The sequence below is a fragment of the Camarhynchus parvulus genome, chromosome 5 (genome assembly GCF_901933205.1).
Source record: "Camarhynchus parvulus chromosome 5, STF_HiC, whole genome shotgun sequence".
Lineage (NCBI taxonomy): Eukaryota > Metazoa > Chordata > Aves > Passeriformes > Thraupidae > Camarhynchus > Camarhynchus parvulus.
Genome location: NC_044575.1, coordinates 55,641,876 through 55,769,799, shown reverse-complemented (window position 1 = coordinate 55,769,799; position 127,924 = coordinate 55,641,876). Strand labels below are relative to the sequence as shown.

General features: G+C 44.1%; 2 protein-coding genes across 2 annotated transcripts; both read left to right on the top strand.

The window, feature by feature from the left end:
• The first annotated feature begins 3,337 nt into the window (after positions 1-3,337).
• SNAPC1 (small nuclear RNA activating complex polypeptide 1) lies at positions 3,338-12,520 on the top strand. Its single transcript, XM_030949568.1, has 10 exons — positions 3,338-3,814; positions 4,611-4,770; positions 5,796-5,936; positions 6,386-6,490; positions 7,415-7,573; positions 7,974-8,048; positions 8,664-8,726; positions 9,677-9,815; positions 10,746-10,826; positions 12,136-12,520. The coding sequence occupies exons 1-10, from the start codon at positions 3,687-3,689 to the stop codon at positions 12,168-12,170; spliced, it is 1,086 nt and encodes a 361-aa protein (XP_030805428.1). The 5' UTR covers positions 3,338-3,686; the 3' UTR covers positions 12,171-12,520.
• A 38,337-nt stretch (positions 12,521-50,857) lies between these two features.
• SYT16 (synaptotagmin 16) lies at positions 50,858-122,951 on the top strand. The gene is made up of 8 exons (XM_030949854.1): positions 50,858-50,897; positions 71,617-71,761; positions 82,887-83,509; positions 104,731-104,987; positions 108,733-109,176; positions 110,232-110,421; positions 121,292-121,407; positions 122,688-122,951. The coding sequence occupies exons 3-8, from the start codon at positions 82,954-82,956 to the stop codon at positions 122,883-122,885; spliced, it is 1,761 nt and encodes a 586-aa protein (XP_030805714.1). The 5' UTR covers positions 50,858-50,897; positions 71,617-71,761; positions 82,887-82,953; the 3' UTR covers positions 122,886-122,951.
• The last annotated feature ends 4,973 nt before the right edge of the window (positions 122,952-127,924 follow it).

Sequence of the window (127,924 nt, the reverse complement as noted above, 5' to 3'; positions counted from 1 at the left end):
TAGATAATATTTATATATAAGCTGAATCCTATTCACATGTGGTTATCCCACCTGAGTTAAGCAGAGCTTGAACAAGAGGTCAAACATACAGTTTAACAAGTCAGATATGGGGATGGTGTAGCTTTTCCTGGAGGAAGCCAAAGAGAGAGTAACAGCTACAGAGCCAGAGGGAAGAGGACATTTATGGAGCCTCTTTGATTAATCACACTAGGAATCCCTTTAGTAACAAAACACATTGAAACAAAGACAAACTCATTTGAATCCATGGCCATGTCTCCAGGTGATTTCAGTTGCTGTCGGTACACACAAATAGCTCAAGAACCTGTGACTCCTGCTGTCCCCTTAAATCAATGCCACTTCCTTCTGCACAGATTAAAAAGCTTTTGCCAAATCTGTGCTTGCTGGAAAGTCTGAAAGCAGGAGGCATGCACCAGCAGAATATGATCCTGTTACTAGCAATAGGTTTGTACATACCAAAGGCAGAATAAGCTATTTAATAAAATATATTCATGATTTATTGTCATGTTTCCAACTTGAAAATGTGTTCTAATGCAATCATATAAGGTATTTTAAAAAAATATTTGTTTTGTGCTATATGCATCTGGAAAACCCATTATTTATATCAGTGCAGGATAAATGGCTTTTAAATTGCAACTTATAAACTAGGAATTAATAGAGCAAATAGGATTTCATCCTTTTGTTTAGCACATGAATATGAAGAAGATATAGTAACCAGCCCATTCCTCCTTACATCATCTAATTATTTATTTTTTTTTTTTAGTTTGAAGGTATTAATTGTACTAAAATCTACTAATGAATAATTTGAAGGAGCATTGAAAACACAGGTGATGAAGAAGAGTAGAGTGTTAATTAGTCTAAAAATTGATACTATATTTAATTTTATATACCACACCAGAGAAATTGTATGAAGAGACCCTGTTACTTGGTTTTATTCTTCTGCATTTTCATTCTTTACATTGTACCCAAACTTCCTGCAAGGGAAGACTTAGGACACATTCACATGGGCACAACAGCCTCATCCTCACTACATCTTGCATCATGCAGCCCCATCTGCCTTAGGAAAAAAAAAATTCCATATAGTATTCCTTGAAACATCATCCCTGAGAAATCACCCTACTCACTGCATGTTTAAAAAACAAAAATCAGAAAACACACTCTGAACTTTACAAATTCAGCATCACTCCAGAGCCAGGCTCCTCTGCTCCTATTAAATTAAGGGATGACTCCTGTAAGTAAACAGGGCTTGGTTTGAGCTGTATGTAACGGTGAACTCTCTCCATGATGTGTCACTTTTGACTTACTTGTGCTCTGAATCCTTAAATCCATTGCAGGGGGGGAGAACATTATATCTGTTTTCCTAACAGTGTTGGCATTCTGTTCCAAAATCAGTACAATCTGTTGAAGTCAGGGTCACATACTAGATGAATGGGGTCACTGCCCTACATCTCTAAACATGAATCCAAATGATAGATGAAAGTGTCTTTTCAGAAAAAGGAAAAAAATGCAAACCAAACCCTGGCAGGTGCAGCTCTCCTGCTAAAAACCCTGTACAGTCCATATGCAATAGCTCTGCAAATATCTCTGTTCCTATAGTCAATGACATTGGCAACCAGTGGTGCTCAAAGGCAACTGCTGTTCAGCCGATGGCAAATCACCTCCTAATAAAGGCTGCTAAAAGTTGCACTCCAGCAACCTTTTGGGAAATACAATAAACATGGAAAGATGCTTGCATGCCTGGAGCACTGTGGGAGCTCCTGACATTGTAGGAGCTGACAGCTTGATGCGCCTCGCTGTAAGGAGCGACCTTTGGATCAATTACTTGATGCTATTGGTGAACTGGAGAACATCATGGTACTATACCCAGCAGAATTCAACACTCATTTCGCAGTGCATGATTATTTGAGAAAGCAAAATGTGAATTTTTTACCCGGTCGCTGGGAAAAGTCCTGAAGATGTAAACATCCCAAAGACACCACGCAAGGCTCTATCCCAAGCCCATACTCTCCCTACATGCTGTAGGGGAAGCGTGGCTTCCCCTGCGCCGGGGAGATCCCGCACCTGCCGAGCCCCGCATCCCGTGGGTGCGCACGCACCCGGCCGCTCTCCCGTCCGGCCCGGGAGCGCTCCCGGCGCAGGTGCCGCTGTCCGGCCGCGCTCCCACAATCCGCAGCCGAGCCCCGACCGCAGCGGCGATCACCGCAACACCGCCTTGAAACCTGAGCCCCGTCCTCAAACCCTCTGGGGACCCGCCTGAAGGGCTGCGGAGCCTCCCGGGCACCAGGACCGGCTTCCCCGGGACATTGCCCACCCCGCCCCGAGCGGTGCCCGGTGCCGCGGGTCCGTACTCACCGCCGCGCGGGGCTCTCCGATGGCAGCGCAGGTCCCGGCAGCCGTTTCGGTGGCCGCTGGCCCCGCTCTGTACGTGCGGCAGGGGAGCCCCCGCCGCCCGCTCCGCGCCGCCGGCGAGGCCGCACCCACCCACCCTACGTGCGGCTCGGCAGCCGCGGCCCCCTCCCCGCCCGCCCCGCTGCCCCGGCCGCCTACGTGTGGCCGTGCATGCGGGGAGCGGGCGGCACGGCGCGATATGACACGGCAGGGCAGGGAAGGGCAGGGCACGGCATCCCGCCGCTCGGGGGGGCGGCCGCCGGCTTAACCCTGCCTGCCGCGCTCGCCCAGGCGGAAACGGGGCTCCCGCAGCCGTCGGGGTTTTGGGACAGCCGGAGGAGCAGCGGGGACCGGCGCAGGGGGCTGGCAGCGGCCCTTCACCGAAGCGTGGCGGTGTGTCACGTCCCCACGGCCGCGCGGCACGGGCGCCCTTCCCGCGGGGGAACCGCTGCTCCCGAGCCCGCTGCCGGGGGAGCCGGCGGGGAACTGGGGCGGGGATGTGAAGCCCCGCGCCTCGAGAGCGTCCCCGGGACCTCTGGGCTGTTGTAGAGCGGCGCCCCGCCGCTGCTCATCCCGCCCGAACCCGCTCATCGCGGCGGGCTGCGCCCCGGGACCACCCAGGGATGCGCTGCTCGGAGAGGCATTTTGCCCGTGGACAGGGCTCGCCCTCCACGGCGGGGGGGAGCGGGACAGCGCCCAGGGCAGGCAGAGCGAGCGCCCGTCACTGACACTGACTGTGTGGGGTCTCGCCACACACAGCGGCACCGGGGCCGCACCGCGGCGGGAGCACAGCGGGTCGGGACAGCCCCGCTCCCTCACGGGCAGCTCCTCCAGGCACCGGGGCCAGACCGCGGCGGGAGCGCAGGGGGTTGGGATAGCCCCGCTCCCTCACGGGCAGCCCGGGCAGCTCCTCCCGGCACCGGTGCCGCGCCGCGGCAGGAGCGCTGAGGGTCGGGACAGCCCTGCTCCCTCACGGGCAGCTCCTCTCGGTACCGGGGCCGGACCGCGGCGGAAGCGCAGGGGGTCGGGATAGCCCCGCTCCCTCACGGGCAGCCTGCGCAGCTCTTCCCGGTACCGGGGTCGGGATAGCCCCGCTCCCTCACGGGCAGCCCGGGCAGCTCTTCCCGGTACCGGGGTCGGGACAGCCCCGCTCCCTCACGGGCAGCCCGGGCAGCTCCTCCCGGCCCCGCCCGGCACGGGCCGTGCGCACGCGCCGCGCGGGTGTTGTGGGGCGGAGCGCATGCGCGGAGAGCCCGCGGGGTGAGCGGGGAGCCGGAGGGATGAGCGCCGTGCCGGGGCTGGAGGAGGACTGCGAGGAGCTCCTCGGAGCCTTCCAGCAGGCAGACACCGTCCGCTTCGAGCGCTTCGCCGAGCTGTGGAGGGAGCGCCGCTTCCACACCATCTTCTAGTGAGGGAGTGAGGGAGGGAATGGCGGAGATGGCTCCCGGCCGCCCCTCAGGCCGAGCCGCGCCTGCCCCTCTCCTTCCCCTCACCTTCCCGTCGCCTTCCCCTCACCTTCCCGTCGCCTTCCCCACTCCTGCCCCTCGCCTTCTCCTCTCCTGCCCCTCGCCTTCTCCTCTCCTGCCCCTCGCCTTCCCCACTCCTGCCCCTCGCCGGCCCCGCAGCCCCCGATGCTCAGTTTACCCCCGGGCTAGGCCAGCCTTGAAGACGGTGCGGGTGAGCCGTGTGCCCCCTCAGGCCTGGCTCAGGGAGAGGGTTGCCTGGCTGGGCTCTAAAGAAAGCTCAGAGGAGCATCGTTCCGTCTGTAATGATGGAAGAGAGTTTTAAATTCAGGGTATTTCGGGCATTAGCAATGTGTGCGGTTTGAGCGCTGGCTCCACAGGGAGCTTGGTGCAATCCTCGGGAGATTTAAAAGTGTGGTCGCAGGGCGTGCGAATCATAGAATGTCCTGAGTTGGAAGGAGCCCACACAGATCATGGATCCATGCCCTGCGCAGGACACCCCAAGGGTCACAGCCTGTGCCGAGAATCTTGTCCAGACTCTTCTTGAATTCTTGGTATGTAGGGCCAGTAGCTGGACTCAGTAATCCTTGCAGGTCCCTTCCAGCTGAGGACATTCGATGATTCTCTATTTTTAAAACATCTAAAGCTTGTTTCTGCATTATGAATTTTCCTAAAACCTGCAGTTTTATATTTACCCGTTTTAAATGCTTCTTTTTTTGTTTGTTTGTTTATTTGCTTTAGTGGTAGAATGAGAGCTTTGGAGAGGAATAAGATCACAAAGAAGACTCTAGATGTGGCCCAGCAGTACTTCTTTCCCCCCTACTCCTTCCAGATCCGAGTTGGTGCTCTGTACCTTCTGTATGGGCTCTATAATGCCCAGCTTTGTCAGCCAAAACAAAAGGTAATTGTTCCTGAGGTTTTATTCTCAGGAGATATCAGGTGGCATAAGATATGTGGTACACTGCTGTCTGCTTTGTCATCATAAATGGTTTGGGCATTTCCTCTCGCTTTCTCAAAATAAAAATACTTAAAGCCAGATTGAAAGCTACTGGAACATGCAGGGACAGAGAATGTGTTCATCAGCTGTAGGGTGAACCCCATTACAGCCTGAGTTACTCTTCAGAATTCCAACAGAATGGAGACTGAATTATTTCCACTTGCTGTTAACCAGAAAAGGAATTCATAAATAGGTTGAGAGGGTGAATGACACCTTCCTTGCTGCTTTTAGGATAGGAGACCAGTATCTAAAGGAATTGCAAACTCAGTGCAGAGAGAAGTGGCTTGCTTGGGAACTTTGTTATTTTTGTTGAGTGCATGTGCAAAATTGAGTCCAAATTCTTTAAATAACAAAATTAATTTGGAGTAGTCTACAATGATGCCATGATGGCTCATATTTTGAACTCAGAGGAATCAATAACTTTTTATGAAGATGAATTTAGGCAATTTTAAAGCCACACCTGTAAGAAGGTACATGAGTTATCCAGAAAGTTAAGCAGAGAGAAAGTGAAGTGGGCAGAGTGGATCTGACAGGAGAGAAAGGAAGAAATAAGGGAAAGAGAACATTTATGAACATTTTAGTGGCAGCACAACCTGGTATGAGTATTGTTTCCTAATCACAAGTGAAGGAGAATGTCCCAGGTGCAGACTATTTTTCACACGCTTGAGAATGTGAAGAATGAATGTCTTCAAATGTTAGAAAGGACTTGTGTTCCATGTCACTGTCAAAGAAAGTGACATAATAACGATCTTAGGTGCATAAAATGATGATAGCAATAACAGATGTTATAGTGGGATCCTTTCTGCAGCTCTGGACATGCAGGTGTTGTCTGTAGTCAGATCACTGTAGACTGTAGATCACAGTAGTCGGCTCAGTTAATTTTTATGGTTGAAGTATTGGTTTAACAGTATGTAACACTTTTCTTGCAGATCAGAATTGCACTCAAGCATTGGCCTGAAATCCAGAAATTTCAGCTGGATCTGCTTGATGCCCAGCACTATGATGCAGTCTATATCTTCAGGAGACTGAGACTTGCCAGAGCCTTCCACTTCACAGCAATGCCAAAGCTAGTGAGTTATTACATTAATGTCTTACATTTTTAAACAAAATACCCTCATCTTTCAGTGCCTGACAGTTCAACAGCACTCATGGTCAGCTCAGCCTTGAGGCCAGTTAAAATGCAATATGTGTGGCTTTACATAGGTAGGTGATGAAGAGCTTAGAGAATGCTTGAATGCTTCTCACCTGAAAACAGTTTTCCAGTATCTGATGTTCCTAATGGATTTGAGATGTCTTACCAGTTGGGGAAAATAGTCTAGGTGCTGGATTAAATTCTTAACTAGACAATAATTTGTGAAAAGTGCTGCCTCTGAGCATATGACAGCAAAGCTGTTTTATGTGGTTTTATGCCTTTCAGTATCTCCCATCTCCTGGTTCATGGATATACAGTAGGAATTCTCAGGAGGAGGTGCCATTTAAAGTTTTCTTTTTTTGTTACAAACATTTCCTCTTCTTTTAGCTGACCTACAGAACTAAGAAGAAGATTGAGAAAAATTATTTTAAAGAAGAATTTAAGGACCCAAGTAATAGAGTAAACAGCCTCATCACTAATGATGTACTGGAGGTACAGTAACCTTTTAAATACAGATTAATCAATGGGGTTTGCTTTAATTTCTCTGTTGTCCAAGAGCTGTAACTTCTCTAATCAGCAGTCTTGTCCTTTTGTGGAATGCAGACTCAGGTAATTTTACCAGACACTCAGAATTGTGGCATTTAGTTTGGAAGAATTGTGGTACCTTTTTCAATACTGAAATATGCTCTAATGTTTTGTGGTTTTGCTTCAGTAGGATGTAAAAGGATGTAAATGGTTAATTGTCACTTAGAGAAAAATGGAAAAGGGAGGAAGCATGTTTGTTTTGATATATCTGCAGGCTGCAGCTGGAGGATTGATACTTGTGATAATATGAATTTACTTATCTGCAAGTTCATAGCCTTCTCCCACCTTTATTTCTCCTTTCACACCTTGGGGTTTTTATTATAGAAAATGCATTTGATTTTTATTATGTGATGCATTTGATAAAAACCCGAGTAATTCAAGTGAGGTAAAAGTTCTTATGTAAAGCCAGGTAAAGGTGCTTATATCACTCAGTGGTAGAACTTTCTTTGCAGGTTTTTTCATTCAAATGTGTATCAGTAAGGTTGACTGCAGTGGTACAGAAACCTGTAAAGTAAAATATTTCCTCCAAAGAGATGAAAGTAAACCACAGTATCAGAATCACAGTGGTCCTGAATCACCTTCTTAGTTAAAATAATATAGGATACTCTTTCTTCCTTAGCTTATTTGATGGGTCAGTTCTGGTTAGCAGGATTCTTTGGCTCTAAAACTCAAATAATCCAACCACAATCAGTTTCTAACATTCCTTCTGGTCCAATGGTCTCCTTAAAATGGTTTCTATAACCCTGGGTTTGTACATTGAGGACCAATATTGCTTTACTGCTGGAATCTTTTTTTTTTCCTGAAAGACACTTTTTTAAAAATTAATTTCAGGAACTGATGAATATTCACGAGCACTACCAGAAAATGAAGTGTGTCATTTCAGCTGACAAATCCCAGCCAGACAAGGCCCTGAGCTTGATAAAAGATGACTTTGTGGTTAATCTCAAAGACATAACCTTGGAACATCAGGAATGGCAGCAGAACAGGATGGTAGGTACCACCAACCACTGTGCTGTGGTGCCTTAGCAGGTTGGGTGAACATGGAAGAATGCGATTCTTGGTGTGATTACATCTCAGACTGAAGGAGAAGGAACTGTGACACTGAAGGCATACAGTGTGTGAAATCTGAGGGATGTGGTATGGAAGAAAGGACTTGTGGGTGGTCTTGCCTCTGGGATACCACAACTGACTGCTGAGAGGGAAGCCCTGAAGGTCTGACTGCATTAAATACCTCTGTAACACATTCTTGGATCAAAGAAAGGCCACAGTGTAAGGGAGATGTAGAAAATGGGCATGTGTGTAAATACTTGTCTTGTTTTTTACAGTTCTTGGATTTTAGCTGTCTTGTATATCACAGATGTTTAAAGAAAAACACTTTTCTTCCCCACAGAAATTACTCCGAAATGCTAAAGTAGCTCCTGAAACAGAAGACAAAAAGACAGAGGAGACTTTGCTAAAATCAGAGGTAAGGAAACTTTGCTGCGTTGCACAGGCCAGATCTGTTCATTTTTTCCCTTCAGATCTCAGGCTAAGCAGTGCAGATCAAAGTTTGATAGTGTCAAAATAAATTCCAAGCACAGCTGGTGGGGCTGGTTGCTTGGTTTTGTTTTTAACTCTCATTGTTTTCTGTTGAGCTGTGAGCATTCACTGCTGTGACAGCTCTTACATGATCACCATAAAAAGTCTCTCTCAGGTGAGGAGGGAAAAGAGCTGTGTTTTCTTGGCCAAACTCCTTTACACTTCCTCTTGGAGTTTCAGTTTGAGGCAGTATTCATTTTTTATGGTACCAAATTGTCTTATGTTGCTTATCTGCTTTGAATTTGGGTAAGATGTGAAGTTTCAAATTTGAATTTTCTCCTCCTGGGCTTTGTAACAGTGAAGGCAACCAAAATTACGCTCTGTCGTTTTAATGAATTTTTTTTTCTTGAAGTACCATTTTGGTGGCATGGAAATTCTGTAGAACTAATTATAGAGTTACAGCTGTAGTGAGCTATTGCTCAAGTGGTTGCCTGATGCAATATTTCAGTACTGCTAGAATAGAATAAGAATCTTTTTTGACTGGACTCTTGTTTCTTTACAGGGTTCTGAAAGAGCAAATGCCCTGGCCAGAATCAAATACAAGTCTTATTCTGCAGTTGTTGAGGTGGGTATGAAAATTGACAGTGGGGATGTATTTATTTTTCAAGAACAGTTTTAAGTACCAGTTTAATGTAAATGTTGGGTCAAAAAGGAATGAGTTAAAACTGCGCTCTGTAATTCAGTTTTTGAATGTTTTAGTTTGCCCAACACAGCAAGAAAATCCAAAGCTCTTATTCTTGTTAGATTTATGATTTATGGAACAATGCAGATAAGGCCTGTGCTTGGGGGATTTTCCTTTACAGGGTTATCTTTTAATATCTACTCTCTGTTTAAGTAGATGGAATTTTAAGAAGATGTATAAAAATACGTGAGAGTTTAATTGCTCAGATTCCTTGTGTCTTAGATATTGAAATCTTGGAAGATGCCTCTGAAAATGGGACTTGGGAGTTTAAAGTCAGTTGCAAGTTGTTGAAAATTTTGTTTCAGTAGCTTCTCCCTTAAAAGAGTATTGTTGGTTTGTCTTTTTCTTAGCAGTCCTATGACAAACATCTCACCTTTTTCTATTTATTAAAATCTCATATCAAAAAATATGTCATTAAATGAAACACAGCTCTGGATTTTAAAACAGTCCAGACTTGTGAATCTGCAGTGGTGTTATCTAGGCATTTAAGCAAAATATGATGGTAAGGAGGCTTTACAGAGCAGCAGTTTTTGGAAGTGTTTCTTTTGTCTTGAGGGATGCAGCATGGCATGGGTTGGTAGTAGCAGAGAATGGATTGGGAATTAATGAATGTTTCATTATTTGCATTTTAATTTATGCACCCATTAAATCCTAGAAGGGCATTGTCCTGTTAAAATTTAAGAACAGCAACTACTGAGGGTCCTCCCTCCCTCTTTCTCCTTCTGTCCCTTTTCCACCCTGACATCAGGTTGATGCTTTGGTCCCTGCTGGTTTGTCAAGTGAGCCACAGCAAGATCTGGCTGTAGAAGTTCAGCTTTTTTTGTGTCATTCAGGTTTCCAGATCCAGGAGACATCGGCAAGTGCAGTTGGAATCCTCTGAATCAGGGCCCAGTTGTGGGAAGTCTCCAGGTCGAAGTAAAAAAGCCAGCAGGACACCTCAGCCAGCAAGGACAGGTTCTTCAGAAGTTAGAGGTACTTCTCCATTGCATCCATGAACCTGGGGAGCTTGCAAAATTTATCCATTGCTTTGCTAGCTGGGTTAAATTTTGCTGTTATCACTGAGAAATTACCATTCCGAAGGAAATTCTCTTTCTGATATCCAACTCTTCAACTGATAGAGATTGCTCTGCTGTCTAAATTTTTTTTTACTCCTTATTTGTTACAGTTTAAATTAAACTAAACAGCAAAATAGTTTTGAATTCTTTGTTTGTTGAATTGTCTTTGTTTGTTGAATTGTCTTTGTTTGTTGAATTGTCTTTGTTTGTTGAATTGTCTTTGTTTGTTGAATTGTCTTTGTTTGTTGAATTGTCTTTGTTTGTTGAATTGTCTTTGTTTGTTGAATTGTCTTTGTTTGTTGAATTGTCTTTGTTGTTGAATTGTCTTTGTTTGTTGAATTGTCTTTGTTCGGTGAATTGTCTTTGTTCGTTGAATTGTCTTTACTTTTTCAATTGTCCTTACTTTTTCAATTGTCTTTACTTTTTCAATTGTCCTTATTTTGAAGATGGGAAATTAATTTCAAAGTTCCAAACTCAGTTTTCAGACTTGCTTAGCCTCTGCTAGGGAAAAAAAGTTACTGAGGAAATGAATCCCTCTTCAGAGATGAGCATTAGGCAGTGTTGCCTTTGCTTGACTTTAAAAAAGCAGATGAAGTGTTTTGGAGCAGTAAGGGCATTGTGAGTTATTGAACTGAGTTGGTGATTAATTTGCTTTAAATTGGTAGTGTTAATTACCTGTTATTGAAGGTTTCTTAGTGAGCCATATGGAAGGTACTGTGAAAAGTAGGTTTGTCTGCAGCATTTGACAGCATCTCAGGAGAGCAGCAGTGAACAATCTCCTAACTGCTGGATGAAGGATGTAGAAGCAAAAAAATGCTGACAGTTTTTCCTCAAAATCTGTGTGCAGGTGGGAAGCAAGTGGCAGAGGAAGCTGTAACTCGGCATATCGGGATGCCAATAATCATAGAAGAGGACTCAGAGGAAGGAGGTACAATGATTGCAATTCCAGCAAACCAGTGACTTGTTTTTTAATATCCCTCTAATATTTGGATCATGTCTTGCTGCCTTGCAAAATCTAGATTTGGTTTTAGCCTGCAACTTGTTGCATGAAAATTGAAACTTTGAAATGCCGTGGCAAAGTCCCCAGAGTTAAAACTGGTCCAGTTTAAAGCAGTCTCATTCTTCTGTAATACAAGTTTGTCTTGAGGAGTTCCACTGTGTAGGGAAAAGTGATTTTTTTGGTCAGTCACCCACTTAGAGAAGTGTTCTGGTAACTCTGTGCACTTAGGAAAGAAGAGCCCTTGCTGCCCTCCCCTTTGTTGAGGGGAGAGAAGGTTCCTCTCTAGCCTTACTTTGAGCTGGGCAGTGTTTCATGGATTGAGCTCCAGTACAGCAATAGCATCCTCTGCTGTGCTGGAAGTTATCTGACATTGTCAGGGGAGGACTCTGGGAACTGCAGCAGGGGAGTGAATGGCTTTGCTGTCATTCATGTTACTGGAAATAATGTGATTTTAATTGGGAAGCAGTGGTAAAGCAGATTGCTGAAAGCTGACAGTGGAGTTGCTCTGCAGAAGCATAAATGTTGGATGACACCCAGCTGCTCTGCAACTCAGAAGCTTCAATGGTCTGTTCTCAGCTGCTTGAGAACATGGCACAATGTAAAGAATCTTCTGCAGTTAATTTACTATCCAAAATTGTATATAATGGAAGGATATGTAATACAAGGGATATTTAATACAGTTTAATACATTTAAATGTATTAAAATACATTTTTAGTGACATTGTATATTTATATTACATTATCTGGTCACTTTTATTTGTAGACAGTGGGAATTCATTCAATTTTAAATGGTCAGATTGAAGGTGCCATGGAGCATTTAATATTGTACTTTGTTTACTTTCCCTTCACTTTTCTCAGAATTTTCCAGTAAATTCTGAGGCATTAAAAATACCCATAAGCAGTCTCTTAAAATATTTTGTGAGTATTGCATTTGTCAAATTCATAGCAAAATCTGAAAGGTGTTGGTGAGGAGCAGAAAGCTTTTAAGATGGAGAAAGTTTTGAAGTACAATATTAATGGAATTTCAGTTGATACTTTGAATGACAGTGTGCTGTAGAATCCAGAGAGATTTTTTTTAATATTTAAAAATCATGGGGAGAGGGACTGGGAAGAGATCTCAACAGCTCATCCAGTTAATTTCTTGTGCTGGATAGAATTCATTCTACTTGAACAGCTCCCATGAAGGAAGATGGATTTAAAAGCTTGTAAAAAACCCTTTCTCTTTATTTTCTTTCAGAAGTATCTCTCTCTAAGAGGAGAAAACGACGTTAGAGGATCCAGTTGGAGAAGCACTAATGTTAATTTTAATGACAAAATGAAAATGTCAGAAGTAACACCAAGTGCTTGTTTTGGATACCTTTGAACATAAAAGAAGTGTTTGGGGCCAGAAGCACAGGTGATGCTGGAAGGGATGCTGGTAGTGACTGGGATACTTCAGCTGTCTTGTGGTGCCTTTATCCACCTGGTGAACACTTCTTGTGGGAGTCTCAAGTTGCTGTGGCCTGGCTGAGCTGGAAAGAGAAGGCTCAGAAGATATTTACCTATGTAAGACATGTCTATAACCCTTTATCTCTGAACATAAGGTTATTGACTGTTGAAAATTAGTACAATAAATTATTTTTCACGCATGACTTCCTCCATTTTATGGTGTATGAACTTCACTGCTTATCATGGTTTGATCCCACACATGTGGAAATGAACTTGCTGATAAGCTTTTTGTTGTGCCCTTTCTCCAGCAGATCTGGAGTTACTGTGTATTAAAATGGAAGGAGGTAAAGGGTGTTCATTAATTCTGCAGATAACCCTAAGCTGTACAAGGGCAGGACTGGAATTCAAAATGATCTTTATAAATTGGGAGTGAAAGAAGTGAGTGCAGAAATAAACATGGATCTCAGCACTGAGAACAGGCACAGCATGGGGAAATACTTGCTTGGCAACAGTGCAGCAGAAGAAGCAAATGGATTGAGAATCATCAGATGGAATGTTTTCTGTAAACACTGAAACCAGTAGAATTTTTGTCACTCAGCCTTGGAAGGCCTTAAATATCCCCATCTGACCACAACAGTTAGAGAGGAATGTGGAGTTACAATCCTTGGAATTTCTCCAGTTGATCACAGCTGTTTTTTCAAGAAAGGCAAAGGACTAGTGTCTTTTTCTACATGAAGAAATAGAAATTAGAAATTTGGAAGATTTTGAATACTAAAATAAGCTATTTTGAATTAGTTTGGTAGTATGACTGTCAAAGGCCAGAGGAATTGGAGTGCTCTTACCTAGAAGAAAAAACATTTCAATGGAGATACAGATGGTTTTTACTATCAAAGGTTTCCATATTAAATGTGTTGGTTGGCAGGGAGGAATGGGGCAAAATGAGGTTGGACACTGGAAAAGCTGATGATGAAGTGCCAGAGTTGCACTCAACCTTGTCAATGAGAAAAGAGGAAACACTTTGTAGTAAAGCCAAACATTACTGCACTGTAAACTGAACAGTCAAATACTCAGTTGAGTAACCAAAGTCTTGGTAGTCTAATCCAAAAGTCATTATTAGCCCAGATCTAATTATTATGGAAAAAGAGTCCTACACAGAGTATAAACCCCTATAGCAGTAACAACACAGTTAAAGTCATCATACATACATTTAGTTTCTCTTCTTTTTTTTTCTGGTTTATCATTCACTCTTCCTCTTTGGCCTGAGGTTGGGCTAAGGCTGTGGATGGTTCAGATGTGGTCTTACATCTATGGCTATAAGTGTTTTGGAGGTATCATTTCTGTAAACTTTGAACAATTTGGGATTTTTTTAGGTTTTCTGACAGTGATGATGTCTTTGCTTTTCTGTTATCTGCACAAACCCTGCTTCTGTGCATTTCTTCTACTTTTTGATGAGCAGGTACAAAAAAAAAACAGAAGAGACCTCAAAGGGAAACTTAATCAGACTATTTTTGCTCAGTAACATGTTTAAGGAACATTTTTAATACTGTTCCCTGCAGTGGCACTTTTTCATAACATGACCATTTCATTTATCTCTCCTTATACCTTTGAGCCCTCCCAAGAGCTGAATAAGGGTGGAATTTGTCACAACTTTTGATACTCATTGACATGAGTCCTCCCTGCAAATGATGTACAAAGCCTGCAAAGGCTTGGCTAGGCACAAGGATGGGTGCATTCAACTAGAAATTGTTTTCATATTATAATCATGAAAACAAATGTTCTGTAGTTTGTTTATAAAATTACATAGATGGAAAATGGAAGTCATGATTAAGGATAAACTTAGAACTGCTGACTATATACGTGGTGATGTTTCAAAACAGTAATCCTGAGAATTTAGAGGCAGCTGTAAGCAGAGATTCACAATGCTGGTGTAATCTTTAAAAGAAAAAAAATCCCTTGCTGCAGTCTGATGGGCAATTACAGGCTTTGAAAAACAGGAGAGGGACTTCCTAAAATGCTTCATTGAAGCAAGCAGCTGTCATTAAAAAAACCCCTTCAACAATAATTTTGGAAATCCAAATAGTAATAGTGGTAGTAGACTTTCTGGGATCTAAATTCTCTCCTGTAGCCTCAGCTACTGCAGTGGTTAAAGTCTGCAAGGAAATTTAATCTCTGTGATGCCAGCCTAACTTCCAGCTGTGCTGGTGGATAGGAGTGAGGCCATGTGACAGTGTGTATCTGGATGTTGTTACAGTTTTCAGAAATAAATTGAATAATTATGTTTTGGCTGAAGCTTCTCTGAGGTAGATGCACAACTGTTCATCCAAAAGTAATCACCATTTCTTTGGCAAAGGTGGAAGATCCTCTTAGTGGAGGCTGGAGCCAGTGCTCAGTGTTTGCAAGGATAATGTGGGTGATGAAAACAAAACACACCTAAAACACCTGGAGGTGACATCAGTTTACAGAATCACAGAATCAATTCTCTTAGAGAAGACCTCTGGCATCACTGAGTCCAATTTTTGACTGATCACCACCTTGTCAACCAGAGCATGGCCCTGAGTACAATGTCCAGTCTTTTCTTGAGCACCTGAAAACTGTTTAAGTGAAAGTATACAACATCTTTTTTATTCTTATTATTAAAACAACCAATAAGATCTAATTAAATCAAAGTAAGTGTGAAAGACTGGACAAATTAAGCTCAAATACCAGCTCAGGAATGCTCCTGTAAGCAACTGTGCTCAACCTGGAGGTTTTTGCAGCCTTCAAACTGAAGTTGAAATAGCAATATGGGAATGATGTGAAAAAATTCCAAATGCCATGGATGCCAGTGGAGATCTCTGTGTGTACACCTTAGTGTCAATGTAGGTATCACCTCTAGAATAACTGGAGAATCCTACAGTAAAAGGGATTTTGCTGTTTGTTATAAGACCAGATTCTTTACTGTGAAATTCTCTTATTGAGTGAATTTGTGTTGCTCCCAGTTGCACATCTCTACTGCAGTGAGCACGGAGAAAAATTAATTAATCACCATCTGCATAAAGAAACATTATAAAGCTGGAGACACTCTTTTCCACTCATTCTAAACCCTTTCTTTTTCAGACTAAAATCAAAAGAATTCTGCTTTCTTTTTGTTTTGTTTTTTTTTTAGGATTTTAAAGGTAGATCTGATCCTAAAGGACTAAAAGATACTTCAAGGTTTATTCTGGTGTTATACTTAAATGTCTTATGTAACTGGATTCTGTGGAGAGTGTATTCCCTCATCACATGAGCCCTGCATAGCAGGTTTCTTCAAATGACACTGATATTTTATCCCTTCTTGTCTGGAATGTTTAATTTTGAAGTTCATTCTGCCTCTGGACTCGCCTATTTAGATTTTACAAAGCTTGCTAAGTGGCTTCCTCAGCCCATTTTCATCTTGGTCCTCAAATCTGGGCACATGATTATCCAAATAATGGAATATTTCCTTCCTCCACGTGCAGCCCAACATTTGGAAAGGGAACTCCTGGAATTTTATTTAAATCAAGGAATTTAAAAATGTGCTGAGCTCTGTGTTTCTCCTGGCACTTAAAATTGTAGAAGATCCTGAGATGGATGGGACCTACAACAATCATAAGTCCAACTCCCAGTCCAGGCTGGGCCATTCCAGGAGTCACACCCTGTGCCTGAAAGCCTCATCCAAATGCTGAACTCTGTCAGCCTTGGTGACCAGTGCCCTGGGGAGCCTGTTCAGTGCCTGAGCACCCTTTGAAGGAAGCACCTTTCCCTGATATCCAACCTAAACCTCCCTTAACACAACCTCAGGTCATTCCTTCAGGTCCTGTCCCTGGGCACCAGAGAAGAAATCAGTGCCTGCCCCTCTCTTCCCTCAAGGGGAAGTTGTAGACTGTGATAAACTCTCCCCTCAGTCTCCTCCAGGCTGAGCAGACCAAGTGACCTCAGCTGCTCTTGTGTGGCTTCACCTCTGGGCCTTTCACCATCTTCATAGCCCCTCTATGCTGTGACACAGTTTGGCTGTAAGAGAAACCATCAAAGGAACATTACCTTTCAGCCAACAGACACCAAACTGCTTCCTCTTTAGTCACAGCAATGTAAATATGGGAAATAAGGCAGGACATAGGAGGACATAACCCTCAGCTGCTAAGGGTTGTTGGAGACGGGGAGTAACTTGGTTTTTTCTTATTAAAAAAAAGGGTTTTGAAAAGTGAGGTAGCAATTAAATGCGGGAGACAGGCTCGGTGCACCCTGCTGAGCAGGTGATTCTGACACAGAGCTGGAGTTGTCACTGTCCATCCCGCTGGGCTGGCGGCTGCCCGCTGGATTCACGCGTGCTACCAACCGCTCAGCCCAGCCCTGAGCACCATGAATAGCCACGGTTCAACATTTTGGAAGACGCAGCCAAGCCCCCAGGCCGCATTTTGGGGTGCAATGTGGCAGAGCCCCGTTTCCCGGTGCCGCCCCGGCGGAGGCAGCGCCGCTCCCTCCCGCAGCCCCGCGGGACTCGCGGCCGCGCCCGGCTCCCCCCGCTGCCCGCGCCGGGCGGGGATGAACCGAGCGGGGCCGAACCGGCGCGCACCCTCCGCGCTGCCTCCCGCGGGCTCCGCTCCGCGCCGAGCCGGGCCCGGCCATGGCCACGGACGGTGAGTGCGGGCGGGCGGTGCCCGGTGCTGGCCCGGGATGCGGGCAGCGGGATGCTGATGGGAGAGGGAGTGGGATGTTGGTGTGAGCAGGACGCTGCGGGATGCGGGATGCTACGGGAGAGGGAGTGGGATGCTGCGGGGAGGGGGATGCTGCGGGGAGCAGGATGCTGCGGGAAGGGGGATGCTAATGGAAGCGGGATGCTGCGGGAAGGGGGATGCTAATGGAAGCGGGATGCTGCGGGGAGGGGGATGCTGATGGAAGCGGGATGCTGCGGGATGCGGGATGCTGACGGGAGAGGGATGCTGCGGGGAGCAGGATGCTGACTGATGGAAGCGGGGCACAGAGGGATGCTGATGGCCCCCGCAGGGGGAAGCCGGGCCCAGCTCCTGTGGCCCTGCCCCTGGGACGGTGAGGAGCCTCCGCCGTGGGGCCCGGCGGGGTGGGAGAGGCGGTTCGGGGGTCGCTGTCCCCTCCCCGGGCCGGCTGCGGGCGGTGCCCCTCGGCCGCTGCCCGCGGGTCTCACAGGGAGCAGGGGCGGGATGTGCTGCCCGTGTGTTCCTCACCGAAAGGGTTCCTGTGCACAGACACCAATTTTAGGGAGAATAAAGGAATAGGGAAGCCAGCTTTTGACATAATGATGAACAGGTGTTCTTGTAATCATGGGGACTTGTCTGTGTCTGGGAGCCTGGGAGTCGTTGGCTTTTCTTACCACAGCATAATAGAAATGATCTGAGGGAGGATTTTTGAGTGATGAGGGTGTTGTTTTGATTGATGGTGTTGCTGACCCACCCTGGCTCAGCTCATGGTTGTGACAGTGGTGCAGCTGCCAGGTATTTCCCTTAATATTTCAGACCACAGCACTGGCGAGTTGCTGAACCTGAACTGCTGCTGCTAGACAGGGCCCTGGCTGTAAATCCTCCTGATTTACTATAAAAATGACAACTTCAATGCTTCCTGAGGATCGCTGGGTTGATTTTGCTACATTTTTTGCCAGCTTTGGGGAAAACAATCATGTGAGCCTTTAAGAGATGCCAGGATGACATACAGCAGTGTACAAGCTCTCAGGAAAAAAATCCTAGGCTTGAGCTTTTTATTAAAAAGATTGGACTTAATCAGGAGTCTAATTTCTCTCCCCCTTTTGCCATTTGGTGATGTTCCTTTGTGTTTGCTGTTCCTCCTTCTCTTTCAAGGCTGTGTCCCTAAGGAAAGGTCATCCCAGGCAAGGCCCAGGCTGATGGGTGGAGTTGTGGATTTTCCACAACATGGAGCCATTTGGTGCTTCAGTGTGGCCTTGGCAGAATTAGGTCTGGTTTGTTTAGGGTAGAATTAACCTGGTTTGTTTAGGGTAGTATTAATACACTTTTGCCTTGCAGAATCTGTCTTTCCATGAATTAGATTTTACAGCAGGGATCCAAATCTGACAGTTGACTCCTCACCTGTTTGAGAATTGCTAAATGTTTTGATTGAGAAATAATAACCTGAAATGAAAAAGACTGGAGGGAAGCCTGAAGTTAAAATGAATAAATTGGCACTCCTTGGACTTGGTGCACTTGTATTAAATTCCACTTAGATTTAAACTATGATTTTTATTGAAGTGGGAAAATCTGGATTGTTCTGTTTGGCTTTATATCCAAGCTCAGCAGATGCCAGCCTTTCCTGTACTTGTATGGAGCAGTGGCACCATCAGCAGGACCAGGGATTGTGTTGTCTGGGGAGGTTTGAGAGGAGAGCAAGGGCATCCTGAGAGCTCAGGTAGTGTCCACTCCTGTCCTTGTGTCAGAGCTGTTCCTCTGAGAAAGGCAGAAAGAGCCAGAAAGTCTCTCTTCCTCTGTGATTCTGGGCTGCCAGAAGAGGTGGCAGTGATGACTTGAGGTGATCAGAGATCCATTTTACAGCTGTCTGCTCTGGTTTAATTGCTGAATAATTCATTGTTCCGGCTGGCTCAAGGATCAGAAGTGAGGGAAGTTTGGTTTCCAGTAACTGTGGCTTCAGCTCAATTGGAAATGAATTCAGCTCGGGCACAGTTCAGGTCAGTGCCAAACAGAGCTGTGGATCATTTGACTCCACTTCTAATGCAGTTTTAATTAAAGCTGTGGGAGCCAGTGCTGTTTAGCCCTTTATTGATGATCTGGATGAAGGGATTGAGTGTGTTGGTGACAGCATCAGGCTGGGTGGGAGTGTTGCTCTGCTGGAGGGAAGGAAGGCTCTGCAGAGGGATGCAGAAGGCTGGATTGATGGACCAAGCCCAGTTTTATGAGACCACAAGGTGAAGTGCCAGGTCCTACACCAGGATAACAAGAACCCATGTACCACCACAGGCTGGGGTAGAGTGGCTGGAAAGCTGCCTGCAGAAAAAGGCCCTGGTGGTGTTGGCAGCAGTGAACAGGAGCCACGTGTGCCCAGGTGGGCAAGAAGGCCAAAGGCACCTGGGCTGTGCCAGGAATAGTGTGGCCAGCCAGAGCACAGCAGTGATTGTCCCTCTGCACTCTCACTGGTGAGGCTGCACCTCGAATCCTGAGTTCAGGTTTGGGCCTCTCATGTCAAGAAAGACATTGAGGGGTTGGAGCATGTGCAGAGAAGGGAATGGAGCTGGAGAAGGGTCTGGAGAACAAATCTGATGAGGAGCAGCTGGGGGAGCTCATCCTGGAGAAGAGGAGGCTCAGGGGGGACCTTCTCACTCTCTACAACTCCCTGAGCCAGGTGGGGGTCAGGCTCTGCGAGGAACAATAGGACAAGAGGAAATGGCCTCAAGCTGTGCTAGAAGAGGTTTAGATTGGATATTAGGGGAAAAAATAGTGGAAAAGGTTGTCAAGCATCAGAACAGGCTGCCCAGGGCAGTGGTGGAGTTACCATCCCCGGAGGGATTTAAAGGAAGTGTAGATGTGGCACTTGGGGACATGGATTAGTGGGGGGCTTGGCAGCGCTGGTTGGGCTTGGTGATCTTAGAGGTCTTTTCCAGCCTAAATGATTTCATTATTTGATGGTGTGCTCATAATAGTAAGACCATTCTGTGTATTTTAAAACCAAAGATCTCCCAAGAGAATATATTTAAAAGAGGAAACATACATGTGACTCTTCAGAGTAGTTTTTAAATACTGGAAGTACATTGACTTCCATTTGAAAGTTCATGTCACTGTATCTTGGTTTTGGTTTTCCTTTCTTGTTTCATTTTGATGTAACATTGCCTAAATTCTTGCTAATAATAGACCTGCACCACATCCGGCTGTGCTGAAAGCAAATCTTAAGAAATGTCTGCTTTGTGGAAAATATTGATTGCACCTGTGTGTTCATTTCTAAGCATGTGAAACACAGGTACATCCACAAAGAGCCTGCATTTGTGCCTATGCCCCTGTCCCTGTGAGAGAACATTTAGGCACATAGTCAGACCAAAGTAACTTGGAGAATATTTAAAATCAGTTTCCTTCCTGTTTTGATTCAAGGGGTGGGGGGGATATTCTCCAGGGATGCTGCCTCTGAGGAGAATTTGTATTTCACAAAGATGGCACCTTTATCTGGCACCTTTATATGTCCTGGAGGAGAGGATGGAGAGGGCTTCACTGAAGAACTGGGCTGCAGTAACAAAGGTGCAGAGAGCATTCCAAAGCCAAAGGGCTGCTGGGCTTGTGAATCCTGCAGCCAGGCTTATAATAACATTTTTAGAAGTTTGAAGACAAAAGTGAGTTACCAAACTGTTACTGTTAGGTTGGATGTGACATATACATACGTGATTAGGGTTTAAGAAGAAAAAGTTTTTATTTTGCTTGTTCTTTAGTTTATATGCTCTTAACAAAGCGTGATCTTTAGTCATCAACTACATCACAATGACTCATTATATTCATTTGTGTAAAGTAATTAGTGTTAATATAATTGGTAAAAGTTTTATGGAAATTTAATAAGGTACATATACACATTTAATTATGTATGTAATCTAATTTACAAAAATTTTCATGTATCTTTTCTAATCTGTTCCTGTACTAACAGCCTTCTCTTCTTCCTTACTATAAATACACTCAAAAATCATCAATTATATTTCTTCTATCAACTCAACTTTACTTACAAACCAACTATCAAACTCCTCCATACTAAACCAAATACTTTTGAGGTTGCAGGGCACCTTAAGCTGAGTGCATCCCTGTAGCCTCATTACTGAGGGCTGTAGCACTGGTTTAATTTGCTTCTGTCACCATGCAATGGGTCCTGTTCAGTGCAGAGGGGTGATTATGGAGGAAGTGTTGTGGCTGTGGTGTGGCTGAGGATGTGCTGGAAGCAGCCAGAGCTCTTCCAGCTGTGTCAGGTTTTGGGAAGGGCAGCTCTGAGCCTTGCCTTTGCTCCAAGCAATGATGCCAGCCCCTCCTCAGGGAGCCATCTGCAGGAGCCTGGATGTTTATTTGCCTTCTTGGAGTGTTCTTCTCCTTCCTGTGCATGTGGGGAACAAGTGATTTCCATCTGGGTACGTCGTTCCATGGAGCTGCTCAGCTGTAGAGACATCTCTTAAATAAAGAGGAGCAGCCATAATTATCAGGGGACATTTCTAAAAACATCAGGCAGCTTTGTTTTGAAAAAACAGCCTCAGATGTGCCTTAGGTAGGTTGATGTGATGACTGATGGGGTTGAGTAGTCACTAAGGAGACTTTGTGCTCGTGTCCCCTTTTGTGATCTGCTGTTGATGGCTCACAGAAAGTTTGATCAATTATTCAGCAAGAGCTGGAGTCTAAGCTGCCTCAGAGCTGGCAAGCCACTGCCTCTACAGACTGGAGTGGTTGGTTCTTATTTAGGCATTCTGACTTTGCACAGAGTGTTCTTTGTGCAGTTTTGGGAGATGAATTCCCAATCAGAGGAGAATATGGTTATCAACCAGATACACCCAGCCTGTGACAGTGGCTGTAATCAAATCCAATTAGGCATGCTTTAATTAATCAGGGGTGCTAAGTTATCTGTGCTCTCTGGAATGAACTTCTTGGATACCTTCCTTTTTATGTTTCAGATAGACTGGCTTTGTGTTGGAGGGCTGAACAATGGGTGAGTAAACAGGCAGTTAAAACTGAGGGGTTTGATAGCTGGTTTGTAAGTAAAGTTGAGTTGATAGAAAAAATAATAATTGATGATTTTTGAGTGTATTTATAGTAAGGGAGAAGACAAGGCTGTTAGTATAGGAACAGCTCAGAAAAGATAAATGAAAAGTTTTGTAAATTAGACTACATGCATAAGTAAATGTGTTCATAGTAGTATTTAATTATTAAATATAATAAGATACAATAATTATATAATAAGAGAAATATATATTATATGTAATAATATATATTATCTATTATATATAATAATATAATTATAATTATAATTACAATAATATCTAATAATACATATATTGTAGTAAAATTATTATTATTATTATTATTATTATTAATTAGTGACTCAAATGCACAAGACACTGGGTGCTTTCAAGGAGTAGGGAAGTCAGTCCTAATTAGCCTTCATTGGCTTTGGTAGGGTTTGAAAACATCTGGGAACTTGCAGACAGTGCTTTCTCCTACAGCTGGCAAGTGTGTTTTTAAGATTGTTGTTATTCTAAAAAAAAAAAAAAAAAAGCAGGTTTTCAGATGCCAGAACACTTATTTTGGGTCAAAACCAGAATTTTCAAACACTTAAGCACTTCTTATAAAATGTGGAAAATCAAAATGTGGTTTACATCTCAGAAGAGTTTAGGGAGCATATTCAGATAATGTACATAAATTAAAAAAAAATTCCCCCAAATGTTTCCCATCACATCATCCTGACAACCAAGGGCTTGCTCTGTTGGAACTAAAATGTTTGGTGGCTGAACAAAAGCCCAGTGATTTTAACAAAGGTCTACTCAGGTCCTTTTGGTGTCTCACTGCAATTGAAAGAAGAGAGCTTTCTGAAAGGATTTACGGCTCTTTGGTGTGGTACTTGGTCCTTTCCTAAGCATTATTTGTACCAGTGTGGGGAGAGGGATTCTGCAAAGAGAAGGCATCTACACAATGCTGATTCCTGCTGGTAATGTGAATCTGATCTCAAGATAAACATTTGGGTCACTGTTTAAAGGCAGTTATTGGCATCTTGAGGTTGTTGTCTGCAGAAAAGAATTTGTTATGTATTTATCAGACAATGGCAGGGGGCATGAAGCACTGTTCTAGAGTGGGTATTTCTTCTCTCTTGTTTCCCAGTGGCTCTTTGGAACCAACATTTTCCATCAATAACTTTTGTTGAAAATACTTCAGAAGGTTTGTTGTCTAAAACCCATTTTGCATAGTGTGCCTTGGTTATGCTTTGTGCTTAATAACTTTGAGTCAATCCTGAAGAACAACAAAATCACCATAGAAATCACAGAAAATGCTTCATGTGTGGGTGGGTTTTGTCCTCTTTTTTGTTTTCCAGCACTTGAAATCTTCAGAGTTTCTCTCCAGAGGAGCAGATAGAAGGAAAGAAGGTGTTTTTAATTCATTGCCACAAGGACTAGAAGGTTATTTGTTATAGCAGCTGATATTTTTGCCTCATGGTTTACTTCAGATCTACACATTTAGGTAAAATACCTATTATTCTTTGATGGAGGAGAAGATTTTAGTTGGTGAAGCTGTGATACTTGCCTTTAAAGTCTTAAAATGATGTGCGTGCTCCATGAAACACACATAGAGTTACAAATTATTTAATTTTCTGGGTGCAAAATGGCTTAAGAATTTCTATAGCATCAACACTGCAATCATATTCATTGGTCATAATGTGGGGGATACAGCTGTGCTGGGGGCTCTGCTGAAAAATTAATCCCGGAGATTCTGTGGCTGCACTTCAGAGTAAATGCTTGCTGAGTTTTTACTGAAGCTGTAAGAGGTGAGGTGTACAAATGCTCACAGCATTGTGCAGCAGTGTTTTGGGTTCTGTTCTGCAGTTTGAATGACTTGGTTTGCTCCCTGCATTTCAGTATAACATTAATAATTGTTTCCTCAGCTTTACTTGGATTTTATATGATTGTTGCACCACAGACTTTTCAGTGGAAGCAGAATGCATTTCGTGCTGAAGCTGGAAGACAGCCTGTAAACAAATGAGGGTGTATTTCTGTTGCCATGATTTGCACTGGGGAGTTCTGCTGTGTTTTTTGGGGCAGTTCACAGCGAAGGATCTGACAACCTGCAGGTTTTTCTGTCTCTGCTGCTCCTGCTGTGAATCAGAGTGGTTGTCCTGCCTGGCTCCGGGAGCCACATGCCAATGTTGTCATGGGCTGAACCATGTGATGTGCACATAACTGTGCATTAATTACGTATTTATACATATGTAAGGACACTTTATGAGTGGAAAATAGTGATCCAAATGTGGTGGTGTTTGCAGGGGTCCCAGGATGAGGGAAGAGACAAGAATCTAGACTCCATGTTTCAGAAGGCTGATTTATTATTTTATTATATATATTATATTGAAAGAAAATTATATATTAAAACTATACTAAAAGAATAGAAGAAAGGATTTCATCAGAAGGCTAGCAAGGGATAGAAAGGAATGGAATGATAATAAAATCTTGTGGCTGACCAGAGTCCGAGACAGCTGGACTGTGATTGGCCATTAATTAAAAACAACCACATAAGACCAATCACAAATCCACCTGTTGCATTCCATAGCAGCAGATAACTATTGTTTACATTTCATTTCTGAGGCCTCTCAGCTTCTCAGGAGAAAAAAAATCCCAGCAAAAGGATTTTTTCATAAAATATGTCAGTGACATCCCACCACCCAGTTAAAGAGTCTTGACTGTATCTGATGATATTCTCAATTTAGCCCAAATTCTGGCAACCTCACCTTTCTCATTACCCAGCAACCCAGGCCACATGACCTGATCTGTTCAAAATGACAAAATTTCGTAAAGACACATTTAGTAAATTTCCTGTAATTTAGTAAAGACAAATGGAAAGCTGTCCCTGCAGGAGGAGCCCTCAAACTGCCCTGTCTGTGCTGGTACAGCTCCGTGTGTCCTGCTCTGGTGCTGCCCATGATTTCCTCTTTATCACTGGGGTATATCTGAGTTACAGAACGGTTTGTGTTGAAAGGGACCTTAAAGATCAGCTTGTTCCAACTCCCCTGCCATCCCCTTCCACTAGGCCAGGCTGTTGCAAGCCCCATCCAACCTGGCCTGGAACATTTCCATGGGTGAGGCAGCCACAGCTTCTCTGAACAACCTGTGCCAGGGCCTCAGCACCCTCAGAGACAAGAATTTCTTCTTAATATCTAATTTAAACCTACTCTCTTTCAGTTTGAAGACACTATTCCTTGTCCTATCGAGAATTACATCCTTGTCCTATGAAGAATTAGATCCTGCAGGCTCTGTGAAGATGTCAAGGTGACAGCGTTGCCACCTGCTCCCAACCATGTAAGCTAATGTTGAAAAAACCACTAGTTTTAAGTCTCAAAAAACATACACACCATGGCTGACTCTGACCTTTACTCTGCTCACCCCTGGCTTCCAAATATTTCTCCTGCAAAAACATGAGCTAGAAACAGAAGTATAAAACAAAGCTGACCTTCTCTTTTGTGCTGACTTGGGTCCAAGTGTTACAGAGTCAAGAAAAACAGCAAATAACATTAATGTGCTAGCAACTCTGGGAACAGAGCTGCAGGTCCTCCTTTCAGAGGGAAAGGAATGTATTTAAGGATTCCCAACATGCAATCTCAAGGGGGGAAGGAGTGATTGTAGTGGGCACATTTGTTTACAGTGCTTCCATAGCAATGACTATGCAGAGTGTGCAGTTATTTATTTGCCTGCTGAAGGCGCAAGGACAGATCTCCAGAGCTGCTCTTCTCCCCATTTGCCTTCCCATTGCTTCCTTGCTTTTTTGCACTCTTCACTTCCCCAGTCTCCCTCCAGGGGGATGGAAAACCGGGAGCTGTGCTTGGCTTACTCACCCAAGAGCTGGGGACCCTGAGGGAAGGTTTCCTCCCCAGACACTGCAGTGAGGTTCATGAGGAGCTTCTGTCAGACCTGAAACAGAGCAGTCCCACAGATCCAGTAACTGCCAGGTGTCCCCATGGGATGTCACCATGATATTTTCTGAAAAATCCCTTTGCCAGGATTTTTCTCCTCAGAAGCCTCAGAGGAAAAGAGAAACAGTAATTATCTGTTGCTGTGGAATGCAACAGGTGCATCTTTGATTGGTCCATGTTGGCTGTTTCTAATTAATGGCCAATCACAGTCAGCTGGTTCAGACTCTCTGAGAATCACGAGCTTTTGTTATTCATTCCTTTCTATTCCTTGCTGGCCTTCTGATGAAATCCTTTCTTCTGTTCTTTTAGTGTAGTTTTAATACTTCATTTTCTTTTGATATAATATACATCATAAAATAATAAATCAGCCTTCTGAAATAGGGAGTCAAGATTCTCATCTCTTCCCTCGTCCTGGGACCCCTGTGAACACCACCACATTGGGAAGCCCTGCAGCCTGTGTGGATTGCTCTAAGTCAATCAATGTGAGAGGCAGAGCAGCACAGAGGGAGAATTTGCCCCTTTCTTGGGCTGCAAAGAGGAGCTTCAGACTCCCGAGCTGCTGCCCATGGTCTCTGTGCTTGGCAGCAGCAACCCCTGGAGCATAAGCAGAAAGTCAAGATTGCCTTGGGTCCGGAGGCTTCCTCACAGTGGAGTTCACAATGGGCTTGTGCTCCTCTGGCCATTTTCTTTGGTCCACTGAACATTTAAAAGGAGCAGCTCCAGCAGGGTGTACTGAGAGAGAATTCTGTAGGAGGGTCCCACAGGCCAGGGCAGTGAGCATGGTGGGGTTCAGATCCTTCTAGGCAAAGCCAGGACTTCCACTCAGGGCTGGCCTATTGTATTTGCTGGGAAATGTCCCAATGAAGGCAGGAATGATGCATCTGACTCCATGTTCTCAGAAGGCTAATTTATTACTTTATAATACTGTATTATATTAAAGAATATTGCACTAACTATACTAAAGAATACAAAAAGGATACTTACCAAAATGCTAAAAAGATAATAATGCAAACTCGTGACTCTTTCCAGAGTCCCGACACAGCTTGGCCCTGATTGGCCAATGAGTCAAAACAACTCGCACCAGAATCCAATGGAACAATCACCTGTGGATAAACAATGTCCAAACACATTCCACGTGAGCAAAACACAGGAGAAGCAAATGAGATAAGAATTGTTTTCATTTTCTCTGAGGCTTCTCAGCTTGCCAGGAGAAAAATCCTGGGAGAAGAGATTTTTCCAGAGAATGTGAATGCCACACTGGCCCACCTTGTAGCCATGTTGGAAAGAAAAAGTGCTGCCCACATGATCTCATATGGTGCTTCATCTCTTTAGTAATGGATGATCTCAGCAGGAAATGTAGGCAGAAGTTTCTGTGCTATGGGTTGTGGGGAGGATTAGGTATGAAAGAGTTCTGCTGTTTTGGTTCATGCTGTCATGGTTTCTGTGAGCAGGTGGGTGCCCAGGGAATTTTAATGCAAAAAATGTCAGATCCCCTAGGATTAGGTGTCAACTGACTGATGATTTTGAGGAATGAAGTCTTGAATTTGGCACATAAAAATAGCAGTTGCGTGGGACCTTGTCACCAATTTCCTCTGAGAACCAACCCTTTTCTGAGAACTTTAACTTTGGGATTCTGCTGCTGTTCAGCTCTAGTATGTAAATATTCATTCACCAAATCTCACTCTTCTGCACTCTGCCCCCAGTGCCTCCCTGCAGCATCTACTGTGCTAATGGGATGACAATGGGTCACATGTTGCATAATAAGATGAGGAGTGTAAGGCCTGAACTCCACATGGCTGGAAATGTGTTAGTACCATGATAATCACAAGGTAGCAGCTGTCCTACCCTCTCTTTTTATTTTTCTTTTTGAAACCCACTCCACTTGTTTTATAATTACTTGGGCTCATTATGAACACAAAAATAGCTCCTCTATTTAAGGAGAACAGATGGTTTTTCTAATGATTTTTCCTTAAGATTGAATGAATTGTGGTTGAGTCAGAAACTGCCAGCCCAGAAACGTACGTTTTGATTAGAGAAATTCTTGATTAGGTTAATTGAGTGTGACTCAGTGTGATGTACATTTGGCCAACTTAAAATCTTTCCAACTTTGTCTTGGAAAGATTCTGCAGCACATCTCTGAGGACAGAGCAGCAGGGAAGGGAGCACAGGTGAAGATGGATAAGCCAGAGAGATGTGACACTTCCAGGAGGACTGGGAAGCATTTAAAACATGAGGACACATTTGTCCATTCACATCTTGTTCCTCAGAGTGAGGTCTTTGCCAAGAGTAAATTCCTTCCAGTTTCCAGCTGAGAGGCCTCTGAAGGAGCCAAGCTCAGACCCAAACTGAGACAGCCAAGGGTGCTCCTGGGGACCCAGTCTGCAGGAGAGGGGCAGAGAGAGGAGCTGCAGAGTAAGTTTGCCTTTAGGGAGTCCCTGTGTCATGAGAGGGAGCAGGGATTTGGGTACACTGAGCTTTGATAAGTTAAAGACTTCAGAGCCATGTTTGTGACATCCAGGAGAGCGTGTGTTTTAGCAGACAGGTGATCTTTTCTGACTTTAATAGAAAAGGAGACAGAGGATCTCCTGAGCAGGATCAGTGCCACTCAAGGTGCTTTAGTTAGGCCATGGAGTGAGTTTAATGTGCTGCAAATTTGTGTGCAAGCTGAAGGTTGGTGGGGCAGGGCACATTAGGGATGATGTGGAGCTCAGCAAAACAGGTAAACTTCAGAGAAAAACCTGAAACCTCTAACTTCTTGATGATGCTTGCTGGAGACTAAGGGATTGTGAGGCCTCTGTGAGACCTGAGTCCTCTTCCAGACACTGGCACGTAGCCAGAAAAACTCTTAAGAGATGTGTCCTGTGCTCCCTTCCTCTGTGACTGGAAATGGCATGCACAAAATGCAGTCCTTGATGTTTCTACTGTGATCCAGCACTTGGTCTGGGTGCTGTCCAGGACCATCTTCTAGAGACTCTTCATTTCCTGTGGCTGTGTAAGTCTGAATATAAACTCAAACCTCCTTGAGAGCATCCCAGCAGTCCTGGTTTTGTAATCCCCAGCATGTCTTTTAGCAACTGGGCAGCCATTCTTCTCTCTTTTTTCCCTTTTCCCCAGTGCTCCTTATTCCCGCTCCCTTTTCCCTGTGAGGCTCACGAAGCAGAGCCCTCAGTGGTGCTGCTGTGGGGCTGCAGAGGTCAGCAGGCAGCAGAAGGGTGGCTCAGCCACGTCTCTGTGCCCCTTGAAGGGCACTTTGTGTGTCTGTGTCCCTTCAGACATGTCCTGTTACGTGCTTGAAATGAATCCCTCCCACAGCATTCGTGCAGTTTGATGTGGGCAGTGACAAACCAAACCAAACAGGTCCTGTCCTTATTTCATCCCCTTTTTGTTGGACTCCTGGACGCTGAGAATTTAAAACTTTCTGTGCTTAAAGGCACAGACCCACAAGAGAAAACTCCATTTGACCTGAGGTCATGGAACAGGCTTCTAAATTTGATGATAGCACTGGGATTATGGGAGAGTAGTTGGTTAGATGTGTGTAATATCACAGGGTGGAAAACTTAGAGTCTGGAATTTTAGAGTACAGAAATAAATTTGAAGCAAGATGGAGGTTTCAGGGTGGAGGCAGGTTGTTCTTGTTCTTCTTTACCTTCTTCTTCATGGGTTTGGGTGATGTTTTGAATTGGACAGAAAAATTTGCATTGAAGGGTTCCAGGGATCAGTTATTGGGTTAAAAGGGGAAATAATCTCGGTGTCCTTTCTTAACTCGGATAGTTTAGTCTTAAAAAGACCTTGTAACAAGAGACTGTTAGCCATTTTGTGCCTTGCTAATGAAAAGCTGCAGAACTCATGGTTGTGAGACTGGTTCACTGATAAGAAATGATAAATACCTGAGTCCAAACATGAGCTGCCGTCTGGAGTGCCTTCAATCCAGGCCCAGAGAAACCAATACCTTTTGTGGGTGAAATTGTGTCTTTCAGGACATCAAGGCAGACATCACCTGTGGGGACAGCATGTGGGTGTGAAGCAGGAGGTCTGGAATGATGTGTACAAGATGCTCTGCCAATGCCAGGGGAGAAGGATGAGGTACCAGCCCACCTCCTGTTACAAGGGTGATGCAGAGGTGTCCATGTGGCTGTTAGGATGTGATATTGACAGAGATATTTGCTGTAGTTTGATATGTCAGGGTTAAAGTGTGTTTTATCCTCTCTTTGCTGGATTATGAATGGAAAAAATTGTTACATTCAGCTGCTTGAAGGTATGCAGGTATGGTAGTGAGCTGTGTTGGAGGATCTTTAATTATGAATCTGAGAGAAAGGAACTGAAACTAATTTTAAATCAAAGCAAAGCACTCACAGGAGCAAGATCCATCTTTCTCTAGCACTGCACAGAATTTTGATGCAGCAGGTCTGAGCACAGCAATTTTCCATCCTGAAAGGACCAGGTAGATTCTTCATCCTGTGATCTGAGTTACAGGAATAGTTGTGGCTTTGGGGAAAGGAGCAAGTCATTAAAAATACAATATTTATTTTTTCTTTATTAGAATATTTATTTCGATTTCTTTTCAAAATTTTATTATCAAATATTTTTTTGATATTGAAAGTCCTTCCTAAAAGGCCATACCTTATTTCATAGATGTTGCCTTCCTAAATAGAGGCAGGGGCAGGTGAAATATTGTCCAAAATACACTGACAAAACCACCCGAAGAGTTTCAACTTGAATTCTTGTCTTAATTATTGGCCGTGCCTCATATCTGGTAGACAGCACTCCCCTCTGTGGTGTCTTTGGAGCCGATTTAGTAAGAATTTTTGCCTCGATGCTAGAATGAGAAAGTGAGAGAGGCTCTAGAGGGCAGTGCAGCATCCCTGTGATGGGAGAGCCTCCCGGATTCGTTCACAAGAATCTTACTCTGCAGGATGATTGCTTCAAACAGATAAAAAGAAGGTGGAATTAAGCAGTAGTTTTTGTTATTTCACAGGCAGTTTTGACTGATGAAGGTTTTTTGTACCGAGAAGACTTAGCCCTCTTTTTAGCAGAGCTTTGAACATTAGACTGGCTGTACTAATTTTGAAAAGGTTTTACTCTCTTAAAAAAAAAAAAAGTACAGTATTTGTGTACAATTTAAGGAAACAAACAAACCAAAGCTCATCCCTCCTGTGCACCTAGCAGAGTCCACACAAGAGCTATTCATTTTCACATTGTTTTTCCCCTTCTCCAGCACAGCCTTATAATGCAACACATCCTTTGGCTGGATGTGCTCCTGTTTCCCTTGTAGAGAGATAAATCAATAAATCATTGTGTCAGCAGAGCACAGCTTGAAGCAACGTTTCCTTGCGCTGGAATGTTTTGAATTCCCTTCAGGTGGGAGCTCAGATGTGCCACACACACCTGCCGGCTGATAACATTGCAGGGCAGCATCCAGAATGGCAGGGGGGTGACTGGGGGTGTCAGCCTGCTCCTCAGGGTGTGCAGCCACAGCCTGGAGCCTGCTCCTGCTGTCAGATGGGATCAGGAGCTCCTTGCTACCCCACAAACAGCTTATATATGGCTGGATGATTATTTAATGAGCACTTGGCATGGATTTTCGCTCTGCGAGAGAGTTCATGTCTCCAGACAGTGTGGGTTGTGCTGCTCATGTGGATGGGGTCTTTCAGGGCTGGGCATGGAGGAATCAGGGCTGAAATCCTGCAGGGAGGTGTTGGAGCCAGGACTGTGCCACCAGCGCCCCTCTGTAAGGCAGCACAGCAGGGATTTCTATCAAATTTCAAGGTAGCAATACTTCTTCCAAATTAAATTCACTGCCTTTCACAGCAGGATAGAGGAGTGTGGTGTTTGTGAGGGTCCCCAGGATGAGGTGAGAGATGAGAATTTGACTCCATGTTCTCAGAAGGCTGATTTATTATTTTATGATGTTATATTAGATTAAAGAATGCTATACTACAACTATACTAAAGAAAGAGAAAGGATACATCAAAAGGCTTAACAAGAATGAATAATAAAATTCCGTGGCTCCTCAGAACCTCGACACAGCTGGACCATGATTGGTCATTAAATTAAAACAATTCACATGCTGGATAAACAATCTCCAAATCACATTCCAAAGCAGCAAAACAGGGAGAAACTGAAGCTTCCCAGGAGAAGAAATCCTGGCAAAGGCATTTTTCAGAAAATATCACGGTGACAGAGGAGATTACCCCTAGCAGTTCCTCTGGGTGAATGCAAAGGATCTGTATGTGGGCTCAGCATTGGGTAACTGATACGTCTGAAATACCTATTTGTTTGTTTTCTAAGCACAGAACATCTTGTTCATCTGTGCAAATGAGAGATGATGAGAGGGAAGGAGGGGCTGTGGATAACAGAGAGGACTTTACATAACTGAGGTGAAAAATAAGATGCTCTCATTTGAACCGGAGGGAAGGAAAATTGCTTATACATGCTTCCAGAAGAATACTTAAAAAAAAAAAGGCAGCAGTGTTTCTTCTCTCCCTTCTATCTGCTTTCTTTATTTTCTTCAGTACTGCCTTTAAACAGAAGGTACATGAGACCTACAAATGCCACAGTTCTACTGTGACTTAATTCTCTTTTTCAGCAGTACCTATCCACCTTCTCTATGTTTTTTGGAAGAGCTGCTGCTGGTGGTGTTTGTCCAGGTGAATGGAACAAGCTGCCAGTCAGACCACCCTGATTTTCAGACACCAAAATGTAGAATTTTCAAGTAGGAGACCTGTTGGTAACACTTCGTGAATCAGACTTTCTGCTGCCTGATGAATGCTGCATAGCTATTACTGTAGTAGAGATTACTGCTAATTTTTGTTTGTACCAATTAATTTCCCTATGTGTTTCCTAATTAAATAAGGTATGACTGTAAAGCAGATTAACAGAATGATGCCAAATTCCTGTCTACACAACCTCCTTCTGAATGAAGCTTGTTATTTCCTCTATGGTTTAAAACTGAGCCATGTGTGCTGTCTTCATTTAGATTAAAGAGCAAGAAATCAGCTTAATTTCATACTGTTATTATTTAAGACTGCTTTGATTTTTTGGAGAAGGGAGATAGCCAAAGGGCTTAATGCCATTGAATTGATTTGCTGCAAGTTCTTGTCATTAGCATTTCTTTTGTGTGCAGCTCCTTTAAGATAAGGGACATCTTTTCTGCTTGGTGTTCTCACACAATTCCTTTGCCTGCCTGACACTGCAGGTGTTCAGAAGTGGATAAATAATAGGGGGGGAGGGATTTTGTTTTTCCAAAAATTTGAGAGTCAAAATATGGTTTTGTCTTTTAAATACGATGGTGCTTTTTATTGCCTTTTTCCCCCTCAGTGACTTGGCCTCCTGTTAATGGGGGTGATCTGCAGTGAACTTGGCTGAATTCTGCCTGTTTTAACAAGAGGTAAAGCCCTCAACACTCTCCAAGGAAAAGTCCAGAAACTTAAAATAGATTCAGTGTAAGCAGTGCCTGGGCACACAGAAAGTTAATTGTTCTACTAATGAGGGATAATTCTGCCTCACTCAGCTGGGTCACTGGGGAATATAGAAAAGCAAACATGATGACTCTGGGCCCTAAAGCTTCTGCTGGTGTCACTGCTTTTGTAATTCTTGCACTTGCAGGCAGAGAGAACGATCTGGAGTTTAATATTCCCTCTCTTTATGTGCTCTCATTAAAGCTGTGCTCATGGCTTGCAGGCTGGATCTGATGTAACCATCACAGCTCCCCAACTTCACTGGCATTGCTTTCTACACTGGCAGGTCTCACCAAGGTTTTAAAACCAATTTCAGCTCACTTGAGCAAGTTGTGAGGGCTTGCTCCTCACCTGCTGGATTTACAGGCGTGTGCCAGCTTCAGAGGAAATCAGAGCAAGCACCGGAGGTGGAAAGGCAAAGTTGGCAGCAGTGCCAGGGAAGCACAGCCTTCCTGCATGGTCCTGCTCAGCACACTTGTTCCTCAGCTAATGCTGGCTGTTTTAGTGCTGAGAGAAACACTTTTTCTGTCTAACTTGTGAGAAAGCAAGCACTGAGGTGTGTGGCAGCCGGGCACATCACTGTCAGTCGTGGCAGGAAAGCTCCTTCCCATTGCTGAGCAGGGAACATGGGATGGACAGGGAGAGAATCTGATGCTGAGGAGGGGACAGCAGCACCTGCTGGGAGACCCCTTTGGTGCTGGGTCCTTTTCCAGGGAGCACAGACCTGTCAATGCTCTGCTGGGATGGTGTGAATTGCTGCTGCTGCCTTGGAAAGTGCAAGACAGGCACTGGTGGGCGTCAGGAATGCAAATCTCTCTGAGACTTGACAAGTCTCTTGCAGTTTTGCCAAGAGGGAAGGGATGGCTCCTGGCTCATCCCTGCACCTGTCTGCCAGAGCCATGGAGTATGGGAGCCACAGGGGATTCTGGGGTGGTCTAGACAATTTGCAGGTGCTCCAGTGCCTGCCTGCCCTGCAGTTTGATGCAGTCATTGCTAGCCTGGTGTGTGGGATGGGAGAGACAGAGGGACCTGCCTGGCACTCAGCAGAAGGGGGATGTGGGAGCCATCCTTGCAGCACTGGCAAACACAGAGTGATAATGAAGTTTTCCAGCCTGTCCCTGAGGCTGTGGAGGGAAGGGTGACTGCAGCCACAAGTAAATCTGTCTGGTGTGGTATTTTCTGGGGTCCCCCGTGTCAGGAAGGAATGAATGACTCCATGTTCTTAGAAGGCTAATTTATTATTATGTTATGTTATATTATATTATATTATATTATATATTATATTATATTATATTATATTATATTATATTATATTATATTATATTATATTATATTATATTATATTATATATTATATTATATTATATTATATTATATTATATTATATTATACTATATTATACTATATTATACTATATTATACTATATTATACTATATTATACTAATATATTATACTATATTATACTATATTATACTATATTATATTATATTATAATATACTATATATTATACTATATTATACTAAAGAATAGAGAAAGGATACAAACAGAAGGCTTTACAAGATACCAATGAGTCTCGTGACTCTCTCTCTCCAGAGTCCAACACATCTCTTGGTGATTGGTCATTCAGTCAAAACAATTCACACGGAACCAATCAAACAACCACCTGTTGGATAAACAATCTCCAAACCACATTCCAAAGCAGCAAAAAACACAGGAGAACCAAATGAGATAATTATTGTTTTCATTTTTCTCTGATTCCCAGGAGAAGGAATCCTGGCAAAGGGATTTCTCAGAAAATATGACGGTGACAGTCTGGTCAGCACCCATCCCTGACAGCAAGCAGTGCCTGGTAGGAACACAGGAGCAGGGCTGACATGAGAGCTGCTTCTCCTTTTGTGATTTCACCCAACTTTCACAGCCTGCAGTTCAGGGACGAGCACCTCTGCCACTGTAGAACGCGAAACAACACGCGTGCACACATTGCTGCTCTCAAGGTGAAGAAAAGGGAACTTTATTGTCTGACTGCAACATTTATAGTTTTCCAAAAGTGACAGTGGAGTGGAGGGTGACAGTGCCACCTGTCCAATGACACTGGACAAACCAACAGTCCATCAAATTTCTCCTCCTCTATAAAAGAATGCAAAACAATAAGTTAATTACAGAAAGTGTGAGAGAAAGTTCGCTGCCAGAATGTAACCATCAGAAGGCTTAGAAAATCTTAAAAAATCAGGGCAACACACCTCTGTTTCCAGCTCCTGCTGCTCCACCAGGATGCAGGGATGCAAACTGCAGGCAGGCAAGGTCACACTGCTTTCCTGTAAATGGCAGGCATGTGCAAAGTGTAATGGATAATTCCATGATGTCAACGACCAGAAGCGAACGTCTCGCAGGGTGTAATTGGTTTCTCTATAGTGTCAAGTGCTTTTATGTGTTCAGCATAAATATCTTTGCATTGATTGGGAGGAGAAGATAAAAATCGATGATTTACAACACTGAAGTTCTTAGAACATGACATTAAAATGACTCTGGGAGACTTAGCTCATAGGGGACATAGTAAATACTCCAGAGGTACAGGAAATGAAGAGACTCTTCCCAAGTCCTGAAACCAAGCAATAAATTTGATAGATGCTGTGTTCCTCTGCCTAATGGGTTTTAATACTGACTTTCTTTTTGTAGAATTGCTCTTTTTTTTTGTTGTTTAGTTGTGGTTATTTTTTACTCTTATTTGTTTGGATGTTCAGGACCCCAGGCTAAATGGAGACATTGTTATTTTTGTGAGGAAACTCTATAGCTTGTGCAAAATGGGAAACAAGTCCCGCTTTGCCTGGCTTTGTACACTAAGCACCAGGAGTGTGTCCTGAATTATGAGCGCTGAGGAGCGCAGATAATCACAGAAAATAAAGCTGGGCAGGACACAGATCCATCCCTTTGCCCCACATTCAGATGAATTGTAACTTATTCACTGCTGACAGATTTTCTTGCTGCAATTTAAGCACAGAGATCAGATAATCTCCATTCTATCCATAGTGATTTTTTATTTCCCCTTTCTATCTCCTTGTGTCACATGTTTTCTACAGGCTTTTTGTTTGTTTGTTTGGGTTTTGGGGTGGTTCTTTTTTGTTTCTTTCTTTTTTTTTTTTAATAGGCCTTTAAATTGTCCCTTTTTTTACCCCCAGTAAGTTACCAGACATGAGATGCAGTCACAGTACTTTGATTCCTCCCAGTCTAGAAAATAAGACACAGTGGTTTTTGATGGAAGTATTTACATGCTACTTTGGTACTTTTGCATTAGTCAGGAGAATTCTAACTGTCTTTCCATGCTGGCAGCAACTGGTGTGATGAGCAGTTCCCTGGAGAGGATAATTCCTCTGAGTTTCCTGAGGACTTGCAGCCTCTTGTCTGGGAATCTCAAAGCCCATGAATATGGGCTTTAAAGTAGAAGGAAAAAAAATGACAAATTAAGGCTGAAGGATTCCAGGTCTGCCTGGTGCAGGAGGCCATGTGATGAAGTGTGCAAATGGATTGCTGGTGTGTTTAGCTGAAATTCAGATGCTGTGTGCTTGCATTTCTGTGAGGGGTACAAAGCAAGGTGTCCCTGAGGTGCTCTGCTGGCCCTGTGCATCAATATCAGCAAAAGTCAGCACAGAGCTTCACTCTGTTCTTGAAATATCTGTATGTAACAAGGGCAGGAAGCCACATGAAGGGAATTGACAATGATATTTTCAAGAATTTTCACTAAGATTGCATGCAGCTACCTGCAGACACGAGGTGAAGCATCAGCTAGATCCAGCGCCACTTTCTTCCCCAAGCCTAAAATGAGGAAGGAAAAACTGTTTGCTCAGGACTTTCTGCCTCTTCAGTGCACAGCTCTGACTTGACTTTGGCTGCCTGCTCTAATTGCTGTTTAATGAAAAAGCTGTAAAACCCTGAGGAACAGCCAATAAATCAGCAATGCGTACGGAAAATTTAAAAAGCGTGCGCACTCCCAAAGTGACATGAGAACAACAGGGGGTGTGATAACCTGAGATCTTCTGACCTTTTTACCCACAAATCTCTGTGGGAACTCCTGTTTCTCCACCTGGCTGTTGGCAGAATTGATGGTTTCTGTCTCACCGTCTCCTCAGCCTTTGAATCGAGTCCAGCCCAGCTCTGCTGCTCTGCCAGGCAGGCTGCTGTGGGTAGTGCTGACTGTACACTCTACCCAGCACTGCCAGGAAATTGCTGCCCCAGGGTGAGGCCAGGAATTGTTGAAGTTTTTAAGGAACAAGTCAAGGCTGTTGCTGAACGGAGAGTAGAAACATGCTGTGAATTGAAATAATTAACAGTGCTTTGATCACAGAAGTAGGCACTGCTTTGTCTTTGGCTTTTTACAAAGTTAAAGGAAAAAGTGAAAGGTGTTAATGGTACCTCTTCATTAAGCTAATCCTTCAGACTGGCAAATTATGTCCTGGTTTCTGTCCCTGCCGTCAGCATTGGTGTGCAGCCTCTTCCTGTGCTCCTGTTACCTTTTGGTTTGGAAGTGAGTGATGCTGGATCACTGGATGGAATAAATTTATGACAGTTCAAAGCACAGCTTAGGCGGCCCAGTGAAGAAAAATCAAGCAACACTGACCTTGTGCTGGATGAGCATCTGGCATGCCACATGCTATCCCATCCCTTTGTGCAGCCACTGCTTGTTCTACCCTGGGATTGCCAAACACCAGCCCAGACCATCAATGTCTGCTGAGCCCACATGTCAGTTCCCATGCCAAGGGCTGGTCCTACAGGACATGGCCGTGCTGGGCTGCAGGTGTCACCTGAAGGCAGCCAAACCCCAGGTTCTGTCTGCTGCCATGCCAGCCTGGGGAGGTGATGGCAGTGCATGCAGCTGGAGGGTCACACTGGGGGGGTTTATTCCTCTAAGGGGGGTTGTAGATATGTGCTGCTGCTGCTAGAGGGGTGAACTGATAACCTCTGCCCCCTGTCCAGGCACAGACCCTGGTCAGGAGCAGTGCTGAGGGCTCTGCAGTGCTCCAGGCTGTAGCAGGCTGCTCTGGGAATGTGCAGGGCCTGCTGGTGTTATTGGGGTTGCTGTAGATCCCAGTGATCCCCTTGGGAAGCCCCTCCACCCTGAGTTGTGCCACCCTGGCCAGCAGAGCAATTCCTGCCTGGTCTGAGCAGTGACCTGGGCTGTCACTGCAGCAGCAGCTCCTGGTGCCACCAGGGAAATGTGCTCCTGGCTCTCTGCAGGGCAGTCAGAGGGCTCATCGTGGTTCCTCCTTCTTTGCCCTGTCAAGGGAGCTGCAAGGCCCATTCCTGGTGGGTATCTTGGCCATTTTAATAAGCCGGGTGTGCAATGGGTTGGCTCATGTGTATTTGATTTAATGGAAAGAGTAGAAGCAATTCTTCTTTATCCAATACTCTGTTTTTATTCTCGCCTGTCTGTCATCCTCTGCTGCTCACTCCACGTGTCTTTCACAAGCTGGGACTACAATCCCCACATTGCTTTCCTTTGTCCCTCTCCTGCACACCCTTGTATGAGCCCCAGAGAGGGAGAATCACTGTACAAGCACACAGCCCTGACTGGGGACAGTCAGTGAGCAGCTTTTTCTGCTCAAGCAAAGCAGAAACAGCAATTTTTGCAGAGCTGCTGAGGTTTTGGGAGAATGGGAGTGGCAGATGAGGACCTTGCCCTCCGTGCCCCATGGTGGCTGTGTGGGGTGCTCTGGGGTGTCACTGCCCCAGGAGCAGCAGCAGCAGGGCAGGCAGCATTCCCTGTGGGCACAGCTTCTGCCTGTCCCTGCAGACCTGTGGGGAAGCAGAGGGAAAAGCGGAGCCAGCGCCTGTCCCGGATTCCTGCCAGCACCTGCCAAGGGCAGAGGCAGCACAGATGCTGCTGGTGGAGGGCATCTGCTCTGCAAGGGCACGGAGATCCTGTGCAGCATCCACTGAGCCTGTCTGGAAGGCTTGGCTGGAGGAAATGAGGTTAGCAGAAGCAGAAGTTTCTACAGCTTGCCTACCAAGCGACGGCCCAAGTTGGCCCAGGATGCTGGAAACCACTTTTTAGCCTGGGCACTTCTCCATCTCCATCCAATCTGTGCAGCAGCACAGCTAAAGAGCAGGAATGTGACTTTCCCTGGACCTGTCTTGTAGAAGGTAAAGCACCATATGGGAGCTGATGGCTCAACCTGCCTGCAAAAGGTATCTGGAGAGACAGAGGAAGCACAAGGCCCACATCTTTAAAGATAAAGAGGAATGTGTGGGTGCCATTTCCTCAGCAACTGAAGCTGTTGCAGTGTCTGATCTGTCTGTGGTTTCAGTCTCTCTTCAGCAGCATTTCTGCTAAGGGGGCAGCTGGGAAGAACTTTTGCTCCGTAATAAAATTTCAAGGGAAATTAGATATGAGATCAGAATGTGGTTTTTTTAATGCTTAGTTCATATTTTGTCACCACATGGTGGTTTTTTTCAGATTTGATATTTTTGGTTTTGTCCATGAGATTTCTGCTTTGAAGCCTGGGAACACATTCCTCATACAGCCTTAGGCGTGGTTTGTTTTGGTTTTGGTTTTTTAATGATTTTTTTTTATTTTCATCACTCTCTCTCTTTTCCTGATTAATGTTTTATTGTAATCCCCCCTCCTATTTTTACAGCACCTTAATTTGAGGCTCTTTAGACTCAACTATCTAACATAGAAATCTTTCTGCAGGCAGAAATCCATGGGAAGTATGGGCACTTAGGAAACTTGAGTCTCGAGGTGGGGAGACAGAAATTAAAGTGCTTTAAAGTCTGGAGAACTTCTGGAAAGCGTTATCTCCCTCCCTAGCTGTCTTTCTGTGATTTGCAAGACTGTGGAAATTCAATTACAGGAGGTAGCTGTGAGCACAGCGAATAGAGGTGGTCACTTTTTGTTCCCTTGCAATTCAGAATGACAATCCCCACCATTAAAACTCAGTGCATGTGTTCTTGATATTAAACAAATTGGATAGCTCTGAGATTGCTTATTTCTTCCAGGGATAGGAGGATGAATTGAGCCAAAGCAGTTTTGCAGCCCAGCGTGTCTCAGCTCAAGGCTGCTAATGACGTATCCTGCAAACACAGAGCATCAGCAAGTCCTTTGTACTTTGCTAATATTTTTCCTGCAGTAACACGAGAGCAATTACAGCTTGGAAGGATGGGAGTTGGAAGGCTGGAGGAGATGAAAAAAATTCAAAGGGAAGAGCAGGATTTCATGAAGTGAAGGCAGGGAGTGTATGTGGGTGGGCGAGGGAGAAAGCATCTGTAAATAGTTGGCACTGACAGCTGTTTTTAAAAAAATATGTGGGAATCTGGAAAGAGAGAGGTGGAACAGCTGCAAATGTGTGTATAGTTTATGGAAAGAGGAGAGCAATGTGCAGCCTGTGAGGGAAGGAGCAAAAGAGCAGAGCTAAGCAGGAATCTGTGGAAGGGGTGAGAGAAAGTGGGGCAAAAACCAGAGTGAAGTTGGGGAAGGAAGAGATTAATTCCAGGAGATTTCAGGAATGGGTACAAAGTGTAGTGCAGCTGATGTAAGAGTCACTGTGGTGCTGTGGCTGCCAGTGGTGAGGGGGGAATTGCCACTGTCGCCTGCCTGTCCCAGCCTGTCCTCCCTCCCCCGGCTTTATCTTTTGATTTATCTTAATAAGAAATCAGCCTTGCTAAAAGCGGGTCAGGGGGCTGGCCTGAGGGATTAAAGCCAAGTCTCCGACCTCTGGGCATATTGTAATGCTTGTGAGCCATTGACTCATTCTCTTTATTGGCAGGTTGATGGATCCCTAACTAGGTTGTTAGTGGCATCTCAGCCTTGCTGCCTGAGATGTGCCTTTTGTGTTTAAACTCTGACTTAGAGAAACAAGTTCATTTCAGGCTCTTTGTGCTTCTCTCCTCCTCCTTTTCACAGCTTTTACTTCTTTAAATGTAGACTTCTTTTGACAGATCATCTCCATGGTAACTAACAGGACCGGGCTGCCTACAGAAATTGTAGTAATAAAGTGGTTGGTTTTTACACATGATGAAAAGATGATGAAGCACAATGATAGGTGATAAAGACACAGGTAATTGCTCTAGAATAATATTGCTGCCAAGAAGATGACTGAACTCCCACACAGAAGATGAACAGATGGTGTATTTATTGAAATTCATAGGCTGAGGGAAGAAGATGTAATTGATGGCTGTGTAGGTTTTTGTTTCAGTTTACTATGTTCCGAGCAGGGCCGGGAGAGCGGCGTGCCGGCAGATGGAGCCCGCACGCAGAGCCACCCTATTTCCTCACTGGAGATCTGAATTCCAATCAGAGCCATAAAGGCAGCAGAACCACTAATTGCTCTGATGCATTTTGCTGGTTTTGATCTGTCACACAGCCCTGGTATTATTTTAGAAAGGGTGTAATTCTTTTGTGAGAGCAGTGATGGTAAATTGCGTTAGAATACCGGGAACGTGGAAGTAGAGCCTGGAAAAATGAGCACTTGCAAAACATGTGTTCAGTAAAAGTTTTCCAAGACCAGATGTGTGTTGTTTTAGTGAAGGGCAGCTGTGGCATGTTTGCTAAGCTGATTGCTGTCTCCTGGTGCAGCAGGTCTGTTGTGCAGAATCCATGGGAAGGCAAAGCCAGGGAGTTTTCTTCTGCGGCTCTCTGTGTGTTTTCAGGTATAAGTTAAAACTGTTAAATGTGATGTTGAGGCTCCAGTGAAAATGTTGTCTGCTTGCGTATGGCAGTGCTACAGGTCTGGTTTGAATGATCCCAACACAAGAAATGAGCTGACCTATTGGAGTAAGCTCAGAGGAAGCCACAAAGTTGATCACAGGGCTGGAGCACATCAAGACAGGCTGAGAGGGTTGGGGCTGTTCAGGTTGGAGTAGAAAAGGCTCCAGGGAGATCTTTGGGGCCCTTCCAGTACCTAAAGGGGCTTCAAGAGAGCTGGAGAGGGAATTTTCATAAAGATGTGGGTGACATGACAAGGAGGAATGGATTTTAAGAGAAGGAGGGTAGGTTGAGAATAGATGTAATTCGGAAAGTTTTACTCTGTGTGTGGTGAGGCACTGACACAGGTTTTACAGAGCAGCAGTGAACTCCCCATCCCTGGAAATGTTCAAGACCAGGCTAAGTGGGGTTCTGAGTAAGCTGGTCTACTGAAAGATTCCTTGCCCATGGCAGAGGGGTTTGAACAAGATGATCTCTAAGTTCCCTTCCAAGCTAAGCCAATCTCTGATGGTATGACAGCATTGCTGCTGTGCAGCAAATGTGGGGTCCCAAAGGTGGGGAGCTGAGGCATCCCTTGCCACAGGGCTTGGTGCCTTCAGGTTCCCCAAGAGATTAGTTCAGTGCTGCCTGGAGACTATGAATGTCCATGGGAATCAGTCTCTGAAGGGCTTCTCTCTGAGCAGTACAAATAACCACACTTAGAGCAAGGAGTGCCAGCTCTGGAGCATAAAGATTTTTTCTGTGTGGATAACAAATGTTGGGGGAGAAACCCCCTTGGGAGGAGCTGGCTGAGCTAAAGTGCTGGTGGCTGTCTGTCCTGCAGCTCCTCTGTGCTCAGCAGCTTCAGCACCCCTGTTGTGCCCCTGCTAGCCCCCACAGTTTTGTGATTTATTGCTGATAATGCCTGAGTGCTGTTTAGTACATCACAAGATTCTCTCTTCCTCTGCAGCCTGGTGCTAGTTTTTTATGGATTGTATAACTCATTTTCTCATCAAGTTCTGCAACTAAACCACTTCCCACTTGGGTTTACCTCCAGTTGTCCCTGCTCTCATGTTGACTGTGTTTGTAGCTCTTGCATGCAAGGAGCTTTGAGAAGGTCCATAAACACGAGGAGAAAGGTTTTTCTTCTTACAACGGTAGTGCCAATGAGAATGAAAATAAATACGTGGGTGGTACGGAAGAAACTCTCTCTCTAGGATACTTTGCCCCAGTGAGGAAACTAAAAGTTTCAGGTTCATCACTTGACAGTGTTTGTGTCAAATTCCCCCTTCCTTTTATTCCTTCCCTTCAGATTGTCAGGGCACCCACATCTTTTGCGGCACCTGAAAAACCTCATTTGCATGCAAATTGCTCCCGTTTAGGTTGAAACATTTCTGTCATTCTTCTTTCCAACTTCTTCCCTTTTTCCTGCAGAAAAGGAGGGGTGGAAAAAGTTACTTAAGCGATACACCTTCTTCATACAAGATTAAACAGAGCCGCTCTGGAAGTGGAATAATGTGCTTTTTTGAGACCTGTCAGGCAGCCAGCAAACGGAGCATCAAGCTAGAGATGCCTGAAAGATGTGCTATGTAATAAAAGAGAGAATTAGAGAAAGGAAGAGGGTGAATCTGAGGACTGAAAAGAGACTGACCTGCTGCTGTATCTGAGCTGTTACTTGAGTGCATGCAGCCTGGCTGGAGTCATATTAAGCCAGCCTGGTGACTGTCACTGTGATGACTGGTTCCTAAGGAGCCTCCTGATTTATTTTCAGTGCTGTCCATCCCTGTTGCTAAACCCAGGCCCTGCAGACCCCATCAGGGCACCCAGCAGGATCTGAGGGACCTTGGCACCCTGGGGGATGTCCCTGGAGTAGATGGTACAGGACATCCTTGAAAAGATAAGCCTTGCTTGAGATAAAGGGTGATTTTTTATCTTGGACACAGGTTTGTCAGGTGCCTGGTGGCCTGATGCTGCCAGCTTCTCTGTCAGCCTGGCTTTGTTTGCTGCCCAGCTGCTGGCCTCTTTTCTTTCCCTCACCAATTCCTGCTCTGCCCTTCACCACTAATTGAGTGTTTCAGGCAAAGCTGGTCAAAACATTTTTATTCAAAACTTATTTTGCTGGCAGCCAAGCTTGGCAGCATCAAAGAAAAGGATAAATAAAATATACTGTCATTTTTTTCTGAGAGAAATTCTCTTTTAAAAGCTGGAAGCTGAGCTGTTGTTACCCACTTGAGGGGGAATACATTGCCAATTGCTTTTCCTTTTCTAGTTTACCTTCTCACCCTTTTTCCTTCTATCCTCATTCCCCTCCCCATCTCTTTTTTCCCTATGTGGCTGTGTTTCCCTGCTTGTGCCAGAAAGGTCAAAGGAATCTAGGCTGAAATGAAGACTTTCTCTCCAAGTTGAGTGTTTTTCATTAAAAAAATAATCAGATGTTTTCCAGCTTCCCTTCCCCCCACATTCAGTGGTTATTCTTGGGCTGGTTTCTGCCTCAGATAGAATCATAGAATGACACGAGATGGAAGAGACCCACAAAGGATCAGTGAAGATGGACCGAGGCTTCTGTGGCTTCCATGCCCATCAGGGCAAGCAGCAGCCAGTGGGGCAGGGCTGGGCTGGTGACGAGGTCTCTGGTGTCGAGATGACCTCAAGGTGTTGGAAAGTCTCTTTTTCCCAGCCCCATGACCAAAGAAGAAGTCGAGATTCGTCGGTTCTGCTGCTCAAGTCTTTTTATTTTCTCTTATCTGTTACATTCCTTCTCTGACCTGCTGAGATCTGTCCAGCAGGTTGGGTTGTGGCACAGTCCCTGCCCTTGGGGTGGTGTTGGCTTTTTATACTAAGAACTAAATGTAGTTTATTTACAATAATTTTCCAATACCTATCACCTGTGTTAGACAGTTTGTCTCTACTCTAAACCAATCCAAAAGTGTCACCATCACAGCAGAAGATGGAGGACAAGAAGAAGAAGGAGAAAGGCTGGACACACCCAGATTCCTCCATCTTGCCTCCTGAACCCCCACTCTAAAAACCCCAAAATTCTACTTTTTCACCCTGTGACAAATTAAGTATTAATCTACTCAAACCCTTGTGGCTTGTAAATCTTCACACAAAGTTGGTAATTGTTTCCATGGGCTAAAATCAGAGGCACAGGTGTTTTTGACTCCATGCCAAGGTCTCTGAGCCCCCTGCCAGGGTCTCGAGTCCTGCAGGGCAGCCAGAGGAATGTCCTGGATTCTGACAGGCTGGTGCTCCATGAACTGGTTCCCAGACCTCTCCATCAGGAGCAAAGCCCATCCAGGTAACTCTCTGTGTCTCCTGAGTGTCCCAGTGCTCACAGGCACATGGGGGGGCTGAAAGAAGGAAATTGTTTTGTCAAAGCTGGAGCGACATTACCTGGCCAGGAGAACAACCAAATTAAGTGCTTATCCTTGGGAAGGAAGAGATCCAGGCTGGAGGAGAGGATTCTGGTGTCCTGGTAGATGGGAGCACAGGATGCGTCAGGTTGGGGTCATCTTGTCCCATCTTCCTGCTCCAGCAGGGCCATCCCAGAGCACACAGCCAGGGATTGTGTCTGGAATACCTCCACACTCTGGGCAACCTGTTCCAGTGCTCAGTCACTGCACAGGAGAGAAGTTCTTCCTCACGTTCAGGTGGAACTCCTGAGGCATCAGTTCCTGCTTGCTGCCTCTGTTCTGTTGCTCAGTTCTGAGAGGAGCCTGGCCCATGCTCTTGACCCCCACCCTGAAGATATTTGAATACAGTGATAAGGTCTCCTCTCAGTCATCTCTTCTTGAGGCTCCCTCAGCCTTTCCTCAGAAGGGAGAAGCTCCAGTCCCTTAATCATCCTTGTAGCCCCTGCTGGAACCACCCCAGGAGCTCCCTGTCTCTCCTGTGCTGAAGAGCCGAGAGCTGGCTCTGCCCTCCTGGCAGAGGATCCATGACCAGGGTGGTGACCTGTCCCTGAGCTGCCTGGCAGACACTGGGAGCACCTCAGGAAAACCAGCAGGAATAAAGATAATGCCCCAGATTAATGCCTCACACTGGCTTCAGGGTGATCTGGAATTATGGAATGTGGTTGCCAATTGTTGTGGTGCTGTTTTGAGTCCCAGGACGAGGTGAGAGATGAGAATTGACTCCAAGTTCTCAGAAGGCTGATTTATTATATTATGATTTATATTATATAAAAAAAAAGCTATACTAAAACTATACTAAAGAAAGAGAAAAGAGACATCAGAAGGGTAGAAAAGAATGAGTAATAACTCATGACAGACTCAGAGAGTCTGACACAGCTGGCTGTGATTGGCCATTAATTAAAAACAATTCACATGCTGGGTAAACAATTCTCCAAATCACATTCCAAAGGAGCAAAACATGGGGAAGCTGAAGCTTCCCAGGAGAAGAAATCCTGGCGAAGGGATTTTTCATAAAATATGACAGTGACAATGGAATATCTGTGGTAATCTTGTAAAGGTGAGTTGCAGGAGCAGGGGACTGGTACTGACTGCACACCAGCTGGGTGGTGTGGCCCTCTGTTTATTGCTGTGTGATTAGTGGAAATTAGCTTCCAGATACCATGTCTGCTGGGACTGCTGCCCCTGAACCTAAAGCAAATGATCAGAAAGGTTTATTGGACAGGTAAAGCTACTGAGGAAAGTTATTTTCTTTGATTTACTGAGTGAAAGCTGCAAACCAAGCAGTTCATTTTTTTTACAGTTTGATAACAGCTTGCAATCTTATGGGTTCAGATTATTTTTAAATTTAAAAATAATTTTAGAAATGAAATAAGCAAGCAATCTGTGGTGCAGTGCCAGAAGAGTGGTTGTGCTGTGTCCAAGCAAAGATCCCTGATGCTGGCTGGTAGCAGGTGCCTGGGGAGAATATTAAAGAGCAAAGTTTGGCTTTGTGCTCTCAGTTTCTGCCAATCAGCAGCTTGGGACTTTCTAACCCAGAGGTCATGTTTGATGGCCTATGATGAACCCTTTTATCAGTTTGGTTTTTGAAATACTTATGTTTCTAGGCCATGCAGCACTTGCAGCAGTGAGCTCCATAGTCGTGTGTTGCATGAAACATTATTTCTGCGCATTGTGATTTGTACCTGACACCTGTTCATTTTGTTGTGTGCCCTCTAGCTGTTCTCTAGAAAGGTGTAGCTACAATTCTTTCCTTATTTGCCACCTCCATAACACTTATTACCCCTGTTTTATTACCCCTCCATCTGCTCTGATCCCATGATTACTTATTTATTTGACAAAATTAAGTTTTTTTCCTTGAGCAGAAGCTGTTGCAGACCCCTCATTACCCAAGTTGCCTGTACCAGCATGGTGCTATAATGTGGTGTGTCTATTAAGTCTATTAAGTTTTTTAGGAAGTCTTTTAAGACTTCTCCACTCTAGCGAAGAAAGGGGAGCAGTGTGAATTTGTAATGGCAATGCTTTTTGTGATCTTACTAGTTTTCATAATGTTTCTTTATTTGCCTTGTTCCTGAGCACTGAGCTATTTTCAAGGAACTATTTGGGCAGTCACCAAGATCCCTTTTCTGGGTGAAAATAGTCCTGAATCACATCCTTCAGCTTCTCTGCAGGTAACAATGGTGCAAAAATTGGTACTCTAGGCTTATCATCATCAGTTCCTTGTACACCATCACTGGTGACCCCACCAGCTTTCAGAAAAAAGTCCTATTTCTGCTACTCTTGAAAAGGAGCTGTAATTAATTTTTTATGCCACTAGAAAGTTGCTGACCACAGTTGTTTTTTTTTTGGTCTGTCCTCCTATGATTCCACATTGAACTTGACAGAAGTTCGCCATCTGTTTTTCTTTTCCTCCTCTGAACATGATGTTCACATTCTGAAGGATTGTTGTTTCCTGGTTTTGGCATTCCTACCAGTAATTGCCTTAAGTAACCATTCAATCCCAATCAACAAATTGATTTTTTTGGTCCTTTTATAATATTTTGAATTAATAAGTATCTTGATACTTTCCTATAGTACCTGTACATGGTCTCCTGAAGTATTTCTGCCTTTCCACCTATGTCATCATAATGCTCCACTGATTTTTATGTAGTTCTCCTTTTTCAAATCCAGGTTTATTACTTAGATTTGTGTGGGCTTCCTTTTTCTTCCATAGGGTGTTGAAGAATAGCCACTCTCATGTGTTGCTGGGGAAAATTGCTCTTCTATTACAGGTTTTTAACTAGTTATTTATAATGTATAAAAATGCAGTGTTTTCAGCACCCTGTCAAGACAGTTTCCCAGTCTCTGTGGTATAACTTTAGTTCCAAATCATTCCTTATTTCTGTCTCCATACCCAGTCACCCTGTGGACAGTGTCACAATCTGGCAGGTTTTAAACTAATCTTAATCCGTGGAGTTTTTTTAACACATTGCACCATTTCTGACATTCTCCTGCTTCTCATATTCAGGGATTTACAGCTTCCCACTGGGTTTTGTCTTCCACTGAGCCTCTTCTTGCGGTGTCCCCCCTTTGTCTCTCCTATCCCACAGCAGCTCTAACCTCTCGTGTTTGGAGGTGGCAGCACAGTGGGTGCAGCCTTGGATGTAGTGACAGGACAGGAGGGGAATGGCTTTAAACTGAGGGAAAGCAGGTTCAGGAAGAAATTCTTGACTGTGAGGGTGGTGAGGCCCTGGCAGATGTTGCTGAGAGAAGACGTGGATGCCCCACTGTAATGGGATACAGTATGGGTAAATGAAGGTGGTACAGGATGTAATCTTATCCCCTAAAGAGTTGCAGCTGAACCAATTGCTAAAGATTAGGAGCAGGCCTGATCTTAACAGGCCACACCTGTAGCCGATAAGAACAAGTGGTATAAAAGAGTGGATTGGTGGGATCTGGAGTCAGATGATTACTGCAAGCACCAGGAACAGTCAGTGCTTAGAGGAGATGCCTACGAGAAACATTGAGGAGGTACGAAACTCTGGTGGTATGGAATCCTTGCACTATAACAATAACAGAACTGTTGAAATGTAAGACATATAGGTGACCCCGATGTGATTTGGGAGGATATAGGACTTGACCACTAAACTATATTGCCCCGTGGATTCGGGGAAACAGGATTTGATCACATAACCCTGTGGATTTGGGGAAACCAGATTTGAATGCTAAGCTATTGGCAAAATATATTAATTACAGCTATTAGTGTTTGTTAAATATGAAGATAAGCACTTTGTAAACTATAGAACTGAACTAGCATTTAGAAATACATATATCTGTACTATAACATGCTGTTTGAACACTTGTATAACTCTTAGTTCTAAATGAACTATATGAATATGTCACAATATTAATATGTACTTCTGGAAATGCTGCAACTCTGTGGTTAAAAGGGGGAATTGTAGGGGGATACAGTATGGGTAAATGAAGGTAGTATAGAATGTAATCTTATCCCCTAAAGAATTACAGCTGGACCAATTACTAAAGATTAGGAGCAGGCCTGATCTTAACAGGCCACACCTGTAGCCAATAAGAACAAGTGGTATAAAAGAGTGGATTAGTGGGATCTGGAGTCAGATGGTTACTGCAAGGACCAGGAAGAGTCAGTGCTTAGAGGAGCTGTCTACAAGAAACATCAAGGAAGTATGAAACTCTGGCAATATATGAATCCTTGCACTGTAATGATAATAGAACTCTTGATATATAAGATAACACCCCTCCCCTGGAAGTGTTAAACGCTGGATGAATCTTTGAGCAGCCTGGTCTAGTCAAGGTGTCCCTGCCCATAAAAAAGGTTGGAATGGGATGACCTTTAATGTCCTTTAAACCCAAACCAGTCTGGGATTCCATGATCCACAGCTGTGCCTGGAGTGCAGCTGCCTGGGGGACACAGGTCCTTGCAGGGAAGAAAAGCTGCTGGAACATTCTCCTCTTGTGCTCAAGCCTTTGCTGCAGGTTCTGATTCACATCTCTGATCTCCACCAGACTTTCACGTAATTGAGTAGATTGACCCTGGCTCTAATGTAACAGGCAATTAATCAAAGGCTGACTAATCAGCTCTCTCCATGGCTGGCACCTTGCAGAGAGTCTGGGAATCACTTACAGGCTACGCTGCAAACCAGTTTTAGGCTCTGAGATTTACAGCCAGTTAATTCTATTGAACTCTGTGGATTTACTGTAAACTTCAATTATTATAATCTCTGAAACATAATAAAAATTCCTTTGCTTAGCTACATTAAATGGTAATTTAAAAACTAAGTTTTGTAGCTCCTTTAACTAATTACACTCAGGAGTTTGACCCTAGTATTACAATTTAGCTGAAATCTGCTCTTTCCTTGGATTTAAATACCTTGAAAACTGGTTGGCTAGGCAATAGAGTTTAAACTTATTTTTCAGTGTTTAAAAGTATTTTCTTTTCAAAGCATTTAGTTTTGATCTAGATAACTTCTGAAGTTTGATACTGCTGAAATGTAGGACCTGATTTTTGAGCTGAGGTTCTCATTTGCCAAGCCGCAGCAGTTAACAGCCATTCAGTGATGTTAAATGACATCTATTAAGAGCTTTAAATTGAAGATGCACTGTGAAATAAGATGAAATTTAAGCAGAATAAATATCAGCAAGCACTTACTCCTCCTGCAAAGCCAAACTCGTTTAAGTGAGTGTGTTTTGTGCTGGGGTGTTTTGAAGCAAAGGGCAGTGCAGGGATGCAGCTGGAGACTGTGGCACCATCCCAAGGGCAACAAAGCCACTGCTGACATCCTGTCAGGAGTGACATGGGGGTGATTGTTTTTTTCTTTTTCCCCAGCCAGGCCTATTTATGAGCTCTCTGCTGGTCATCTAAGCCTCATTCTGACTTCATTTTTCTGCAGGAAGTGGGTAAGCAAACTGCACTTTTCTTGTTTGGTTGATGCTGAGTTTTTCTGATGCTCCAGAAAACCACATCTGTTCCTTTTCTTGTAACAAATGTTCAAACCTCTTATTTACCAGTGTTAACTCAAATAAACCAAATTGCTGTGGGCAATGTTGGCTGTCTCTTAAGGTATCCCAACTTTATTTTAGTTCCTTTTCTCACCACCCTGGCTATCATCTGCTGATGTTTTCCATTGCTTCCATATTGTTTGATATTTGGAGGTCAGACACATTCACCTCTGCTGTGTTTGTTGTTTATGATCCTTGGTGCCTGTATTGTTGAAGCTGCCTGCTTTGCTTTCTCTTAAAGACTTTTGTGTCCTTTCTGTCATTCCAATGACCTAAAGCATGTTGCTAGCACTGAAAATACAACTTTTATTTGCCCTCCAGTCAAAGCCTGAACCTGTGCAACTGGTGGTGAATCCCCCCTGCACATTTTTCTGCACTCTTAGTCTTGTGGCTGTTTTTTCACTGTTTTATTTTCTTTTCAGTGCTGTTAGATAATAATATTGCACCAGCTCTGGAAGAGTAGTTGGTCTCTCTAAAGTGAGGATTTATTGTATTTGGGTTCCCCCCAGATGATGGAAGGAATGATGCATCTGCCTCCATGTTCTCAGAAGGCTAATTTATTATTTTATGATACTATATTATATTAAATAATACTAAACTATACTAAAGAATACAGAAAGGATACTTACACAATGCTAAAAAAGATAATAATGAAAATTCGTGACTCTTTCCAGAGCCCTGACACAGCTTGGCCCTGACCGGCTAATGAGTCAAAACAACTCACAGAAAACCAATGAAACAACCCCCTGTGGGTAAACAATCTCCAAACACATTCCACATGTGAGCACAACACAGGAGAAGCAAATGAGACAAGAATGTTTTCCTTTTTTCTGAGGCTTCTCAGCTTCCCAGGAGAAAAATCCTGGATGAAGGGATTTTTCAGAGAATGTGAATGTCACAAGGCCTCCCTGCATTTTCTGGGGTGTGAGCATTCCCCAATGCATGTGAGTTTCTCTGCAGCATTCCTGAAAGTTTTCAAGGACCATTTTCCTAAAATCCATTGTTAAGGTATTTATTTCCATACTCCCTTCCTGTCTTGTTCCAGAGCAGGCTGGAGCTGGGCTGGGTTGGCATCCTCCTTTCCCCAGCACCCCAGGTGCCAGTTTTCCACTTCTTTTTTCTGCCTCTGTCAAGATTGGGATTGAAGGCACTTGAGACAAGAGTTCACATTCAGGCTTAGATGTTTATTTTTTCTCATCTATGTTACAATTCCACAGCAGTGAGTTCTGCAGTCGTTCACTAACAAGGCACAAAATGCCTCACTGTCTCTTGTTACAAGGTCTTTTAAGGCTAAACTGTCCAATCAAGAAATGACACCTAAATTACTTGTACTTTTAACCCAATAACTAACCACCCATGTCCCACAATTTGGACTTTTCTGACACAAAACCACCCAAACCCGTGAAGAAGAAGGACCAGCCACCACCCTAAAACCTCCATCTTGCTCCATATATATTACTATATTCTAAAACCCCAAACTCTAAGTTTTCCACCCTGTGATATTACACGCTTCCAATCAACTACGCACCCACAATCCCAGTGCTATCATTCAATTTTTGAAGCCTTCTCCACAGCCTCAGGTCAAATGCAGTGCTCTCCTGGGAGTCAGAGTCTGTCAGCACAGAGAGTCTCAAATTCTCAGCATCCAGAGCTCCAGCACCCAGGGTGTGCCCCAGGCAGATCCCTGGCTGCCATCCAGGAGCGCAGAGCATGGACAGGTGACAGTGCTTGTGCCATGTCAGGGTTTTGCAATGACAGTCCTGGTTCTTTGAGCTCCTTCTTGGCTGCCTGTGCTTGCTCTTGCATCTCCAAATGGCTTCACTGTGTATTGGAGCAGCTGCTCCTTTTCCTCCAGCCTGACACTGCTGCTTATCAGTGTGGCTGGGATTAGGCTGCAGTGTTTGTACAAGGCAAGGGCTCTAATTAGCTAAAGTCACTCTGGAGGCATTTTTCTCTTATTTGGTAATGTTCCCAATTGGTGCACATGTTGCTGTTTGCTGTTCTTCTTTTTGTTTTTCAGTTCCTGCGGTATTTGTGTCTGTCTCCCTCATCTCTGTCAAGAGAGCTGTCAGGAGGGTATTTCCCTCTTGTATCACTCTCCATGGTGGGGTGGTGGCTTTTGCTGTATTCCAGCTCTGTTTGTCACATCTGTTAAGCTACATTGCTTTAGCCCACATGCTGACTCAGTATTTGTGGTCCTGTTGGGTTCCTTCTCTAAATACAGCCATTGCCTGTGACTTTGCTTGCATTTTTGGAGATTTAGGCTTGCTCTTGTCCATACTCTTGCTTGCAAGCTGGTCTTGTGTAACCCACAGTGTTTCTATTAACTTGATGTTGACACAGTTGTTTGTGGACTCAGCTGCAAGGTGAAGAGCACTGATTATTTCTTTCTTGATTTTTGATCAAAACCTACCATTTTCCTGGAGAATTCCAGTTTTCCTTCATCTCCTTTGCAACTGTAATGGTTTTGGTTGCATTTCTGTCAACAATCTTTTTAATGCTGGATTTTTCTTTTATGTATCTAAGAAATAATAACCCACCTTTACTTAGAAAGTCAAAATCCTTGCCTCTGATTTTCAAGTCTCTAAGTAGACTTGAATCACCCTTGTGTACACAGAGTTTTTTTTAGTAATCCACCTTATGTTGGAGGCCTGTCTGTTTGCTTTGTTTTTAGGGGTTGATTTGCCCACTCAGTTGTAATTCCTGGGCATCCCACTAGGCTGAGTGCTGCTCCAGGCTTTCCTTCTTCCCACCAGCAGAATAAATGCAGGTTGCAAGAGAGACCCTGGGGTTCTCCTAACTTCTGCAAATTCCTATGAACTGGACCTTCCAGATCCACTTCAGAGGTTGTTAAATTAGTGGGAAACTGTTTGATTGGAATGAGTGAGCTGCGAGGTCCAAGCCTGGGGTGAAAGTCAGAATTGGATCCAAAAACTGATATGTGAAGAGTACAGAAACCCAGGACAGTGACTGCCTGGCCATCAGGCAGCACCTACTGGAAGTGATTTGACCAAATCACTGCTTGATTACTACCACAGGGAAATTATTCAACCAAATCACTGCTTTATAATCTACAACTTCTTTATTTGCACATTTCAGCAAGCCAGGACAGGTTTCTCTACTACAGGCCTAGTGGCCGCATGGATTTTGTTGGTATTTTGGACTCTAGGTGAAGCTAACCCTTTTGTTTGTGGTTAATGGCTCACAGCCTCATTTCAGTTAATAAAGTGTTCTTTCAGGCACTTGGTCTGTGCTGCTTCATGGAAATTTTAGTGAGGAAATGCTGTGGTGTCCATACAAATGTTTAATTGAAACACTGCTTCTGCTAAGGGAGTTTCCTCCTCCTCTGGAGTTCAGGACTTTGTCACCTGTACCTGACAGCAGGTGAATATGACTTGGGCAGAAATGTGCTGTGCAAGTATTTCTGCCTCCACACCTATCCAGCACAGGCCCATTCCTTCTAGCTGGCCTAGAGGAGTGGAGTACTGGGAGACCCTGTCTGACCTCAGCAAGATGTGCCAGAGATGTTTCACTCAGACATTCATGCCTTGGCAAGGGGAGTTCACTGCCCTGAGCTCTGTTTCATAAGCTTTTCTAGTTTTGGGGCTCCTGACTCAGAGACCTGACTCTGTTGCATGTGGTTTGCTCTTTACTCTTATATTTCTTTTGAATAAGACTTGGGGCTTATTCAAAAGAAATATAAGAGTAAAGAGCAAGGGAGAATAACTGGACTTCAAGTTCAATCAGTAGGAGATGTATTTGGTTTTTTTGCACGTCTAGAGAATGTTGGGGAAGGCTTAATGTACTGAACAGAGTGGAAGTGTGAGTTGCTGCTGCTTGTTTGCACTTTTATTGCCATCCTGCCTTCCCTGCACATTCATGCTCTGTTCAGCCAAGTTTACCTCCAGCAAATGCTGCAGCAATAATTGTTTTGCAAAGAACTACAACGAGAGTGGTGCCTGCTAAATATCAGGTGGGTGGCAGGTATCCCATGGCTGCTGCTCTGTGAGGGAATTAAATCATCCACACCAGCATAAAAACTTTTTCTTGGCATAACTGGCCTGTGTCAGGGTTGATCTCTCATCCAAGCCCAGGGCAGGAGATGCCTGAAGGGGATCTCACTGCTTGGCCAAGCCAGAAGCACATCCTGCTGCTGGAGGAACAGCCATTCCAGTGGCTCCCAGGTGAAAGGATGCTTGATCTTTGGAATAATGGTGTAAAGGTTTATGTGAAATACATTTGCTGGGTTTTAAAAATACCAGCTTGACATTTAGTGGGACATAAAGGGAATATATCTGCAGTTTAGCTGGTGGTTGACAAAGAATAATAAAAACTGACTGTATCTGAAAATGTATTTGAATTCCTGCCAATTGTGCTCTAGCTCTTTTAGCACAACAGTTCTGGAAAAAAACAACCACAGAAAGGGCAGTGTTGAGGTGACAAAGATGAGAGTTTATTCTCTTAACATCATTGTGCTATTATTTCTGGATTACAGTTTTTACCCATTGCAACTTTGTAAAGGAAGGTTTCAAGAATAAAGGAGAGTAAGAACTTGATGTGGGAGATGAAGAAAGGCAGCTGAGCACATGGGAATCTGAGTGGGAGACTTGTATGGCCTCCCATTTCCTTCCATAAATGTGACCTGATGAATTCTGGAGAAATTTGAATGGAAGTGGATAAGCATCTTATTTCCACAGAAAACATGTTAGGGGCTGCAGAGAAAGTTACAAAGGGAAGAGTTCAAAAGCAAGGGAATAACAGAACAACCATTGGGAAGAAGTCTGGAGTAAGCAACTTCTTTGGTGCAATAAACCTGGCCAAACCTGATTGAACTTGAGACCTTTTTTTCTCTTTGGCAACTCGTTTCACAGCCTCCCTTCTGGAGTTTCTTGTTGGACACTTATTTTCAATCATGCAGCGTTGGAAATACAGGGAACGAGGCACCCACAGACCTCTGTGCCCAGCTGTGCAGGCAGCCTGGCTCTGCACATCTTCATTCCAAATCAGCAGGGAAAATTTCCTCTTGGCTTAGCAGATGAGACAAATCTCCTGGGCAATGGATGGGTGGAAATGGCTCACTCATCTGGCTCCAGTGATGAGTCTGACATAACCAGATTTGGTGTTTCCCACGTATTTTTAGCCACAACTTGTGGTATTCACACGCCCTTTGAACAGAGAGAAGCTGTGAGAGAAGCAGAGAAAAGAAAGATCAGAACAATTCTTATCTCATTTGCTACTCCTGTGTTTGTGCCCATGTGGAATGTGTTGTGGAGATTGTTTACCCAAGGTCATTGCTTGGTTGGATTCTGGTGATGGTGTTTTGAATTCATTGCCCATTTGGAGCTGTGTGTGTGTTGGGACTCTCAGGCAGAAAGTCACAAGTTTTTTAGTTAGTTAGTGATAGCTCTTGTTAGTGTAATATTGTTATAGTATAATAAAGTAATTAATTAGCCTTCTGATATCATGGAGTCAGATGCCAATTATTCTTCCCAGACTTGGGCATTATAGCACCAATAACAACTCCATGGACACCACCTCCTGCTCTGGCTCATCAGCCAGGCCCGAGTGTCACCACGGGGTCAGCCTGAGAGTCTGGGCACAGCCCTGCTGGAGGCACATGTGGCTCCTCACCAGGGCTCTGCTCAGGGAGCCAGACACCCTCTCCAGCTGGGATCCATTGGGATTCTGCCATGGCCAGACTCATGAATATCCAAGGGATTGAGGTCTGCCCAACAAGGACTTTTCTTCCCTTTTCTTCCTCCTCTTGAGCTCTTTCTAAGTAGCTTTTATTTTGAAGATGCCAGTCTGGACTCCTTTTGGGGGATCTGCCAGGCAACAGCTTTTAGCAACAAGATCATCAGAACACCTTTTCTTTTTCTTTTTTTTTTTTTTTTTTTTTGGGGGAGGGGGGAGAAAAAGAGCTGCATTAGGAACACCTGCAGAAAATTGCCTCAGGGAGCATTTTGCCTTAGAAAGGCAAGATATTGCTGAGAGCAGATTAGAGCCAGTTTACAAATTGCTGCAGGCAGTGAGGCTAGAAGCCTTTTGGTTGTGAGCAGCCACCTCTGTGTACTCCCTTCCTTCCCCTCATTTTCTGTCCACCTTCCCCACCCTTTCTCATGTTGTGAGCATTGTGAGCAGCTGGATTCAGATGTGTGGTTTTATTTTATAGCTTTTCCATGCTGTTTTTGAGGAACATCAGGTATTCTAGAAGCTGGAAACATTTTTTTTTTTTTACACCAAAAAATGAATTGTTGGGAAGAGCTTCAGTTTCACTACAGAGAGACCTTTTGCAGCCAGAGACTGAGGAGGGATTTGCCCTGAATGTTGGGGGAAAATGACCCTTCTCATGCTGGGATTCAAAACTACATTCAAAATACACATTCAAAGTAGCAGCTGTGTGGAGAGTGAAGAGAGATAATGTGCCCTTATGGCATATGAGGCTTACACAGAGCCTTCCTCAAAATTAAGGTCAACAAATGATGCGCTGGGATCGGTGCTGTGCTTACACCTTTTGCTCTAAAACCAGCTTTTAACTCTGTGTAAAAACCCATTGGGAAGCACAGAGCTGCTAGCACAGCTTTGCCCTTCCAGCCTGGGATGCCCCAGGGTGAGCAGAGTTCAGGGCAGCAATGACTGGCTGAGCATGGCCAGGGGCAGGCTGCTCCCTTTGCTTTGGATGAATGATCCTTACTTGACCCTTTTACTGCAAATCTGTGGGAATCCAGGATGGGAAAGGTTCATCTCCAAAGTGGATCCAAAATACTTATTACCAGACTGAATTTAAGCCAATAAATAAATGTTATCTCCATACAGGAGAGAAAATCACTTTCAATTTCCAATTTCCTGATACATGAATAAATATTTTTTTAGACAAATTTTTCAGCAGGAGAAGTGTTTGAATAAAGACCTAGCACTCATAAGGTGAGATAATAGGAAAGGTGAGGCAGTAATATTTAAATATCCCCTTTAGGAAGTGGCATAGGCTGCTTTATCTCGTTTCCCTGGCTCACATTCCTTTGGTGGCTGTCACATGTTTACCAACCAGCAGCTCCTTCTTCCTTGGGGTGTTAAATCAACAAGCACATGCAGAGAAAAGGGCAAGAACACCAGCACCACTCCTGTTTCTCAGACTCAGGACTGTGCCTCTCTTCAGCTTTGCCCAGCTCGTGTGAGTACTGCAGATTCTAAGGATTTAGCTGACTGTCCTAGGAAAAAGACTTTTCTCATAAACAACACATTTCAAAGCTTTCTTGGGAAATTCCATTTCTGGTTTCACTCATCTTGCTGCTTTATGTAAGTGTGATTAGGTAAGTCTCGTGTTTGGAATGCTTTGGGGCTGTTTCTTGGTGAGAAGATAGCTTCCCTAGTTTGTTACTTTTGAGACAATTGCAGTTTGAAAAGAAAATCCTATGCTACCCTCACTTCTAACTTTGGATTTGCATGCTGCTTTGGTTTTCTTAAAATACAAAGATCGTGGAAACTGCAAGGAATTAAATAGGAGCAAGTCTTTTCTTCTGTTTTCTACTTTGACATTGTTCTGTTTCCTGCTGTCATTCTGGATTTTATTTTAAGGCAGTAGTAGACTGTAATTCCAGATACATAATGAGTAACAAAAGTGCAAAGTATTTGCATTCCTGTTAAGCAGAGGGCACATGCAAGGGAAGCCATGGGTGCTTGCAGGTGTTTGTGACTGAGACAGGTTCAGAGAAGAAAAGGAACTTAATGGTGGCTGGAGGAGAAAAGAGCTGAAGGGATCCCAATAAAATAGTAAATAGATTCCATAGCTTGGCTCAGTGTGGCTGAAAATATCCCAGGTACAGGCTGCACTTTATTCCTGTGGTCCTTTATGTCAAGTGTTCTGCAGAGTGTGTGTGTGGATGTTTGCTCACATGGGCTGGGCTGGAGTGTCAGTGCTGCAGAAGCCCTTGGAGTGCACAGAATCTATTTTAGTCCTTCTCCATTGCATCTGTTCTGGCTAAGAGTTGCTCTATCTGCCTCCCCTCTTCCATTCTCCTGGCTCTGAAGAGGCACAGCTCTCCATATACCCCTGAGAACAGCTGGACATCACAGCTTTTGCTTGAAAGAAACTCTGGGTAGATGCTTTGAAACCTGTTAATGCAAATGAAACCTCTGAAACAACTTTGTGGCTGCTTCCATCTGGAAAGGGCCCTTCCATCTGGAGAAGGCCCTTTCCCACGTTTTGAAGCGCTGGGGTCCTGCCCTGCATGTTGTTTCTACAAGGGAATTACGGAGGGTGACTTACAGCAGCTTTTTTCTCTGAGATCATTCCTGCTTCCCACTAAATCAGTGACCACTCTCCTTTTGATTTTCCATGTCCTGTAGAGACAGATATTTCACGCATAAGTACCAGGGTTCATCTTTCATTCAGTTTGGCTGAGCTTTCCAGTTTTTGGCTGAACTCAGGCTCAGTAAAACTGAGGAGTGCCTGGACTAGAAGAAGGTGTGATGTAGGAAAGAATGAACTGGGAAGGCACACACAGGGAATGAGCTGTTCTCCTGGCCATTTAAAATGAACTCTGCTTCCCTCTTCCTTGTGCCTGCAGGATTTCATTGCCTCTCCTTTGTCACAGAGCCCTGAGTTAGCTGAGCAATGATTTAAGTTCCTTCCTTTCTCCACGCAGCCCTAGTAACTGGTTAACTGGTTTATACCCATGTGGAGAGAGAAACATGAGAAATATTCCCAGGGCCATGGTAAAAGTTAGCAGTAATTGCTCAGCTCTTCACTCAATTAAATACATGACTCTAGAAACTGATGACATTTTTTACCCCCCCCACAAGCATTTGTTTAATGCCTTTTGTTATTGTTAGAACATATTTTCTCATGTTCATATTTTCTCAGGGCGTGGGTCACTTGGTCAATACCAGAGGCCTAGAAGTCTTCCACAACACTCTCTCTCTTTGAAATCCCACACTGCTTTATGAGCAGCAGCCTTCTGCTTCAGGCCTCCCTGTTAAATGCCAACAATTCCTCCATCCTGCTCCTCAAAAGCCAGAGCCTAAAGCTGGTGACTAGTTCTCAGGAAGGTCCCAGGAAGCTGTGGTGGCACAGCTTCTGCTGTGCAGACATCCTCTACATCCTCTGTACCAGCTCAAAAACCACCTGAGGATCCCTCAAGCCAATTGTAGCTACACCAGAAGTTAACTTGGCAGCAAATAACCTGTGTGGAATGAAGTTCCATGCAGGACTGTAGCCACATTTCTCTTCACAGAGAAAAGCAAGGCACAATTCTTCTCAAGAATATTTCTGGGATTCACATTCTCTGAAACTCAGAGAAAGAAAACACAATTCTTATCATTTGCTGTGCTTGCATTTGTGTAAAAGTAGAACGCAATATGGAGATTGTCTACCCAAAGTGATGGTTTTTGTTTTGTTTCCTTGGCCTATCAGGGCCAAGAGAGTGTGTGTGCGTGTTGGGACTGTTGGCTGGGATTCAGAGCAGGGTGTGTGCAGAGATGACTACTTGGTAAGTTCAGTTTTAGATGTATAGAATAATATAGTATAATAAGTAACTAGCCTTCTGATATCAATGGGGTCCTCCTTATCATTCTTCCTGTGTTTCTCAGCACAGCTACACAGGATCTTGGCTTTTGGTTTTGGAGAGTTGTGGATTCGTGTCCTCTGAGATGCTGTAAAGAATGATCCAGGAAGGAAAGGAGAACCAGAATGCCAAAGCTGCGTCTGCTGCTCAGACACCCTGGTTTCTTTTGGCAATTGCATGGAAAGGTCACAGTCAGGGCCATCTTCTTGGTGGTGTAGCTCTGGTGGTTGTTAGATGGAAATTGGTTTGGCTGTTCATGGGTGTGAATCTCATCACCACCACACAGAATTTCTTGTCTCAGCAGGACTGTGGAACACTCCTCTCTCCCCTCTGCTGTTCTTGCCTCTTTTTGTGTCCCCTTGGCTTGCTAAATGCCAGACTGATCATCTGGATTTGTTGCTGGGCTTAAATGCAGGGACCAGAAACCTTTAGGGGAACTCTATAACGGTTGACCTGGCTACTCCTTTATAAAAAAAATAAAATCAATGGCTGGTCTAGCTTTCAAGACAAAATTAGCCACCAAAGCTGCCCCTTTAGCACTGCCAATTAGAAGTTTTAGAAAAAAGTAGGTGTTCTGTGCTGCAGTTGGACAGCAGCCCCTGATCAAGGAAGGTAGAGAGGCACATGCTTGTCTCTCCTTTTCTTTTTGGTCAGCAGTTTGCCACTGCTGCTGCCTGGGTGTATTTAATGGGAGCTGGAAAAGGGACAGAGCAGCTTCAGAAGGCTCAAAGCAAGTAGCACCAAGGGGGTATGTGATGCCAATGTTGGAAAATTCACTTTAATTCCCAAGGTCAGGGGTTGAGGCATGGATACTGTGAGGATCCTGCACCCTGCCAGGATGTGCTGAGTGCAGGTGTGAGGCTGTGGTCCCTTGCCACCTTTCTGCTCCTTTGGTACCTGCCAGGAGATGTCTGTGGCCTACAAGGATCCAACAAATAACAGGTCAAGGAGGAGCCAGGGCTGTGTCCAGAGGGTGCCCTGCTTTCCATTGGCACCTGGCCCACTCTGCACAGATGGGAAATCATCTAAATATTAAGAGATTTGGTTTGATTAGCTAAATTCTCCTGTTGGCAGCACATTTCCAGTCCCTGGAGCAGTGGAGATCAGACAGGTTGCCAAGGCAACACACAGCCTTCAGTGAGAGGTTTACTGTGGTGCTGTCCTTGGTCAATTGATGGAGTAGGGTTTATTTAGGTCTTTGGAAAAAACCCAAAGCTGCTGTCCAGCCTTTTGCTGTGATGAGTCATTGTGCCTTGGGTCAAATTGGTGAAACTAAAAGCAAGGTTTTGTGGATGAGAGAAATAAGAACATGAGAGCATAAAGGTCCCAATTAGGTTCCTCTTTGAAGAGGTGAGAGCACTTCAATTCCGAGTGGAGACAACCTGTTCTTTTTTATCCCCCCAAGTAAGTGAAACAGCAACTGAGATCCTCCTTTCTCCCCCTCTCCTCCCATTTCCTCTCTCTCTCTCAAATGTAAAATACTTATTTTTATTCTCTAGAGGACTCTGTGCTCACTGTTTAATTCTTGACTCATATCAGAGGTCCTTCCAGCTTGACCTTTTGTCACTGCTTTTCTTGTTGATCTCTGCTACAGAAGCCCAGGCAAATTCAGCTTGTGAAAGTTTCCATTTCATTACATTATTCCTCCTTTTGTATCAGCTGGGAGATGAAAATCTCATCGAGCCACTGTGTCTCCTGTTGCCTGTTAATTGATCTGGATCCCAAATCAGGGAATGCATGGGGACAGGAGCATCTCTCACTGTGGCTGTTCCCTGGATTTATTCACACAGCAGAATTGTGCCAGTGGTGGGCACAGCCACCTCTGAAGTTTTGAAAAGGACCTGATTCGGAGTTCTCACAAGCCAAAGGGGGAAATGCCATTGTGCTGAGTGTCAGGCCTTAATTTGCTAAGTTAGTAAAGGTTTCTGTTTTGAAATATTTCTGGCACTGATAGGAAAGACTCCAAGGCTACAGGGGTAACAGGATCACAGGGAGCTAAAGGTGGTTGTGTAGGAGACACCGTCAGAGTGCCCCTTTTTGTTTCTCTCACTGTTGAGATGAGTGTGAGTTGTTCTCACCAGTGGATACCCTGTAAGCTCAGGGAGAAATCACTGTACAAGGAACATTTACAAAGAGTCACTGCATGGTTTAACATGGGGAGCCAGGCTGGCATTTTCTGAACATGCGGGTGCTGTTCTCTCTTGAGTGTGGACCTCAGCTGGTGTCATGTAGCACAGGGAGAAGAGAAGGAATTGAAAAATAACTCCAGACACTCCTTGCTGTGAGAAAAATTCTGACCTTCTCTATAATAAAACTGAGGCATGAACTTTATAGACAGTGACTTTTATGTGAGAGGGAAAGAATTTAAAGGGTGGAGGAGCCTTTAAAAGTCTGCATTGGCATCCTTATTTATTTATCCTTTTTGAGAGGATGGCAGCTGATAGATGTGTCACTGTGATGCTGCACAGTTATCTTCTTTCCCTGTCTCAAAATACTGCATTAGTGATACCATGGCAACAAAGAAGTTGTCTTTAAGAAAAGAAAAAAAAAAAGGCGTGACTTCAGTGTTCAAGAAAGGTGGCAGACTGACAGCCCCAGTCTTCCCTTCCTACCAGCAAGGCAGTCTTGGTGTCAGCTGTGACAAAAGGTATCAGATTGTGATCTCTGTGTTGCAGTGTGACTGAAAACAAACCTGGGACATGATCAAAGACAAGCCTACTACAGGGAGAGTGGGCTGAGAACCTTCTGAGAAAAGGGGCCCTTGTTGGACAATTAAATTCTGTTCAAATAATAAATTTTCCTAAGGAGTGCATCATCTTGAAAAAACTTTCTTAGACACAGGTTGTGTCTTCTTTCAGGATGGAATTCTTCTCTGAGCAGCCTGTGATGGAGAGTCAAAGGATATATGGAAGGGGCAAGTTGAGACCTCTGTCTTGTTTGATTTATTTGCATTTGAGTACAGCTCTCATCTCTAACATGAGAGCCCTGAGCAGCAGGAGATTGGCTTTTAGGGACTAGATTCTTTCATTTGCTCTAATTCAAGTTGTATTTATCATTATCACTACAGCCATTTTCTTGCTTTTCTATGCCTTAGGTGAAGGCTTCGACCACCAAGGTAGCTCACTGCTTTGTGTGATAGCTGCTTTTACAATGGAAAATAGTTCCACAGTGCAAAACTGAGAATTTTAACACAGCTCAGAGATTGGAGTGAATGTTGAGATGGTGAAGAAATGGCAGAGCAAAGTTTTGAGTGTGAGGCCATAGACTGTGGGCTGGGGAGGTAATTTTCTACCTGGTTCTAATTTTTCTTCCCTGGTCTGGAGAAGAACGGTTGTGAGGCTTCAGGTTTCACTTTGATTGCCTGAGCTGTGGTCCCAGCCCTGGGACCAATCCTGGCAGGGACCTTGGGCCAGGAGGACCAAAGCTTGGATGGGTGTGAGGTTCCTTGTGGCAGTTGTATTTTCTGGAAAAATCCCTTTGCCCAGGATTCTTCTCCTGGGAAGCTGAGAAGCCTCAGAGAAAAAAGAAAACAGTAATTATCTGATTTGATTCTCCTGTGTTTTGCTGCTTTGGAATGTGTTTGGACATTGTTTACCTACTGGTGATTGTTTCATTGGTTTCGTGTGAATTGTTTGGCCAATCAGTGCCAAGCTGTGTTGAGGCTCTGGAAGGAGCCACGAGTTTTCATTATTATCTTTTTAGCATTCTGTTAAGTATCCTTTCTGTATTCTTTAGTATAGTTAAGTATTCTTTAATATAATATAGTATCATAAAATAATAAATTAGCCTTCAAGAACATGAAGTCAGATTCATCATTCCTTCCTGCCATGGGAATCCCACAAATATAAAATTCCTTGTGCTGGTCCCATCGAATCTGTCCAGCCCTGACATGGAGGGGCCCAGCTTTCAGCTCATGAAGGACAATTCAAGTTCTGTGCTGCTCAAATTCTCAGTCTCCCTGGCCCTGTTAACTTCAAAGAATTTTGAATATTGTGCTGAAATGGAGCTTCTTTTATGGTTATTACTAAAACTGATGATGGAACCTCTGGATCACCCTGAACCTCCACCAGACATGTGAATTGTCTCTGTCCATCAGAACACATTTCTGTTCCCTTCTTCCATCTGTGTTTGTGGTGTGTTTGCTCACAGATGGAGGAATGAGGGGAGAGCCAGGACTCTTCTGGATGCAGAATTTCAGGTGTCATTGTTTGCAAAGGCTGTGGACTTGAACTAGTGCTCCACACTCGTTTGAAACACCCAGCAAAACGAATACTTCATCTTTTCTAGTTGAAAAGTGCCTTTTGTTGAAGGCAGAATGTTTCACAGAACCCTGAGTGCTCAGTTACAAATGTCATCAAGAGCACTGCTCAAGGCCAGGATGGGTTTTTTGCTGCTGGGAAAAGAGAGCTGCCACAGGGTCATACGTAGCAAAACACAGAGCAGCCTCTGTCAGGTAGAAAATCTGACCTCAGGGAAAGCCTTTTTGAAATTGGGCCTGTGGCTCTCACAGGTTGGCTGCTGGGTGCTTTGAGGTTTGCCCTCCCAGTGTCTGTGTTTTGGTCATTTATCTATAGCAGGTTCTAAGTGAAATCCAGACTGCATCCTGAGGATTCAAGTCTGAGTCTGGCTTTTATGAGCAGACTGAGAAAAATCAAATCTGCTGCTACTTCTGGCCCCAGTGCAGGCTGCACAGTGAGCCAAGCTGAGCCTGAAGGGCAGAGGCTGCCCTCCTCTAGTCTGCACCTTAGACATGGTACTGGCAAAAAGGGAAATGTGGGTTTAAGGCAGAATTCATCTCAGGCCTTCCATTTCTAAGGGGAGAGCACTTGCTTAATGCCTCTGTGTCTCCTGCTGTGCCTGATGTGCCTTCAATTCAGTGTGCCCTGAAGGTTTTGAGCACCTCTACTGGATTGCATCCCTTAGAGAATCAGAGGATGCAGCTCCCCAGTTTTGGGGGGAAATTGCCAATTCTGAGGCTTTTGTGTGACCCAGTGTGACTGAGGAGAGATGCCTGGAGTCCTGTTATTGTTACCATAGTGTCATCTCTAGATGATGCCTCAGCTTTGGGGTGAAACATGAGTTAATTCTAAGCAATGAAATGCTTGTGTAGATGGATGTAACTTTTCTTGATTATTCTTTTGGGTCTAACTTCCACCCTTTGGGGTTGTGCCTGTGCCATGGCTCCTGTTCTGTGGGGCAGTTGTGTTGGTGTTTCCCTGCTTCAGACACTTGCTGGGGGGATAAATGCATTGAAACCTGCAGGGTGTTTGGGTGGCTCTGAGGGTGGTAGAAGAGAGGGAATTGAGGTTGATTTACTGTCTTTGAGACCTCTGAAATTGCATGCAAATGTCAGAGGCCATAAGGGCAGCTTAAGTCTGTGAAGATGACCTGCAAATACATCAGCAGCAGCTACAAGTGGGCCCATTCCTCCACCCTTTGATCAGACGAAATTGGCAGTCAAAGTAAAGAGAGGCATAGTCAGGTCATAAGTGTATTTCTATTTTTCATATTCCTTATATAAAAGGGCTGGTGAACCTCCTCATTTTTGCTATCTGTAAATCAGCATATAAAAATAAAGTGTGTGAAACCCAGCCTCTATGCAGGGCAAGTCCTCCTGCCTTGGATGGGAATTTCACTCCTGCTACAGCAGGGAATGTGGTCTGATTGCATTTCTGATAATGTATTTGTGGATCACCTTGAGGAGAAGAGGGGGAGTTATACAACTGTTCCCTCACAGGCTGTGGGAAAGGGTCGGGCTTTGTCTCCTTTGAAATAGATATCAGGAGAGAGCTGCAATCCTGTGAAAGCACACATTTATTTCTGAAGTGTTTGTGTATTGTGTGTGTGGTGCGCATGAATAGAATTGCCACCTGTCCAAGGCTGATAAGGACAAGCAGTGGTCATGTTCTTGCAGTTTGCTGTGTGAAGAATTGGCACCTACAGCTTCCCTCAGCCTGAGTTTATGAAATGCTGCATGCAAGGAGTTGCTTCACCATTTGTGGCACTTTCTGGGTTTGCATAGATGGGGATTTGTTGGAGGTTTTTCTATAATGGGTACACTGTTAGCCGTGACTTCTGAAAACCCCTTACCTTTTTTTTTCTGCCCTGCTGTCTCAGAAAGATCCCATTAGTTATCCTGCTCCTTTAGGAACCCACATATGGCACTGCTTTCCTTGATAACCTCAGCTTGTGGGTGGGCAAAGTGACAAGATTCTGATCCCCACGTGCTTTGGGCACAGAGTAGAGGAAGTGACTGAGAAAGCTGCTTGGTGTTTCCATTGCACCCAGCAGGGAACTTGTCCTTGCAGCGGGGCTGCTGCCATCATCCTATCCCACATAACTTCCCCTCGGTGTTTGCTGAGCCTTGCCAAGCACAAGGATGGACTCCTGGGCTTTGCTGTGACACTGCTGATAGGGATGAGGATATGTAGATATGCAAGTAGGTGGAAAATCTCTAATACATCATAATAGTAATAATAATAATGTACACTTGTACTGCCTTGCAGCTTTCGCTGGAACTTCTGCCCACGCACCAGCCTACTTGGTTCACAATGCAGTGTGCATGCTAGACAATTAGTGGCTGATAATGAAAAATGTCATGGGAACCAGCAGGAAAATCATAGCTTACTCCAAATATATAATGAAATGTAATTAGCACAGACAGCAAAACAGACAATTTATGGTTTCCTTTATTTTTCGTAATTAAAAAGTACCAGTAAACATTCCTTTTTCAGGAAGTTTGGTATCAAATGAAATTAAAGAACTATTGTCTGGAATAGTATTTTATGCAGAATTTAACCCTTGCATACCAGAATGGATTAAGGTCTTCCTACTTGCAGGTTCTCCAAGTGAATCTACTGTGGACCTCCTTGTGTTCATTCCCCTGGCCCTGGTCCATCAGGAGAGGCCAGCTCTGGTAGCAGGGTTGCTGTGAAACCAGCTACAAGCCCAAAACCCACCTGGATTCAATGGATGTAACACTGTGGCCAGCACTTCTCTCTTGTTCTTCTGGACAGACTCTCCCTGAAGTCATCTTGTAGTGTGGATGTGGCTTTGAGGAGAGGTTGGAGCAGGAACAGCATTATAACACCTTGTGCTCCCTGTGTCCTCTCTCAGATTTCTTCTGCTGACCTCACCTCCATTTCTGATCCCTTTTCTACCTTGGGGCCCTTCACTCTGCACCTCTGGTTTGTTCTAGAGCAGTGGGCAAGGAGTGTGTGGGCTCAGCCTGCCAGCAGCACAAACACCATTTCTTGCCTTGTGCTCTCAACCAGAGCAGCAGATTGACTGGACCCACTGTGGCACTGCACAAAGGTGTCCATGGCATTAATTTCTTGGCTTAAAAATGGGTAAATGGGGGAGGATCCTGGCTGAATGTTCATGTCCCAAAGCATGCGGTGGTCAGCACCTCCCAGGGTTTGGACCAAGAGCTGAATGTCTTACTGTGTCACATTTTGTCACTCCAGGCACAGGTGTGAGGATGGACATTTTACCTGTGAAAATTCCAGTAATATTGCAGCACAAGGGATGTGTGTGCATTTCTGCTGCCTTTCCTCCTCAGCACCACTCAGCCCCAGCCAGCACCACAAGCCAGAGCAGAGCTCTGCTCCAAGTCAGCTTTACAACCATTTCCCAGGCACAGCCTTAGTTGGGAGTGTCAAATCTGCAGAGGAAGCCCCTCAGCTGAGAGCTGGGAGGTATCATCAGGACTGTAGGCAGGTGCAGGATGTTTTCCTATTGATGATGGAGAAGCAAATTGCCAGCATGTTCCTCCCTCCAGAGGGATTTGAGCTTCCAGCTGGAGCCAGCTGCAGTGTGAGGCAGTGCTCAGGTGCAAACCCAGCCCTCCCTCACAGACATTGTGGCACAAACTTCTGGTATCTGGCACGAATGTTGTGGCTGAGGAAAGAGGAAATTTGTGCATAAAGCCACAGGACAGGATACATGAGCTGTGTTGCCTTGTGCTGTAGAAGTCCCAGTCCTTGCATGTGGACAGACTGTCTTTGGGAGGGAAGGGAGAGCTGCTTGGTGCCCATACTGAAGGGAGTGTGAGGGATCTGAGGCATTGTTGGTCTTTTCCATGCAGGAAGAGTCTGTGCAGTCCCTTCTTGCCTGTGCTCCCAAAAACTCTGCCTCTGTGTGGACAGTTTTTAGTACTTGGCATTGAAAACTTTCTCCTTTGGTGAACTCTGATAGGTGGTGCATTTTATATTTTTGCCCCAAGGAGTAGGGGAAACCAGAAGAGTCGTCCCAAGTCCTGTGTCACTGAACTACTACTTCTTGTTCCTATGTATCTGACCAGGAAACAAGAATTAGAAGGGCAATAACACTGTTGTGCCAGTCTGAGTTACTTTAGAGCAAATCTATAGCAGGTGATCATTTGTCTCCAAGCTTTCCTTCAGGATGCCTGTCTAGTCAAAGATCTGCTTTTTCTTCTGTGGTTTTGCAAGGTACTTGAAGGTCTGTTGGGGAAAAGAGGCACTTTGAGGATTTTCTCTAGATGGGGCTTGTGTAGCATTTCAGAGCATGTGTTGAATAATTTATATTTAAAAATACTGGTGGCCTGCTTGTGCCCTGTCTGAGAAGGAGAAACTCTGGTGTCTCCTTGGGATCCCTGAGATTTTTATGAAATAAAATAGATGGTAACAGTGGTGTCCTTGCTGCACATACCCTCTTGTGTGCTGAGAGGTGGGGATCCTGTGTGTTTTCTATATAAGGTAGAGCATTATGTCTTTTCCTGCTTATTCTATGCTCAAGAACAGGGCAAGTCCATGATGGGATGCAGCCAGGCTTTAATGTATATTCTGGGGTTATGGCCACTTTGATTTATACTCATCTCCTTTGATTTATCCTTGGCTCCAGCAGCCATTTAATGGTGACTTCAGCAGCTGAAAATAACCAGACTCAATGTCTCACTCAGCCACTCTCACCTCCCCAGCCCTGCTCCCTGGGTTGAGGTGTGAGGGGAAAATGGGTCTGAGATGTGCTGTAGCCATGATATTTTCTGAAAAATCCTTTCCTTAGGACTTTTCCTCCTGAGAAGCTGAGAGGCCTCAGGAACAAAATGTAAACAATGGTTATCTGCTGCTGTGGAATGCAACAGGTGGATCTGTGATTGGTCTCATGTGGTTGTTTCTAATTAATGGCCAATCACAGTCAGCTGGCTTGGACTTTCTGTCCAAGACACAAGCCTTTGTTATCATTCCTTCCTTTTCTATTCTTAGCTAGCCTTCTGATGAAATCCTTTCTTCTCTTCTTTTAGTATAGTTTTAATATAATATATATATCATAAAATAATAAATCAGCCTTCTGAAACATGGAGTCGGATCCTCATCTTATCCTCGGACCCCTGCAAACACGGTCACAATGTGCTGGCCAAATTATCTAGGGAAATTGTATCACCAAATGCTGGCAGGCTCAAGGAGAGGTTGGATGGGGCTCTGAGCATCCTAGGGGAAGGTGTCCCTGTCCATAGCAGGGAGATTGGAACTAGAAGATCTTTAAAGAGGCATCCAACCCAAACCATTCTGTGAATTGTCTGTGCCCATGCAGAATAGAGCAAGGGAAGTGTAGACTTCACCTTGTTGTCCTTTCAGTTGCTGTGATTCAGTGAATATTTCTGCTCCTTCCTCAGGCTGGGATGAGGAGGGTCAGAGCCACCTCCACAGTTTGTGCAACACGTGTTCCTCTGGGTTCACCCCCAGCCACTCGTTTGTTTTGCATGTGGGTTGCTGCTATGCATTGCTGATTTTTGCTTCCAGTTGAGACATGCTGGCTTGTATTAATTTAAGATTTTAAAATCTCCTTGGTAGCAGTCATACAGTACACTGTCAAGCCTGTAACTGGGGGCAGTGTAGGTCTCCTAGTCCAAGTCTTTTGCTGAGTCAAGTGTTATAAATTCCCTGCTGGATGTTCCACAGGCAGGGCTCTGTTTACATCCTTTCATCCTCCTCATCTGTGAGCTGCAGCTTTGTAATCACAGGCATCCCTGGTGTGCCACTGATGCTGCTGATGTTTCATTTTTATGGGGTCTTTGACTTGAATTGAGCAGCTGAACTTCACCCCTTCTTGGTGAAGCAATTACCAGAATAACAAACCAATTTTTTTTGCAGATGACACTGAAAGTTTTTGACATGTGTGCCCTTGCCATCCACATCAAGTGATGTATGTAGTGTTTGTCCTTTGTTTTGGCATTTTGATATGTGTGAGAGAGGTGAAATGGCTTTAAAAGCTTTTTGCTGGCGCCTGTGGTTTGTTGCAGACCCAGTGGTACAGGCAGAACATGATAAATTGAAACCAGACTGTTTCTTTACAGTTTGACATAGGGATGGTGATGTACAGGGCTGGGACATCTGCTAAGGCAAAACCACTGGGCTCATCACCTGTGCCCAAACCTGACACCCAAGGAGCTAAACTGAATTGCCTGGGCTGGAGGCTGATGATTTTTTTTTCCCCAGAAAATAATGGTAATTATGTGGTACAGTAATATACTTCTTACTCAAGGGTGAAGTAGCTGTTGAATGAGGATCATAGGCTATACATTAACCTGGTTCTTAGTAAATGTAATGAAGTTAGTGAGTACCATTATGTATAATCTGATTGTTTTAAAGAAAAAACATAAATTGCAAAGGAGGTGTTGAGGCCTTAATGACCAACTACCCTTTCTTGGCTGGATCCCTGTTGTAGTACAGATGGAGAGTGCCTCTTTTGGAGCTGGTGGAATTCTGCATTCCTTCAAAAGTTTATTAAAATCAGCTATTGTCTTTCCGGTGTTGGAATTCATCCTGTGACAGAAATGAAGACCTAAATTGGAACCAAATCTGTGTGGTCTTAGCAGACCAGACCAATGTGTTAAATAGATATTATATCCAAGCCCAAGTTCTGCTGGATTTCAGTTCCGTTTCTTCTGCAGAGAGGATGGGGAAGCTGAGCCATGGATATAGCTGTGCTTAAACCACACCTTTCCCTCGGCAGTTTTTCTAAGTTGTGCCCGTGATTTCTTTTTTGACTTTCTGTCCTTAGTTACTCCTGATGCCACTGTTTTTTGTCTGCAGTGGGAGCCTTCATTATCCTCCCTGCAGTCCTCTTTCACTTGATCAACAAGAAGCTCTGCTGTGAAGAGAGAGCTGAGCTCCCATGCCTGGAACAATGAGGGTGAAGAAAACGCCGCAAAGAAGTCCAGAGCTCATGAAGGCCTTGGTGAGTGTCACAGTGTTTATGACACTGCCTTTGATGTACAGAGTCTTCTGGAGGCTTTGGCAGCTGGGAGGACAGACACAGGCCCACTTGCTGTTTCTCAAGTTGTTGGTGTGGTAAACAGTAGGGTTTTAGGTAATAACCTCCCAAATTTGATCATGAGGACATGCAATTACTGCCATGTTCCCATTATCCTTGTTGTCTGGAGTAATGTCTTGAAAAATGAAAGTCAACACTGGGGAAAGAAGCCCACTCCCTGCTCTGTCTGTTGTGGGAGCGTTTTGTTTATCCAGTGAGGAGCAAAATGTGAGTGTTTCTGAGTAACAGCTGTGCCTTTCTACTCACAGAGGATATGCCTGTCCTGGTTTCCTTGTAGTAACTATTACATGCTCCTTCATGTGTTTGTTGTGTTCTGGAAATGTTATGTCTTGGATAAACCCATAAGTCCTGGAGTCAAAACAGCTGGGAATTTTACTATGTTAGAAAAAGAACATTTTAATTTTTCTCACCCATCAAAAATGCATCTGTTCTGGTAATGGTGGTCACTGTGGATTTGGTAATTTCTTCCTGATTTGTTTGTAAATTTGCATGTCAGAAATGTACAATCACTGAGATAGTCAGCCAAGAAGAGGCCTCAGAAGTCTCCCAACCAAAAGGTCTGCTTCTCAATGATTTAGTCTTAAATCCAATGGCAGAAGAACACAATCCCAAAACACAGAGCTCATACAAGGTTGTTTTGCTATTAATTTTGCCTTGTGCCTCAGACATGATCAGGCTGCACTTTGAGACTCCAGGGCTCATGGGCAGTTGAAAGCTTGGATGCCATCTGTGGTAGGAATCCAGTGGGACTAATTCTTGCTAAATTCATTAGTGAGCCAGGGACAGGCACCAAAAAGGTACAAGTACAAGCGGTACTTGAAATTATTCCCTCCCACACCCCTCTCGACTGAAAGTCCTAACTTCAGTGTTTCTAAACAAAGACTATGGGGTTTTTTTATAAGTTTCCTTCATCAATATTACTTTTAAGTCTTTTTCCCCTTCCCTTCGCCTCCCATCAAGTGGTGTAAAAATGTGGCTTTTATTTCGGTTTTTAAGATGACACATCTCCCAGGAGCGTGTGGGTGTTGACATTCTATGGATCTGTCACAGGCTATCATGTAAACATGTATTTGCAATGCTTTTTAAAATGTGAATTATTAATAAACAGAGTGGCTTTTTTTTTTGGTGTTTGTTGCTTCCATGTTTTGAAGGACAAGAAATTGCTTCCCAGCTGACACTCTGGATGGCAATTTTCATTTCAGACTAAATCTCATGTGTCTGAGTGATAAACCTTTGAAAACATGGGCTTATAATGGAAACACTAAGTCAACTTTAACTACAGCTGTGCAGTGCAAGAAAAATACCACGTACCTTAATGAGGTGCTAAATCTGATAAGGCAGAGGAATGTGTTGTAATCATTAATTACAATGGAAGCTTAAAGCTGGAGTCTGCTTTTCCCCTTCAAATAAAATCGGCTTGGCGAGTTGGAGCTGAGAGTTATTTAAAAATATCACCTCTATATTTAGTTTAAATTTCACCGTGGTGTCTTGGTACTTGTAAAGTCAATATGGAATCTGTGTGTAGGAAATGCCAATGCTTTTAAAGGACAGCAGCATGAGGGAATATATTAAACCCTGGGCTAACTCAGTGTGTCATATGGCGAATGTAGAAACCTGGAGGCTGAGCCTGGGCAGGGAAGCCAGGGAAGGCTGTTTCCAGCACCCTCAGGGAGCTCTCCCAAGAGGAGTGTTGACAAGCAAGAGTTTGCTTCAGATTTGGAAATATGGCTTTGGTGGGTAGGAAGGAGCAGGATGGGGGAGCATTTGCAACATGCAGTTCATTGGTTAGCATTCACTTTTCCTCTTTTCAACTCTTTTCTTCTGAGCTGTGTACATTGCAAGGAGATCCTGATTCCAAGGACTCTGCTGCTCTTTAACATGCAGCCCACTAAGGGTTGCTCTTCCCAGTTCTAAGCTCTCAAATTGTGGAAAGGTTTTAGATTCTCCACATCTGGAATTAAGAGTGCTTAGAATATATCTATCTAATTAGGAGAGAAGGCATTTTGCATGACATTTTGTGACATCTGCTAGAGGATGAACCCCCACATGCAATAGCACAGGTGAATGAAGGCTGTGGCCTGGGAAGGGGTGCATGGGTTCAGTGCATGAGCTGCCCCTCTTACCCTTGGATCTAGCTGAGTTTTGAGTTATCTACCAATGAAGAAGAGAGTTGGTAGAGAAACAAGAGGAAATCTGTCTACAGGTGTGCAGGGTGACATTTAGAAAATGTACTGTAAAATGTCAGAGCCTCTTTTTTTGTTGTTGTTTTTGCTTTCCTGTATACAGCCTGACTCCAGAACAAGGCAAGTGACAGAATGAAATAGGTGCTCCCATCAGCATGGCTCTAGGATACATCTGGCTGGTTTGTTTCTGATTTAATTTTAATTGCACAGTTTGTGTCTCTATGGAGGGAGAAAGATAAGGAAAAGATCATTGTGAAAATGAAGATTTCATTGAAAACCTTTTAGGAGACTTCAGGACAAAGACTCTTAATTACTGGGACAGAATGGATGGCAGATTTTTGGTACTTTAGAATTCTGTGAGTCCTGTCCTTGACTGGGTTGTTGATCTCAATGATGAGTCCATCTCTGGAGCAGGGATGTGCTGCCTTGGTTTCTTCTCTCTCAGCTGCAGGGGCCCCTTCACTGGGAGGGCTGGAGCTCATCTGGGCACAGCCAGCCTATATTTAGGATGCACTTGGCCCTGCTCAGAGGAGGCTGCAAGGTTAGAGAAGCTGGTAACCACATACCTGGTGGGAAGGCAGCACAGGGCATATCAGGCTTGCTTGGCCATGCCCAAGCAAGTGCAGAAGCAAGAGGAGGTGGCATGAAGCCACCAGAGTGATGTAGACCCTTTATAGAGGTCATGTGCAGAACTACTTAGTGAGGGGAAGATTAGCTGCCATACATTTAAAGTCAGATGGAGTGGTTCTTCACAGCACTGGGGGTCTTTAGGCACTGGGACAGTATTTATGGGAATGCCCCTTGAATTATCTCTCCACACAAGAAAGGAAGAGCTTCCCTTGAGCAGAGGCTTGAGAGAAGTCAGTGAGGTCTCATGCGAGACCTTTTGGTGCTGTGATGGTTTGGTGTCCCTGTCTGTGACGTGAATTTTGGGACCAAGAGGAGGTGGTGATGCTCCTACACACAGGATTTATGGAGTTGGGGAGCCCTGCAAAAGTTCATTGAAGTGAATTTCACAGGTACCTATGACAATGCTGGGCAAACCTTTGTGCAAAGAGCTGTAACCAACCATAGGCTTCAGTGCTGTGGCTCAAGAGAGTGAAGGATCCTCTTTGTTCTATACAGTAATCTTTTCATAATGATGTCACCTGAGACTGGGAAAGAAATTGTAGCTTGGTACACTGTGCTTTATATGAAAATATTCCAGTTGTGCCTTGCCTTGAACACTTGTTGAAGATGTACTCTTGATGTATGAAAACAGCATAAATATGATGAGTTTGGAAGGAAGATTTTTTTTTATTTTTCCTTCTGTTTTATCAGCCTCAAGAGCACTTTCAGTTCATGTTCTCAAGCTGTTCTGCACAGCCACTGTTCCAGCCTCTAGGGCTAGCTGCACACTTAAAATAAATAAATGAAGATGCAGTTCTTATATAAACCCCTCATCTCCCTTAGCCAAGGCTTTGAGGAAGGCATCAACACCTCTAACACTCAGCCAGGGCTGGAATGTTAGCAGGGCTGCCTGGGTGCTGCCTTTCCTTGTCAGTGCTGCCCGGGGCCAGGCGGGCCCTGGGGACCTGTCACATGCAGTGAGTGGGACTGTCACATGCAGCAGAGGCAGAGATTCATGTTTAGAAATAAGAAACGTGGGTGAGTGTGACAGCACCAGTCTGGCTTCCTCCAAAGTTGTGGAAAACCTAGGGTTGTACTTCTCTGAAGAAACACAGCTGTGGTTGGTCCTTTTCACTCTGATGCTGAGTGCCCAATAGCTCCCCTGTCCTTGGCAAGGACAGATTGAGAGAGAGCCTGAGGTTGTTTCTGTCACCCAGCTGGGGTATGTGGCTCAGATTCCTTGACCAACCTGTGGCAGGAAGGAGAGAAGGTTGTGAAAGGGAAGTTTCTCAGTGCCCACGTGAAGCTGCTCTTCTAAATTGCTTTTTCTCTCAACTGCTTCGACAGAGGCACGTAGGAGGAGCCGCACAGCGGCTGTGGGACAGTGGGATTGCTGCTACTGATGTTGGATGAGCCTGGTTTGCAACAAGCTGAATTAAATGGAGGATTAGAGCAGCTGAGGGAGCAGTCCCTAAGTCAGTAGGGACAACTGCTTGCTCAGATCTGTGGCTCCAAATTCCTTTAAACTTGGGCTTTTCCCAGTGACCCTCCCAGCATTTCTGGCTGGACTGGTGGTTGACTTAAAAGTGAGAAGACATGGAAACTACAGATTCAGTGTCCTAGGGTGACATTATGATGCTTGTATGCCCATTCATGTGTTCTGTTTATGCTGGATATTATGTTCTGTGCCTTCAAGACTGGCTCTGAAGAGTGAAAGTTTTGTTTGGGTTTCTTACCAGCCACTCCCCCATGGCTGGTGGGGCACACAGACAGGGCAGTACATGGTGCTGCTTCTGCTTTTTTGCTGGGCTTTTTGCTTTGCTCTTGCTTCTGCTTTGCTTCTGCTTGCTCTTGCTTCTGCTCATGATGTAGTTTGGCTAAACAGTCTAAATTTTTCCCTGGACTGTTTCTCCTTTCCTTTTTTTTGGAACCACTGGGGCCTGCTCCGGACTGGGGCCTGGCAAACACCGAGAGTTTGCACCCTGGGGCCTGGCGGGGCCTGCTCTGGGCAGCAGCTGCCCCAGGCCGGAGGGACTGAGAACAGAGCCACCACCCCCAGAGAGACTTTCTGAATTTGTCATCTTTTTCAGAGCGGTGACAGAGTGGTGTCACCCAGTATTGTTCATTTTGTGTGCTGGGGGGTGCTGTGCCTGTTAAATAAACAGGTTCTTTCCACTTCTCTCTGAGGAATCTTTCCCGACCCGGTTGTAGGGAGGGGCTGTGTGGGTTTGCTTTCTGGAGGGGCCTCCTTTGGAGATTTTCTCCCAAATTTGCCCTAAACCAGGACACTCGGCCATGTGTGCACACAAAGATGGATCACCAGGAATCATCCATCCCCTGTGTTTTTGTCTCCCAAACAGCACTGCCTGCACTGCTCTTGGTGGTCCACACAGAGCAATTCCCACAGGCTCTGTAAGGGTGGAGTGTGTGCGTGGGGGAAGGAGTAACAGGAACTGGGTGACTCCTCTAAATGTTTCTAAAATAACTTCATTTTGTTAAACAGCTAGACATGCTCTCCCACTGCTCATTTCCATGCAAGTAATTGCTCTGATTGACCCTGGTTTGTTCACTTGCTGCAAACTGGGTAGCACAATTGCAGGCAGGGTGCAGTCTATGGGATCTGCTCTAGGCAGCAGTTTGACAGCACAGGTGGGCGGGTTGGAGTGCTGGTGTAAATTAGTGTTTCTCCAGCCCTTTGAACTTATGATTTCCTTTTGGCTATTCTGTCTTCATGCAAGCTGGAGAATGGCAGCAGCTCAATTACAGAACTTGCTGTAATTTCTGACTGCAGGTTTCTTCTTTCATTCCCCTAATCCAGTAATTACAGATGTTTCTCACTCTTTCAGCCTGAAAGAGCACAGTTGCCACTACTAACACCACTTTTCTTATACTCCAATGATTTGTGAATTTCTTTATGCCCTTTATGTAACCCTCGGCTGGAGAAGTATAAATGAAGTTATTCATTGCTGCTTTTTGTGCAGCCCTTTGGCATGGAACAGTTAAGGGGTTTTTGTGCCTCTGGTGACAAGTAGCTCTTTAAGTGCAAAGGGCTTTATTTTGATTTGAAGGATGTGACTGCCTTCATGGAGTGACTCCGGATTTATCACCACTGCCAAGTCAAAATCTGGCTCACCTGAATATCCAAACCAAATATTGTGGCCAGGGAGATGTTGCCATCTTCTCTCTCCTGAAATTACCCCAGGTTTTGTATTAATATTTTGGTGGCAATAATATCTATCTGTGCATTCACAGATCCTCTGCTTTCTGGGTGCCCTGGACTTACAAGACACGAACACCCCTGATTTCAGTAGTTCTTACAATCTAGGCAAAACAGAGTTATGAAGAGGTCAGCATAGGAAATCACCATCAGCTCCTCAGCCCCACTGCTGTTGGAGCTTCTGAGCACAATATTTGAATCCTGGTCTTCCAGAAACTTTTTTTTTTTGCTTGAATTTGTCATCACATACTCTGTATGATGGAGAGACTTGGGTTTTTGAAAAAAGCTCCACAATTCTGAACGATAAATGTCACATTTGCATAATTCCTTTTTTTCTTCTACCTCTTTCCTCTTCTCCCCATCCCACTGAAGCAGTGAAGATCAGTAAATTTTTGCCATTGTTATTGACAAAAGGAGAGCACTGAACAAAGGAATGAAAACAAAGTAGGAGACAACGTGGGGCTAAATATCCTGATCAAAACCACTTTTGTCATTTGGGCACCAATTTTTACAACTAATTTGGCACAGCATCACTAGCGAGCTGCCTGCAAAGACATGAGATGATTTGGGAGTGAGAAATAAGTCTGCAGGCTTCCTGTGCGTGGGCTGAGCCCCGTGCAGCCGGGTACATTGCTGTCTGGCTGAGCTCATCTTTGTTTTCTCTCCCCCATTCTGGGCCTTGCAGGACCAGAGCTCTGCAGCAGTGGCTTTATTGCTGTGTTGATTTGTAACCCGTGAATGTTTCCGATGAGATGTGTCTAATTTATTGGCATAAACCATTAGATTTTCCTTCAGTGCCCTGGAGTTTCTGATTCACCAGCTGAAAACTATTATCACAGAGCACATAATCACTTGGAAAGTGCCTGTGCCTTCTCTTTTTTTGTGTGTGTTAAATTCAACCACATAAACAGCAATTTTATAGCACAAAATAGGCCAAAAAGGTACCAGATGTTCTGTATTTGTTTTGTTTTTCCCTTAGGGCAGTTTGGTCAGTAGTGATGCTCACAGCTGATGTGAACCTTGGGCATTGTCTGTGAACTTCTCTCACAACACTTCTGCAAGAAACTCCAACCCTCTGAACAGTTTCAAGTGCGCAGGCTGGGCTTGGCACTGTGACAATTTCAGCTGGAAATACATTTTCATCATAGTAATGTTTGGTGAGAGTGTAAGGGCTTTGCAAGCATCTTGTTAGATACAATTCTGGCAACTGCAAGAGGACCAGAGAGTCCAGATTGTTCCCAGAACCAGGATAGAGGATTTCTTGGCCCAGTGTTGCTGCTACCTGCCTTCATCTGAGTACATTTCTAATCTACCCTCTGCTATTTTATGTGTGTATTTTAATTGGGTTCTAGCCTGAAAGGAAGATCAGGCTCATGACAGTTTTCAGCTCAAAAAATCTTCTTTCTCCAAGGCTTCCTTATTTGCCCCTTCTGTGAACAGCAAAATGTCCTTACCTTTTGCACAGATCCTTGATGTTCTGGGTATCAGCTTAGATTCACACCTTGTTTTAGGTTTTCCTCCTAAACTTGGGGTAGAGCTTCATGCAGGGTCAGTCACACTGCTCTTCTTCAACATCCACACAAATAAATCTCCTGCTCATGGGTATAATCAATTTTCAGCCTGTGTTCTGCCTGTAAGGGAGGGGTTTGGTAGAAAACTTCTCCAAGGGCCACACAAAAAGTTAGGGAAGAAAAGGAAGTTTGTGCCTACACTCTGCAACAGCTTGAATAAGGGAAACATTAAGAAATGCACAACTGATGGCACTTTTTTTAGGAACCTACCTATCAAGAAGATTGAAAGACACTTTGGGAATATTACAAACCTCTGCATTGTGGTCGTGTCTGAAATTCTGGTAATAGTCTACTTTTTTTAGCAATATAGTAATTGCACCTCTCAATGGGAATGCTACTCAGGAATAATGATCTTATCAAGACAAGGGAATATAGATTGTAGTAAAGGTTATGATGGTTTCTGTGAGAGGCTTAACATTGATCCTTTTAGCTATCTGATTTTCCAGGAGAGGAAAAAAAAAAAAAGAACCCTAACCACTTTGAGTTTTGCATGTGATTTGGCGTGAAAATTCTTATGGGTGGTTTTAGAAGATGGAACTTGAAGTAAATTTGCTAAACTGCCTTTTTCCCCCTCTCTCTTGTTTGATGAATACTTTTAAAAAGAAATGGATTTTTTCCCTATTTCCCCCACATTTTATGCTTCTCTCAGTTCTTTTAGTTTTGTTTTTTTTCTTCTAATGCAAGTCAAAACTGTTAGAGAAATCAAAAGTAAAAATCCGTTATGTTGAAAAGGCCACGTTGTGAAATATATCATAAACATGCTGTTAGAGCAGTGTCTCCTAATTAATGGAGAGAGCTCCTGGGAAACAGCAAGCCTGTAACACAGCTCAGCCCCCTTTGATCCTCTGGTGAATTTGTAAAATCGTTGCCCGCCTAAACTTGTCTGCAGCTTGTTACACATTTTACCCATCTGCTGCAAGAACAAAAATAAACCATTTATAATTCAGCTGAACTCCAGTTGTTCAGCATATCACTGACTGTGGAGTCTTTAGTAAGACGATGGTAGGAAAAGCAAAGCAAAGGTGAAGCAGAGTCAGGCACCCTGGAAAAGACATTGCTTTTGCCTCTAGAGATTAGGTAGGCACTGAGTTGCAAGTTGCACGTGTGAGTTGCAGGTGTTACTGCAAAGTGGTTTAGATTTTTTGGTGAAATACACATCTATTGTCTATAAACTGAAATCGAACCACTTGTTGGGGTTCCTAGGATTCAATTAAGTGTCCCAGGCTTGGGTAGAGTTGTGCATGTGTGTACCCGTGTATGTGTCATGTTTCCCCACAACCTACAGGCAGCTGCTTGGTACATGAAAGTTCACGTTCATGTTCTATTTGCTGCCTCAGATGACTGAGTGACCACATCCAAGCCCTGCAGGTGGGTCTAGATCACTGCTTTCCTTCCCTTACTGAAGCAAAATCTTGCCTTGAAAGCTCCCTCCATCTTTATGGTTGTGGTACCAACCTCCCTCTGTCAGTCTGTGATGTAGCTAGCCAGAATTGGGGTAGCTCTGTTGGACCAATCAGGTGTTAGCTCCAAAATCTAATAACAAGAGGAGCTAATTATTCCCGATGCATATATCACAGGGCTATGTTCTGTTGATTTTTAGAACAGACCAGCACTTCATTTCAGCACCCATATGTTTTATTTCCATCACTTCTGGATGCCTGCATCCCTCTGAGTGCCACTGCTGCCATGAGACAGAAGGAAAGCCACTGTGAGGTTCTCCTTTCATCAGAAACCAGGGATTCATGTGCTCTTGCCTTTAAATAAATGTCAGGTTAAAAATGTACCCAGTATCTAGCACTTACCCTCCAGAGCTCTTCCATGCCTGGGAGAATCTCCCTGTTTAAAGTACCATCTCCTCCCAGTGACTTCTCTGGCGCTGTGATTTACCAGTAGCCAATCCACATTATGCTGCAAATGGGTTGTTTGGAGCCTGTCATCTCTTTTGGTCTATGAGAAAATAAGTTGCACAAAGCAGAGAGGCTTTGCCAAGGGCAGGGTTGGAAAGAGGAGAGTCAGGGAAGGGAACAGCTCACCTGGGAGGTGAGGCTATGGCACTGTCTGCTCCTCACCAAAGATTTAATGCATGGCAGGGAGCTTTACCTGGATCCCAGGGGCTGAGCTGAGGGCTGGAGCTGCCATATGGATGCTGGAACAGTCTGTGCCCTGAGCCCAGGGAGTTAGTGACAGCCACAGCTCTTAAAATGCCTTTAGTAACCCACATTCATTTACTGCCCTTGTTAGGGCTGCAATTCAGAGCACAAGCTGAAGCTGACAATAAACCTGCTGGAAGTGTCTGCAGCATAAATCAACATCACTGAACAAAATTATTTGGCACAGGTGTTTTAAAAGCTTAAGTCTTCCTAAGTCACTGATCTCACGTCTAGAGGAGCTGCTCACCAAGCAAAGTGGGATCTTCTTAGTCCATGCTCCATTTAAAATCCACAACACTGAGATTCCCACTACATTTCCCTGAAGATCATTTCACAAGGTAATACACGTTGCTCTGAGCTTATTTTCTTGCTGTTACACTGTATTTACCCTTTTATACTTTGATTGCTTTTAGACCTCTCAATTCAGCAAGACATTTACATTTATTTTGAAGCTTCTTTTTAGTTGTCTTTTAGTCTAAAATCTGCACCTATTTAATTCTTTCTTCCTAAACCCATCATCCTATTTGTAGGTTTCTCTTTCTCAGAGTTGCTAAAAGAATATCTGTCTTGTGATACTGTGGGAAGATGTATATTGGGCAAAAAGACATGCTAACTTTCTGCAAGTTATGTTTTTATTTAGAGTTTAGATGAATTCTGAGAAAGCATCATATAGAGATGACACCAGTGCTTTTGTTAACTTGCTTCTGTTCCCAGTAATTTTGTACCTGTAATATTACACCTCCTCTGTTTGGCTTTTCTTTTTAATTTCTGTGAATGGCAAAACAGCTCTGGGCTATAGGCAGAGAGAGTTTCTTCATAGCTTTTCTGGAGCAAAGCATTTGAGATGCTTGTCTGCCATGGGCTGCTACTGTGAGCTTTAGGCCTGTCATTTTCATAATTCAAAACATAATTTTCCCCAAATTCTCCTCCCTTCAGTTTTCTCACCTGCTCATGCTACTGCTAAGGAAATTGGGGCCAGGAGGTTATTTGAGAGGTTATTTATTGTTTTTACCTTCCCCCCCCAGGTCTGTTGATAGCTGTAACCAGAGTGTGTGCACTTCCAAAAGTTACTTGTGTTCCAAGGTTCTGTGTTCTTATTTTTATCTAAGGTTTAGCAATTGAATAAAAGCTTTCCAGATCTCTGCAGGAATATGGGCAATTTGCCCATCATTTCTGGTAGTATTCTGAATGGATAGAAGTGCTTTTTCCATTTCTCCCTCTGTTCTAGTCATCTCACATAGATAGTGTGTCGACAGGTGTTGATGGACAAGCAATTTACAGTAATTTCTTATTCTGTAGCTCCCTGAATTGTGACATGCTGGCAAAGCTGAAGAACTGATCACCAGACACTGGCATAGTGTTAAACATGGCTTCTGAGGCTGCTCACAATTTCCTCCAGCCACTGTCTACTTGGATGTCTCAAGTATATGAAGCAATCCAGCAAGCAGGAGACTCCATATCTGCCTCTCTGCTGAATCTGAGTGGAGTGGGTCGGAAGCCAGAAGGAGAAAGGACTCAGGACTTGGAGAATAATGGAGGAGTTTATGAGGATTATTCTGAGGAATCAGATGATGAACAAGACCTGGACCTGTGGGATGAGGACTATTTCTACCCTAGAGATGACAGCTGCATTGGAGGCCCTGATCTTGCTTCACAAAACCTCCCTCAAGGCTCTGACATGGGTCCACAGAGGCACAAAGGGGTTAAAACCACCAGCACCTTGCCAGAGCAGTGCACTGAAAGCAGCAGGACCTTGACAGCCAATGGATCCTACTGGATGAGTGAGGATCTCCAGCCTCCTGATCGGCTTCCCCCCATTGCTGAGGAAGAAGGTGAGCCCTCCTGGAGGATGGGAACCCATGAGCCCAGCCTCAGCTTGGGGGGCTCCTTGCACAGTGCTAATGGCACGGCACGCTGTGCAGGTAAGCAGCTGGTACCACCCTGACTGCATTACCCAGGCCTTGCCTTTCTGCTGTGGATTTCATTTAGTTGCTAATCTGCTCAGTATGTTCTGTATTGTCTCTGTTTCCCACTGCTAAAATAAAACTCCCCAAATCCCAAAGTAAAAAAAATAAATCTAACCTTTCCAACCCTTCCCTCGTTTGTGAGACTAATCTCATTGAAAGAATTAGAGATCTCCAGGGTGAAATGCTGTGCATTAGAAGACAATTCTGTGTATTAGAAGGCAATCAGGCCCTGCTGCTGTAGGAAGGAGTGTTTTGCTTCCCTCCCTGTTCAGTTTCTGGTAGCAGGACCCTTCAAAGGGAATGTTTAGTCTTAAGCTTTCGCTTTGAGAACCATCTGCCTTTGCGTCATTGCTATTAAAGATAGATATATATATATATATTTATATATATATATGTAATCTCAAACCTTGTTTCTTTGTGCCAGGAATCTCAAGATGTTACTGTGCCATGTGCTGTGAAATGCTGTACTAAAAAGCCAGCCGTATCTCATGATTTTTATGGATGAAAGGCTCCCAAATCACTTTCCTCCCCTCCCACCGCCCCCACAGGCTTTTCAAACAAGACTGAAGAGACAGCAGGCAGGAGATTATGGGAAGGAGAACTGAGTTTGATATTTTCAGTTTTAAATAGGCCTAACTATGACTTCTGATCTTTAAATGACAGCAGGAGTGTTTTCAGGGGATTGTGCCCAGGATTGAGTGTCAGCCACATGACTTGTGCTCGCTCGGTGTCACCACAAGTGTGGCTGGAGGATTCCTGGCTCACAGAGAGAGGTCTGATGGAGATGTAGGTCCTGACTACACCCAGGGAAGCTGCAGTCCTGCTGACACCATCCTTTGGTCTTGTTGGCATAAAGCTGCTCTTAGCAAACATCCTAGGAATGGGGATGAGGGTGGAAAGAGGATGAGGGGACTGGGTTCTGCAATATGGAGCTGATGAAGAAGTTGAGGCTCACTGAGGATCTACATAATTTGGCTTCAAATATCTAATTTATCTTTTTAAGCAGGTGGTAAATGCTCTTGAAAATGTCTGTTTTATTATGACCAGGAGCTTTTCTTCTCTCTCGGCTTCTAGGGAAGTCTTGCATATTTAGCCTTTTCTGTGCAGACTGTGGAAGATCAGCCTGTTTGTTTTTGTATTTAACAGGAATATCAGACTGAGAGGGTATAAACCTTGATGGTGCTCTTTAATGTCTGTAAAATTAGCTCTTTTCTTTATTGCTATTTCTCACTCTGCTATGGCCAGGGAGTAAATAATTAAAAAGCTCTTTTGGTCTAGCTGTTCTGCCTCCCAAACTGGGACTGCTTGTTTTGTATTCCAAATGAAAGATTGCCAGTTCTCAGATTAAAGATCTCAGAGTTGTATCTCTTGGAGCCCAGTCCCTCCCTTCTGGTGCCCCTGTGCATTGCCTGGGCAATATCCTGCCCCAGGGTTTGTCCATGGGCACTGAGCCAGTGCTGCAGGGTGGGGTTGTGGTGTGCTTGGACTGTGTGACCAGTGTGGGCACAGAAGTCATGGAGCAGGGCACAGTGTCCATTCAGGGGGGGCTGGGGCTGTGGATCCTCCTGGACAAGTGCTGCCCTGTGGTATTTTCGGGGTCCCCAGGATGAAGGAGGAATTGATGAATCTGACTCCATGTTCTTAGAAGGCTCATTTATTATTCTATTCTATTCTATTCTATTCTATTCTATTCTATTCTATTCTATTCTATTCTATTCTATTCTATTCTATTCTATTCTATTCTATTCTATTCTATTCTATTCTATTCTATTCTATTCTATTCTATTCATTAAAACTATACTAAAGAATAGAGAAAGGATACAAACAGAAGGCTTAACAAGATACTAATGAAAAACTCGTGATCTCTTCCAGAGCCCTGACACAGCCTGACCATGACTGGTCATTAAGTCAAAACAGGTCATGAGACCAATCAAACAACCACCTGTTGGATAAACAATCTCCAACCACGTTCCAAAGCAGCAAAACACAAGAGAAGCAATCAGATAATTATTGTTTTCATTCTTCTCTGAGGCTTCTCAGCTTCCCAGGAGAAGAAATCCTGGTGAAGGGATTTTTCCAAAAATATGACAGTGACATTGTCCTAGGGCACAGCCTGTCTCCTGCAGAGCCTGCAGCCCTGAGCCTCAGGAGGGGCTGGTGGAGCAACCCACAGCAAATCCTGGGCTCAGCCAGGTCCAAAGGCAGCATTCCCAGGGCAGCCCCCTGTCCCACAGGACCCTTGCTCACAGTGGTTGAAGGAAAGCTGGTGAGCTCTCAGGGAAATGGGGCCCAGGAAGGAGCTGCTGTCCTGGTCAGAGCTTTTGTCACCTGCAGGGACATCTGAGAAAGAGGCTTCTGAGGGGTGGGTGAGGGACCAGATGGAGTTTCCGATGAGGGACTTAGCGACAGACAGATGTCAGAGTGACCCATCCCTGCAACTCAAGGGAGGGTCCCTCTGGACATCTCTTCCAGATGAGAGCAGGTCCTGGTCAAGCTGCTGTTTGACTCTCCCCCCTGTTTTTTTGGCTTTCCTTCTCCCTAACCTTCCTGGAGCCATTGTGGGCTGGAAGTTGGTCCCATGGAGCCCCCAGCACCTAGAGTGCTGCTTCCTAGGGCTCTCTGCTTGCACACCAGGCACTTCAGGGAGCACTGCACAGCTTTTTGCACCTTAGGGAATGTCATTCCCAATGGTCTCAGACAGACTTTAATCTTTTTATCTCTGCAATGTGCTGCACAAAGGGCCAGCCAATGGTCTCAAGACTTCATAGTCACAAAAGTTGGCTGTTTGAGGGTTACAGGGCTGGGAACTGATACCTTTTTCTCTCAGAACTAAGTTGTATAATGGGAGAGAAAGTGCTGAACTGTGATTTGAAAATGTCTTCCCCAGACCTTTGATGTGGAAGAACTCGTTTTGCTCTTCTAAGTGAACTTTCACTTCCAAAACACACATGCTCTTTGTGCTTTATTTTTCAGCTCTTTATTTCCTCTTTTTCCTTTAGATTCGTTCTGTAACATCAAGAGTGTGAACTCTTCTGATGGTAACCTAGACAGGCAGAGAGGCTGTAATACCCTGGCAACTTAAAATTTCAGTCATGGATTAAAATGATCAAGAGAAGATGTTCGAGGTATCCTTATTTCTGTTAGCTTTTTACCTAACCCTAAGTGACAATGTAAGTGACACGTGGACTTGCTGACATTCAGCAAAGCTGTTCAGTAGCATCAAAATGAGCTTTGAACATTTCTCCTTCCATTTGGCAGGTTCCCCCCACCCCCATTTCTGCAAAATACGTATTTCCTGTTTATCCTTGTATTCTTTTCAGAACATTGCATCTTGACTTTATTTCACTTAATGTACCATATTTCTCTCCACAATAGAATATTTTAAAGCTAAATTGGCACAAAACAGTAGCAATGCTGAATGCTTTTTGTTGCCATGGAAATATTTCTGGGCACTTACTGAAGACCTGGTTGCCAATAGTAATGTAACAGAGAAAATAGATATGCTTCATTTAGCAGCCATTGGTGATTAAAGAGCCACAGAAACCTGTTACGAGGTCATTCCAATATAGAGTTTATTTCGTTTAGGGGGGAAAAGCCCTGCAGCCCTAGGTGAGAAAAATTTTGTTTTAAAAGAGATGCAAAACAAAACCCAATAGATGTTCCCTTCTCTTAAACTGACAGTATGCTTCTGAGATGAAATAAAATAACACTGTAGTTAAAAACCATCATTACTCCTTCTCCTTTTTATCAAATATGTTTTTGATTCCATTTTTTGCCTCTTAGGAAATGTTTCCTGGCTCCCAGAGTAGGTTTTCTTAGGCTCTGAAGTAGCACATATATTACTGAAAACCTATTTTAGGCTTAGAGATCTAATAAATTGTTTGAGCAATTAAATTCTTGGGTTCTTAAGTTAAATGTCCATCAGAAACCATGAGGCAGGTTAATCACAGGGTGCAGGTTTGGCTGCTGCCCTGTGCTGCCCTGTAATTAAATGATGGTAGTAAAGTTCAAACAAATACAAGGAGAAGTTGTGGGTTTTTTTTCTTTTACTTTGTTTGAGTGGTTTTTTTTTTTTACTTTGTATTTTTTTACTTTGTATTTTTTTACCATTGTATTTTTTACATTACTTTTGATCCACAGTTTAATACTGAGAAGGTGGCTCAGCAGGAATTATTGCAGTGCCAGGTGTTTGGCTTAAGAAGTTAATGATGGCAAGGCAGAGCCTTCTGTGTGTGCAGATTGCTGCCACCAGTGGCAAATCCTGTAGCTGTGAATTTTGCAGAAACAGATGAACTCAGTCTCTCAGAGCCTTGTCCATTGTTTAACCTCAGTGTCTGTGGCAGAAGAGCTGTCTCACAGCACAGAGCAGGGAGAGAGCAGCCTTTGCTTTGCATCCCCCATGGCTGGGATGCTGCTGCTCAGCTGACTGGGGGTGGCTGCCAGATCCATCATTGCACAGTTGGCTTGAGAATTGAAAAAAAAATCCAAACCAACAAACAGAGGAGCAAGAAACCACATCTGAAAATAGTGCACTGCAAGTAGAAGGGTAGAGGTGGCCAGTGCTTCTGCCTCCCAGCATGAATCTAAAGGGGGGAAAAGCAATAATGAGAAAAGTGAAGAACAGCAATGAGTGTGCACTGAAAGCAAGGACTTCTCCCCCTGGGCTGTTGTCCTGTGCAAACAAAAAACCAAATGACCATTAAGTTCTCATTTTCACCTGACACTGCCCTGAAAAGGTACAGGGACAGGCAGAGCTGAGCCTTCTGAGTGAGAGCTGAACTATTTTTGCAGGAGTGAGTGCTGGGGTGGAAGTCTCCCAGGCTGTCTGGCACTGCTCACAGCCCTGCTGTAATGGATAGGTGAGCACAGCACTTCTACTGCAAAAAGTCCTTAGAGATTTCCTCTCCTTCATCAACTGGACAACCTCAGTGCCAGCTAAGGCTGTATTCCAGTTGCACTAAAATAATTTTTTGTGGCCTTGGAATGCTAGGAAGTGTGACAGCCCCTGTCTGGATGGCTGGCTGGTTTTCCTCAGCACGTGTGTGAGGGGAAGCACACCTCTGAGGCTCTGGGAGTTTTTAAATCTAGAGAGCACTATTGCATTTACTTACCTTGGCCTCCAGCTTAACAGGGGTCATTGATTTTTGCCAGTAATTTCTGTAGTAAAGGAAATTATCCTTTCTGCTCTATATGAATACTCCTGACCTCAGTAAATGACCCTTCATACAGGCAGGAAATCCTAGGCAAGAAGTAAGGTTTTCATTAGGTCCTATAAACCCATATAGCAAAGAATACCCTTAAGAAGAAGATGTTGATTATGTGATAAATTAAATTTCTGCTTGAGCTTGAGACTAAAATAGATAGATGGCCAGTCTCCACATTGAGAAGTGAAGTGTTTATGAATTTTATCACCTGTGTGGGTATGGAGCCAGCCAGTGCTCTAGCCAGAATGTAACCCTATAAAAATCACTGCCTGCACTCCAAGAAGGACATTCAAAGAGGCTACACTGAATCAATACCACCATGAAGAATAAGGGGGTGAAAGCAAAGGCAGACAGTGGACAAAAACACTTCAGAGAAAATGCTCCTGGCAGCTTGAGTGGGACAAAGCACAAATGTGACTGGGAACAGCATCTGCTCGCTAAAGAATGCGATGCCAGCCCTGGCTTTCTGAAGTGCAGACGTGAGTTTGCATTGAATTCTTTCTCTCTGGGAAATTCAGAAGCACTCCAAGTGTTTGTGCACAGACTTTTGTCCTTGAGAAGGTGGTACAATGTTCCTACTTGTATTTAGAGTATTCCTTTGCAGTTCTGTCTCTTCGAATTTTCAGATTATGAGGGATCTTCATGCAGGATGTCGCATGTGAGTGGGGATGAGAAAACACAACAGCCCCAGAAGGAGGGTGGATTGTGACATGTCATCTTTACAGCTGGGGAAGTGAAGCCAAGCAGTGGTTCAAATCACAATTTCTCAAAGGTGGTACCATTGCCAGCTCGACTGTCTTGGGCCTGTCAGCATTGGTATTCATCCTCAGTCAGTGATTTTAGACAGTGTCTTTGTCAGGCCACAGTAGATCAGAGGTTTGGGTTTTCACCAAGTTTCTTGTCTGGTGGGCAGAACCTTCTCGTGCCCATCTCCCTTGGGGCATGGGGAAGGATGCTCTTCTCAGGAGCACTTGTCATCTGCTCTTGTCATCTAGAAGGTTGCATAAGCTGTATAGAGAAGGATTTATTTGAGAGGATGAAATGGCTTTTGCCATTCTGTGCAGTTACAGAACAAATTGTGTGTGAGCGTGTGTGTTTGTGCATGTATTTTCTGATCCATTTCGCTAAGTGACATCCTCTTCCCACTCTCCATATGGCAGTTGCGACTCTATCTTCCTCTGGGAAGGTTGTTTAGGACTCAAGAGACTTCATTTACCAATAAACAACATCTTGGCAGCATCTGGGAAATGCTGCCTTTCTCCTAGAAACCCTGCCTCCTCACCTTCCCTCTCCTACTACAGGCGAGGCAGGTGTGAATGATCTCATTGTGTTGTGGTGGAGGTGACATGCAGGCAATACTAGCAGCACTGTGCAGAGCTGGAACATAGTATTTCTGTGTGCTGACACAAACAGTACTACTGTTTGTCTTTTGTGTGTGTGTGTGTGTGTGTGTGGTTTTTCTTTTCTGTTGCAGTTGTTGCCAGCTTGGCCTGCAGGGGTGTTGTATTTGCAGGGAGGAATGATGAATCTGACTCCATATTCTCAGAAGGCTAATTTATTACGATATGATATGATATTATAGAATACTACACTATACTAAAGAATTCAGAAAGGATACTTACTAAATGCTAAAAAGATAATAATGAAAACTCGTGACTCTTTCCAGAGTCCCGACACAGCTTGGCCCTGATTGGCCAATGAGTCAAACAACTCACACTGGAATGCAATGAAACAATCACCTGTGGATAAACAATCTCCAAACACATTCCACATGAGCAAAACACAGGAGAAGCAGAGGTAAGAATTGTTTTCCTTTTCTCTGAGGCTTCTCAGCTTCCCAGGAGAAGAATCCTGGGAGAAGGGATTTTTTCAGAGAATGTGAATGCCACACAGGGGCTTGGTGGAAGCACAGGTAATCCATCCCTCTTCCCTCCTTGCAATGCTTAACAGCACAAAACCCACTAATCACTAATGTAAGCTTATATGAGATGGAATCACTCTGCCAAAAGGTGAGCTGGTGTTGATCTTCACCCTTTGCCAGACAGGGGTGTGGATATGACTTCCCTGTGCCCAGGTAATTTTTGGCTGCTGTAATGACCTGGTGACAGCAGCCATCATTTTGAGTGGCCTCACAGACTCCTCAAGTAGTTTTAGTAACCAACAAGAAAATTAATTTTCTGCAATGAAAGTGGTTTTAGTAACCAAGAGGAAAATTAATTTTCTGGAATATGGAGATTACAGTCATGGAGGTAAAACTGTGCAGTTTTAAAGCCAGGGAATGTCAGTGTTGGGTCTTGCAGGTAATGAGGAAGGTGTGGTTGGGCTGTCCCTCCACAGATGCTGTTTGTGTGATTCTCATGCTGTTTCCACAGATGGACTAAGGGACACTTCATCAGTTCCCATTTGCAGACCAACAAGAATGACTTGGGTTGAATCTTAAATCAGTCCATAGCAAAATCCGCAGAAAATCCCTTCCCATGACCATGAAAATAGCTGATGCTCTCATGGCATCTCTGTACCACCTGAAAGTTCCCTCATGTCCAGGCAGGTGCTTCTCTGACTCAAGAACTCAGAACCCCTGTGAGGTGAAGAATCCTTCGAGGGACTCATGAAGACTGCCACCATAAGCTGGGTGTTTGGAGGAATTTACCTCCTCAGGCTGAGAGGGATTCAAACCTGTACAGTCCATACAGCATAATTGTTGTGGGAGTATTTGCTAGCAAATAATGAGACTGGTGGTGCTGGAGAGGAAGCCCTGAGTTTGGATTAATGAGAGCCCTGTGGTTTGCTGGAGTTCTGTGTCTCAAGGTCAGTTTGGGGGTTAGAATTACTGCCATAAATAATGGAGCTACAAAACCCTCGGGCCTGAGTTTTGCAATTGCCACTTATTGAAGTGAAACTGCAGCTGAAATACAACAGGATGAAATACAACATCCTTCCCCTATCACAGAGCTCAGGAGCTTCCCATGACTCAGCCCAGCCTCTTGCTTCCAACAAGAGCCAGCAGCCCCTTCCCTGCTACTTTTGAGCCAGGTGAATTGGCCATGTGATTGCTAAAACCAAAATAAAGAGAAGAGGGGAAGGGCAGGAGGACAGGATTGTCCCTTTTGGGTGACAGCTTTAGTACTGAGCCATGTGAGCGTTGCTGCACCACATCCCCACCCACTGCTGCTCCCAAAGCTGGTGATTTTCCCAGGAGTGCTGTGGTGTTACACTAAAGGGGGGGGACTGTGGTGAATCAACACTCTGGCAGCAAACAAAGTTTCAATTAGAAAAATCAGTGGGAAAATAAATATCTGCCTTGTTGCAGTGCAGTTGTTTTCTGTATCAAATCCAAACAAATATCTTTTGGAGGGAGTTCATTTCCACACTGTTGATCAGCAAACAAAGCCCTGTGGGTGTGAAGCTGATGGTTTAAATGCTGGGTCTTCTGTGGAGTGGTGAAACTGCTTTAAAGAGGAGAAAAATCAGTGACCTGAGTTTTCTGGCTGTTTCCTTGGCCAGTTTGATTTCTGCTAGCTGAAAGCAAAGAGCCCTAATCCAAAGAAACTTCCTTAAACACACTGGAGGAGGTTTAGGAACTGACTGCCTTTCATTAGAGGAAGTTCATATCCAAGCCAAACAAACAAAACGAAGAAATGATGGAGGGGTAACCTGAAGGAATTCAATCCATTGTGGTATGAAAACCACCAGGAAAATAGTTATGGAAATAATAATGGTGAGGGGAAAGTTCTTTTTTTGAGGGGGGGGGGGAAGGAAAGGACAGTGCTTTCTACTTCACCAGCCATTGGCATCCAGCAGTTTGTTGAGTTTCTGAGCCCATGAGCATTTCCAGCGCCACACCCCAGAGCACACTCAGCTCCACCTGGGCCCTGCAGAGTCCCCAGTGCAGCACATCTGCTGACAGAAGGTGCTTTTCTGCCTCTGCAGCTGCATGTTTCCTGCACACAACCCAACCTGAGCTGTCAGGGACCTGCAGGCTGACTCATGGATGTAACTGCATCCACACCAGGGGCTTTCCTGGCTTAGCAGTGTCTCCTACAGTGTGTAATCTCCTTTTTTCTTCCATTTTCTGCACAAATCCTGGGCCCGTGCTAATAGAACCCAGTAGAATAAATGAAGCCTGACTCATTTTTGCTCCACATGTAAGATGTAAAGTAGGTGATTGGGAAAATCAGGGATGATTGTGGTTCAGTCTCTTGGCTGCCATTTCTTACAGCTATGGAAGAACCCTAGGCAGCACAGTGAGAGCCAGTTTGATGTGGAATCCCATGTTCCTATTTTTAAAATCCAATTTTGGGAGTAGGGAAGAAACAACAGGAAAATATGCTGGTTTTCATGCTGTTTTCTGTGGGCAGTCCTCTATTTCTTTGCACAGCTGTGCACAGAATTGGGGTGTATGCTCTGACTGCTGTATTGTTTCACTGTAGGGGTGGTTAGAGCCAAAAAATGTTTTGGTTTTTTTTTTCTTATTACTTTCTTTTTTGCTGTTTTGTTCTCTTTTCTTTAAGATTATTTTTGTTGTGAATATCCTCTGGTATCTCTAAGCTGTGATTCTCTCCACCTCTATCACATGCAAACACCCAAATTAACTCACCCTGGGGAGCTTCCTCGTTGGTTTGGTCATGGAGGGAGGACAGATGGAGGGGCAGAAGCAGGGCCCTGTCTGTTGACACTGAGTAGAGAAGGGAAATCCTCACCTTCAGCACTGGACACCAAATATTCCCTGGCTGTCAGACCTGGCAGGAAGGGGTGAAAACACACAGGGATGGTGCAAGGAGAAATCCAGTCCTCCTCAGCAGTAAATGACTGCGGGGTGTCTGTCAGGGGTGTCCTGCCAATGTGCAGGAGCTTGGGTTTCCTCCATCATTTTTAACACATTTGGGATCTAAGGGAATGGCTTGAATTGGGTGCCCTCCTCCTTAGTCAAGCCTAAATCAGGCAGGTTGATGCTTTGTGCATTTGAATTCCCAGTTCAAGGGGCTGACAGCAAGAGCAGGGTGAAGGCTCCAGACTGAAAACTCCTACAGAGCTGCAGCCACCCAGGAATTGATAGGAGCAGCTCCATGTGTGCTGCTGCACAAAACGTTCCTCCCTGTACAAAATGTTCCTCCTTTTTCTGAGAAGCTTTAACAAGTCCCTTGTTTGCCACAGACCTTTCCATTTTCCCAAAGAAGAGCTTTTCTTTCTGTGCACAGTTCTGGGTTTTGCTGAGGTAGGAGCTCTGTTCCTCTCTGTCATCCTGATCATGAAAATTTTAAGGCCAGGCCTGTATGACTGCTTCTGTAGGAGCAAAGAACACAGCAGTGAGTGCTCCTGGGATGCTCTGAGTGTTTGCATTATGCATAGATGTACTGATATTGTCTTGGTTTTGTGATCAAATGCATTTTTTTGTTACTACCCCTGCTTCCTTCAGGGCTTGGTGATGTTCCCATTGAAACCCTCACTGACTTCCATAGAGCAGAATCAAAAATCTCTAAGAAAAAGTGGATGCACAAAGGCAGCATTAAATGTATAGGAAAACAAGAAATTTGGCATTTGGGAAGTTTCCATTGTTCAGACAAAATTACTCTTGTTTGTTGTTGTTATTTTTTAACACACAGGCAGACAGGATGTGTGCAGTACCTCTATATTTCACACCTACACGATGCATTTTATTCAGTAATTTCTTTTTTTCTTGGGTAAGCTTGGAGCAAATGATAAGTTATTCTTTCTACTTGGTAACACTGCAGCAAATTCTTGAATTATTTATTTCATGCATTTTAGCTTGGTGTATTTGGATGCCTGTAAGCTAACTTTGTAACTGACTGGGTGTTTGAGATTTCTAAATAAACAGCGGTGGTTTGAAATACCTTGCCAGAAAAAAGAGGTCACCCTTCTTCTTCCCCCACTGTCTCCTTTGGGAAAAAAAAAAAAAATCCCACATGCCTCATTATGAGCAGTGGGAAGTTGATTTGTAAAACAGATGCTGCATAGAAGTAATTGAGTTGAAGTTGCTAGAAATATGTATATGCTGCACAACATCTGCAGATCTCAAGATGTATTCATTATCTTTCCAGAATTTAGATTGTAATTACGGGCCCTTTATTTAAGTTTCCATGGTGATGTAGAAAAATGCTTCCCCCTTGTCCTTTGCTAATCAGGCCACTTGTGTGTTTGAATGGTGTTCGTTTTCCTCTCCCCTGGGTTAAGTTACTGTTATTAATACAGAGATATTAAGTTGACAGGGAGCTGTCGCTGCTCAGGCAGCGATTCAGCAGCAGCAGGCACATCAGGCAGATTTGCTGCAGATTCCCCAGTGCCACAGTTTAATTAGCCTGTGTGCTTCCAAATGTTTGTGAGGAATAGCAGCCTCTGTCATAACAAGTGATGCACTCGTGCCTTGGGGATTGGGGAAGTTGAAATCAAAGTCAAGCAGCCAATAATGTATCACACCATGCCAAGCTTCTCTCCTCCATCCCTGCACCCTCCTCCTCCTCTCTTGGAAAAAGGGCTCTGCTGTGCTTCATTGGGGGCTGCAGGTGGCTCAGTGCCCTGACAGGAGCTGTCCAGGAGTCCTGCATCCACGTGGCCTTTGCAAAATTTCTTGCAATAATCAGAATTTCACATTATGTTAAGGCATGTTTATCAAAGTTTACAGCCTCACACCCATGGACGCAGGATTTTAATGTTACACTTGTTAGAAAATGGTGAAAGGTGTGGATTAATTACTAAAGATGTTATTTTACCCAGAATTTTTATAAAGTTGAGTGAAATGTGGACTTTTGGTTAAACTGGGATGATTTTTTATTTTTATCCTAATCACCCAAAATATATACACATATTAAAATAATTTTATAGCATTTGCTGGGCAATTAGATACATTTGGTAGAACTTCAAGTAGAAACGCAGGTATTAGGCTGAAAAGGAATGTTTATTTTTATGTGTTTTGATTATTTGACTGGATCATGCCCATGGATGCAGGATTTTAATGTGACACTTGTTTGAGAAAATGGTGAAAGGTGTGGATTAATTACTAAAGATGTTATTTTACCCAGAATTTTTAGAAAAGTTGAGAATGCGTTGAAATGTGAGAATGAAATTTGAAATATGGACTTTTGGTTAAACTGGGATAATTTTTTATTTTTATCCTAATCACCCAAAAGATATACACATATTAAAAGAATTTTATAGCATTTTCTGAGCAATTAGATGCATTTAGTAGAGCTTATAGGATCTGTGGGTAGAAATGCAGGTATTAGGCTGAAAAGGAATGTTTATTTTTATGTGTTTTGATTATTTGACTGGATCACATTTAGGCCATGGGGTTGTTACAGCTTGAAATAATTTTTATCCAAGAAAATTTCAAAGAAGGTTATTTTTAATAGCTTACATAAAAGTAATCAAATTTTATGACAGCTGTTCACCGACCATTTACAAACGAATGTTTAAATTTTTTTCACTTCTATCAGAGCAGGAACACAGCTTTTTTCCTCCAGTTGAGAGCAGTTTTCCAGCAGGAAGAGCAGGCTTGTTGTCAAACTGTGGCACACCAGAGGGTCAGACCTACCAATGTGGTGGCCTGAAAGGAGCTGGCTTCTGCTGGGCTCAGCTGGACTTGGTGCTGTGTCCTGGGAGAGGAGTGCTGCCTCCTGTGCAGCAGCAGGCACATTTATGGAGCTCTGACAGCACTTATCATCAAATTTATCCTGCAGATTTTTAATAGACCAAGCAGAGTGTGTAAAAGCAGGTCCCTGTTTCCTCACCTGAGGCTGATGTTAGGTTCGAGGTGGAGGAAGGTGCTTTCCCTCCCAAAACAGGAGAGCCTCCCTCTCCCCCTGTTTGCTCAGCTGCTGGGGTTTGCCATGGAGATTATCAGAGTGAGTCTTGGCAACCCAATCATGCCCTTGGTGCTGCAGAATGAGCTGCAGCCTGACCCCACTCCCAGCTGGGCTGTTCACACACAAACCCCAGTGTGCACTGTGACTGCTGCGTCCCACTGCTCCCAGCATCCTGCTGTGCTCCCCCTGTGATGCTGGCAGGGACATCAGCAAAATGTCCCTGTGTTTCCATCCTGACCAAGCCAGGCCAAGAATACAGAGCACGTCCTGAGCCCTCCTTTGTCACTGTCGTATTTTCTGAAAAATCCCTTCGCCAGGATTCTTCTCCTGGGAAGCTGAGAAGCCTCAGAAAAGAATGAAAACAGTAATTATCTGATTGCTTTGGAATGTGGTCTGGATATCATTTACCAACAGGTGCATCTCTGATTGGTTCCATGTGAATTGTTTTTACTTAATAACAAATCACAGCCAGCTGTGTCAGACTCTCTGAGTCAGTCACAAGATTTTATTACTCATTCTTGTTAAGCCTTCTGATGTATCCTTTATTAATATAATATAATATAATATAATATAATATAATATAATATAATATAATATAATATAATATAATATAATATAATATAATATAATATAATATAATATAATATAATATAATATAATAATATCTCAGGCTTCTGAGACATGGAGTCAGATTCATCTCTTCCCTCGTCCTGGGGAGCCTCACAAACACCACACTCCTTCCCCCACCTGCAGGGTGCTGAGCACTGCTGAGGGTACAGCCATGCCCCATGCACATGATGGCAGCAGGGGGATGTGCTCAACTATGTTATTTTCACTTTTAAAGGTTATAATTCACATTGGTCTCCAGAGCTTGTCTGCTGCTGGCAGATGGAGCCAGCAGTGCCTATTAGCCACGTGCCATATTTATGTGTTCATGAGCAGGTTACATCTGAGCTGCTTTTTTTTTTGCACAAAGTTCTCTCCCCACCTTAGCAGGGGCTGCAGGGGAATGGAAGCAGGAAAAAGTTTTCAAGTCCTTTGTTTACTACTTCGTCTTAGCACTTGCAAGTGATTTTACAAGGTTCTTCTGTGTCACTGTCATATTTTATAAAAAATCCCTTCACCAGTATTTCTTCTCCTGGGAAGCTGGGAAGCTTCAGCTTCCCCATGTTTTGCTCCTTTGGAATGTGATTTGGAGGATTGTTTACCCAGCATGTGAATTGTTTTTAATTAATGGCCAATCACAGCCAGCTGTGTTGGACTCTGAGTCTGTTACGGGTTTTTTATCATCATTCTTTTCTAGCCCTCTGATGTCTCCTTTCTATTTCTTTTAGTAGTTTTAGTATAGTGTAGTTTTAGTATATCATTTTCTTTTAGTGTAGTTTTAATATATCATTTTCTTTTAATATAATATTATATTATATCATAATATAATAAATCAGCCTTCTGAAACATGGAGTCAAGATTCTCATCTCTTCCCTCGTCCTGGGGACCCTCAAACACCACCACACTTCTGTGTGTTGTGACTTGGTGTTTTGCTCTGTTAAATATCTTCATTTAAAAAAATAAAATAGGTTAACAGGCAGAATTGAGCAGGGTCTAATAACATGTAAATGTTGCTGATACAATATGACATCATCAAGCTTTCGAGAGGTTTGAAGAAGCAGGTGATTCTCATGTTCATGCCCCAGTGCTCCCTAAATCCTTGGTGACTTTTTCTACCCAGAGGATGCACCTGAGAGTCAGAAGTGTCCTCTGCTTCTTGGCCAGGAGCAGCAGGCTGGCTAAAGCCTGAGTTGTGTTTTTCTCCCGGTGAGCAGATACAGGGGGGAGGATGAACAGGCAGCATCTTCAGGCAGTAACCACGACGTGGTCAGGCAGTTTGAGACCTTTGTGTCATGGTTACATGGTTTTTGATCAGAAGTATCTATAAAAATTAGGTGTGGAGTGTAGACCCAAATTCAGGCACCTGCCCTCCAGCCACGAAGAGCACAGGACAGAGGTGTCTGGATGCAGAGGTGCTGCTTGCATGGAAAAAGGTTACAGAACCTGGAGTCTGAGATTTGTAGCCTCACACAGAGAGGTTCTTTTGCTGTGGAGAACAAGTCTTGGTTCCTCCATTCTCTCTTACTAAACTTGATTTCCTGATGTTACCTGCAGCTATAATACTTAGAGGGAAGTGTCCAGGTCCAAGTCTTGCTGAAGTCCATTAGGATCTTTCCATTAATTGCATATTGTTATTGAATTCTGTTTCCTTAACCCACAGGGATTCTCATGGATTTTTATTGGAATTTTTTCTCGGAGTAAAGACTGCAGGACTTGGTTGTAATTATTTTTTATCTGTGCCACATAAGTCATCTCTTTAGCAAGCCTTTTAGCAGAAGCTGAATGTCTCCTTTTGTAACAACTTCACAAACACAAGGTGAACATTGGATGAATTATGCTGTATCATTTGCCAGCACATACACCAAATGTCAGGCAATGACAGAAACTAAAAATTTATGGCACAGAAAGGGAAGAATTTTATGATCTTCCATGGACTAATGTAATGACTCTTTTATACAAACAGAGATGAAATGCATTTAAAAACATAGCTATTTAGAAAATTGGCCTGAACACATTCTAAAATCTGGAGAAGTTCATTAGAGGGAAGAGCCATAAAAGTGCCCTTGTTTTTAGTTCAATAGAATGTTTTAATTTTGAAATATAATTGCTTGAATTTAATGCACCCTCCAATTAGATCATTTGAAGATCTCTCCATCTAGCTCTTCCAGTACAACATGGTGCAGAGTTGCTCTTACTTTTATTTTCAGAGGAACCTAGCTGGTGCCACGATCACAAAACAAAGATTTGTGGGTGTAAAGCCATCCCTGTGCCCCAAGGGTGTATCACACACTGCTCCAGCTGAGCAGATCCTCTGGGTGAGAAGGATGAAGGACCTTTAGGAAGTGCTGAGTCCAGACTGGGATCATGGCATGTTCAGACTTTGCCTGAGACTTCTCTTCTCCTTGTCTACTCTTAACAGACCTTTTACACATATTGCTGGTAGTTTCCATCTCTTATATAATCCAAAATCTATAGCAAACTCAGGCACAGAGCAAAGCTGAGCATCTTGGACAGCCTGAACTTCTCTCCCACTCAGACTTGGCATGGGGCAGAGTCTTCTCTCACTGTGTTCTTACAGGAGAGTTTCCTTGACCCCCTGGTTCTGTTTTCACTGTTGTGACAGTCTGCACTTTGGACTCATTTAGCTTTAACTTTTCACCTGTTAAAAAATCTTTGTAGTAACCTGAATAGATCCTGGAGTGCACACAGCATGAAGGAAGTGTTTGGAGGATGCTCTGGGGAGATGAACAGGCTGGAATGCCAGCTCTGCCCACAGCCTCTCTGCAAATCACCCTGTTAATAAAGAGACTATTTCAGCTCTGGAAACATGGAGCCTTCTCAGGCTATTACCCAGCATGTGGTAAATTAAACAATCTTGGCCTGATTACATAATGTCACTTGAAATTTAAGATCCTTTTTCTCCTTAACCCCTAAAATTTACAGGCCATTTTTGTTTAGATTTATTGTAATTACGTAATGATTCTGCTCCTTTGAGGCTCTTCTAGGAAGTTTTTTAGCACTCTTTTGGTGGCTAATCTCCAAATTACCAGGGACTGCTGGGTCTCCTTGTGGGTTTGTCTCAGTGCAAGGATGCAGAGGTATTGCAGATGTGGAACTGGGGCTGTAGCAGGGGCCAGGCAAGAGAATTGCTGCTGTGTGAGGGCAAATATTCCTGAGGCCCACTAAGCCATAGCTCTGCTGTCTTATGGGAAGAGGGGTTTGAAAAATCACTGCTTGTAGCTAGGAGGATTTCAAGTCCAGAAGTACCCAGGTCCATACTGAAATCCTTTCTTCCTCTGGACTAAATTTAAACAGGTTCTTAACTTTCATCATGACTTTTAAACAGTTTAAAGAAGGGATCTAATTTCTTTCAAAGAAAAGACATGCTTTTTTTTTTTTTGTAATTTCAATTTTATTTTGCATGGAAGCAAAGTGATTCCTTAAAGTTCACATAGCAAACACAGCCTTGGTCAGCACAGGTAACAGGCACACATAAATTCCGTAAATTCTTCATCTGTGTTTCTTGCTGGTTAATGAGCTTTGTGGTGTTAATTTAGCAAGATCTACCAGTCCCCATCTTTTAATTCTGGCAGTGGGCTTTAGGAAGTGATGAGACCTCTCAGGACATTCCTTTGGCACAATATAATGATTCATAGAACTGAGAGATTTTGTGTCATTGAAAAAAAAAGACAGATGCTGTAAATTAGCCAGAACATTTGCCTACCAGTGTGAGGAGGGACTGCACAATATTTTTCCAGCCTGGTTTTCAGTGTTTGATATGCTTGTATCTTTGGAGAGAGGCTTCTATATCCCAGTTCCTGTTAGGGTTCTATTGGGAGGTCATGCTCATCCTTTCATCTGACAGTTTTTTTTTTTTTTCACAGCCAGTTCTCCAACCCTGAACACAGGCTTTTCTGATTCATTGGTGATTTCTGCTACCCAGTATCCCCCTTGCCTCCTTCCTGGACTGTGAACATGTGACCTGAAAGGGAAAGTTTGGGAGACAGGATTCTTAGGAAAAATCACATTTTTCATTGTACACTACTATCTGCCCTTAATCTTAGAACTGTCTGCTGTTGCTCTGCAGGGACTCTTGGCTAATTAAAGTTCAGATAATGCTGTCTCAACCTCTGTCCCTGATGCTGTGCTGTTTATTCACGTCAGGTATTCATAAGACGGTTGACATTTTCTTCCTTAAAGATCTCTCAGGTAAATTACAGGCATTTTACTGCTCTGACCTTTTCCTTTACAGGAGGAACTTTTGTTTTCAACATTTATTTTGTGAATATAATGTTGGAAGGGATGTAATTGGAGAGGTGTAGTTGTTCTAGTCTGTATAGTTAGTCTATTACCTGTAATGATCATCTAATACTGGTATTTATACATGATTATCTCTTACCAAAACTGCTTTAAATTTAAAGAAAAAGCCAGACTGTTTCACTGATTGGTTTGGGTGAATCACCTTTTTCTTTACTTCCCCTGAATACTACATTTTTTGCTTTCCTAACACATTCATTTTGTGCCTGAGTCTCAGGGAGATGGCTTGCTCTATTAATATATTTCTGGAGTTCTCCTGTTACGGGTAGACTTTTATGGCTTTAATGTAGTTTTTGAAAATTCCTCTATTATTGATCTGGATATTATCCCAGCAGGAGTCAAACCCACAAGACAATTGTGTGAGGATAATTTCTTACTGCAGAAGCATTTTATTCTGAAAGCCTGCTGTGTGGTGTGTGCTTTGATGGATGACCCACTGTTTAAATGTGTATTAGACATTGGCTTGCTAATTAAATGCCTTAAGGAGTGCCTGGATCCATTCAGTCTCAGTAAATGTGTGGAATTTCTGTTATTTTTCTTGCTTATGCTTCTGTGTTGAGTTCTTTCTGTTTTCTGACTTTGTAGAGAAGAAGGGGAGTAATGGCAAAAAAAATTACTTTCTACCCTCACTCAAGACTTTTTGCTCAGGGCAGAAGTGAGACAATGAGGGCTCTCAGTTCAGAACTAGGTCTGCCAGATGGGAGGATGAGGAGCAGGAGAAGAGATGGGTTCTGCATTTCAGAAGGGAGTGAGAAGAGCACTCACCTGGAATTTGAGAGAGATGAATTTGGATCCCTCTTTGCTCCTGAAGGACCATCTCCCATGAGGAAGAGAACCATAATTACGAAGCTGTGAGATGCTCTCAGACTTGTTGGTTGAAGTGCCTGTGCTTGAAGCATTTTACTGGGAGGGAGAGTGGAGCTCGTTCATAGTTGAAGAGAGGGGATAAAGTTATTCTCCTAATTTCTGAGTTCTTCAATTGAAAGAGCAGCCAAGGACAGGAACAAGGACTTCTGTTCACCTGCAGGAAATGTTTCCTGAGTATAATCCCCACTCCTGTCATTGGAATTTTGTGTGTGTGGAGCAGATAAGCATCAGAAACAGTACATTTGCTGCTAAGGCCAAACATAGAATTTCTTCTACTCAGAAAGATTTGGGCTTTCTGTTCTAAGACAGAGGGATATGTAGAGGATCATAGAAAGGCTCAGGTTGGAAGGGACCTTTGAAATTTATCTAGTCCAATTCCCCTACCTTTGATCAAGTTATTCAGAGCCCCATCCAGCCTGGCCTTGAACATATCCAAGGCTGGGGTGCCCACAGCTCCTCTGATCAGCCTGTGCTAGTGGTCTCACCATTCCACAGTAAAGAATTTTTGCCTTATATCCAATTTAAATTCACCTGTTTCAGTTCAAAACATTACCCTTGTCCTGTCACTACAGGCCTTGGCAAAAAGTATCTCTCCATCTTTCTTGTAATCCCTCTTCAAGTCTGAAAAGCAGAGATAAGGTCTTCCTGACACCTTGTCTTTTCCAGGATGAGCAACCCTAAATCTCAGCCTGTCTTCATGCAAAAGGTGTTTCAGCCCTCAGACAGTTGTTTTTTTTTTTTGGTTTTGGACCTGCTCTAACAGGTCCATGTCTCTCCTGCATGAGTCAGCTCCCTCAAGATCCTGGAAAATCTGTTGTATCTCATCAGGTAGCACAGATTTGTGGATGTTCAAGTCCCTCAGAGGGTCTCAAACCTGATCTTCTCCTGTGATGGGTGGGACTTCATTCCTCCAGCCCCTGCCTGGAGATTCATGGACTTGAGAGATGTGAGACAAGCAGCTGACAGTGAAAACTGAGACAGAAAAAGTTGTTGGGTGCCTCAGCCTCCTCCAGGCCACCAGATTCTCCATCTCATTTATCAGACAGGAATAAAAACATTGATTCATTTAACAAAAGCAAGCTAATAGTTTCCTATTAAACACAGTAATTAATACTATCTTTTAAAATCTGAATTTGGGACCAAATTTGAGAAAAATGTTTGTTCTTTGGTGGTGACCTTTGCAGGAGCAAAGAAAGATGTGGCCCTTCTTGAGCAGGGTAGTGGACAAGATGACCTCCAGAGGCTCTTTCCAACCTCACCTCCTTCTGTAAAACCTTTAAACCCCAAATAGCTCTGTTTGCTAAGGAAATTGTTATGTTTTCATAGCTGTCTGGAAGCACAACTCATTCTTTCACTGTGACTGCTTTTTGCTTATTTGAAAGAGTTGGAGGCAGAATTTTCTTTCCATGTTCCTGAAGCAAGGCTCATCATGAGATGCATTAGGAGGAGGAATGTCCCTGGTTTTCTTCTAGAAGTGCTTGCAGAACACATCCAAGGCCAAATCATGATGTTATTTTCATCTGTGTCCCTGGACATGCAATTATCTGTGCTGCTCCATCCAGAGAGCTCTCACTGGTGCTTTCAAGTAGAAAAAAGCACCCTGTGTTCATAACAGAGATTTCGGTGGTGTAGAAAAGGAATCTGTGGTGTGAATTATTTTATTCTCATTAATGAAGCTTACTCTAGCCCATGGAGGACATGTGTGTAGGACAAGATGAATTAAAACTAATAAAAGCAGTTAGGAAATTAGGTAACACATCTCCACTCTGTTGTCCTTGGGAGGAAAGTTTACCCCAAGCATGGGATTTAGAGATTCCTGGTTGGTTTTTGGAGCTGCTCACTAAGCTCTCAGGGATGGGTGAGAGGGTAATGCTGTCCCTCTGTTCTGTCTGTGAGGCTGCCTTCCTCACCAGCACCATGCTCCTGAGGACAGTGCTAACTCCTGTCATCTCCTCCTCCTCCTCCTCCTGCACAGGAGGAAATTGTGATACCTGTTCATCAGGCCTCAGCTGTGCTTTTCTGTGGTTTGATTTGTGTTTTCATAGAAGAGATTGCTTTGGGGCTGCACTTGAATATCCCAAACACTCCACCTTGAATTTTGTGGATAACTTTTTCAAGTGAAGGCAATGGGTTTCTCAGTTCAGTAAGGGGTGGGAAGCAGCCATGTCCCCTCCATCAAATGCTGATTTAAACAGGATTGGTTTCTTTATAGGTTCAGTGCTGCAGGAAACAGAAACTGTCTGTTGCAAGCACTGGGGCCTAGGGAAAAGTTAAAAAAATAAAAGAAATTATAAAAAAGCACATTTTGGAAGAGAATTTGTTCTAATCCCTCTGAAATTATTTTCTTGCTGAAAATTGTTAGATCTGGATGGACTAAGCCAACTGAGTTACCAAGACAACCTCTCCTGTCGTGAAGATGACCATGCATCTGTTGATTCAAGAACAACAAGCAGGAGTAGGGGCACTGGGCAGCACAAAGGGCCCAGACTGGAGCCCAGAATTGGGGATGGTGTCAGCCAGTCACACAGGGAAGGATGTCTGGAAATGGAGACAGCATTTGCCAACCAGGGATTGGAAGTAAATGATGCTACTGACAGCTCATCAGCTTGGAGCCCTGAGGTATGGTGGATTGTCATTTATTACACACACTGAAAGCTTTTGAAGGATGTTGGGGGCCAAAAAAGGTTACAGGAGAAATGAAGTGAAAAATTGATCAGCACAGCACAAGATAATGGTACTCCTGTGTGCTTGTGTGCATGACCATACACCTCTTCTTTGTGTTTCCCCTTTTTTCTGGTGTTTTACCTCTTGCTACTAACACTAATTCACAGAAAGGCTTTCCTTGCTTGATTTCTGGCTGTGCATGCAGAGTGTGTGTCCCAGGACAGGGTATGTGGTCACTGGGTCAGATCTGTGTCTTTTTCCAGGTATTTTCTATGACTTAGACAACGGGAATAATCTGAAAAGCTGGAGGCAGCTGCTGGGGGTGGCCTGTGACCTGCCCAAATGATCATAATAATGTCCCCATTGATACTGGGCAAACTTTTAGGGAAGGAGAGAACCTGAGTCAGCTTTCCTTTAGTTCTGCACTTCTATTTTGAATCCTCAAGGAAACATTTTGGATTTAAGGCATTGTAAACACCTGATGACTTTGCATCCCCCTTTTCTCTCCTAATCTCTCTGTATGATGTGTTGATTTTCATTATCTTACCGCAGGATTAAATTTCTGGAAAAATATCAGCTTGCATCAGACATATTAAAAGAACAGCACAAAGGTCATATCTTCTTAAAGAAGATATGACCTTTAAAGAGTTAAAAGACAGCTGTGGAAATCCATACCTCCATCAGACTGTGAGCAGCAAGGCTTTGAGGGAAGGTCCCGCAGCCAGTTCAAAGCTGGAGGGCAGCTCCTTGGTGCAGATGCTCCAGCCCTAAGGGATGTTTGGGGCAGCATTTTGGTTTTCTGCACAACCCAATCCCACAAAACACTACACCCCACATGGGAGGTGTGTGTGGCAGCAGCCCTGCCCTCTCTTTGCTGCGTTTCTGACACTGTCTGCCCATCTGAGGCTTGTTTCTCCTTTTCTGTGTTTGATGTGCTTTGCCACGGTTCACGTGTGCTGCAGTGTCTCCAGTGTCCTCTTGTGTTTCTTTGGAATGCATGGCTCATTTTACTCCTGGTGTCTGCATTTTAAAAATGCAAAGAAGGGTTCCAGCATACTGGAGCAGAAATACCCAAGACACAGTTTATCTCTTACAAGCAGCTTCTCATTCAAAGGTATTGTGTGGATTAATGAAAGACTTTTTATTGCAGGAACTAAATGTTCTGACATGCCAGAAATGTCCAAGTGTTATTATGCTCCACTCAAAGGACCTCTCTTTACAGACAGAAATGGTAATTTTATGCCCCTGCAGTGGAACCACAAGTACCATTTCAAGCCTTGTCCATAATTAGCTGCTCTTTCAGGTTTCTCTGGCAGAAATGGACTTATTTTACTTAGTGAAGTGGATGTTGGCTGTCCTGAATGACCGGGTTAGACATGCAGCATCAATCAGGATTCTTGGTTTAGCCTCTCAATAACTGTGCTGGGAAGAGGGAAAGAAAGAAATTCAGATGAAGTACCTAAACCCCAATCTTTGCTTGGATTTCTGTTCAAGTGTCTGTATAACCAACACATTCACACATCACTTGTGACCCAGCTGGGCTCTGAAAGCAGGGGGGAATTCTGTCAATGACTTCCACAGAAGGAGGATTTGTAAGTGTATAGCAAACCTGCATGGGAGTGAGTCCTGGATAGCACAATGCTCTCAGAAAGGGCCAGGCTGTGAGGTCTCCAAAGCTTGGTTTCCCATGGAAAACTTACTGAAGGAGTTTGACATTTCTCTTTCCCTCTTTGCCTCCAGTTCATGCAGCCTTCTCTGCAGTGGGTCTGGCCACTGCTCTAGTAGCACAATTTAAGCTTTCCTGAAATCCAAATATTTTCTAGCTGTTCAGTCAAAATGCAGATATCTGACCTTTAGTCTGCCTTACACTCTGCCAGAAGGTGATGATATCAGCCCTGCTGGGGCAGGAAAGTGTCTCTTGGATTTTCATTCCTGTGGGTTTGTGCTGATGCATTGGAGTTCACATTTTCCAGCTCAGACATGTAGATGAGAGCCAAGTTTTGCCTCAAGCACAGTTGTCTCCAGACCTTAGCAGCAGTCCTTAAATGTGCCTTGATTCCATCTCCTCAACAGCAAATGCACAGATAATAATGTGGAAGGAAATATGAGTCAAGCACAACCCCGTCACGTATTGAATATTATTTCATCAACCAGACAGAAAAAACTTGACTGCTACACAGGAGCACTTAACATTTTTGTAACACCATGCTCTCTCCAGGCAACCTGGCCTGCCTTCCATTTTTGTTTTGAGCAGCCTGCCGTTTATATAGAAAGGTGTTTCTGTAGCCAAGCAAATAATTTTGTGTGTTGTTCTCCCTTTGACATTACTTCTGCAAGACATGCAACAGCAGGTCTCTAATCTGCACACTTGGACTTCTGTGTTCAAGCCTTAAACACCTCTGAAAATGTGAAAATCTGGAGCTTTGCATGTCATGGCAGATGCATCTGGGCACTTCAAAAGTAGATTGACAGGAAGTAAACAAAAATTTTAATGTTTATCTGAGGCCCTGTTTGAGACACCCAGACACTTCTGAAGGGACTTAACACCAGACATCCCATGGCCCATCATCTGTTCCCTGAACAAAAAGACTCCTGTGCTGGAAAGAAGTGTTACTTGAAATGTGAAAAGAAGATAAATGTTTGAGGAGGAGGGTGACTCAGATGCTGGTGACAGGCCTTAATTCACCTTCTGGCTATTAACTGAAAATCTTTCCCTAGTACAGTGTATACTCGTGTTTAAATACAAATCATTGATCACTATAGCAACCCCTTTATCATATGAAGCACATTCTAACTCTGAGATAAAAAAGCACTGTTGAACAGAAACCCACACACCCACTCAGCAAAAGGTAAGGTGAGCATCCATGGTTTTATCCTGCTTTATCAAGATGGTTTTTGTTTTAAAAGTAGGTAAAAGATTGTGTGTGAATTGGTCTGCACATGTTGTGGTTGTTTATTTTGAATTTTTATTCTGAATTTATTAGTACCCAAACTGAACAGAAGGAACAGATGCTTCTCTTGGGAGATTTTAGAAGGGTATAAAGAATCAATATGTATTTAATCAGACTTCTTATCCCCATTATCATTGCTTTAGCTGTAGGAAAAGTATTGAATTATGGGTGAGCATCTAGAAATGGAATTTCCATCCCACAAGAAATTCTGACATGGTGATTTCCTCTTCATATGAAACATAGTGCCTAATTTTTTTTTAATTTCTAGCAGAACAATATATCAAAAAAATTAGCAGGTTCGGCTGAATGGTTTGATTTTAATAATGTAAAAAAATTCCACCTTGAAAAGCAATTCCAGTGTATGTTCGAAGTAACAGGTTAAGTAGGTCAAATTGTTTTGCTAGTGCCTCAATATTGACATGAATGAAATGTAAAAATCCCTTTGTTTAGTTTTTCTCTATGTAGAATGTTTGCCAAATTAACCATCTCCTGCAAAACACTTAAATATTGATGAAACTTTTTGTTGGAAATGTTTCAACAAGTGCTGTTGCTTACTAGAGCGTATGGGGACTATTACACAAAATCAGGCAATTAACTATCATTGGCCTTTCCAGAAACAGTTTGGATCCATATTTCACACAGCAACTGCCTATACTAAAGTGAGGAGAACAATTTCTTTTTAATTGGAATTGGAATCATAGAGGCAGTTGAACTCCACTGGAGGTTTTACTCCTTCCTTCCCTTTGCAGGAACACAATGAAGTGAACAGCGTGCCAGCTCACCATTGTGCCCATGAGCCCATCTGCAAATGTGGTGACCTGGATGTCATCTTCACCTACAAATCTTCAAGCCAAAAGCTGATAGCCACTGTCCTGGAGGCCAGGGACATCCCAGACAAGGACCGCAGTGGCGTGAGCACCTGGCAGGTGCACGCAGTTCTGATGCCGGGCAAGAAACAGAGGGGCAAGACCAGTGTGCAGAAAGGACCCATCCCCATCTTCCAGGACAAAATCACCTTCAGCAAGCTGGAACCAGAGGAGCTGAGCAGCCACGCCTTTCGCTTCCGCCTCTACGCCGTGCACAGGGTGGTTGGGGAGAAGATGATGGGGGAGCAGCTGTTCTGCCTGAGGGGCATCAGCCAGGAAGGGGAGGTGAAGGTGACACTGCTCTTGGAGCCACGGAGTAACCTGAGGGTAAGTTTGGTGAAGGACAGATGGAGTCCATAAAATTGTTTGGTTTTTTGTGAATATGGTGTTCCTGGAGTCTTTCATTCATTCAGGGCTGTCAGTGTGTGAGTGGTGGATCTGACCTGTTGTCACTTAAAAAGTTATCAGGAAGGGGAAGCTCAGGGCATTTCCTCCCTGTGCAAAGCTGTGTTTTATTAACAGCCCAGTTAGCAAGCTCACACAAAATCATGTGGATCTGCATGACTCACCACGTGCTGTACCATTCAGATACCCCAGGTTGGTCTGGGAACCACCAAGGCATAATTAGTCTTAATTCCTATAAGGGCAGTGGTTCTTGCGCACCACTGTGTTGGTACTGCCAGTGCAGAAGTTACCTCGTTTGGCCCTAGATACCAGCTTGTGGTTCTCCACTGTGCAGTTTCCATCTTGCCAGAAATGCTTAGTAATGTTCTCCTACATGACAGATGGAAGTGGAGAGCTGGGTCATGTGAAGAGGAACTGGCTGTGCTGCTTCTTAATTTTCCACGCACATCACAGTTGTATCCAGCTCTGGCTATGCCAATCAATTGGTGTAGATGAGCTCTGTCATGATTCATTGTCTACAAAAGCTCAGAGAGAGGTTGTGCACGTGAGATGAATAAAACATCCTACTTCAGGTGGAGTGGAGAATAGTGAAAGCATTGTGGTAGCAAAGAAAGAAAGTAAGAAAATGCACAGTACATGGCCAAAACTGCCAAACTGAAAAGTGTATTCCATCCAAAAGCCATTATCAAGGAGATGTACAGAGAATTAGTGTAGCAGGATGTTTGCTTATCTCAGAGGCTTTGATTTACACTCGTGATAACACTTCACTCAGAGTTCCTCATCTTTAAAGAGAAAGTTCAGAGACACGTTTTTGTAAAAGTGACACTCTGATTCTTCTGGTCCCCCAGCATAATTAATTCTCAGTTATTGTAATTTCTTAGCAGAGATCTTACTAAACAAGGCCACAAGACACAAATTAAGGGGGGGGGAGGGGTGGTGAATGTCCTGATGATTCTCTCAGTGCTCTTTCCCTGCAGAGTGCAGATTCTCAGCTGAGTCTGTCAGCAATCTCTCACAGTGATAGCGCTTCCTCAACACAGTCCCTGTCGCATGGAGGGGTGCCAGAGCTGCTCGTGGGACTGTCATACAATGCCACCACAGGGAGGCTGGCAGTGGAGATGATCAAAGGCAGCCATTTCAGAAACCTTGCAATTAATAGGCCACCTGGTAAGTACTTTCACTGCTGTTAAATAGCACCCTTGAGCCAAAATTTGCTTTTTTATTTTCTTCCTGAAGTACTCAGCTAGAGCGTTTCTGAGCTGTGTTTCCTTGCAGAGCACCTGATTGAAAATTAAGTTTTATTTCAGATGCATATGCTCATAAATAGTACAGGGCAATTGGAGGGAATCATCTGAAGGCTCAGCTGATGGGACAATAATACCTGAATATCTTCTTTATTCCTTATACCTTTACAATATCTGATTATGGCAAAAGTGCTGCTGTACCCAAAGCACAGAATTCTCAGCAGATCCATTTAAAAAAGTGAATAAAAAAACACTTTCCAAGTGTTTCTCCATTAAAAAACCACTTTCCAAGTGTTTAAATGTTACCATGTGACTCACAGAGGCCCTGCCTGGTGCCTTTAAGTGTTTCCCAAGGCTGCACTTGGTTTAGCCCCCTTACTGTGCTGCTGAGTGCTGGGTGAGCTGCTGCTCCGGGCCCTTTGGGGGACCCTCCTGCTGTGAATCCTCCACTGCTGCACAGGGAAATCTTCTGCAGAAAGAAGATTTGAAGGTTGTTGCAAGAGCTGAGTTCCCTTCCTCCTGTCCTAAAGGGAAAAATGGAAATTGCCTAAAGTAGGTTTAGTTGGTGCCTGAGCTGCAGCCAGTCCTGGAGAAGGATGGTGCTCGTAATGTCCATGATAGAGATGGAGTCACAGCCACAGTTTGCTGCTGGTTGCCTCACTCAGGGGTTGAACAGGAGGGCTTCATTCATCTCCTGCTGTCCTTTTGCCTCCTGTCTGAAACCAGCAGCTAATGGCAATGTGAAACAACCTTTTTGTCTGCTGTCTGTGATGTGTGCCTGCTTGTCAAAGTAGGTAAACCTTTGGCAGTTCCTTGCCTTCTCTGGATTTGACAGAGTATCTCAAGCTGCAAAACACTGAAATGGCTTTTGCAAGATGCTCTGCTCTTTGGTTCAGATCTAGCAAAATATTTATGAAATGTTTCAGTACGTGGATGTGAAAACTCAGGTTTTACACTAGACTATACTTAGGTGGATTACAGAAATAATCTGTCATCAATCAGTCCCGTGAGAATTAAGGGAAATTCTGTGCCACAGTAAAACCCCTGACCCCAACCTGTGCAGCCCTCACTGTCTTTTATTAGCTGTGACAGGATGCCTCTCCACATGGGTTACTCAAAGGCATGTTCTTGTTTGCATGTACATGTCTTAATAAAAGGTTTTAAGTTGGGATCTCTTTAGTAATTTAAAACAAAGGTAGACTAAGGCAACCATGCCCCAGCAGGAAAGCTCTCCTGTTTATATATGCTGCAGAGTAGATACATCCTAAAGTTTTACTCTCAGAAATGAAATTAAAGTAGTCCCAATATAGGTCCAAATTATTTTTCAGGCAACTGTCATGCCCACTTTTTTTTCCCATAAAGAAAATTTTCATCCTTTTTGTATCCAGATCATACAGACCAGTGTCAGACCATTGTCTCTCAGTGCTAGATCAACTTTTAGGTGAAACACAAAAATCCATAAATTATTACAGGCAAACTCTGAACCTATCAAAATCTGCTTCTTTTATTCCAAGTCACATTGTTGCTTCTGCCTTCTGAATTGTTCTTCTGTGCCTGTAAAGCCCCCAGTAGTGTGGTGAGAAAAAGAAAACCCAGTGAAGCAGAAACTGAAAGAAATTAAAAAGAAGGAAGGAAAGCAGCCCTTGTCTCGGCGCTGGAGTAGCACTTCACTGATAACCCCCCAGGCACTGCAGAGCAGTTTGTTACTGTCTCAAACATGCTGCTGGCTGAAGAGATGCTCAATAAGTCCTTCACAAAGTGAAGCTAAAACGGCTGAGCCCCTTTCTGGAGGGTGAGCAAAGAGCCCTTGTGTTTTCTTAAATAGGTGTTATTTGAAGTTCTGCTGTTCAAGGCTCAGAGGGAGTGATTTCTTTAATGTATCATGGAAATTTTTGGTATAATAGCGCTGTGGAACACTTAAACAGACAGCCTAAACTGCTATTCAGGGCAGCCATTTATGGTAAGACTGAAGGGGCAGAATTCCTCACCATTCCCAGCCCTGGATACACAGACCCTGTGCAGGACCCATATGTGGTCCTGCCAGCTTTTAGGAATGGCAAAGGAGATTTGAGCAACAGCAAAGTCTCCAGCTGTGCTTTTTGCCCACCTTGACCCTCTTCTCTGCCACCTGTAGGCCCACACCATGTGTGCTGCCTTCTTGGCATACATGCACAGGAATTTCTCTGTGCGTCGAACAAGGAACTGGTCTGGGCCATCGGTGATTTTAGGTGTTAAAGGCTGCAGAGGCTGAAACAGATGGTTTTATAGAGAAGAAAAGGGAGATGGTGCATGTCTCAGTGTTTCCTGGGCACATTTTCTCCTTCACTTGAACCTTTAAACTGAGTCAGGTAAATGTCAAAGTCATGGGTGCTTATGTGGGTAATAAATGGGTTAGAAAACAGCTGGGCAGCTTACAGAAACCTAAATTGTGCAGGCAGTGCCTTCTCTTCAGGACACATATGTGAGATTTAAGAATAGTTTGGTCAAAGATAAGCGTCCAGGTATTGTTCTGGGGAACATGCTGAGTTACAGGCCTCAGCTTACATTCCCTGATCACACAAATAGATCCATTATCGCTCAGAGCACTTAAGAGCACTCAAGAGTGTGGCTCCAGCATTGGACCGTAAATTATCTGGGTGTGCCAAAGAGCGTCGTGCAGAAAAGCATCCACAGCTTTGTCAGATGTGGACACTGTTGGTATTTTAGTGCTAATGGCTTGTGTGCTGTGCACCTCATTCTCCTTGCTTCTTGTAAAAAACATTAACCTGTGCTAGCATTTTGTAGTTCATATTTTGGTCTGTGGTCTCTCATCTTCTTAGAACAAAATGCAGTGTGTACGTTTAAAGGGTGTTTATTTAAAAAGAAAAATAGCAAGAGAAGGCTACACCATTGGCAGAAACGTCTTTAAAAATTTATAACCAGTTACATACAATGTGCATGGAAGTAATACCTTGGGATCACAGTGATGGACCAGGAATCATTTGAGCTAGCCAGTGCATAAACACAAAGCACAGAAATGTGTCTGCCCATGTGATGCTAAACCTTCATCAGCTGCTCTGCTGGGGGCAGCTCTGTCTCCTCTAATCCAGCCTTCCTTCTGTTCCCTTCTGCATTTCTTTTGGGGTTTATGTCTGTGTGTAATGCAGTGTGAGAAGAACTATGGTGAAGTTATTCCCTCGCCTAAGAAAAGTCCTCCAAGCTTTTTGGCAGCTGCAGAATTAATCACACATAATAATTGCATCCGTGCATGATCATTATTATACCAGCAGCATATTAACCCCATTAAACAAATACAATACACTGATGCTGGAAAAGACAGGAGGGGAGAGAACAAGCTATCAGGATTTCTATGGGGAACAGGAGAAATTCTTCAAGTAAAGACCTGTCTGAAAACAAACATCTACCTGAGCCACAGGGAATGATGCCAACAAGTACAGAAAATGTTCCCATAGGAAAATTAGGATCTTTAAATCAGGATCCTATTTGCTCTGGAATCAGAGTGCTTAAAAGCCATTAGTGGATTTTATTTTATCAGCTTATTTTTCAGAGAAGAAAAGTTATTAACCCTGTTACATTCCTGGAGAACAAAGGCACAGGTTAATTCCTTTAATTACTTCAAAGCAGGCCAGGATGCTGAATAAAATAAATTAACTTTTAACCTGCATATCTTGCTCTGAGCAGGGAACTTGCTTGAACTCCTAAAGCTTTGTGATTCATGTTCCCATGTCATCAGTAATAGAGGAGGGCCAGGGCAAGCTGGGATGGATTCAGTCCTCCAGACATTGGATAACAGAGCAGGAGATGTGCTGGGAAGCTTCTTGCTGCTGACTGCTTGCCAGTCAGTGACAGTAAGATTGCAGAAAACCACCTCTCCTTGTGCACATTCTTGTTGCCCATCCATGAATATAGCTGGAATAAGCTTATAATAAGAACAGCTGAGGAAGCTTTGTTCTGGGTGGAAAAGATGAGGCCAGATGCAAGGAGCCCCAGGAGAATGTCTCAGTAATGAGCAGCTGGGCAGTGAGGTGGAAGAGGAAGTGGGGATGAGTGTAAGATATTGCATGGGGACACAGGTGGAATTCAAACGTGAGCAGGATGGACTCAGAGCCACTTGGGAGTGAAACATTAGGCTCATGGCAAATAGCTGCAGGAAAATGTCAACTCAAGGGTCACCAATAGTAGTGAAAAAAAGCCCCAAAGTTAAAGGTGGACAAAATGGAAAATTGGTGTTTGATTGTAAATACACATTCACTGGTGTAATGAACACCATGTACAGTTCTGTCTTCCTCTGTTCAAACAGAATATGGCAGGAGTGGAAAGATGTGGTGAGGAGTGTTGGAGACAATCAGGGAATGGGAGCAGCTTCCAGCTGAATAGACTGTGCCTCCTACATGCTACAACAAAAGGAGGTGGGGGAGGACTCACAGTGGTCTCTAAGTGTCATTAAGAAATGGAATTAACAACAGAAATTCGCTGTCTTCTCCTGATACAAAACCAAAGGATGGTAAAAGGAAGAGAGGAAGGAGCAGGTTCTGAAGAGGAGACAGCTCTTCACCTGAGCTGTCAAATTCCTCCCTACAGAATGCCATGGATGCTGTAAGCCTGCTTCAGTTCTGTGCAGCACAGGAGAAATCCACAGAGAAAGTTCCACAGAGGATTGTTAAATACAAAGCCTCTGGCTGAGGAAGTTCCTGAGTCACAAATCCCTGGAGATTTGAGAGTATTTGTAAGAGAACCAGCACATGCCATATTTTCATGGATTTACTGCTCTGTGTGTAACTGGGTGCTGTTGGGTGGATGGGGCTGGCTGGGTACAGCTTTCCCACCACATGTGGGACCTGGGACTGAGTAGGCTTAGGAGAACAAGTGTCACACTCAAAACAAGTGAAAAAGGGACTTTCAAGGAGCAACTGTGAGATTTTTGTGGGGGATGGATATTCCATAGTAATTAAACATCCTGGGATAGTATGTGGTTATCCAGTAATGTTTTCAATAGCTTTAGGTTTCTAGAAGGTCTGTGAAAAGCCTAGTCCATGATACAGTTGCTGGGTATGGAAATCAAGATCTTTCTGAATCAAAGGACAAAGTGGATGGATGGTGATGCTCTCCCACTCCCATGGCTGTGAACAAGAAAATTTGTCCACTCCCAAAACGGGTAGAAGAAAAAAGCCATTTCTGCCAGAGTGGTACCATCCTAATTCCAAATTTCAGCTGGAGCTGGATGTTTAGTGGCAATCTGCAGTGGCACTGCCGAGCTGCAGGAGATCTGATCACAGGCTGTGTAATCCAGCCATGCCCACGGGCACTGCTGCTGCAGGTGACAAAAGCCGGGCTTAAGTATCCTTACATCCTGCTGCTCCCGTTGCTGGGCAGGTGTGTATCCTTCCTGATCTGCTCAGCTGTGCATCCCTGCTTTCCCTGGTAAAGCCCCAACCGCCTCTCTGAGGCAGCAGCAATGCACTAATGTGGGAAGGAGTAGAAATGCCCTTTTTAGAGGAGAGTCAGGCTGTACATCCCGAGAGGCGCCTGTGCTCTGCTGTGGCTGTGTCAGTCCGGGCTGGAGCTGCACCTCCCCAGGGCTGGCAGTGCAGGCAGGTGGTGAACCAGCTCTGCAGCTGACACGTGTCCCAGGAGAGGGCAGGTGCTGTGGAATGGAGTGGACATGGGGTGTTGAGGCAGCAGAGGAGGATCACTGAGCTCCTAGGTGCTCCAGGAGGAGCTTCCCTTCCTGAGAGACCTGTGCAGTCTCTTCCAGGGAGCCCTCATCTCCTGCCCCTCTTGCATGTCACTGATGCCAGCAATTCCTCTCCCTGGAACAGTGCTTCCAGGGACCAGGGCATTCTTTTCTGCTGCATTTTAAATTAAAGGCACTGCTGGTCTGTTCTCTGATGACTCACATGTTGTGAAGGTTGCCAGCTCCCAGCCTCTCCCTTGTGAGAGAGCTGCCAGCCCCGGGAGAGGGAACCTGAGAAGAGGCTTGGTGGAACAGGGAAAGGAAAGTTGGCTTCTCAGCAATGTAGTAGGCAGCTCCTAGCTCTTGTATGATTTATACAGTAGGCCATAAACTGCCTTAATCCAGACTTTCATGACATGGGGTTGGGATCAAAAGCTCGGGTCTAATCCTCCACCCTGCTATTTTACTGATCCAGCTGCAGTGAGCCCAGCTCAGAGTGTGGATGTTGAGAGTTCTGCCCCACTGCTGGTTGAAAGGGGAGGCAAAGGCATCACTAATGGTCTTGTGGGCCTCAGACTGAGAGCTCACATGGAGCTGCCTGTACAGAGCAGCACAGAGTGGGGCTCTGGGGCTGCTCTGCCACGCGGCGCTGCCGTTCATTATGTAGGCTGGGAGCGTGGGCTTGCCAGCTGGGGGAAATTAAGCTCCAGGCCCAAGGCTTTCTTCTGCTGTGGCTGTTATTAGTCTGGATTGCAGCATGCTGACATGGTTATCCTGCTTTTGGAAATGAGCTGGCTCGCCTGGAGCGCGGGTGGGAAAGTCCGCGCGGCGCTGTGCGGTGCCCTGCAGTCCTCAGACGTGAGGGGTCAGGAGTCTTTGGTTGTTTACTTCCTTTCTAAATATAAATTCAAGCAGGGGGGTTGGATGCTTTTGTACTTGCAGTGCTGTTGCTCACGGGTTGGCTTTACTAATAATGGTGGTGCTTAGTGTAAGTGAAAGCAGAACGCTCTCGCTATGGTCCCTGCTCCAAAAACAGGAATGCATAAATTACAGCTGATTATTCCCCTGAGTTGTCATTATCAGTTAGTTCCCTCAGAAGAATCATGACAGAAATGGGTCATTAGAAGAATCCTGGAAAAACTGATTGTCTTTGCAGATGAGCTCTCCAGAGGTGTTTGATGGTTGATGGAGACAGAGGAGAGGTTTGCCCAACCCTCTGGAGTAAGAAGATGCAGCACTAGCCCAAAATGTGTCTGGTGTATTACACCATTCCTTGATTTAGTGCTTTTCAGTCTGGTATTAAATGCTGAGATGTTGGTATTTTATGTATACGTGGACATTGTGCCATCCACTCATACCAGAGAGGTAAGATGAGTTCAGAGTAAAAATGCTCTGAATGCAGCGAGAACTTCTCTTCCAAAACCTGCGTGGAAAGGAGAGCCTGGTAGATGCCGTGCTAAAATTGGTCTTGGCAAAATTAGACTTTGTTCTTGATTCTTCACAGACTTCTGTGTAACCGTGGGCAAGCTGCAGTCTCAGACACTCCCAGATATTTAGAGGTCTCACTCTTCCTCACTTAGTGAGACGGGTGCCTAAGCAGAAGGTGAGCACTTGGGCATTTTAAAGAGTGTCAGCCCTAATCTCTTTTCCTTTTGTGCTTGATGGAGGTGGCACAAAAGTAAACACTCTGAAGAGCACGGAGTGCTGAGACACCCGGTAATGAGGCCATTACTGAACCTGAGCATGTAATTAGGTGGAAAATGTTTGCCTTCATAATGAAGAGATGCTCTTACACATACATTCCTCAGTAAATCGTCAAGTTCATCCTTGCTGTAGCTACACTAATTTCACTGTGTAACTGGGGATGGATTTTCTTTGGCAAAGTCAACAGGAGGGGAGAGCTTTCCATCCCAGAGGACCAGAGTGGATCACAAGAAAAGCTGTGTTTTCTGATGAGATACCCAAAAAGAAGCTGCAAAGAGCACAATGAAGGAAGGGAAAACTACAATCTTAAAATTTAGTTAGTGAAGCAGAATAACAGCTCAGCCTCATATGTACCAACTCTGCAAAGCAGATTTCAGATGCTAAATATATGATCCACACCTACTCTTTTATTTCTGTTCAGGCAAGCTTGATTCGTTTGGCTGGTAAAATACACCCAGTGGAATAAACTTGAGGAGAATTTGCAGCCTGATTTAGTTGTGACTTGCACTGGCTTTGTGCCTGTGTTTTCTTGGGGGTGAATAGGGCTCCTGGTATTAGCTCTGCCTTGAGTAGAGTCTCCTTCCAGCCTGATCCAGAGGATACATGCAGAATCCCCATCCACCTTGGTACTGAACAGACGGGGTCTTGGTGTAGAATTAGGTAGAAATGTGACATATATTAAAGAAAAAGCCAACTTTTCTGACTTTAACTCATTGGTGGTGTGCTGGTTATTTTTCCTCAAAGCCAGCTGTGTTATCCCTCTCTTGCAGAAGTTGAGGCCTCAGTCAAGGAGGTGACATCCTGGAGGTTATGACTGTAAGACTCTCATCCATTCATTGCCTGCAAAATTAACTGGGACATGCTGAAACAGTATCCCACGAGGTGCTTTAGCTGTGGCACTTGCTTTAGTGTTAACACCTAAATCATCTGTACTGGTATCACTGTCTGTGAGATCTGTGCTGAATTATGGCATCTGCTTTTTGGATTATGAATTGGTTGACTCCTTTGGGCACTGTTCAGATGGATGTGCCTGCAGTTAGGTGTGATGAATCCCACCTGAGCTGCCAGAACTGGTGAAAGTCAGAAGGAAGTATGACAGCAAGGCATACTAAAAGTAAAATCTAGACCTCAGTGCTTTCCCTGTCTTCTTAGAAAAAGAGATGCAGGCATGTGTGGGACACCTTTCCCTAAAATAGCATAGGAAGGTAATGCTGGGTTGGTTGTCAAAAGAAAGAAAAATTTTGAAGTTCAAACAGAGAATGTACTTCTCTGTTTGAGAAGTTCAATTATACTAATTACCTACTTGTTTGTATTTAAAAATCAGCCTGGTGGAGTTCTTCCAAAATTTTGAAATCCCCTTCTCAGAAAAAAAAACCAAAAAAACCCCAATGAATACATTTTAAAAAATCCAGAAACCCCCTACTTATCTTTATTTTCAGGGAGTTGCCTGCAGTCTAGACCAGCAGCCAGGACTTACACATGAGGAATGCTTCAGTGCACATTGTTGTTTATCAGTGCCAAGTACAGTGACATCCCTACAAACACTGTAGGAGTTGTGTCTGCTTTCACATTGAGTCAAGCTGGAACAGAGGGTCCTCTCTTGGGCTTTGTGTTCCTGATGAGCCTGAAGTTGTTACAGATTTCAGTCCCTCAACACTGAATATTACAGTGGAAATTAGTGGAAATTACACCTTTCCGTAAAGTGGGTTTTTTTCCTTCCCAGACACAATCAGGAAATTGAATCAGAGCTTTCCCTTTCTGTGTGACTAGTTGGTCTTTGCTGGCAAGATCCTCTCCATCCCCAGCGTTGTGCTGGGAGCCAAGCTGGCACCCCCAGCTAATGACTGGGCTGAACTTTCCCCGCAGTAACTCGATAGCTGTACAGCTGTGCAGGCTCACAATTTGCTCCTTGATTGTCAGCCTCCTGACAGCTTTTTCAGGGGAACAGTTTGAGAGGAGCGGGAAGCCCTGCTTTGGAGACGTGGAAGTGTTTTCACACCTGAAGTGCAATTTCACACCTTGTGTTGCTCAGTAGATAAGTGCGTAAAATAGCACATCAAACGGGAACAGGAGAGGGTAGAAATGCTGCAGACAAGAGATGGAGGCTTGTTATTTATTTCCTATCTTCAGCACAGTCTGAAATAATACTCACTTGCAGGCACAGATTATGAAGAGGTTAGCAGAGGACTTGTCTAGCCAAGCAATCTGTCACTGTCATGTGCAGATGGAGGTGAAAACTTACACTGAGCTGGGTCTGTGGAGCACTGGGAGCTCTGACACCACAGTATTAGCAACCATGTAAGAGAGGAGAACTGATTAATACAGGAGGCAGTAGGAATTTAAAGAGTAGATTTACAGCAGCACTAAATTGGACCATCCCTTCCTTGCGTTTGCTAAGCATGTTTTGCTTCTTGTATGGGCTTAAATTGTAAATAAATTTGACTCACCAAAAAAGTAATATGAGAATTTGGAAAAAATATGAAACTATTATGGGAGACCAAATAATTTCACTGTTTATGTGGGGTTTTTTCCCCTCCTTTTCAAGGCCCTTATTTTTTGGTATCTTAAACAATAAATCACAGAGAGTGGTGGAGAAGCAAGGGCAACTGAGGGAAGCCTGGGTAAGGCAGCCCCAATGAAGCTTGATTGTGAGGGAGAGGAAGGGAAGGTGGAGACACCATTTGAAGTGTAGAATCCATAGAGATGGTCATGGTTTTGTTTACACAGTTTTGCTAGCACTGGGTACCTGATATCCTGTTCTTTCCAAGAGGGTGGTGTAGGTACTCAGTTTGTGGTGGTTGGGAGTGGAACTGTGGCAGAGCCTCATCCCCAGTGGGCACAGCTGTGAAAAGCAGGTGAGCAGCACTGACAGCAATGAGCCATGGAGTGCCCAGGTGTGCTGAACAACCACCAAAGGGAACAGAGGGCACAAAGGTGCAATGCATGAACAGGAGGGGGATAAAAGGTTGGGTTAAAGAAAAGAAAGAGCAGACCCTTGCAGCCTTCTGAAGTGACATGATGTTATTCTGTATGGGCAGATGTTTGAAGCCTTCTGATGTGGTTTGGTGTTATTCTGTTTGGGGGAATGTTTAAAACCTTCTCAAATTGTATGGTGATACTCTGTGCATGGTGGCTGTCTCAACTGTGATATATACTGGAGCAGAGTGAGGCTGAAACATGCATCAGTTTTCTTTTCTCCTCAGCTGAATATGAGAAAATCACAGAGGTGCTTTCATCTTCTGCTTCTCATCCCATGGATTTTACCATGAGCGCCATCCAGCCCCCATCTGCTGTTCACTGCAGATTAAACTACTCTACTTGGATGGTTTTTGGGGGTGTTTTTTGACTGCCTGGGTCTTTCATTCACCCTCTCACCTGCCCCAAACATGCCATTTCCTCTTTTTTTCTGTCTTAGACACCTATGGAAAGCTCTGCCTGCGCAACTCGGTGGGTCAGGAGATGTCTCGCTGCAAGACCTCGATTCGCCGGGCACAGCCCAACCCTGTCTACAAGGAGACTTTCATCTTCCAGGTCTGTAGGAGCCACGGGGTGTAGGACAGTCAGGACAGACCAAGATGAGAGATCTCTGAAACAAGGTCATGGCATTCATGGTTTATTGCAAAGGGCCTGCGTGCCCTTTGCTCAGAGCAGGCCCAAGAGAAGTAAAGAGAGTGGTTGTCTCAGTTTGGAAAGACAGGAGTCTGCTGAGGAAGGCAGGAGCCTCCCCTGAAATGGAGAATGTAAACCCTCCCCACCCCTCCAAATTGCTGTAAATTTTAAATTAAGGGGCTCTCAGGCAAAAATATGGGAGCAGGAATAACAGTTCTTTAATAGGGAAGAAAAATAAAAGGATAAAATAAAACAATGCAGTCTACTAGAACAACACTGACAGAGTCAGAACCCAACCTGACACCCTGTGGGTCAGGGTGTTAGCCGCAGTCCCATTGGAATTGTGGCTGCAGCCCTCCTGCAGTGTCAGGGGTGGTTCTGCTGGAGCAGGGGTCCTGTAGAAAAGGGTGTAGTCCTCCTCTGAAGATCCAGTGGAAGAGGCAGCTGCTGTTCCTCTGGAGAATCCAGTGGAGAAGCTCCGCTGGGGTTCCAGAATCTCCAGATTATATCCAGGTAGGAATGCTTGGCTCCTCCCTCTGGGCTCACATGTCCCAGTGGGATGCTGTAGTTCTTATCAGCCATGCAGTGACATTCAATGGCTGTTATCAGCAGATGTCCCCTCCTGAGGGAGGAGTGATTCTGATCACTCACAGAGATAAGGCAAACTGCCCAATGACAAAAGACAACTGCCATACAGATAGTGATAGAATACATCTTGCCTTGCAATCTGGAACAGTGGTACAGAGAGAGAAGGCAAGAGTGTGGTAAAGAGGATGAGAGAGTAAGAGGATCAGAGAGTGAGGTTCCCGTTACAATACAATAATTCTTCTGTCTTGAATATTCTAATTGTCACTAACCAACCTACTACAATATACAAATCCTATAGCATTTACATACAGCCTATAGGAATCATTACATTACCATACTGTGTTGCATTTTAAACCTTAAAAACTCCTCCTTGGACCCCTTTTGCTGAGCAAGTAGGGTCTGCTCTGACCCTTGGACCTGTCTGCAAGCAGAGGGTATTGTTCCATCAAAAGGGGGTCACCTTCAGTCCGGCCACACCATTGTTTTCCAGTTGTTCAGTAACTAAGGTATCTCAAAGCTTGCTTTCATTTCAATCTCACTTATAGTTCCCATATTCTCAAAATTCTTTCCAGTCATATTTATAAAGCTTTCCTGTTTCATCTTCCCCACCACAGGTCGCCCTCTTCCAGCTCTCTGAGGTCACCCTGCTGATCTCCATCTACAGCAGGCGCGGCCTGAAGCGCAAGGAGATGCTGGGCTGGATCTCCCTGGGCCACAGCAGCAGCGGGGAGGAGGAGCAGAGCCACTGGCAGGAGATGAGGGAGGCACCGGGGACACAGGTCTGCAGGTGGCACACGCTGCTGGAGTCCTAGTGGGCACCAGGGCAGCCTGCAGGTGCTGGCACAAAGGGCTGTCTCTCCTTGCTCTCTGCCAGCAGAATCCAGCTCTGGCAGGGCACACAGCTTTAACCTGCCCCCTCAGTGGCAGCAGCTGTGGGTATCAAACGTGGTAAGGCCTGGGAAGCAAGTTTAGTTCTTGCCTTACCAGCCTGCCCTGCATTTTCTACATCTGTATAACCCTAGTAAGAAGCAGTGGGAATACTTGGAAAATCCTTTCCTTGGACATTGTCTTGCTCATTTTTCTATAGGCTTAATCACCACAGACTGATTCTGATGTGATGCTGTTTTCTTCTGGGGTAAACTCTCACTTCCCCCTTTTCCCTTATTTGTATTAATGAAGTTTGCAAATATTCTTGCCACGCAGATAGCTCACAGAAAAGCTAACCTGCATGCAGAGCACATCCTCTCCCTTTTATTATCGTGTTTCTAAGTCCTAGAAAAAAGCATTTGATACCACTGTAGACTGGATGATATATTTTTCAGGCAGCATGAGAAAGCACTCTTGAATTCTCTGTCAACTTTTAAGTGCCTAGACATTCTTACTGTTCTTCTGTACTAAAAATTGATATAAGGACTAAATACTACTGGTATTTTTAATTAGGCACCCTGTGGACCTGTTAGCCTGCATTGACATAGGTTTGCACAAGAGATAACAAGCATCAGTTTTATATTGCATTATACAATGCATGTTTAGATGTTTACTTGAAGTTATGGCTTCTGTCATCACAAATACCAAAAAAAAAAAAGAACAGAACAAACTGCACAGCCACCTTTGTGCCTGAATCACTCATTTCTGCATTGTTTTGCCCATGTGTCAGTATGATTTTTAGAAGTGAGATTTGTTCAGAAAAGCATTCCTGTGAGCATTACAGGAGAGGGCTTCAGGCCTGTGGTTTTTCTGTGATTCAGCAAAGCACTACTCAGTTTGCTGAGGGTTCTTCAAATCTCCTGTAATATCTCCTTGGGATATGGAAGGGGACTGGTTTTGGCATGCTGAGCAGTAGAGGACGCCAGACCATGGCTCCTAACCTGGGGAAGGAGCTCTCTTGCAGGCCAGGAGCAGGATCCAGAGGGGCTGCTGGCTCTGCTGAAAAGAATTGTACTTCCTGCCTCCAACTGAGAGCAATGCAAGGAGCAGCCTTGCTGGATGAGGTGATGACACTGTCACGTGGTTACTTTTCAGACTGCGCTGTCCTTTTCCATTTTAATCTCTTTTCCTGTCTCTGGGAGCTGAAGTCATGGAGATGATGGATGGAGGATGTGTCTCAGTCTGCTGCTTGGCTAAGTGGTTGTTGTTGCAGTGCTGTGTGTGACACAAAGGAGAGTGTTCCTCCTCAGTGGAATGTAGGCAGTGAGGTGCTGAGATCTCCAAATGCTATCAGCTGCCCAATCTCCCATTCCCCACACTCTCTAGGAGAGGACTGTCTTTTTTCCATTCCTGCTGATGACAGCAAGACACAGGAAATATTTTGCTGAAGAGGTTTGTCTGTACTGAGTCACTTCATGGTTTGTTTTTGCCATTTACAGAGACCTGGCACCAAATTTTGCCTCCCCCTGCACCATAGCCACTTCCTTTGCTTCAATGGTGCTGTGCAAATCTAACTAATGCAAATTTTGGCACTGGCTGTTTGACCAAAATTGGTCCTTGGTGCTGGTTTTTGTCACATCCAGGCTAAACAGGCCCTGAGGGCACTCACAGGTTATCACTTGGTGTCACAGAGGCTCTGTCTGGCCAAGGAGGCAGACAGAATAATCTGCACAGAAAAGCACTTCTGCTACAGGTGATACAAGTTATTCTACAGACCACACTCTTGTATCTTCTTATCACCTGTCTGAGCATCATTTTTCCAGGGAGACTGGTGGGTATCCTATGCAGGAGGGTTTTCCTCCACTGTCTAGATAAGCTGGCATGTCTGCTTTGCACTACTGGGGCTTTGAAACATCAAACAGGGTTTAACCCAAATGCAGCTCATCCAACAAATGTGTTCTTGACTGCACTGCCAAAGCTGCTGTATTATCAATGCATGAAAAGTGAACATCTGAGTGATAATCAGCAGGGGAAAAATAAAAAAGTAGAGGAAACAGCCCAATTCAAAAGGTGCATTTGCTGATTCTAGTTGTTTTCCAATCTCTCAATCTTTTTTGTCCTGAACTGCATAAAATGTATATGCAAGTGTTTATAATTTGTTTTTATTACCTGGAATGTGTGGGTGTAATAAACTTACTGAGATTTTCTTCAGAACTTCTTGAACCTGCAAAGCCTTGCCTATACTTCATGATTAGCTAAGGAAAAACTGTAAGTTCATAATACATTTCAGCAGTGAACTGGAGATAACCCAGATTTATAACAGCATGATTAAAAAAAAAAAAAAACTAATGAAAAAGATAATTTAAAAAAACAATGAGTACCGTGGGTTTGGACTTCCATGCTGTTTTCACATTAAGATCTTTTCTGAAGATATGGCATTAAGGGAATTGAATTTTAATATATAATTTCATTGTGGAGTTTTTCGAGTCAGACAAAAGCAAGTGAAAATGGCTTACTTAGAGTAAGTCCATAGCTAAGCATGTGTTAAAACTTTGCTGTCCAAGGGAAGCAGGTTGCTGCATCCTTGCTGCCACATTTTACCCTTATATTTTGTCAAAAAATGTTGGAGGGAGGGGGCAAGGGCTGTGGCTGGGGGACCATTTGGTTTTTAGAGCTACTGGCAAAACTCTTGGCACATCCATGCCTCAAGAAGTGCTTTTGTGGGGTTCTTTATGTTCCTACTAAAGCAATGGAGAAATTTAGGAATCTTGGGATGAACAAGGTGCTGGGGGTGCTCGTGTTTGCTAGCTATATTTTGGGATTTTTATTGCTTTTGTATTTGGGTTTTTTCCTTCCATTATTGACTGTCTGTGAAATGGAGGCTTTGCAGCAGCTCTGGCATATTCCAAAGCTCCTGTAAATTCTTCCCATTGACAGATTGAATTAGTCATTGCTAATATTGATACAGGCTGGGCTTGTGCTCATCGTCTTTCTTATGTAAACACCACTGCCCTTTTAGTCACTGCTTTAACCCCTTGTTTCCTTTGGAAGTGGCTGACAAGGCTGAATTTCCAGGAGGTTTTCCATTCCTTGGGAAGCCTGACTGTCACTTGACTTGCAGATAGGCTGTAGACCCTGTGCTCCCCTAGATGCTGATGCTCTCTGCTCCTGTGGGGTTCCAGGTGGGAAGAACAGCTCTGAGAGGGCCCTGGGGATTTCAGGGAGCAGGATAGGAATGGATAACCTGGTTCTGGAATACTTGGGAATTTGCAGGTGTAAATTATGGATGTTTCCTAATGCGCTTATGTTTTCTAAGATAATTTGTTCCCTTTTGATGCCACTGTTTGTAATCTCTTTATAGTTTATTTGAATTTTCTTTAAAAAAAAGAGGCCTGAAAATGTGGAAAGGGATTAACTGCATTGGCCTAGAGTATTATGGGCAAGTGCCCTGGATCCATCTCTGTATCTTGAACAGCGTTGTTCAGCTGATTGCAGCCTGTTCTCTGCTTGTTCTCTTCCCAGCCACCGTGCCCCTGTCCTGCCAAGCTCTCTGCTGCTATTTTCTTTTTTCTTTTTTAATGTTTATTGACAACAGAACAGAATGATCTCACCGTGTTTCTGCTCCCCCATAATAACGGTGATCTTCAGCTGATGCCCACAGAAATGAGCTCCTTTTTTAGCCCACTGAGCTGCAGCAATCGCTGCTCACTTTGTGAAGTGCCCATTTGCAAAGGCTTTATCTGGATGATCTTCCACATCCTTTGATTTGTCTGGGTTTCCTTTTTGCCAGTGTCTTTAATTAGCTGGACCCTGCTGTGGCCTGCCTGTTCCTGTTGCTCTGCCTTGTCTCCTTTCCCTCCAGGGGCAGTGAGGGCTGTGCAGCTCCTGGGTAGGTGGACAATGCTGGGGTGTATTTTTAGCAGCTGCACATCCCGAGGAGTTATTTGGTGCTTTACACAGCTGACTGATCTTCAGTCATGGATGGCCTTAGAAGTTCCTGGATGCACAGATCCAAAGGCTGCCAGCTGCTATTGATCATTTTCCCAGCATAAAGCTGAAGGTGGCAGCTTGGCAGAGGAGCAGGCTTTTCCTCTGGTGGCATTTCATTTTCCCCTTCAGCTGGAGCTGGCAGTGACCTTGGAGCTGGCGTGCCTGCAGTGCTTGCTTTCCACTCCCATATTTATCATCATTTTTAATCTGTGTGATCACAGCATTTCATCTCTCTGCCTCTCTCTCTCTCATCTCACATGCCTTCTGCCCTTCAGCATGAAAACTGGACTGAAAGGCTGAGCAAAGAATATGGCCTTCTCCATCATTTTATCCCATCTCAAAATTGTGACGTTCCTGATCAAGACCTTGCCTCCCTGCTCTCTTGTCCACTTGTGGAGTTTGAAGTTTGTTGGTTGAGCTGTGACACTTAAATATTTACAGAGTGACACCTGTTCACCTCCATGTGGACCAAGTTAATGACAGAAGAAAGATCCTGGTTTGTATTTGCTTTCTTCCTTTTCTCATGGGCATTGTGCTCTGCAAAAGGACAACGGAGCCTGCAGGAATTAGTATGCAGGAGCATCCTCTTTCCATTTAAAATGTGCTAAGTGTGATGTTTGCAGCTATGGTTTGAGGGGAAGAAACAAAGCAGCCAGGGTTTGTAGAGAAGCTCACACTTTGGATGAGGCAGGTTTTTCCCTCCAGCATGTGATACCCCAACAAATACATTCTCATCTCCCAGGAAGCAGTGCTGGCTCCGAGCTCATCTGCTTCTGTGATACAAGCAGCCAGAAGATGACAGATCCTAAAGCTTGGAAAGGCATCCAAGATAATTCCACAGAGCTGGTCTGGGTGTTTATTTGGGATCTGGTGAGGATTTAACAAGCTGTCATGCAAGAAATGAAAACCCCAGGCAGTGGTGGGGGAGAGAGGCAGGAGGGGAAGGCTCTTGGTGTGCTTGTGCTGCTTAGAGCTGGGAATTTGCTCACTCCTT

Excerpts from the sequence above, each read along its gene's own strand:
- SNAPC1 (XM_030949568.1), top strand. The coding sequence starts at position 3,687 with ATGAGCGCCGTGCCGGGGCTGGAGGAGGACTGCGAGGAGCTCCTCGGA. Across the intron at positions 8,049-8,663 it reads AGACTTTGCTAAAATCAGAG|GGTTCTGAAAGAGCAAATGC; the intron begins GTAAGGAAACTT and ends GTTTCTTTACAG. Across the intron at positions 10,827-12,135 it reads AGAGGACTCAGAGGAAGGAG|AAGTATCTCTCTCTAAGAGG; the intron begins GTACAATGATTG and ends ATTTTCTTTCAG.
- SYT16 (XM_030949854.1), top strand. The coding sequence starts at position 82,954 with ATGGCTTCTGAGGCTGCTCACAATTTCCTCCAGCCACTGTCTACTTGG. Across the intron at positions 104,988-108,732 it reads CATCAGCTTGGAGCCCTGAG|GAACACAATGAAGTGAACAG; the intron begins GTATGGTGGATT and ends TTCCCTTTGCAG. Across the intron at positions 109,177-110,231 it reads AGCCACGGAGTAACCTGAGG|AGTGCAGATTCTCAGCTGAG; the intron begins GTAAGTTTGGTG and ends CTTTCCCTGCAG.